The following is a 144,179-nucleotide window of genomic DNA, read 5'->3' on the forward strand; positions in this document are numbered from 1 at the left end:
TGTCGTTTCTCATTGCTTATTTGAGCTGCTTCCCATAATATGAACTTGGTCTTTTACCAAATAAGGCTATCTTCTGTATACCACCCCTACCTTGTCACAACATAACTGATTGTCTCAAATGCATTAAGAAGAAAATACATTCCACAAATGAACTTTTAACAAGGCACACCTGTTAATTGAAATGCATTCCAGGTGACTACCTCATGAAGCTGGTTGAGAGAATGCCAAGATTGTGCAAAGCTGTCATCAAGGCAAAGGGTGGCAAATTTGAAGAATCTCAAATCTAAAATATAATTTGATTTGTTTAACACTTTTTTGGTTACTACATAATTCCATATGTGTTATTTCATAGTTTTGATGTCTTCACTATTATTTTACAATGTAGAAAACAGTACAAATAAAGAAAAACCCTGGAATGTGTAGGTGTGTCCAAACATTTGACTGGTACTATTTATTTCCTGCATTTCAACACATTTTGCCATGGGGCAGAGAGAAAGATGTGCAGTTTTATAATGCTAATAAAACATTTTGAGAGAAAAATATTAACGCTGAAAAGCGGCTTTTAACATATTTAATTTTTTTGGAAGCAAAACTATTTAACTCATATTGTAGTTAATTATAGGTCATATTTCATGGAAATCTATATTAAAATTTTTGGGAACTCAGCCCAACTTACTGTTGAGAGTTAGAATAGTATAATACACAAAATTTGGTTGTGCATCAGCAGTTTTTCTCTTGTTATGTGAGACACTGACAGTCATTCAATTAGCCCAAAAACTGAAAACATTTCTCTCCACACTATGGCAATATGTGTAGAATTGCAGGAAATTAGCTGTAAAACTGCTATTTTTCCTATCCGCCCCATGGTAAAATGAGTAGAATTGCATGAAATGCTATAAAATTGTTAAATCTTCTCCCTGTCCCATGGCAAATTGTGTAGAATTGCAGTAAACTTGTTTTAAAACTACAACAATTTCTCTCCACCCGATAGCAAAATGTGTAGAATTGCAGGAAATTAGCTATAAAAGTGTTATTTTTTTTCTCTCCTTTCCATGGCGCAATGTGTAGATTTTCAACAAATTAACACATTATTAAACATTAACCAGCTAAATGACTGCTTTCTGTTCTTTTTAATCTCAATTTTATGCAGATGTTTTGGACATATTACTGTTTTGCATTATATAGTGAATGAAGAGTAATCATTGCTGGCGATTGAACCAGTGACCCATGGAGTAATGGATTGGATTAGTGGATTATCGCCTGTGCCATAAACACCCTCTTTGCAGAGGTCATAGTATGATTGATTACAGGGATGGTATACAAAACGAATATGTTTGGAAAAGTGATATATTTTTAAGACTTGAATTGATTATCCTGCCAAAGCCAGGTCATGATGGTCTTTATAAACAATCTTTAGTTGTTGGTTTTGAGGTGTCAAGTACATGGTGATTGGAATTAGAATAAACAAAACAAATAAAGACAAGATATCTTGCTTTCTATTAAATACATGGGAAAGGACCTGATTTTCCCATGCAGATGCTCTGTGGACAGTGACATTGCAGATCAGACAAGAAACAGTCCTTCTGGTTCCTTCTATGCCACCCCTGGGCATAACAGAGGGCACCTGTTAATAAAAATAAACTGATGACGAATATTCAGTCAAAACCACTGGAGTTTAAAACATTATTTTCAACATTGGAAATATGCTTGGGGAGACAGACAGCAAGGACAGGACATAGAGCGCTTCCCAGGCTGTTCATATCATCATCCAGGGAACAGCTGTGGTTCGTTAACCCCTTTGGGCCTTGGGAAGGCCAGCTCCTTCCCACATACCACCACTGCCTGGGCTGTCTGTCTCTCCCCCGGATGTGATCACCAGCACAGCCTAGGACTTTGCTCACCATTACCCACTGCTGGGTCTGATGGGCATGCTGGTAATGATGATTGTTGCATTAGATTACCAACAGTGTCTAGTGACAGTGCTTGGCCAGCCCTACTGTCATTGAAATTGCCCCACTTACAATGAGGCACATTATTAATTATTATTATTAATCAATGGTTTGGATGCCAAGGAAAGGTGGTACACGTTGTTACCCAGGAAAACAGGGATGGCACAAGCATCGAGATCTTATGAAAACAACCTGTCAGCAGCCAGTCAGTCTCTTGTAATGGAGAGGAGGGGAGAAGTAGATGTGATTAAATGGGATTTAAGCTGCTCTGGGAGACTGGTGGAACACTCCTGCTGTGGAATGTTATGCAAGAGTCCCAGTTTATGCAGTGAGTGACAGCTCAAACTAACTGTAGATAGTAGCTGCTGATTGGGATGTCACTTTGGCTTTGAGACAGTCCGTCGACAAAACAAGTTCAAGGAAATCAAATCTTTTTTGTATTACGGGCCTCTTGTCATGAGTTTTACAAGTGTAGCATACCCTTGCCCCTCTTTGTGGCCAATCAGTCAGCAATCTCTGTTCTTTTTGTGACTCCAGGTAATTCATTACATTTTAGTCATTTAGCAGACACTCTTATCCAGAGCGACTTACAGTAGTGAATGCATACATTTCATACAATAGATTTTTTGTATTTTGTTTTCATACTGGCCCCCCGTGGGAATCGAACCCACAACCCTGGCGTTACAAACACCATGCTCTACCAACTGAGCCACAGGGAAGCTGTTCATCAATTCCCTAAAACTCTGCCTTTTGTGATACTAGGTTAGAGTGAATTATTTTGTTATCGGAGGTGACTTAATTGGGAGAAATGGGTATAGGAGTCAGTCTGCCCAAGCTACTGCGACTTTGACAGGGTAAAAATAGCTATAATCGTCCTGGCCAATCAAACACCGAGCTCCCTTCTCTGCTGTCTTCTCTTTTAACAGCAGATTGTACATTCTGTGGGACAGTTTGTGTGATTATGCTGGCTCATTTTAGGCGAGATGAAGATAAACGTTGTTCATCTCATTTAGTTGCTGGTAAATTGAGGATTATTTGTTTATGTGACCTTAATCCCCTGACATAATCTGTCAGGGGAAACAGTCACATGATGATGATAACGAATGCCAATAATCAGAGTAATTATAAAAGTTGTATTCAGTGGTTTGTCGCTGTCCAACAGCTTCATCTCCTTGAAGGTAATAATTAACTGGACTAATGTCCAGGATAGGTAATGAATTGATTTCTGACAGGATTGTAAATGATTACATTTGTTGCTTGATAATATTTACAAAGTATGAAACATCATTAAACCCATCTGGCTACCGAGTGGCGCAGCGGTCTAAGGCACTGCATCTCAGTGCTAGAGGAGTCACTACAGACCCTGGTCTGATTCCAGGCTGTATCACAAACGGCCATGATTGGGAGTCCCATAGGGAGGCGCACAATTGGCCCAGCGTCGTCCAGGTTAGGGTTTGGCCGGGGTAGGCCGTTATTGTAAATAAGAATTTATTCTTAACTGACTTGCCTAATAACCAACAAACTATCATCTTCCAAACACACCAAGACAGTTTTGAAGAGGACACGACAACACCTTTCCCCCTCAGGAGACTGAAAAGATTTGGCATGGGTCCCCAGATCCTCAAAACATTCTAAAGCTGCACCATCGAGAGCATCCTGACCGGTTGCATCACCGCCTGGTATGGCAACTGCTCGGCATCTGACCTTAAGGTGCTACAGAGGGTAGTGCGTATGGCCCAGTACATCACATGGGGCCAAGCTTCCTGACATCCAGGACCTATATACTAGGCTGTGTCAGAGGAAGGCCAAAAAATGAGCAAAGACTCTAGTCACCCAAGTCATAGACTGTTCGCTCTGCTACCAAACGGCAAGCGGTACCGGAGTGCCAATTCGAGGACCAAAAGGCTCCTTAACAGCTTCTACCCCCCCCCAGTGCTGCTACTCGCTGTTTATTATCTATGCATGGTCACTTTACAAATTACCTAGACTAACCTGTACCCCCGCACATTTACTCGGTACCGGTACCCCTGTACATAGCCTCGTTATTGTTATGTACATTTATTGTGTTACCTTTTGATTGTTGGTTAAGGGCTTGTAGTAAGTATTTCACGGTAAGGTCTAGACCTGTTGTATTCGGCGCATGTGACAAATTACATTTGATTTGTTACTGTTATTTTATTGTTGTTTTTCTATTATCTTTTTTTTTCTTTTTTATTTGTATTTATTTATTGTTTACATCAGTTTATATAGTAAATACTTTCTTAACACTTATGAGGGAAATAAGTATGGCCCACTTACTAACTGCAAACAGACAGTACCAATTCGATTTTAGCTGTTTATATACTGAACAAAAATATAAACGCAGCATGAAAAGTGTTGGTCCCAAGTTTCATGAGCTGAAATAAAAGATAATTCACCCAACTGACAGGTGTGGCATATAAAAAAGCTGATTAAACAGCATGATCAATAGACAGGTGCACCTTGTGCTGGGGACAATAAAAGGCCACTCTAAAAATTGCAGTTTTGTCACACAACACAATGCCACAAATGTCTCATGTTTTGAGGGAGTGTGCAATTGGCATGTTGACTGGAGGAATTTCCACTAAAGCTGTTGCCAGAGAAATGAATGTTAATTTCTCTACCATAAGCCGCCTCCAACGTCGTTTTAGAGAATTTGGCGACACAGCCTCACTAACACAGACCACGTGTAAGCATGCCAGCCCAGGACCTCTACATCCGTCTTCTTCACATGCGGGATTGTCTGAGACTGGACAGCTGATGAAATTGTGGATTTGCACAAATTAATAATTTTTGCACGAACTGCCAGAAACCGTCTCAGTGCAACTCATCTGCATTCTCGTCTCTTATATCGATGGCAATTTGAATGCACAGAGATATCGTGACGAGTTCCTGAGGCCTTTTGTTGTGCCATTAATCCGCCACCATCACCTCATGTTTCAGAATGATAATGCATGGCCCCATGTCCCAATGATCTGTACACAATTCCTAGTACCTGAAAAAGTCCCAGTTCTACCATCGCCTTCATACTCCATTCTCACCAATATCCAGCAACTTGGCACAGCTATTGTAGAGTGGGACAACATTCCACAGTCTCTATGCGAAGGAGATGTGTCTCGCTGTACGAGGCAAATGGAGGTCACACCAGATACTGACTGGTTTTCTGATCCATGCCCCCTACCTTTTTTTAAGGTATCTGTGACCAACAGATGCATATCTGTATTCCCAGTCATGTGAAATCCATAGATCAGGGCCTAATGAATTTATTTCAATTGGCTGATTTCCTTATATGAACTGTAACTCAGTGAAATCTTTGAAATTGTTGTATGTTGCATTTATATTTTTGTTCAGTGTATGTTGTTCATTGTAGCTATAGCTTATTGACATGACCTCTTTCCTGAGACATGCAGTAACTGTCCCCCTAGAACCATAGAAGCTGAGCTGTTATTCTGTAGTGTTACTGACAGTAGATTCAGAGGGCTCAGTGCTGGTTGTAACATGGTGTTGAATCTCGGTTGGTGCCTTGGAATGGAAGAGAATGGAACAACATACCTTACTCTGTTTTGTCAGAGTAAGGTATAGGGTAGCTAATAAGTCAATGACTAGTGCGACTTTACTAGCTGTTCCAGCTGGTGGATAGCCATGGATACATAGGTGGTGTTAAGTAAACCAACAATGTGTATGCCGCCATGTTGTCTATTTCAAATCTTCTCTCATTGATTGAGATGTGTCATTTAACACAACGCTTGATTTTTGAGTCACGCTCATGACATGCAGCACTTCGGGGTGGGCACCCACCTATCTCGATCAATGAGAGAAGATTTGAAATAGACAAGATGGCGGTGTACACATTGTTAGATTACTTAATGGAGTGAAACATTTTATTTAATAACGGAGCCTTTTCTAAATTCCAACGAACCACCTGCAACTAGCCATGGAAGTTTAGAAGACAGCAGTGGCTTCTAAGTTGTGAATTGAAGAAGTATTGTCAAGTAAAGGTTGGTCGAAAATGTTCTGCTTACCCTTAAAGGGATACTTCGGGATTTTGGCAATGAAGCCAGAGTAGGATGAGTTCATGGATACCAATTTTATCTCTCCATCCAGTATGAAGGAAGTTAGAGGTAGTTTCACAAGCCAGTGCTAACTAGCTTTATTGCAATGACTAGAAGTCTGTGCTATCTACCAGAATGCTAGCAGTTACCATAGACTTCCAGTCATTGCGCTAATGCAAATTCCTACAAAATGCACGCAGAGACATACAAATGCTATCCACAAGTTCATCTGATTGCAAAAATCCTGAATTATCCCTATAACACTAGATTTTTTTTCATTTGGCAAATGCTCTTATCTAGACCAACTTACAGTACTTTGACCATACATTTTTCATACTTTTTTCATACTGGTCCCCCTTGGGAATTGAATCCACAACCCTGGCGTTGCAAGTGTCATGCCCTACTAAATGAGCTACACTACCTACGTATCAACAGCTATCTGCCAGCTGGAACAGCCATGTCGGACTAGCCATTCATTTTTGAGCCAGGTATAGGTTATGGTTAAAGGGACGGCAAATAACGCACCTGAGAGATATTTGTAATTGGTTTCTGAAAGATTAAGCAGTTGGGGTTGGACTTGAAGACGAGCTACATGGTGAGATCAGGGAAGTGACTTTTTCAATATGCCTGTGGCTGCGTTTACACAGGCAGGCCAATTCTGACAGTTTTTCCACTAATTGGTGTTTTGACCAATCACATCAGATCTTTTCACATCACCGCTTTTTCAGAGCTGATCTGATTGGTTAAAAGACCAATTAGTGAGAAAAAAACCCATCAGAATTGACCTGTCGCTAAACCCCGCCCCAGAATTTGGGGCAACCAATGGCAGCACTCCAATGGATAGCAACTGTCGTCGAGTCAAACACCTTGGACAAGCTCACAGTTTGAGATCATTGTGAGGGGATTTCGCCAGCAGTTGAATGGGGAATTGGGCTTTCCAGGAAAATATTGTCTGAGGTTGCAACAGTAACCAGTAACCTTCGCTTGGCAAAGGGTCAATTATGGAGAGCACCACTCTAGATATCCACTTGGACATGTCAGCTTGCCACACTACAAATTAGAAGGAAACATCCCTCCTTGATGAGTGGTGTCCGATGGCTCCCTCTCAGCCCTGTCCTGTCCTTCTTATAACATAAGACCAGGGGAAGAGACACAGGTCACACTGAGGTTAATCAAATGGACCTCAGCAATACTAACTGTGGATAGGTCCCAAATTGCACCCTGGCTACTACATATGAGCCATGTTTTGCAGAAATAAGAGAGAGTTGCCCCTTGACACTGATCTAACAACAGTTTTATGTTTCCCCAATAATGGTTAAGGTCAGGATTTGGGGAAGGTACGCTGATCTTAGATGTGTGCTTATGGGAAACGTCTACCTCCGCACATCTTTCGGAGTTCAACTTAAGGGTCTGCTATCACAACCTAAACATTCACAATAAAGGCTGCCCTTTCATAATCTCCATCCACTCAATAGAGGAAAATTAAGTGTTCATAGATTCCTGGAGTCAGAAGATATGACTTGCGAAGCACTGTGAAACTATTTGTTTCATGTCAAACTTTAGCATGCAACAGTTCTTCCAGTGAGTTGTGTCATGTTGCCAAGTTTGAACTATCTTGCTCCCTTATCTTTTTCTTAAATGTTGCCCAGAATTCCACTTGTCAGGACACTGCATCCCTCTTGTACAGTAGATTGGGCTAACATAACTTGTGAGTCACACCAGAGGAATAGGCAAACCGAGAAGGATAATTGGGCCCAAAATCTATTTTCTCCAGCAGGTGGCGTTTTTTCTTTGGCACATGACATGGAGTACAGGGAGTGGATTAGCTAAAGAGACGGAAGGATTCTACATTCTGGGCTGCCCACTTGCTCGGCAATATCTGCCGAGCTCACTGGGCCAGTTAATTAATCAAGATTTCTTCCCGCGGCTACGTTTACGTAGGCTTACACTATGGAACTGCTTGCTTGTCAAGACATGACCATTATTACACAAATTACTTGTTGGTTAAATACAAAATTAATATTATAACAATGCTATTCTGTATAGGCCTATATAATTGTTTAAAAACCAGATGAATTCCCAAAGGTGTTCATGAGCTATGTCCTTTATTTATAAACTGTTTATCAACCGTTGGGGGTACAAGAACGCGCAACTCCACACACACAGCTGATTGCTGAGTGGAAAAAAATGTGTTATATTAGGCCCAGTCACTGCGCAACATTCCTAAACGCAATCGCTGGAAAATACAACAGTTTTGATTGTAATTATTTAAAAGAACAGCATCCCAGCTTTTCAGTGCGGTATGATTTATTTCCCAACTTTTACGCAATTGACAGCGCTTTATAATCTTGAGTGTCTTGCATGACAATAAAAAAGTAACCGCGGGAAGCGCGTCAGCCATTCGAATGCATAAACGGTAGGCCTACAATCACTGTAAAATTCACACAATTACACTGTATTTACGAACACAAAATCACATCATTTTATTAGTGCCCGTGGTAGTTTTTTAGGACATTAAATAAGCAACAAGATCATATTTAGTGTCTGTGAACTAGCTAATGATTAGCCCATTGTGGTAAACAATGCAGAGGAGCAACCCCATGCTTCAGTCACGATGCTGCATCAGGCTACAGGTGATAATGCTTATTGCTAAAATAGAACACCTGCCTGATAATATGGAACATGTACAGGCCCTAAAGATATTGCTTTTCATCAATATGGGTCTAATTGAGATATCGTGCGTGAATAACATTTCAGTTACCGTGTGTGACCACAGATTATCAATTATATTGACTACTCAAAAAAATGGCAACTGCCTGCAACACAGGGTATGTTCAATTTTATCTCGTTGCAACACATCAAGCAAATCTCTCACAGCCCCTTGTGTACAGCTATCAAAAGTAGGAAGGAACTGTAATCCAAACAGCAGGCCCACCTTCCACTCAAGTGATTTGTGCTGCTGATTGGTGATATTTTTTTTAACCTTAATTTAACTAGGAATATATTCTATCCTGCTATCATCCAGCATCAGAAGATTTAGAGGACTGCAATGACAAGTCACAAGACAAAACGTTTTACTTGACTCAGGTGCCCTCTAGTGAGTTTATACATTCAGAGAAATAAATAAAAACGACTTTCTACTGTAGCCTATAACCATACTATATAACCTTCAAAGTCAACGGTAAGTCTGACTGATGATTAGCATTGATGCATGCAAAACAACTGGTCATGGCAATGATGGGCATGTTTAGAATTGTCCATAGCATCTTCAACAAAATCATGTAAAATATAAAATAGATAATATTTTTACAGCATCATTTGTGGAAATGTATGCTGTCAAATAAAATATTGCATTATAATTTTATTACATACATACATACATACATACATACATACATATATTTATTTTATTCACTTGTATTTTGTCAGACTAGCTAGGTTTCCATCCAATTGGTGACAGAATTTCATGCAAATATTCTAAAATCGGCATAAAATCATGCGCATTTTCCCACCAGAGATGTTTCCATCAAATTGACTTGTTGCAGATAAAAGGCTGCGCATGATGACATAGTGCATAAAAAATACATTTTGCTTTTAAATGACCATGTACCGAATAAAAAATACAAATTAAATGGGCTCCCATCGCTTTTTCAACTCAACTTTTTTTGGGCTAGCGCTGTTGACTAGAGCGCATTTATAGACTACATGATAATATTTCATATTATTATGGACAAAGAAGCGAGATTATTTACATTTTGTCCAACGGCAGCCAAGCATTGATTATCATGTCACCAGAATAAGACCCTCGATATTTACTCCAAAGAGCATCAAACTCAACCTTGCACTTTCATCACCCTGTGAAGTTATCTCTAAATCCACAGGCCTAAACTGCATGTTTTCCCGAAAAGTCCTAGTGTGGACCACACAATCACAAATGTCATCGTGTGACTCCCAGGTTTACTACGATATGATCTGATTTGATGGTTATTATGTCAATATTTGCGCATAAAAGCGTTTCCGAAGACATTTCTCGCATAATTCATTTTACCGACACAAAAATATCCCACCTTGTCTAGCATATTTTGATTTGTTGACATTTCGAAATTTTACCGGAAAATGTTATTTTTTCCATCTATCAGCCTGTCATGAAATGTTGTATCCGACATTTAGCCTACTTTACTCCATACATTTTTTTTGACGGAAACCTGGTTACTGACAGCTCTCGAGAGCCAATACACTTTTGACAAATTTGTTCGATTAACCAATAGTTTATTACTATGGGCGTGTCCAGACGGCCAATCTTTTTCCCGGTAATTTTGACTACAGATGGTAAAAGGTCTGTACCAATGTTGAGAAGAAAGTGCTCCATACGCATGTAAAGTCAGTATAAGTTGATGAAATAAGGTTTGGAGTTATGTTTGAGTTGTAAAGAACGTACGACGCAACAAAATATGCATTTAAGTTCCTAAAAATGTTTATCTCTCGGCTCCCGTTTTTCCCCTGGTGCATTTGCTTGTAATCATAAGCAAGCACGCTAGCTGGCTAACGTTAGCTAGCTAATGACGAACCTGTTAACATTCATAAGCTTTTGCTAAAACATACATTGCTAGCTATTGCAATATTTAATATACCGTTGGTGTGAAATGTAATCATCTATTCTAGCAAGTAGGTATTAGTCTCGTACATTTTAGGGAGAAAATATGCAGGCAGGTAACTAGCTATTCTCAACTGGGGTGTATTTATTATGGAAACAGTAACTTTTGTACGTTTGGTGTATACGGTTGCAAAACGTTTTGCAACAGAATCGGCGTAATGATTACACCTCTTGGCTGCAACTGCTTGCGCAAGCGTCGAGATTGACATTGCGAAGTTTGACCTGACATTAACAATAATGGTGTCTGCACCTTGCTGATTGTACTCAACTCAGAGGTGGTTCTCCGTCTGAGTTAGGTACACTCGGCAAGATGCTCCGTATCCTTTGCCCCGTCAATACATTTATCATAAATGTTTTGATACTAACAAAATAGCTAGTTCTTTCATTATGACTAAATACAAATGACATGCCATCTGGAGCATTCACATAGCAAGTTTACACAATTCCCCTTGCCAATAAGCCTTTGCATTTGCACTACAGGCATTGCATGTGAGAGGAGCTAGCTGGAATGGATCCAAAGAAGCCTTCTTTCCCAGGCCTCCCTGGTGCAACCCGCATTCCTTGGCTGCAGCAGCAAGCATGGGGTCGAGGACTGCGGTCAGATGAACCAGCAATAGGACGAGCCAGAGGCCTTATGTTTGCAGCAGATGGGTCTGCTGGCTTAGGACGAGCCAGGGGTTTCACCACCGCTGGTGAAACACTGCTTATGCAGTACGGGAGAGGAGTGCCCTTCCCAGTGAGCGATCCCTCCATTGGCTTTGCCAGGGGGATACCCATGCCAACATCAGAAGATGGTGGGATTAGCCGCGCTAGAGGGTGGCTTCTCTCGACAGCTGATCCGACCGTAGGTGTGGCAAGAGGGGAACCCCTTCTTGGTTTGGGGCCTCATCCTGGACAAGCCACTCCAGGTCAGCTCGCAACGCAAGACTTGCCAGAAGAGATGCCAAGTCTGCAGGCAGAAGAGGAAGTAGTAGCCAAACAAGTTTGTGTTGTGTTCCTTGGGGTTGTAAAGTCTTTCTCCTAACTTCTACCCAGACCAGGGTTCAAGGGGGTTTGCACTTATGGGACTAGTCTATTAGTTCCATGCAAGCTCAATCAAGGGCAGATGAAGTATTTTAAATTGTTAAAATACCATTTGAGCCAAGTGTTTTTTTTCTCTTATAGCTCTTGTAACGATATTGTAATTGGCAGGTGGACATGCCCACCCACAGCCAGGGGTCGTTGCTGGTGTCCATGTTCAGAGGCATGGGGATCGATCCCTCAAAGACCTGGGGCAGGGGAGGGCTGCCAGTGGGTGAGTAATCTTGAGTTTATGAAAAACTAGGTTTATATTCCATATGGCACCCCATTCCCTATGGGCCCTGGTCAAAAGTAGAGCACTATATTGGGAATAGGTTGCCATTTGGGACACAGCCCATAGATGAAGGCATACTGGATCAAACTAACTGGGAAGAGTATCACATGTTCCCCTCCAGCTCAAATGGCATGGGTTAAGAGTAATGGTGGCCTTTACTTTTAATAAATTAGAAGATTGGAAATCCATCATATTGATGCACTCTGACTAGGGCTGGGCAATATGGCCTAAAAATCATCATTTATTTTTTTCCATTTTTTTTCTTCTTCTAACATTCACGATATATCTAGATTTTTTAAAATGTTTCCTCTAAATAAGCGTTGTTGTACAATTTAACCTCTCTAGGGGGTGTGGGACGCTCCACCTGGCCAACATCCAGTGAAATTGCAGAGCACCAAATTCAAAAACAGAAATACATATTATAAAAATTCATAAAACATACAAGTGTTATATCAGTTTAAAGATTAACTTCTTGTTAATCCAACCATGGTGTCAGATTTCAAAAAGGCTTTACGGCGAAAGCATACCATGCGATTATCTGAGAACAGCGCCCAGCAGACAAATCATTACAAACAGTTACCAGCCAAGTAGAGGAGTTACACAAGTCAGAAATAGTGATAAAATGAATCACTTACCTTTGATGATCTTCGTATGGTTGCACTCACAAGACTCCCATTTACTCAATAAATGTTCATTTTGTTCGATAAAGTCCCTCTTTATATCCGAAAACCTCCATTTTGTTTAGTAATCCGAAAGTATCAGTAAAGTTCGTAGAAACATGTCAAACGATGTTTATAATCAACCTCGGGGCTCAGCGTCGTGGCCCTCTTTTACGCCTCGAGTAATCCGAGATCGAAGCGTGACAGCGAGTTTCAACCCGGGGCCCCCCGGACAATAGCTTCGTCAATATAAAAGGAAAACAAGAAAGGCCTGCTCTCGGTCGCGCGCATGAAAAACCTCTTGGACACTGCAGTGTCCACTCATTCAAAGTGGTCTTACTCCCTCATTTTTCAGAATACAAGCCTGAAACAATTTCTAAAGACTGTTGACATCTAGTGGAAGCCATAGGAAGTGCAATCTGAGTCCTAAGTCAATGGATACTGTAATGGCATTCAATAGAAAACTACAAAAATAAAGAAATCCCACTTCCTGGATGGATTTTTCTCACTTTTCATCCAGAGGTAAAAATCGTGCCCCCTACCCTAGTGAGGTAAAAGGTCAAATACACTGCATTTCAAACAGTCAGAAATAATCAAATTAATTCAGGGCTTGTGAAGTTATACCTAGACTAAATACACTATATATACAAAAGTATTTGGACACCCCTTCAAATGAGTGGATTTGGTTATTTCAGCAACACCTGTTGCTGACAGTTGTATAAAATCGAGCACATAGCCATGAAATCTCCATAGGAAAACATTGGCAGTAGAATGACCTTACTGAAGAGTTCAGTGACTTTCAATGTGGCACTGTCATAGGATGCCACCTTTCCAACAAGTCCGTTTTTCTCAAATTTCTGCACTGCTAGAGCTGCCCCGGTCAACTGTCACATTCTGACTAGACAGGGCGCATACGTCCACGTGCGCATGTTGATTTTGTCCATCCACACCAGACGCAAGCAGAACACGCAGGTTGAAATATCAAAACGAACTCTGAACCAACTATTATTAATTTGTCGAAACACATGAAACATTCATGGCCATTTAGCTAGCTAGCTTGCAGGTGCTTGCTAATTTGTCCTGGGTTATAAACATTGGGTTATTTTACCTGAAATACACAAGGTCCTCTACTCTGACAATTAATCCACAGATAAAAGGGTAAACTGAGTTCGTTTCTAGTAATCTCTCCTCCTTCAGTCTTCTTTGGACTTTATATGGCGGTTGGCAACCCGAATTTCAGGTACATTAACACCACCGACTGGAGTGTGGACCTCAGTTCATCTTTCAATCACCCACATGGGTGTATGCTCCTAAACCCTCGTTGGCGCACAAGAGCAGTTTGGATGAAATTATTGAATAATATGTCTGTGTACATTTATTTTGCAATGCTCATGCATGTAACGCGGGCGGTGAGGTCACTATGTAAGTGCTTTTATTGTGAAGTAGAAAAGTCTACATTTACATTACATTTACATTTAAGTCATTTAGCAGACGCTCTTATCCAGAGCGACTTACAAAATGGTGCATTCACCTTATGATATCCAGTGGAACAACCACTTTACAATAGTGCATCTAAATTTTTTAAGGGGGGGGGGGGGGGTTAGAAGGATTACTTTATCCTATCCTAGGTATTCCTTAAAGAGGTGGGGTTTCAGGTGTCTCCGGAAGGTGGTGATTGACTCCGCTGTCCTGGCGTCGTGAGGGAGCTTGTTCCACCATTGGGGTGCCAGAGCAGCGAACAGTTTTGACTGGGCTGAGCGGGAACTGTGCTTCCTCAGAGGTAGGGGGGCCAGCAGGCCAGTGGTGGATGAACGCAGTGCCCTTGTTTGGGTGTAGGGCCTGATCAGAGCCTGAAGGTATGGAGGTGCCGTTCCCTTCACAGCTCCGTAGGCAATCACCATGGTCTTGTAGCGGATGCGAGCTTCAACTGGAAGCCAGTGGAGAGAGCGGAGGAGCGGGGTGACGTGAGAGAACTTGGGAAGGTTGAACACCAGACGGGCTGCGGCGTTCTGGATGAGTTGTAGGGGTTTAATGGCACAGGCAGGGAGCCCAGCCAACAGCGAGTTGCAGTAATCCAGACGGGAGATGACAAGTGCCTGGATTAGGACCTGCGCCGCTTCCTGTGTGAGGCAGGGTCGTACTCTGCGAATGTTGTAGAACATGAACCTACAGGATCGGGTCACCGCCTTGATGTTAGTGGAGAACGACAGGGTGTTGTCCAGGATCACGCCAAGGTTCTTAGCACTCTGGGAGGAGGACACAAGGGAGTTGTCAACCGTGATGGCGAGATCATGGAACGGGCAGTCCTTCCCCGGGAGGAAGAGCAGCTCCGTCTTGCCGAGGTTCAGCTTGAGCTGGTGATCCGTCATCCACACTGATATGTCTGACAGACATGCAGAGATGCGATTCGCCGCCTGGTTATCAGAAGGGGGAAAGGAGAAGATTAATTGTGTGTCGTCTGCATAGCAATGATAGGAGAGACCATGTGAGGATATGACAGAGCCAAGTGACTTGGTGTATAGCGAGAATAGGAGAGGGCCTAGAACAGAGCCCTGGGGGACACCAGTGGTGAGAGCGCATGGTGCGGAGACAGATTCTCGCCACGCCACCTGGTAGGAGCGACCTGTCAGGTAGGACGCAATCCAAGCGTGGGCCGCGCCGGAGATGCCCAACTCGGAGAGGGTGGAGAGGAGGATCTGATGGTTCACAGTATCAAAGGCAGCAGATAGGTCTAGAAGTATGAGAGCAGAGGAGAGAGAGTTAGCTTTAGCAGTGCGGAGAGCCTCCGTGACACAGAGAAGAGCAGTCTCAGTTGAATGCCCAGTCTTGAAACCTGACTGATTAGGATCAAGAAGGTAATTCTGAGAGAGATAGCAGGAGAGCTGGCCAAGGACGGCACGTTCAAGAGTTTTGGAGAGAAAAGAAAGAAGGGATACTGGTCTGTAGTTGTTGACATCGGAGGGATCGAGTGTAGGGTTTTTCAGAAGGGGTGCAACTCTCGCTCTCTTGAAGACGGAAGGGACGTAGCCAGCGGTCAAGGATGAGTTGATGAGCGAGGTGAGGAAGGGGAGAAGGTCTCCGGAAATGGTCTGGAGAAGAGAGGAGGGGATAGGGTCAAGTGGGCAGGTTGTTGGGCGGCCGGCCGTCACAAGACGCGAGATTTCATCTGGAGAGAGAGGGGAGAAAGAGGTCAAAGCACAGGGTAGGGCAGTGTGAGCAGGACCAGCTTTGTCGTTTGACTTAGCAAACGAGGATCGGATATCGTCAACCTTCTTTTCAAAATGGTTGACGAAGTCATCCGCAGAGAGGGAGGAGGGGGGGAGGGGAGGATTCAGGAGGGAGGAGAAGGTAGCAAAGAGCTTCCTAGGGTTAGAGGCAGATGCTTGGAATTTAGAGTGGTAGAAAGTGGCTTTAGCAGCAGAGACAGAAGAGGAGAATGTAGAGAGGAGTGAGTGAAAGGATGCCAGGTCCGCAGGGAGGCGAGTTTTCCTCCATTTCCGCTCGGCTGCCCGGAGCCCTGTTCTGTGAGCTCGTAGTGAGTCGTCGAGCCACGGAGCAGGAGCGGAGGACCGAGCCGGCCTGGAGGATAGGGGACAGAGAAAATCAAAGGATGCAGAAAGGGAGGAGAGGAGGGTTGAGGAGGCAGAATCAGGAGATAGGTTGGAGAAGGTTTGAGCAGAGGGAAGAGATGATAGGATGGAAGAGGAGAGAGTAGCGGGAGAGAGAGAGCGAAGGTTGGGACGGCGCAATACCATCCGAGTAGGGGCAGAGTGAGAAGTGTTGGATGAGAGCAAGAGGGAAAAGGATACAAGGTAGTGGTCGGAGATTTGGAGGGGAGTTGCAATGAGATTAGTGGAAGAACAGCATCTAGTAAAGATGAGGTCAAGCGTATTGCCTGCCTTGTGAGTAGGGGGGAAGGTGAGAGGGTGAGGTCAAAAGAGGAGAGGAGTGGAAAGAAGGAGGCAGAGAGGAATGAGTCAAAGGTAGACGTGGGGAGGTTAAAGTCACCCAGAACTGTGAGAGGTGAGCCATCCTCAGGAAAGGAACTTATCAAGGCGTCAAGCTCATTGATGAACTCTCCAAGGGAACCTGGAGGGCGATAAATGATAAGGATGTTAAGCTTGAAAGGGCTGGTAACTGTGACAGCATGGAATTCAAATGAGGAGATAGACAGATGGGTCAGGGGAGAAAGAGAGAATGTCCACTTGGGAGAGATGAGGATTCCAGTGCCACCACCCCGCTGGCTCGATGCTCTAGGGGTATGCGAGAACACGTGGGCAGACGAAGAGAGAGCAGTAGGAGTAGCAGTGTTATCTGTGGTCTAGGAGCATCAACGGCTCAGCTGCGAAGTGGTAGGCCACACAAGCTCACAGAACGGGACTGCTGAGTGCTGAAGCATGTAAAAATCGTCTCCTCGGTTGCAACCCACACTACCAACTTCCAAACTGTTTCTGGAAACAACGTCAGTACAAGAACTGTTCGTCAGGAGCTTTATGAAATGGGTTTCCATGGCCGAGCAGCTGCACCCAAGCCTAAGATTACCATGCGCAATGCAAAGCTTCGGCTGGAGTGGTGTAAAGCTTGCCGTCATTGGACTCTGGAGCAGTGGAAACGCGTTCTCTGGCGTGATGAATCATGCTTCACCATCTGGCAGTCTGAGGGACTGGGTTTGGCGGATGCCAGGAGAACGCTATCTGCCCGAATGCATAGTGCCAACTGTAAAGTTTGGTGGAGGAGGAATAATGGTCTGGGGCTGTTTTACATGTTTCGGGCTAGGCCCCTTAGTTCCAGTGAAGGGAAATCTTAACGCTACAGTATACAATGAACACCCTTTGGGATGAATTAGAATGCTGACTGCGAGTCAGGCCTAGTCACCCAACATCAGTGCCTGACCTCACTAATGCTCTTATGGCTGAATGGAAGCAAGTCCCTGCAGCAATGTTCTAACATCTAGTGGAAAGCCTTCCCAGAAGATTGGAGGCTGTTATAGCAGTGAAGGTGGGACCAACTCCAAATTTAATGCCCATGATTTTGGAATGAGATGTTCGACGAGCAGGTGCCTACATACTTTTGGTCATGTAGTGTATAAGCCTGCCACAACCATAATCATTTTATCAAAATAGTTCATAGTGCTTTTTTGTTGTTGCAATAATCACTGATCTGTCAAGTCTATGGAAATGCCCTTTTGTTACAAATGTAACTAGAACCATGCATAATGCACATTCACCAATAATGACTAACTTCTTGTAGCAGGCATTAAGATATAGAAAAGTAACACAGGTCTCATCAGCAATCTCTCAAGCCCATGTGCTAGTGATTAGCCAGATAATCTTTATTTCCATTTTAGCCAACTTGGATCTATTTGCTAGATAACAAGATTGAACAGTTGAATTGTTAGGTGCACACTCTTCTCTGTCGCCAACTATTTGCAAAGCATGTTAGCCTGTCCACTTTGTTTAGATGTTGAAATCAAGTGGCCAACCTTATTTCTCAGAATGAGAACGAGTTGCCAATTCCTTATATAATTGTTTTATAAAACAGACTAGACAGCTACTATAAGTCTTTGGCTAAAATGCTGCTAGCAGTATGTGGTACCCCAATGCCGCGCACGACAAACTGCATTCATTTACCAGAATCAATGTCCATTGATACTCTTGTTTTCATAGTGTCTGCTCTGCGCTCAATTTGAGTAGTTGAGGCATAAAAAAAGTATTGTTAGAAAAGTTAACTTCGCCTCTATTATAGTAAAATAATGTCTCAATGTGTTTTGGTGTCCATATAACCGATTTCTGTTCGACCAAACCTCAAATGCAAATAGCGAGTTGAAACCGCTTGTCAGAGAGGAAAATGTGATCTCTCAACTTTGTTGGTGTGAGTGGCAGGGGGAGGGGCTTGGTGTGTGTGTAAACCAGAGGAAGAGCTGAAGCGAGATTGCTAAAATCTGTGCAAAATAAGTCAAATGCGTTTCTATAGGCTTATTTTGGACCTTAGCTTTCGCTTGCCTCCCTGCCTTAAGGACAACGTTTCCCATTGTTAGGGTGGAGACAAGTGCATCTCATCTTTGTATACAGATCTCTGGTGTAAATAGGACGGTGCACGCAGCAATGGAGACAATTCCAAAAGGGTATGAGAACAAGTGGACATAAACACTAATAAAAACGAAAAATAGGTATTTGGAATAATGCGCAAAAACATAAATTCTAATTAATCGCCCTAACTCTGATGCACTAAAGTTGAACCATTTTTGTTACACAATAAATAGATTTGCCTGATGCAACATAGCCTCTAAGTTCTGAGCACTCTGTCAAAATGTAGACAGAATCAAATAGTAATTTGAGCTTTAAAATATTTAGGGAGCTTGCTTGATTTCCTTATGCTCCAACTGAGGCCTTGAGGATGAATCCACTGAATCTTCTTGTGTGTTTTTCTCTGGTGTTTGGTGCAGGGAGGGGTGCTTTTGGAGCAGAGCTCCAACCACAGACAGCCCCTGTTGGAGCAGTGGCAGTCACCGGCCTGGGTGGAGACAGATTCCCTGAGGACATGATGGGCCAAGGTAACAGGTGAGAAGAAGGAGGTGATGAGCTCAAACCCTGCGGCTTAACCTGTGGCTAAAGCAGGCCAATTCCTCCGTGCTACTAAGGTCCTTAGGTGCCTGGCAGTAATGCTTCTAGAATGCATCATTCATGCTGCGCACATATGCCGGTCCCTCTCACATATCCCCATCCTCTTCAGTATATGCCCATCTCATTTCAAATTATTATTGAATTATCCATTGTTAATGTGGAGGTAATCAGACTTTCCACTTTTCGGTGTGACTCATTGTCAAGGTTCGTTCCCGATAATTCAAAGATAATGAAAATGTAGAATTTTTTCTTCAGACAAATAGATGAGCAGTAAGATTGATTCCATAACAGATCTCATTATTTATGGTGAAAAGCTTTTTTTTCTAATACATATTATTTAACACACTTATGGATGGGAATTTAAAAACAAAAATCTATGAAGAACTTGTCTGTTTCTGTCTGCAGCTTCCTTGGCCGAGGTGTACCATCTCAGATGGTGGGAATGGGACGAGCATCGATGCCCCCCTTGGGTACTGGGAGGGGACCCACTATGCCCCCTACTCTCCCTCTATCCCCACCCAAAGAGGCTCATATGACTCCAGGTTGCTCTCAAACTAAGGGAGAACTTAAGATGGAGGCCACCTGGTAAGTACCATCAAAGTACCATTATTTGTAAAACCATGTAATGAAACCATCTATTATGAAGTAAATTATGTTGCTTAAAATGTTACTGTTGTTGAAGGCAGTCAAATGAGGCAGAAATGTATTTAGGCTAATTATGAATATTTTTATAAGGACTATAACTATTGTTAGGCCTATTCATTGAAAGGTTATTTCCTCTCCCTTTGCAGTGAAACATTGCACAAGACTGGTACCAAAGGAACACCATTGCCCATAGGCTCAAACCACATCACCATTCACTGCAGGAATGAGGCAGTCTATCAGTACCATGTCACTTTCACGTAAGTACATGTATTAAGGAAAAAGTGTTAGCTACATTCATATTTTATGCAGCATTCCTGTGTAAAATATCTGCTCTGGAAAAATAATTTGGTCTGTTAAAGAGGAGTAACTCATTACATTTTGTCCCACTTTTCAGTCCTAATGTGGAGTCGATGGGTATGCGATTTGGCATGATGAAGGACCATCGCCCCACCACTGGGGAGGTTGTTGCTTTTGACGGCTCAATTCTCTACCTCCCTGTGAAGATGGAAGAGGTATGTCACTTTTCTCTGTCTGGCCTACTGTGTCTGTGACTATAGATGTGTATTAATTATGTGCGGATAATTGGCTTATACTTGTAAATACACAAAACGGGAAGAGACCCAACATTAACGCGCAATACCGATGTGGCACATAGGGCAGCTACACTCCTGTCTTTAGGCATCTTCTCCTCTGTGCCCCATGTTGTGATGTTAATCTTTCCTCCATACAGGTGGTTCACCTAAAGAGTGTGAGACGAACTGACAACCAGGAGGTGGACGTCAAGATCCAGATGACTAAGATCCTACCACCCAACTCTGACCTGTGCATCCCCTTCTACAACGTGGTGCTGAGAAGGTAACAGGGCTGTCCTTATTCATGTAGCAAAATATTTTACAATGGAAAACAATGTTTCTTATTGGACAAGTTTGTGTAGTCCCTGCTGTTTTTTGTTGGCTTCCATTTTGAATCTAATAATAACACTGGTGCTGCAATATAAACTGCTAATTGCCTACCACTAATTGACATTTTTACTTTAAATTAGGATAAATTGGGGGTGTTTTTCAACAAAAGGCCTGTGGTCTACTTATGAGGGAAGTTCTCTGTGTGCTAAGCTGGCCTTAGTGTAGCCATATTGTCAGTAATGAGCTAATCTCTTATCTATTGTGCTTTCTTGATAGCTTCATGCAATAACATGCTTTATTGAGAGGCTTCTGCTGTTTTACACAGAAAACCAGACTTCTTTTAAAATGTTCCATTTCCCCCTAAATCCTAAAGATTTTTCACTGAAGTAGCGAATTATACACTGAACAAGAATATAAATGCAACATGTAAAGCTGATTAAACAGCATGATCATTACACAGGGGCACATTTTGCTGGAGACAAAAGGCCGCTCTATAATTTGCAGGTTTTATCACAACTCCGATGCCAGGTCTTGAGGGAGTGTGCAATTGGCATGCTGACAGCAGTAATGTCCACCATAGCTGTTGCCAGAAAATGTTATGTTCATTTCTCTACCAGAAGCTGCTTCCAACTTTTGTTTTAGAGAATTTGGCAGTACATCCAACCGTCGTTGTTTGGGCGAGCGGTTTGCTGATGCCAACGTTGGGAACAGAGTGCCCCATGGTGGCGGTGGGGTTATAGTATAGGTAGCCATAAGCTACGGACAACGAGCACAATGGCATTTTATCAATGGCAATTTGAATGCACAGAGATACCGTGAAGAGATCTTGAGGCCCATTGTTGTGCCACCATCATCCGCCACCATCACCTCATGTTTCAGCATGATAATGCACGGCCCCATGTTACAAGGATCTGTACACAATTCCTAGAAGCTGAAAATGTTCCAGTTCTTCCATGGCCTGCATACTCACCAGACATGTCACCCGGTGAGCATGTTTGGGATACTCTGGATCGACATGTACGAGAGCGTGTCACAGCCATTGAAAAGGAGTGGGACAACATTCCACAGGCCACAATCAGCCTGATCCACTCTTTGAAAATGAGTTGTCACGCATTCGTGAGGTCGGACACTGATGTTGGGCGATTAGGCCTGGCTTGCAGTCGGCGTTCATCCCAAAGGTGTTCGATAGGGTTGAGGTCAGGGCTCTGTGCAGGCCAGTCAAGTTCTTTCACACTGATCTCGAAAACTATTTCTGGATGGACCTCGCTTTGTGCATGGGGACGTTTTCATGCTGAAACAGGAACGGGCCTTTCCCAAACTGTTGCAACAAAGTTGGAAGCATAGAATTGTCTAGAATGTTATTGTATGCTGTAGCGTTAAGATTTCCCTTCACTGGAACTAAGGGGCCTAGCCCGAAACATGAAAAACAGCCCCAGACCATTATTCCTCCACCACCGAACTTTACAGTTGGCACTATGCATTCAGGCAGTTAGCGTTCTCCTGTCATCCGCCAAACCCAGATTTGTCTGTCGAACTGCCAGATGGTGAAGCGTGATTCATCACACCAGAGAACGCGTTTCCACTGCTCCAGAGTCCAATGACCGCAATCTTTACACCACTCCAGCCAACGCTTGGCATTGCCCATGATGGTCTTAGGCTTGTGTGGGCTGCTCGGCCATGGAAACCCATTTCATGAAGCGTCTGACCAACAGTTCTTGTGCTGACGTTTGTCTATGGAGATTGCATGGCTGTGTGCTCGATTTTACACACCTGTCAGCAACGGGGGTGTCTGAAATAGCCGAATCCACTAATATGAAGGGTGTCCACATCCTTTTGGCCATGCAGAGTATCTGTGACCAAAATATGCATATCTGTATTCCCAGTAATGTGAAATCCATAGATTAGGGCCTATGAATTTATTTAAATTGATTGATTTCCTTATATGAACTGTAACTCATTAAAATCTTTGTTGCATTTTATGTTTTTGTTAAAAAAAAACATTACAAAAATAAATAAAAATACGTAAAAAAAATAAATAAAAATACGTCTCGCTGGCTTTACCAAATGTTACATTTGTCTGGTGCAACAAGACATTGTTCTCCCCATGTGTGTTGTCAAGGGTAATGAAGATCCTTGGACTGAAGCTTGTGGGGCGGAATCATTACGATCCAAAAAGCGCAGTCATACTTGGGAAGCAGCGGTAAGTAATTAGATTAGATTAGAAATTATACTCCAATTGAAATCTCAATGATCATAGCAGCTGACTCAAGCCCCTTGGTTTCTGTCTTCTGTTATCCTAGGTTGCAGGTGTGGCCAGGTTACTCAACGTGCATAAAGCACACTGACGGAGGCCTGTACCTCCAGGTGGATGTGTCCCACAAAGTGCTGCGAAATGACTCTGTCCTCGACTGCATGTGAGATTATTTCAGTGCACCTTACACCACATAGAAGCATTGTTGCATTACGTAACTTACTAACTTTTGTGATACTCTAAAATATGCATGATAAATCTCTTCTCTTGCCAGCTATTTGTTCACATGGTGTGTATGTCCACATGATGCACTGTCTACAGTACGTGATGAGTTCATAAAAATTTAAACAGGCCATATTCTTACGCTGGTCATAGAGATATTTACAAATAGCATATTCATTGATACACCATGTACAGTTGAAGTCGGAGGTTTACATACACCTTAGCCAAATACATTTGAACTCAGTTTTTCACAATTCCTGACATTTAATCCTAGTAAAAATTCCCTGTTTTAGGTCAGTTAGGATCACAACTTTATTTTAAGAATGTGAAATGTCAGAATAATAGTAGAGAGAATGATTTAATTCCGCTTTCATCACATTCCCAGTGGGTCAGAAGTTTACATACACTCAATTAGTATTTGGTAGCATTGCCTTTAAATTGTTTAACTTGGGTCAAACGTTTTGGGTAGCCTTCCACAAGCTTCCCACAATAAGTTGGGTGAATTTTGGCCCATTCCTCCTGATAGCTGGTGTAACTGAGTCAGGTTTGTAGGCCTCCTTGCTCGCGCACACTTTTTCAGTTCTGTCCACAAATTTTCTATAGGATTGTGGTCAGGGCTTTGTGATGGCCACTCCAATACCTTGACTTTGTTGTCCTTCAGCCATTTTGCCACAACTTTGGAAGTATGCTTGGGGTCATTGTCCATTTGGAAGACCCATTTGCGACCAAGCTTTAACTTTCTGACTGATGTCTTGAGATGTTGCTTCAATATATCCACATAATTTTCCTACCTCATGATGCCATCTATTTTGTGAAAAGCACCAGTCCCTCCTGCAGCAAAGCACCCCCACAACATGACGCTGCCACCCCCGTGCTTCACAGTTGGGATGGTGTTCTTTAGCTTGCAAGCCTCCCCCTTTTTCCTCCAAACATAACGATGGTCATTATGTCCAAACAGTTCTATTTTTGTTTCATCCGCCCAGAGGACATTTCTCCAAAAAGTACAATCTTTGTCCCCATGTGCAGTTGCAAACTGTAGTCTGGCTTTTCTATGGCGGTTTTGGAGCAGTGGCTTCTTCCTTGCTGAGAGAGCCTTTCAGGTTATGTCGATATAGGACTCGTTTTACTGTGGATATAGATGCTTTTATACCTGTTTCCTCCAGCATCTTCACAAGTTCTTTGCTGTTGTTCTGGGATTGATTTGCACTTTTCGCACCAGAGTACGTTCATCTCTAGGAGACAGAACGCGTCTCCTTCCTGAGCAGTATGACGGGTGCGTGGTTCCATGGTGTTTATACTTGCGTACTATTGTTTGTACAGATGAACGTGGTACCTTCAGGCGTTTGGAAATTGCTCCCAAAGATGAACCAGACTTGTGAAGGTCTAAAAAAAGTTATTGGCTGATTTCTTTTGATTTTCCCATGATGTCAAGCAAAGAGGCACTGAGTTTGAAGGAGGTTATAAATGGAATGACATGCAGAGCATAAATGGGGTGATTTTTCAGGCCATATTGGGGTGAGTTGCGGGGCCCTGATTGGTAAACGTTGACCTTTTGACCCCTTTCCCTTCCAGGAACGTGATCTACCAGCAAAGCAGGGAGAGCTTCCAGGATGAGTGCACCAAAGAGCTGATCGGCAGCATTGTCATCACCCGATACAACAACCGCACCTACCGCATCGACGACATTGAGTGGGGCAAGTCCCCCAAAGACACCTTCACCATGGCCGACGGCTCCACGACCACTTTCGTCGAGTACTACAGGTAAGGCTGGAGAATTGTGTGCATTTCTTATGCAGAGTTCTACTAGCGTTAGCTCAATGGCATGCTAGCTGTTCCCATAGACTTCCAATCATTGAGCAACTATCCATTTAAAAGCGCCTCGGCAGAAATGTGTGTGTATATATAAAGAAATGTACGTTTTTTTTGCAGTGGTGGCCACTGCTGCTAAATGAACATGGGGAAAAACTTGTGTGTATTTTAACTTTTTTTCTATAATCTGAACAGCAAAAACTATGGCATCACCATAAAAGAGATGGACCAACCCATGCTTATCCATCGACCCAAAGAGAGGTCCAAGCCTGGGGGAAAGGTAAAACTATTTCAAAGGATATTATGAAATGTAGCTTTATCTTGACATAGTTAACTTTTTGTACTTATTTATTTCATACTCATCGATAAACAGGGTCTTCTCTTTCCTCACACACCCAACTGCCCTGTAACAAAGTACTTGTCTGTATCCTTGTAACAGAATGACACCTTGTGGCTTGAGACTGTATTCAGTACGTCTTTATGTTCTACTATCACACATGCTTTGTAGATACTCATTCGAGTTTTTATTGATTTGGAGCCATTTTCTCCATAAAGATACAATATACATTATATTTAATTGTGTGTTTTTGTCTTACAGCAAGTCATAACCGGCGAGATCTTGCTTCTGCCAGAGCTCTCCTTTATGACTGGAATCCCTGACAAAATGAGAAAGGACTTCCGTGCCATGAAGGTAAAGTCATTGTGTCGGCAATGAATTCTCCTCCCTGGGGAGTGTTCTATGACATCCACTGTACATGAAGGCAACACAGTGATTTTGATAACGCAGCATTTGATAACAATAGTAACCAGACAATTTTTCTATCAAAGACTTTAGCTGCGCTTGCTTTAGTTTTCCTGCCGCAATGAAATCAATTAAATAGGGGGGGGGGGCAAATGCTATTTGTACCCAGACACGTCACATAGTAACTGGGCCGGAAAGTCTAGTACTGTATAGAATCTGAAAGTGTCGGTTTTACCATCCCAGGACTTGACGATGCACATCAATGTGAGTAGTGAGCAGCACACTCACTCCCTGAAGCAGCTCCTGAAGAACATCAACACCAACCCAGAGGCCCAGACAGAACTGGCACGCTGGGGGCTGGAGATCAGCCAAGACATCCTGGTGGTGAGCATACACTGCACAATCAAACAATACATTTAATTTATCTCAGAGACAAATTAGTTGTGTAGCTAAAGTCGCACATAGAAAGACAAAATTAACATTTATTTATCTGGTGGTGGGTAGGTTGGGGCGGTATTCAGATTTTTATACCGTTCCTGTACCATACTGGGGTATATGGCAGTGTACACAAGGGGGGCTATTTCTTTCCAAAAAAAAATAAAACAACCGCACAAAAAAAAATATTAAGTCATCAGGGATCTTGATCCAGGAGGGGATTATTTATCTCTGCTGTAACCAAGAAGCTTGATCTGGCATGCTAGCTGCTAAACTTGTAAGTCAGCAAACCAAATGCATAGCTGGAGCCCTGAGCTGGAGATAATTTATTTGGCGGTATTTCAAAATACCCCAGTATACGGTACACCGCCCAAGCCTAGTGGTGAGTAGGGTGACCACATGTCCCGGATTATACGGGACAGTCCCACATTTTGACCCTTTGTCCGGCGACCAACAAGCATGTCCCCACAGCAACTTGCCCAAGCCTCCCCCATTTCTCCTTCACCCAAATGCAGAAAGCTGATGTTCTGAAATAGTTGCAAAATCTGGATCCCTACAAATCAGCTGGGCTAGACAATCTGGACCCTGTCTTTCTAAAATGATCCGCCGCAATTGTTGCAACCCCTATTACTAGCCTGTTCAACCTCTCTTTCGTATCGTCTGAGTTCCCCAAAGATTGGAAAGCTGCTGCGGTCATCCCCCTCTTCAAAGGGGGAGACACTCTAGACTCAAACAGTTACAGACCTGTTATCTATCCTACCCTGCCTTTCTAAGGTCTTTGAAAGCCAAGTTAACAAACAGATCTGAGACCATTTCGAATCCCACCGTACCTTCTCCGCTATGCAATCTGGTTTCCGAGCTGGTCATGGGTGCATCTCAGCCATGCTCAAAGTCCTAAACGATATCATAACCGCCATCGATAAAAGACAGTACTGTGCAGCTGTATTCATCGACCTGGCCAAGGCTTTCAACTCTGTCAATCACCACATTCTTATCGGCAGACTCAACAGCCTTGGTTTCTCAAATGACTGCCTCGCCTGGTTCACCAACTACTTCTCAGACAGATTTCAGTGTGTCAAATCGGAGGGCCTGTTGTCCAGACCTCGGTCAGCCTCTATGGGGGTGCCACAGGGTTCAATTCTCGGGCCGACTCTTTTCTCTGTATACATTAATGATGTCGCTCTTGCTGCTGGTGATTCTCTGATCCACCTCTACACAGACGACACCATTCTGTATACCTCTGGCCCTTCTTTGGACACTGTGTTAACCTCTATGGGCTAGGTGGGACGCTTGCGTCCCACCTACTCAACAGCCAGTGTAATCCCGTGGCGCGATATTCAAATACCTCAAAAATGCAAAAACTTCAATTTTTCAAACATATGACTATTTTACACCATTTTAAAGACAAGACTCTCGTTAATCTAACCACACTGTCCGATTTCAAAATGGCTTTACAACGAAAGCAAAACATTAGATTATGTCAGCAGAGTACCCAGCCAGAAATAATCAGACACCCATTTTTCAAGCTAGCATATAATGTCACATAAACCCAAACCACAGCTAAATGCAGCACTAACCTTTGATGATCTTCATCAGATGACAACCCTAGGACATTATGTTATACAATACATGCATGTTTTGTTCAATCAAGTTCATATTTATATCAAAAAACAGCTTTTTACATTAGCATGTGACTAGCATGTGACTAGCATTCCCACCGAACACTGCCGGTGAATTTACTAAATTACTCACGATAAACGTTCACAAAAAACATAACAATTATTTTAAGAATTATAGATACAGAACTCCTCTATGCACTCGCTATGTCCGATTTTAAAATAGCTTTTCGGTGAAAGCACATTTTGCAATATTCTCAGTAGATAGCCCGGCATCACAGGGCTAGCTATTTAGACACCCAGCAAGTTTAACACTCACCAAAGTCAGATTTACTATAAGAAAAATGTTATTACCTTTGCTGTTCTTCGTCAGAATGCACTCCCAGGACTTCTACTTCAATAACAAATGTTGGTTTGGTCCCAAATAATCCATTGTTATATCCAAACAGCGGCGTTTTGTTCGTGCGTTCAAGACACTATCCGAAAGGGTAAATAAGGGTGACGAGCATGGCGCATTTCATGACAAAAAAATTCTAAATATTCCATTACCGTACTTCGAAGCATGTCAACCGTTGTTTAAAATCAATTTTTATGGCATTTTTCTCGTAAAAAAGCGATAATATTCCGACCGGGAAATCGTTTTTTATTACAAAGAGAGTGAAAGTAAAAGCATGCTATCCCCTCATGCACGAGCCTCAGTCTAATGATAGAGCACTTGCCAAACGCGCTAATGTGTTTCAGCCTGGGGATGGAATTACATCGTTCAGCTTTTTCCCGCCTTCTGAGAGCCATGGGAGCCGTAGGAAGTGTCACGTCATGCCAGAGATCCCCTGTATTTGTTAGAGATGATCAAGGAGGGCAAGAAATGGTCAGACAGGCCACTTCCTGTAAGGAATCTTCTCAGGTTTTGGCCTGCCAAATGAGTTCTGTTATACTCACAGACACCATTCAAACAGTTTTAGAAACTTTAGGGTGTTTTCTATCCAAAGCCAATAATTATATGCATATTCTAGTTACTGGGCAGGAGTAGTAACCAGATTAAATCGGGTACGTTTTTTATCCGGCCGTGCAAATACTGCCCCCTAGCCCCAACAGGTTAACTAACCTCCAGACGAGCTTCAATGCCATACAACTCTCCTTCTGTGGCCTCCAACTGCTCTTAAATGCAAGTAAAACTTAAACCGATCGCTACCAGCACCTGCCCGCCCATACAGCATCACTACTCTGGACAGTTCTGACTTAGAATATGTGGACATTTACAAATACCTAGGTGTCTGGTTAGACTGTAAACTCTTCTTCCAGACTCGCATTAAGCTTCTCCACTCCAAAATTAAGTCTAGAATCGGCTTCCTATTGCGCAACAAAGAATCCTTCACTCATGCTGCCAAACATACCCTCATAAAACTGTCATTTACAAAATAGCCTCCCAACACTACTCAGCAAATTGGATGCAATCTATCACAGTGCCATCCTTTTTGTCACCAAAGCCCCATATACTACCCACCACTGTGACCTGTATGCTCTCGTTGGCTGGCCCTCGCTTCATATTCGTTTCCAAACCCACTGGCTCCAGGTCATCTATAAGTCTTTGCTAGGTAAAGCCCTGCCTTATCTCAGCTCACTGGTCACCATAGCAGCACCCACCCTTAGCACGCCCTCCAGCAGGTATATTTCACTGGTCACCCCCAAAGCCAATTCCTACTTTGGCCACCTTTCCTTCCAGTTCTCTGCTGCCAATGACTGGAACGAATTGCAACAATCACTGAAGCTGGAGACTCATATCTCCCTCTCTAACTTTAAGCATCAGCTGTCAGAGCAGCTCACAGATCATTGCACCTGTACATAGCCCATCTGTAAATAGCCCATCCAACTACCTCATCCCCATATTGTTATTTATTTTTTGTTCCTTTGCACCCCCGTATCTCTACTTGCACATTCATCTTCTGCACATCCATCACACCAGTGTTTTAATTGTAATTACTTCGCCACCATGGCCTATTTATTGCCTTACCTCCCTAATCTTACCTCATTTGCACACGCAGTATATAGATTATTTTTCTATTGTGTTATTGACTGTACGTTTGATAATTCCCTGTGTAACTCTGTGTTGTTTGTGTCGCACTGCTATGCATTTATCTTGGCCAGGTTGCAGTTGTAAATGAGAACTTGTTCTCAACTGGCCTACCTGGTTAAATAAAGGTGAGAAACAAAATGTGCAACCAATTCAACACCACAAATTTTGAAAAAAAGGTCAATTTGTCCCGTATTTCAGTCAGACATTCCGACCTGTCTCTTGCAGTCACATTGCGTTTATGAAAACATACACTATATATACAGAAGTGTGTGGACAGCCCTTCAAATTAGTGGATTTGGCTATTTCATTGCTGACAGGTGTATAACGGGTGTATAAAATTGAGCACAAAGCCATGCAATCTCCATAGACAATCATTGCCACCTTTCCAACAAGCCAGTTTGTAAAATTTCTGCACTGCTAGAGCTGTCCCTGTCAACTGTATGTGCTGTTATTGTGAAGTGGAAACATCTAGGAGGAACAACGGCTCAGCCGCGAAGTAGTAGGCCACATAAGCTCACAGAACGGGACCGCCGAGTGCTGAAGCACGTAGTGCGTAAAAATTCTGTCTTCAGTTGCAACACTAACTACTGAGTTCCAAATTGCCTTGAAGCAACGTCAGCACAATAACTGTTTGTCGGAAGCTTCATGAAATGGGTTTCCATGGCCAAGCAGCCACACACAAGCCTAAGATCACCATGCGCAATGCCAAGCGTTGGCTGGAGTGGTGTAAAGCTCGCCGCCATTGGACTCTGGAGCAGTAGAAAAAGCATTCTCTGGAGTGATGAATCAACCTTCACTTTCTTGCAGTTCGAATGACAAATCTGGGTTTAACGGATTCCAGGAGAACGCTACCTGCCGGAATTCCTAGTGCCAACTGTAACGTTTGGTGGAGGAGGAGGCCCTTTCCTGATTCAGCATGACAATGCCCCCGTGCACAAAGCGAGGCCCATACAGAAATGGTTTGTCGAGATTGGTGTGGAAGAACTTGACTGGCCTGCATAGAGCCTTGACCTCAACCCTATCGAACACCTTTGGGATGAATTGGAACACCGACTGTGTGCCAGGCCTAATCGCCCAGCATCAGTGTCCGACCTCACTAATGCTTTTGTGGCCTAATGGAAGCAAGTCCCTGCAGCAATGTTACAACATGTACTGGAAAGCCTTTCCAGAAGAGTGGCGGCTGTTATAGCAGCAAAGGGGGGACCAACTCCATATTAATGCCCATGATTTTGTAATGAGCTATTCGACAAGCAGGTATCCACATTCTTTTGGTCATGTAGTGTTTTTTTTATTTTTTTTATTTCACCTTTATTTAACCAGGTAGGCAAGTTGAGAACAAGTTCTCATTTACAATTGCGACCTGGCCAAGATAAAGCAAAGTAGTTTGACACATACAACAACACAGAGTTACACATGGAGTAAAACAAACCTACAGTCAATAATGTAGTAGAAAAATAAGTCTATATACAAAGTGAGCAAATGAGGTAAGATAAGGGAGGTAAAGGCAAAAAAGGCCATGGTGGCGAAGTAAATATGTGTGTATGTGATGAGACGTAGGCCAATGTCATAGGCCTCTCGTCAACCAATCATATTTCTGTAATCCTTTCGTGCTAAATTCCAGCTAAACTTGGAGAGGACAGTTAGGCTTAACTACAAAAAAAAAATCTGCTTCCGAAGATGTATGGTAATTTTGTCAAACTTGCGAGGCTCTCGTGCTCATTAGTTGCTCTTTCAACATATTTGCTTCTACTTCATTCAATCCTGTTAAGTCGAAGTTGATTTAAAAAATCTACCAGCCACTCAGATTTTTTTACCAGCTAAAATATTTTTTCATAGTTAAGTACAAAAAAAAACAGATGTGCATGCTTTCGTAAACAAGAAATGTATTAGTAAGAAGTAATGTGGTGTAATGCTCAATTTCATTTTGTGACCGGAGTCTTTTAATAATCAAAATATCAGAGACAATGTTCAGATTTCCCTTTAAGGCCGGGAGGTTACCTTGTTAACGTGGCCACTGGAGTCCTATCACATGTCTGTTTGTGTGAGATTTGGAATCTGACTAGGATGTCTGTTCGCTATCAATTGATGCAGTTGACTCGAACGTTCGAAAAACAACTGAACTTGTGAACAAAAGAATGTAAATAGCCAAAAAATCACGAGGACAAAGTCTCACTTAGTAGACTGTCAAGTAAACTAGACCAACTTTTATGCCTGTGCCAGTGCCTCAAAATGATTATCAGCACTCATTGCGCACATCTCCTATGCCAGGCACTCATTGCGCAATTGCACACATTTATGCTCGAGGTGAGAGGATTTGTATTTCTTTGTGGATTAGCAGCTATGAAACAAAAGAGCAGGAATACTTAAACAGCTACCGCAGCATTGTTCTAACTCGCACGTGCTCATACTTTTGACTATTTTTATTTGCGAATGTAATGCTCTCAATGTAGAGCCCTGCAAATTGACCACTCACCAACGTGGCTGGTGAAATAGACATTCTTACCCGCCAATAACTAAACCTACCCACATTTGGCAGGTGTTAATTCTATGCCCTGGTATAACGTCACTGTTACACCAAAAACACCACCACATTTCTTATACGATTTTAGAAAAATTATGTAATGTGGCCAAAACTCAACAGTGCGCACCACTAGGCAGAATATGCTTTGAAACAAAATAAAGGAAGGCTACCGGTATATACTTTAACACCATCTACTACACTGACCTGTAAAATCATCTTGTTGTCACGCTTTTGGGTATTTTAAATGTGGTCACCCTAGTTGTGAGACTCCACACAGCTCATTACATAATAGACAACATTCTCACTCACACATTTTTCATAAATGGTCGGGTGCTGTATCGTCATTAGTGAAATCCATAGACGGTAAGTGGACAGAGGTCAGTCGTGTGTTAAATTAAATGCACAGTTTATGATTACGATGAAATCTAATGAAGTTCTTCTGGTCCTTAATCACTTGCTATGGTTAGGTCTATTGGGCTTGCCCTGTATGCAGAAAGATTCCCAGCACAGCTCCCAGGGGCCACGTTGAAGCTGAGTTTAGCCTTCAAAAAACAACTTAAAACTGAGAAAAACACGGCAACATTAAACGTTGTCGTCCCCCACAAATGATGTAGCGCCCCCCCTTGGGCCAATCAGTGTAATTTTGTAAATGGTGGCTCTCTATGGCAAGACCCAACTTTCGTCAAAATCGGGCCAGTGGTGTCTGAGATTGCATGGGTCAGCTAGACTTATATCCCTGAGCATGTGTGCTGTATTTCATCTCACTGAATAAAACAGATCAAAAGATATAAGCATGTGCCTGTTATAGCACCACCGTGTTGTTGATATGAATGTTCTTGCATATGTTGAGTCTTGACAGTGTTTGCAACTTGTGTACTAAATGCTGTTACAGTACAAATATCCTTGACTGATTTATGTGCCAGACCACACTCATGTTGTTTTAGGTACTAGCCTGGAAAGGATTACATTGAGACCTTTGTCCATAGATGCCACATATCAAGTTTCATGCAGATTGATCATTCGGTGCCATAGGAGTAGCGTTTTAAGTGTTTTATTTATTTATTTATTTTACAATATTTTCAATTCCATCATGTCGGACCTTATGGGTCCCTGAGGAAACCGTGTTCCTTGTGAGGAGAGGGACCTATGTACCGAATTTCATGAATTTAGGTCAAACAGGGTTTCGGGCATGACCTTTCAGATTTTGCATTTTCAATCGCTTGTTATAGCACCACCATCTGGCCAGTCAGAGTAATTTTGTAAAATGCCATATCTCTATGGCAAGATATATCCTTCTCCAAGGTTTAGTCAAAATTGGGCCAGTGCTGTCTGAGATATCGCGTGTTCGAATGAATGTACTCACGGACGTAGATCCACAGTCCCCACCCGATTTCATCTTGGGGACAAACGGCTTCTCCATCAATGTTTACCCACAAGAGCATGTCATAAATTGTCTAAAACCTGCTTTTAAAAGTCATGTAATAAAAGCAATTCCCAGGAGTAAATCTCAGTTGATAAACAATTGGCAGTAACCTGCTGGCATCTCCTAATGGGTTAGAATAGCTCTTAATGGGTTAGAAAGTCTCCTAAAATACCAGGTGAGTTAATCAGACTCAAGGGTAAAGAATGTTTATACAGAGCTCTTACCCTGACCCCTTAATTTACATTTACATTTAAGTCATTTAGCAGACGCTCTTATCCAGAGCGACTTACAAAATGGTGCATTCACCTTATGATATCCAGTGGAACAACCACTTTACAATAGTGCATCTAAATTTTTTAAGGGGGGGGGGGGGGGTTAGAAGGATTACTTTATCCTATCCTAGGTATTCCTTAAAGAGGTGGGGTTTCAGGTGTCTCCGGAAGGTGGTGATTGACTCCGCTGTCCTGGCGTCGTGAGGGAGCTTGTTCCACCATTGGGGTGCCAGAGCAGCGAACAGTTTTGACTGGGCTGAGCGGGAACTGTGCTTCCTCAGAGGTAGGGGGGCCAGCAGGCCAGTGGTGGATGAACGCAGTGCCCTTGTTTGGGTGTAGGGCCTGATCAGAGCCTGAAGGTATGGAGGTGCCGTTCCCTTCACAGCTCCGTAGGCAATCACCATGGTCTTGTAGCGGATGCGAGCTTCAACTGGAAGCCAGTGGAGAGAGCGGAGGAGCGGGGTGACGTGAGAGAACTTGGGAAGGTTGAACACCAGACGGGCTGCGGCGTTCTGGATGAGTTGTAGGGGTTTAATGGCACAGGCAGGGAGCCCAGCCAACAGCGAGTTGCAGTAATCCAGACGGGAGATGACAAGTGCCTGGATTAGGACCTGCGCCGCTTCCTGTGTGAGGCAGGGTCGTACTCTGCGAATGTTGTAGAGCATGAACCTACAGGATCGGGTCACCGCCTTGATGTTAGTGGAGAACGACAGGGTGTTGTCCAGGATCACGCCAAGGTTCTTAGCACTCTGGGAGGAGGACACAAGGGAGTTGTCAACCGTGATGGCGAGATCATGGAACGGGCAGTCCTTCCGCGGGAGGAAGAGCAGCTCCGTCTTGCCGAGGTTCAGCTTGAGCTGGTGATCCGTCATCCACACTGATATGTCTGACAGACATGCAGAGATGCGATTCGCCGCCTGGTTATCAGAAGGGGGAAAGGAGAAGATTAATTGTGTGTCGTCTGCATAGCAATGATAGGAGAGACCATGTGAGGATATGACAGAGCCAAGTGACTTGGTGTATAGCGAGAATAGGAGAGGGCCTAGAACAGAGCCCTGGGGGACACCAGTGGTGAGAGCGCATGGTGCGGAGACAGATTCTCGCCACGCCACCTGGTAGGAGCGACCTGTCAGGTAGGACGCAATCCAAGCGTGGGCCGCGCCGGAGATGCCCAACTCGGAGAGGGTGGAGAGGAGGATCTGATGGTTCACAGTATCAAAGGCAGCAGATAGGTCTAGAAGTATGAGAGCAGAGGAGAGAGAGTTAGCTTTAGCAGTGCGGAGAGCCTCCGTGACACAGAGAAGAGCAGTCTCAGTTGAATGCCCAGTCTTGAAACCTGACTGATTAGGATCAAGAAGGTCATTCTGAGAGAGATAGCAGGAGAGCTGGCCAAGGACGGCACGTTCAAGAGTTTTGGAGAGAAAAGAAAGAAGGGATACTGGTCTGTAGTTGTTGACATCGGAGGGATCGAGTGTAGGTTTTTTCAGAAGGGGTGCAACTCTCGCTCTCTTGAAGACAGAAGGGACGTAGCCAGCGGTCAAGGATGAGTTGATGAGCGAGGTGAGGAAGGGGAGAAGGTCTCCGGAAATGGTCTGGAGAAGAGAGGAGGGGATAGGGTCAAGTGGGCAGGTTGTTGGGCGGCCGGCCGTCACAAGACGCGAGATTTCATCTGGAGAGAGAGGGGAGAAAGAGGTCAAAGCACAGGGTAGGGCAGTGTGAGCAGGACCAGCGGTGTCGTTTGACTTAGCAAACGAGGATCGGATATCGTCAACCTTCTTTTCAAAATGGTTGACGAAGTCATCCGAAGAGAGGGAGGAGGGGGGGGGGAGGGGAGGAGGATTCAGGAGGGAGGAGAAGGTAGCAAAGAGCTTCCTAGGGTTAGAGGCAGATGCTTGGAATTTAGAGTGGTAGAAAGTGGCTTTAGCAGCAGAGACAGAAGAGGAGAATGTAGAGAGGAGTGAGTGAAAGGATGCCAGGTCCGCAGGGAGGCGAGTTTTCCTCCATTTCCGCTCGGCTGCCCGGAGCCCTGTTCTGTGAGCTCGTAGTGAGTCGTCGAGCCACGGAGCAGGAGGGGAGGACCGAGCCGGCCTGGAGGATAGGGGACAGAGAAAATCAAAGGATGCAGAAAGGGAGGAGAGGAGGGTTGAGGAGGCAGAATCAGGAGATAGGTTGGAGAAGGTTTGAGCAGAGGGAAGAGATGATAGGATGGAAGAGGAGAGAGTAGCGGGAGAGAGAGAGCGAAGCTTGGGACGGCGCAATACCATCCGAGTAGGGGCAGAGTGAGAAGTGTTGGATGAGAGCAAGAGGGAAAAGGATACAAGGTAGTGGTCGGAGATTTGGAGGGGAGTTGCAATGAGATTAGTGGAAGAACAGCATCTAGTAAAGATGAGGTCAAGCGTATTGCCTGCCTTGTGAGTAGGGGGGGAAGGTGAGAGGGTGAGGTCAAAAGAGGAGAGGAGTGGAAAGAAGGAGGCAGAGAGGAATGAGTCAAAGGTAGACGTGGGGAGGTTAAAGTCACCCAGAACTGTGAGAGGTGAGCCATCCTCAGGAAAGGAACTTATCAAGGCGTCAAGCTCATTGATGAACTCTCCAAGGGAACCTGGAGGGCGATAAATGATAAGGATGTTAAGCTTGAAAGGGCTGGTAACTGTGACAGCATGGAATTCAAATGAGGAGATAGACAGATGGGTCAGGGGAGAAAGAGAGAATGTCCACTTGGGAGAGATGAGGATTCCAGTGCCACCACCCCGCTGGCTCGATGCTCTAGCGGTATGCGAGAACACGTGGGCAGACGAAGAGAGAGCAGTAGGAGTAGCAGTGTTATCTGTGGTAATCCATGTTTCCGTCAGCGCCAGGAAGTCTAGGGACTGGAGGGTAGCATAGGCTGAGATGAACTCAGCCTTGTTGGCTGCAGACCGGCAGTTCCAGAGGCTGCCGGAGACCTGGAACTCCACGTGGGTCGTGCGCGCTGGGACCACCAGGTTGGAGTGGCAGCGGCCACGCGGTGTGAAGCGTTTGTATGGCCTGTGCAGAGAGGAGAGAACAGGGATAGACAGACACATAGTTGACAAGCTACAGAAGTGTTGTTTCTTGTATTATTGTCTCCTGTGTCTTTAGACAACTGTTTCACTTTGATATCCTTTTTCTTCTGTCCTGATTTTCTCTTTCTTTTCTTCTGTTAACTAGATATTCTTTGTTGTTCTTCGTTAGCTAGCTAGCTTCTTCCAAAAGAGTCCCTAGCAACTGCTTAGCAACTGGTAAACAATTCAGCTAGCTAAGATAACTACAATTTTATGAAAAATAGTTATTTTTCAAAAGCCTATCTTCTTCTTAATCACAGTAGTATGTATCCACTACTCTCCAGTTTTACTTTTCCCCATGCTGGAGACGTTCTATGCATACAGGCTCACACCTTTCTTTGTGCAACTATAAAAAGTAGTCAAGTAATAAAAGTAATTCTCAGAAGTAAATCTCAGTTGATTAACAAGATAGTGTTTTCCACTAGCACCGGCTGTCGGCTATATAGCCGATTACGGACTCATTTTCAGCCGGCTACTTTTTCCGCTTAAATTAATAGGCAACTTTTCAATTCTCTTAAGAAAAAAAGTAATGCTATTTGTATTTGAGCAAAATGAATGGGCGTTCATTCAAGCACCACCACGCTCCCGCGAGTCACAAATACCCGAGCGTACATGAGTTGATGCCTTCACACAGCACATGCGAGCTGTCCTGAGCAAAAAACGCACAGCAATCTACTCGCCAAGCTTATTTATTTTAGGGAAAGTGATTTACAAAAGTAAACCTTCAATATTGAACATACTAGCAATATGGTGGATACTCTGCAAAAATAAAGCTACAAAAAGATGCCTAGCATTCGTCTTGGCTAGCCTACTGTAGCATGTGGATATCTATTTTGGAATGTTTGTCTTAAAGAGGCAGTGTTCTATTTTCAAATCTTCTCAAAATGACATGCTTTTGAAGCAAAATGTAATGCAATTAATACAATGCAATTCTAAAGAATAGAGTAGACTTGTATTGCTAAATTATTACATAGCATCTTAATACATATCATAATTACCAAATATAGCCTATTAATAGCTGAATATAGAGCGAAACCATGCCAATCTATAGGTCCTGCATGACCCCAATGCATTTAAGAACTATACCATGTCTGGGCCATTGAAAATTATGTTCGGGCCAGTAGATTTTTTTTGGGGCCAACTGGCTCGATAACGTAGTTATATGTCCAAGGTATCGCATCGGTGCAAGTAAACCAAAGATCTCATTTGTATTTTCGATATGCAGTCCATCAGGATTTGCCAGACAGTGGCGTTTTAAGTGAGTAATTCGTCAGTAGCCTACCGAATCGCATCGGTAAGACATTCATTTGGCTCCCTAATTTGCATACTGGTATGCTTTTTAGCAATTATCTGCAGATAAAGGATTGAAAACATTTGAAGATGGTGAATCCTCCTCACTGCAGGAACAATAGGTAGGCTAGTCGAGAGAGGGCCTCACTGCGGTTCAAAATATGATAAAAGAAAATGGAATGAATGGTTCAAATAGCTAATGATACTTATGTGGGATTTTCAAAGAATATTGATTTTACCTGTATTGCAGATAGCTGAGAAAATGCCTCTTAAAAGGAAGCTTGAAACCTGTGGAAGCCAGCAGACTCTTACAGGATTATTTAAATGCACAGTGCAGTCAATTACATTTTTCCTGTGTTTTATATCATATTGTACAAGATCTGATTTAAAATAACACTGTAAAAGTGTGAAAAAATGTGATCAGTATTTCCTGATAGTTGCTGGAATATGATCTAGCATTAGAATGAGCAGAGGCCACCAAAAATAGAACTTGTTCTGCAAAAATGGTGGGTGGGGGGGGTCCTATTTCTTTTAAACACACACGGGGGGGGGGGGGGGGGGTCTTGTGGAAAACTTGAACTATTCTCTGTTGTTCCATCCAGACTATAGGAAGAATTCTGCCCCTGGAGACCATCTGTCTGCAGTCAGCATCCTTTGTCACCGGAGCTGATGTCAGCTGGTCCAGGGAGGTTATCAGGGATGCTTCTATCAGTTGTGTGAGTCTCAGGGTCAAAGGGTCAAGTACAGCACACTAATGATGTCAGGGGAATGATTAGCTTACTGTAATTTGTGTCTGTATTGCAGTCTGTTTTAGGGTTGATTTAAGGATATTCACTCTCCTACGCAGTCACTTTAAACATTTTGATTTAGTTGAAGAAAAAGAAACTGACTAATCAAGAAATCAGCCTGGCTCTGGCCAATCATAGTGCACTATATAGGGAATAATGCCATTTCAGGCTCACACTTCTCCTCTGGCCCATTCTGTTGTTTTTCTCTCAGATCCCCATGAACTGCTGGGCCATTTTCTACCCACGGCGCTGTGCTGAGCAGGCCGAGGAGCTAGTGTCCTGCTTTGGGAAGGTGGCCGGACCCATGGGCCTGAGGCTGGATCGGCCCATCCGCGTGGAACTGAAGGATGACCGCACCGAGACTTACGTCAAGAGCATCCACTCCCAGCTCACTAGTGAGGTAGGACATGACACTACTGCCTCTGAGCACCTTAGAACAGTTATTTTTTGTGAACAATTGTTGTTATTGAATCACAGAAGCTGTATTGGCCATGAAAAGAAATAGTAACATTTTTCGGAACATTTTCCAACCTCTATTACACCCCAAACCTTTGAGCCTACTTCAAACATTCGACTAGTGAAAATGTGGAGTTTAATTTGTTTCACTAATGTATCTCAACTTTGTGGTTATTTCTATGATGCTGTTTGAGTTACACATCAGTAATACATAAACGCTGGTGGTAGGGAGATTTGTTCTTTCATTCTAAAGCGCTTTGATGTGGAAAAGCGCTATATAAATCCTATTAATTATTAATCTATTATGAGCTTTCTCTTTTTACCTTGGCCCATTTTTCAGCCCAACGTGCAGTTGGTAGTGTGCATCATGACAGGCAACAGAGACGACCTCTACAGTGCCATCAAGAAGCTGTGCTGCGTCCAGAGTCCCGTGCCCTCTCAGGTTAACTCTGCCACACCTCCAGACAATTCACTATTGATCGTCATTTAGCCAGGATAGTCCACTCTGCAACAAACACACAACATACAGTAAACGTACAAATAATAACATGGCTAGGTGCCAGCACTATTTTTCTTAACCTACACCTCGGCAGTGGTAGAAAAAGTACCCAATTGTCAAAGTTGAGAAAAAGTAAAGATACCTTAATTGGAAATGACTCAAATAAAACTCACCCAGTAAAATACTACGTAAGTAAAAGTCAAATTATTTGGTTTTAAATATACTTAAGTATCATAAGTAAATGTAATTGCTAAAATATGCTTAAATATCAAAAGTAAAAGTATAAATCATTTCAAGTTCCTTATATTAAGCAAAACAGACAGCAATATTTTCTAGTTTTTTAAATTTACGGATAGCCAGGGGCACACTCCCAACATTCAGGCATAATTTACAGACGACGCATGTGTGTTTGGTGTCTGCCAAATCACATGCAGTATGGATGACCAGGGATGTTCTCTTAATAAGTGAGTGAATTAGACCATTATCCTGTCCTGCTAAGCATTCAAAATTTAACGAGTATTCTGGGTGTTGGGGAAATGTATAGAGTAAAAAGTACATTATTTTCTTTAGGTGTGAAGTAAAAGCAAAAGTTGTATAAATGGTCAAGTCTAGATACCCATAAAAACTACTTAAGTAGGGCTACTTTACACCACTGCAACTCGGGTCCTATAAGATCTGTGAATACTAAAGGTGTAAGGTTCAGGGAAAGAGGCAAGGAACCAAAAGGTTTATCAACTGCCTAATGCAAAGGTTAATCTAAAATGAAAAATGTACATTTCTTTGGTTTTGTAGGCCATTAACGTCCGGACCATCTCCCAACCCCAAAAGCTGAGGAGCGTAGCCCAGAAAATCCTGCTGCAGATGAACTGCAAACTGGGAGGAGAGCTGTGGACCGTGAACGTCCCTCTGGTTAGTATTATATTTTTCTCTACTGGTAAGGTTTGGCCTGACGTTGACTGTGTTTTAAGTTTGGGTGTAGGGATGCTATGTGTCCACTAGATGGAGACAGTGTGTTGATGGAGCCAGAGAGACATGCAAGTCAGAATTAAAGCTTTGCATAAGATAAAGCGAGACACAATCAGGAATTCCGAACAAGTCTCAAATACTTTGTTTTATAGTGTAATGTACAAAATGAACACCAATTTACCTATAAAGAAAGTGACACACAAATGCCAATGGGATAATATAAATCAAGTAGAGTCAATAAGCAGTCTGAAGAGGTAAGAGGCTTTATTTTTGTCAAGTCAGCTGTTTAAAAAATGTACCTGCAACTCACGGTTCTGGTAAAGGCAGGGCACCTCATTTCACTCTTTTGGAGGCTGGAGCGGAGGAGAGATTTGACCAGGTTTGTGTGTTGCCATTGACAGCTACAGGTTGTAGGGCCCTATAAAATTCTTGTTGCGGAGAACGTGGATGGAATCCAGACATTAAAACGGAATTCAAAATATTCCAAAATGTATTGAACTTAGTAGGAAATCAACTAAATGTAATTTTTATCATAAAACATGAATAATATGCATCAGTGATTCGTATTTTCTTTCAACTTTCTGAAGAGGCAACGGCACGGGAATGCCCTGGCTCTGACTGCACAGGAATGCCCTGGCTCTGACTGCACAGGAATGCCCTGGCTCTGACTGCACAGGAATGCCCTGGCTCTGACTGCACAGGAATGCCCTGGCTCTGACTGCACAGGAATGCCCTGGCTCTGACTGCACAGGAATGCCCTGGCTCTGACTGCACAGGAATGCCCTGGCGCTGACTGCACAGGAATGCCCTGGCTCTGACTGCACAGGAATGCCCTGGCTCTGACTGCACAGGAATGCCCTGGCGCTGACTGCACAGGAATGCCCTGGCGCTGACTGCACAGGAATGCCCTGGCGCTGACTGCACAGGAATGCCCTGGCGCTGACTGCACAGGAATGCCCTGGCGCTGACTGCACAGGAATGCCCTGGCGCTGACTGCACAGGAATGCCCCTGTGTGCGTTTGTCTACCACTTTGTGTTGCTGTTGGCGATGATGCTAACTTAATGACAACCGTCTTCTGGTAGATGGAAAGGCTTTCCCTAAAACCTTCTCAATTAAATGTTAACTATGAAGTAGCCTATGCCCACCTGGCAGATGGATGTCATGATTATTTGCATCAATCCATTGGCCATTTGTTTAGCAAATTCCGCAATCACATGAGTGCTACAGAAACATCAGTAACAATGCTAACCAAACAACGGTCTCTGGTTGATGTGCAGTTGATTTAAAGGTTAACTACGCCCCAAAATCTACATTTCTCAACCTTAACCTCAAAAGTGGTCTCCTGAGGTGGTTTAAACATGGTTGTGGACTTAGAACATCCAATTTGGTTGTTTTTCTATTAAACAACAGAAGGGGTGTTGTCAATAAATGATTGAATTCAAATGGATTTACCCAGCTGTTAGATTTTTTTGTTTTAGTGTAGTATTTTTAGCGCCTGTCTTTGCTTTACGTTTTAACAGAAACATCTGATGGTGATTGGAGTGGACGTCCATCACGACACCAGCAAGAAGAGCAGATCAGTCATGGGCTTCGTCGCCAGCCTGAATAGGTAAACACGCCTCCTAAAAGACACACCGCACAGTAACATATCAGTGAATGGAATTAACTTAATTGATGGCTTTTCTGACTAATTATGGTTTTATCCCAAATGGCACCCTATTCCCTATATCAGGGATGGTCAACTTTGATGGGAGTGGGGGCCACAAAAAATCTGAACTGATGAGGGGCCACAGTGGCTCGTGGGTCTGCGTACCCACACATGCAGTCAGAGCCAGACCTAGCCTTTTGGGCTTTAGATGGCTACCCAATATAGTGTACTACTTTTTACCATGCCCTAAAGGGTATTATTTGGGATTCACCCTATGACATTTCCTCCTATTCCTCCCCTCCCCCAGCCTGCTGACTAGGTGGTACTCCAGAGTGACCTTCCAGATGCCCAACGAGGAGATCATCAACGGGTTCAGAGTGTGTCTGCTGGCTGCACTGCAGAAATACTATGAGGTGACCGTTTTAAAATAGGCCTACTATGTGTTGTGAGGCCGTTTATTTCTTTTTAACACAGTGTACTAAAGGTCTTTAGCCCAGCCTGGGATTTTTTTTTATATATATACACTACCGGTCAGAAGTTTTAAACACCTACTCATTCAAGGATTTTTCTTTATTTTACTATTTTCTACATTGTAGAAATAACACACAATGGAATCATGTAGTAACCAAACATTTGTTAAACAAATCAAAATATATTTGAGATTTGAGATTCTTCAAATAGCCACCCTTTGCCTTGATGACAGCTTTGCACACTCTTGGCATTCTCTCAACCAGCTTCACCTGGAATGCTTTTCCAACAGTCTTGAATGAGTTCCCAAATATGCTAAGCACTTGTTGGCTGCTTTTCCTTCACTCTGCGGTCCGACTCATCCCAAACCATCTCAATATGGTTGAGGTTAGGGGATTGTGGAGGCCAGGTCATCTGAGGCAGCACTCCATCACTCTCCTTCTTGGTCAAATAGCCCTTACACAGCCTGGAGGTGTGTTGGGTCATTGTCCTGTCACAAAGACACGTGGTTGGAACCAAAAATGTCCAATTTGGACTCCAGATCAAAGGACAAATTTACACCGGTCTAATGTCAATTGCTCGTGTTTCTTGGGTCAAGCAAGTGTCTTCTTATTTGTGTCCTTTAGTAGTGGTTTCTTTGCAGCAATTCGACCATGAAGGCCTGATTCACACAGTCTCCTCTGAACAGTTGATGTTGAGATGTGTCTGTTACTTGAACTCTGTGAAGCATTTATTTGGGCTGGAATTTCTGAGGCTGGTAACTCTAATGAACTTATCCTCTGCAGCAGAGGTAGCTCTGGGTCTTCCTTTCCTGTGGTGGTCCTCATAAGAGCCAGTTTCATCATTGCGCTTGAAGGTTTTTGCGACTGAAATTTTCCATGTTGACTGACCTTAATGTCTTAAAGTAATGATGGACTGTCATTTCTCTTTGCTTATTTGAGCTGTTCTTGCCATAATATGGACTTGGTCTTTTACCAAATAGGGCTATTTTCTGTATTTTCCCTACCTTGTCACAAAACAACTGATTCGCTCAAACACACTAAGAAGGAAAGAAATTCCACAAATTAACTTTTAACTTCTCTAGGGCCGGCGGGACGAAATCGTCCCACCTACGTAACAGCCAGTGGAATCCTGTGGCGCGTTATTCAAATACCTTAGAAATGCTATTACTTCAATTTCTCAAACATATGACAATTTTACACCATTTTAAAGACAAGACTCTCGTTAATCTAACCACACTGTCCGATTTCAAAAAGGCTTTACAACGAAAGCAAAACATTAGATTATGTCAGCAGAGTACCCAGCCAGAAATAATCAGACACCCATTTTTCAAGCTAGCATATAATGTCACAAAAACCCAGAAGACAGCTAAATTCAGCACTAACTTTTGATGATCTTCATCAGATGACACACCTAGGACATTATGTTATACAATACATGCATGTGTTCTCGTTCAATCACCAGCTTTTTACATTAGCATGTGACGTTCAGAACTAGTATACCCCCCCCGCAAACTTCCGGTGAATGTACTAAAAATTTACTAAATTACTCACGATAAACGTTCACAAAAAGCATAACAATTATTTTAAGAATTATAGATACAGAACTCCTCTATGCACTCGATATGTCCGATTTTAAAATAGCTTTTCGGTGAAAGCACATTTTGCAATATTCTCAGTAGATAGCCCGGCATCACAGGGCTAGCTATTTAGACACCCAGCAAGTTTAGCACTCACCAAAGTCAGATTTACTATAAGAAAAATGTTATTACCTTTGGTGTTCTTCGTCAGAATGCACTCCCAGGACTTCTACTTCAATAACAAATGTTGGTTTGGTCCCAAATAATCCATAGTTATATCCAAAAAGCGGCGTTTTGTTCGTGCGTTCAAGACACTATCCGAAAGGGTAAAGAAGGGTGACGAGCATGGCGCATTTCGTGACAAAAAAATTCTAAATATTCCATTACCGTACTTCGAAGCATGTCAACCGCTGTTTAAAATCAATTTTTATGCCATTTTTCTCGTAAAAAATTTAGGTAAACAGATGAAAGAAAATAAAGCACGGGGTCGACTCGGGCACGCGCCTAAGCCCATTGTCCTCTGATCGGCCACTTGCCAAAAGCGTAAATGTGTTTCAGCCTGGGGCTGCCTCGATATCATTCAGCTTTTTCCCGGGCTCTGAGAGCCTATGGGAGCCGTAGGAAGTGTCACGTTACAGCAAAGATCCTCAGTCTTCAATAAAAAGAGCCAAGATGAACAACAACTTGTCAGACAGGCCACTTCCTGTACAGAATCTTCTCAGGTTTTTGCCTGCCATATGAGTTCTGTTATACTCAGACACCATTCAAACAGTTTTAGAAACTTTAGGGTGTTTTCTATCCAAAGCCAATACTTATATGCATATTCTAGTTACTGGGCAGGAGTAGTAACCAGATTAAATCGGGTACGGTTTTTATCCGGCCGTGTCAATACTGCCCCCTACCCCCAACAGGTTAAGAAGTCACACCTGTTAATTGAAATGCATTCCAGGTGACTACCTCATGAAGCTGGTTGAGAGAATGCCAAGAGTGTGCAAAGCTGTCATCAAGGCAAAGGGTGGGTAATTTGAAGAATATCAAATACAAAATATATTTTGATTTGTTTAACCTGTTGGGTCTAGGGGGCAGCATTTGCACGTCTGGATAAAAAAAATGTACCCGATTTAATCTGGTTACTAATCCTACCCAGTAACTAGAATATGCATATACTTATTATATATGGATAGAAAACACTCTAAAGTTTCCAAAACTGTTTGAATGGTGTCTGTGAGTATAACAGAACTCATTTGGCAGGCAAAACCCTGAGACATTTTCTGACAGGAAGTGGATACCTGATGTGTTGTATTGACTTTAAACCTATCCCATTGAAAAACACAGGGGTTTAGGAATATTTTGGCACTTCCTATTGCTTCCACTAGATGTCACCAGCCTTTACAAAGTGTTTTGAGTCTTCTGGAGGGAGATCTGACCGAACAAGAGCCATGGAACGGTGATGTCCCATTAGACACCTGGCGCGCTAGTTCATGTTGGGTACCCTCGTTCCAATACGTTATAAAAGAGTATGCATTCGTCCACCTTGAATATTATTCATGTTCTGGTTAAAAAAGGCCCTAATGATTTATGCTATACAACGTTTGACATGTTTGAACGAACGGAAATATATTTTTTCCCCTCGTTCATGACGAGAAGTCCGGCTGGCTTACATCATGTGCTAACGAGACAGAGATTTTTGGACATAAATGATGAGCTTTTTTGAACAAAACTACATTCGTTATGGACCTGTGATACCTGGAAGTGACATCTGATGAAGAGAATCAAAGGTAATGGATTATTTACATAGTATTTTCGATTTTAGATCTCCCCAACATGACGTCTAGTCTGTATCGCAACGCGTATTTTTCTGGGCGCAGTGCTCAGATTATTGCAAAGTGTGATTTCCCAGTAAGGTTATTTTTAAATCTGGCAAGTTGATTGCGTTCAAGAGATGTAAATCTATAATTCTTTAAATGACAATATAATATTTTACCAATGTTTTCTAATTTTAATTATTTAATTTCTGACGCTGACTTGACTGCCGGTTATTGGAGGGAAACGATTTCCTCAACATCAATGCCATAGTAAAACGCTGTTTTTGTATATAAATATGAACTTGATAGAACTAAAAATGCATGCATTGTCTAACATAATGTCCTAGGAGTGTCATCTGATGGAGATTGTAAAAGGTTAGTGCATCATTTTAGCTGGTTTTATGGTTTTGGTGACCCTGTCTTTGACTTGACAAAACATTACACACAACTCTTGTAAATGTACTGTCCTAACATACTCTAAATTTATGCTTTCGCCGTAAAACCTTTTTGAAATCGTAAAACGTGGTTAGATTAAGGAGATGTTTATCTTTCAAATGGTGTAACATAGTTGTATTTTTGAAAAATTTGAATTTTGACATTTATTTGGATTCAAATTTGCCGCTCTTGAAATGCACCTGCTGTTGATGGAGTGCACCACGGGTGGCACGCTAGCGTCCCACCTAGCCCCAAGAGGTTAACACTTTGTTGGTTACTGCATGATTCCATATTTGTTATTTCATACTGTTGATGTCTTCACTGTCATTCTACAATGTAGAAAATAGTAAAAATAAAGAAAACCCCTTGAATGAGTAGGTGTTATAAAACTTTTGTGTGTGTGTTCTCAAATCTAGTTACAGTAAAATAAAAATAGTTTTTACTGGCAGTGGGCATGGGTCTTTCAATAAATAATGGTTCAGTCTTTTTGCTCTGTATCTATGGACGCGACCCAGTCGTTCATTATAAATGTTCTGTTGCCATATTGGCTGTCAATGTTCTTATCCATTGCTTGCTAGCTGGCTAATTTAGTCACATCCAAAAAGTGCAGCCAGAATAACAGCAAAGTAGCTGCATTTGTGTAAGCTGTTTTTTAGTGACATTATTTTGGATACATCCATAACAATGGAAAATGTGCTCACTTGTCAGGACACTGTTGTTCAGAGGAGCTAGCCACTACACAGTTAACACACGAACTTCAAACTGAAGCTGGAAATACAGCAAACTAACTGCATTTCGTTCCGTTTGACCTTTTTTCAATTTACATTACTTATATCCATAAAAATGTGGCCAGCTGATTCATGATTTCGACTGGTTGATTTCGACTGGTCTGTCTCATCCCGACACGTTCATTACTATGGGACAGCTGGAGATCGAATTTGAATATTGAAACAATGTTGCAAATGTCGAAGAGACAGACGGCAAGGTTTATACAAGTATCTGCTGTTAAACTAAATGTTAGTTTGAGATGATGTCTAGATGTTTTTTTATAGTGAAGATCAAGTTTATAAATTGCCTGGCTGGTCTGATGAGACAATGGATTGCGCAGTCAGATGGAACAGTAAATAGGCATTTTAACGTCATAGATTTAGCCGGTGGTAACTTATGGAATAGACACCTGGAATGCGTTTTTTAACCAATCAGGATTAGACCCACCTGTTGTATAATGTTATACAATTATATAATTGTACATATAGGGCCTATTATAAACTGGGTGGTTTGCACCCTGAATGCTGATTGGCTGACAGCCGTGGTATATCAGACAAAACATGTATTTTTCCTGCTCTCATTGCATTGGTAACCAGTTTATAATAGCAATAAGGCACCTCGGGGATTTGTGGCATATGGCCGACTACCACGACTAAGGACTGTATCCAGGCACTCCGTGTTGTGCATAAGAACAGCCCTTAGCCCTGGTATATTCGCCATGTACCACACCTCCTCGTGCCTTATTGCTTAAATATAGAACCACCCCTCTCCCCAAAGAGTTTTATTTCATTACCGGATCATATCGTGAATATTCCCACTAGGCTATGTAATTTGTCATTATATCCAGAATAATTAATAGGAATAGCATTGGGTGTTGCGCAATAGGCTTTCCTAGACAATTGCACGCGGTAGGCTGTGTCCAGAAACATATGAAAACATGAACATATTACCTTGATGCTTTCTCTGTTAAATCTAGGATATTAGATTGAACGTGGATCCAGGCACAACTGTCTTCACCGGTGTAACGAATGAGACACACATTGTCTGGACATTTTTCCAGCACTTGGACTGTTGCATCAGATGTGTGTACATTTTCACGACGTAACTAATCAGCTGGACACCAAATGCTCATCCAACAAGTATTATGCATAATTGAAGAACCACTTTAATGATAGTATCGATTTTAGGTTTGAAGTATCACGCAAGGTAAGGTGACTCTTTCATTTAGGGGCATTCGATTTTACAATTGCATTTATTATTTTAGATTTGTTGAAACTATTTTCATCCGTAACGTAAGACACAACATTTTACTGCATTTCCCGGATCTCTATACAAAAAACTGTCCTGACGGCTAGATCCAGGATTCTTAAAAGTTCAATGTCTAATTTAACTGATTTAATGCTTAATATATGATATAAAGACAACTTAAACTGCCGTAAATGCAAGGACAGAAGAGTAATGTTTTATGTCACACAATTTTGGACAAATCCGTCAAGACATCAACCATGATAAAGGATTAAACTGGTTTTAAATCAACTCGTGAATCTTATGATCCCCATTATATCTTAATGTAATGACATTAAACATTTTTGCTAATTATTATCAATGACTTATCAACAGCTGCTGTATAGTTAGTTGTCCAGTGTAGGAAATCCTCACTGGTACCCTAGTTTTATAGAAAGACCCATATGCTAGTGACTTTCTAAATGTCGTATGTTAGTGGCTTAAAAAAATATGCCATGATTTATGTTTTTCCAGGTGAACCATAACTTCCCGGAGAAGATTGTGGTATATCGGGACGGAGTGTCTGACGGCCAGCTGAAGACAGTGGAGCTGTATGAGATCCCTCAGCTGCTCAAGTGTTTTGAGACGTTCCCTAACTATGAGCCCAAGCTGGCCTTCATCGTGGTACAGAAACGTGTCAGCACCAACCTGTACTCCTGCTCCGGAGACCGCTTTGGAACGCCTCCGCCAGGAACTGTCCTGGACCACACAGTCACCAACAGGGAATGGTTAGTGCTGGCTCTGTCTTTAAGGGATACTTCAGGATTTTGGCAATGTGGCCCTTCATCTACTTCCCCAGAGTCAGATGAACTCGTGGATACCATTTTTATGTTAGAGGTAGTTTCGTGAGCCAATGCTAACTAGCATTAGTGCAATGACTAGCATATACCCATAGACTTCCAGTCATTGCACTTACGCTAGCTGGCATTGGGTCGTGAAACTACCTCAAACTTCATTCATTCTGGACACAGAGACATAAAAATGGTATCCACGAGTTTATCTGACTGGGGAAGTAGACAAAGGACCTCACTGCCAAAATCCTGAGGTATCCCTTTAATGGAGCGCAATGCTGGTTCTCTTCCCCCTTCTCCCCCTCTGACCCTATCCATGGGGGGGGAACGAGTCCATACTTCACTGGAGAAGTGGACAGAATTAGGCTTAGGTCATCAGTTTTGTAATGCTTCATCATTTATCAAATTATTTATTTTTCTCTCCCCAGGGTTGACTTCTACCTGATGGCGCATCACATTCGACAGGGCTGTGGCCTGCCTACACACTACATCTCAGTCTACAACACAGCAAACCTCTCCCCAGACCACTTGCAAAGGTAATGTTAGACCTACAGTGAATTATGCCACCATAAATCTCTAGTTGGCAGTAAGGGCCAAATAGTATCTGACAGTTTACATAATACCTCAGTTATTGTTGACTTTATAGGTTAACACAATACGTTAACACAATCTAACCCCTGGTCTCACTCCAGGCTGACCTTCAAAATGTGCCACATGTACTGGAATTGGCCCGGGACTATCCGAGTGCCTGCGCCGTGCAAGTATGCCCACAAACTGGCCTTCCTGTCGGGCCAGTACCTCCACTCAGAGCCAGCTATCCAGCTGGCAGACAAGCTGTACTTCCTCTGATGTGTGCCTCCTTAGCCTCAGCCCCTCTAGAAGGAGCATACCAGTCTGCACAACAATTAACAGGTCGCAACAGAGAAAGCCGTGAAGAAGAAGAAAAATGGAAGGAGGAAAATAAATGAGAAAGGGGGAGGCTTTCACATTATGACTTTTGGATCAGATAAAACCATTTTTTTTGTTTTGTTTAGCAGCCGGTGTTCTAATGGTGTCTGACATAGACTCCCCCCACCCCCAGGCACTGTTGTCGTAGAAACGTTGTGTCCTATTGCAGGTGGTATGTTGGAATATAGAAAGAATGCTCTGTTTTTAAATTGAATCTATTTTTGCTACATGAAGTAATCCAACAAGGTGTACACCGCCATTATAGAGCACCATTTGTCAATGAGAGAAGACAATGATACTCTTAAGATGGCGGCGTATAGATTGTTGGACAACTTGGCGCAAAAATGGATTTAATTTAATAATGAAGGATTTCCTAAATTCCAATGTTCCCCCTGCAACTAGCCATGGGAGTTCAGGAAACACTGACTCGAGAACGAAGAAAGTATTGACTAAAGGTTAGTCAAAGATCCTGATTACTGCTACACAGCAGCTTGTGCATGCCCTCAGACAAGCTTTCACTCTGCCGCTGTGGTTCGATTTTATATGGCTGCTTTCAGTGCTTTGAGGAATAGGAGCAAATGTTTATAAAACAAAAAAGGGCCAGTTTTCCACTGTTTGCATGACCCACAGAGACCAGAGGAGATTTTATTTTTGTGAAGTGATGTGTGAAATTCAAGTCTGTTTTAATTTAATATGACCATAGTGGGTTTTATTTGTGTTGTCCTTTGTTTTGTTGCTCCAGATATATTGCTGTTGAAAATTAAACTGGTGTGTGTATGGGAAGTTTTCTTAAGTTGTTAGCCTTGTCTTTTTTTCTAGAATGTTTGTGGGGCCATTCCCCAATTGTGCTGCATGTCCAAGTGATCAGAAAGCTTTCAATGAAATTGACTTAGTCCAGTAGATGTGCTGTCCCTTCTCTGTAGTTGTATAGGTCACTAGGCACAGACCAGAACAATCAAAAAAGTTATTTGCTGTAATGCCGAAAGGTTATCGCTTCAAAAGTTACCAGCAAAAACATGGGAGTCTTTCACTTTGACAGATGATGCTGACTGATGATAGATAAATAAAGCTGGAGGAGAGAAGCTGTCACTGCATAACTGGAAGCATGAATAAGTCACAGGAACTGTAAGGGCTGTTTTTGTTATTTTAATGCCCACAACACTCTGGGGGGGGAACGGGTGGATGGAAATGGCCATGTGATGGCAAATCTGATAGAAATGAAAGATCTGGTGTGACAGAATGATGGCTGAGGGACCAGGATTGATGTAGCCACAGGGAAAGTGTCTGTCTTGGACCTCACTCTGGTATCTAGTGCGATGGCAGGAATCTCTATGGGAGGAGTTGACAGTAGGGATTGATCATTACCCCATAGTATGCACAGTAGGCCGGAGGTGTCAGTGGATGGAGCAGGCAGGTGGGTGTTTGGAAGGGCAAAGTGAGATCAGTTTCAGGAGCTGAATGAGCAGGTGATAGCTCGGGTGGATATGAGAGGGGATGTGGATAGTATGAATAACTGGGTGAGAACAGCGTTAGTGGGGGAAGCTACTGAGGCTATACCTAAGAGTTCAGAAAGGAGGAAAGCAGTCCCGTGGTGGACAGAGGAGTGTGGGGCAATGGTGAGGAGTAAGAACGGGGCATTTGGAGTACTGAAAAGGACACATACCTTCCAACATCTGATTCAGTATAAGCAGGCTCTGGTGAAGAAAACTATTCGTCAGGCAGAGGTCATTGTTGGCTTCGGTGCTGTGACACCATTGGAAGGGCAACACCTGTGGGGGATGATTAAGAGGATGAGTGGGGTCAGAAGGGAGTGGGATTATCCAGTGTTGACAAGTGGGAAGGATGTGGCAGTAACAGATGAGAAGGCAGAGATGGCCGAAGCAGCATTTGTCCAAGTGCATAGTTAGGCAAATTTGTCAGAGGAGGGGGAGAGAGAACGAGAGAGGAGCATCCTGGGGTGCTGGATATGAGGATGTAAATGATGTGTTAAATGCACCATTTACAATGGCAGAGGTGAAAAGGGCAATAGGTAAGGTTGGGTTAACTTCACCTGAGAAAGATGTGTTATGTTGGCCCATCTTAGTGATGAGGCACTGGTTAAGGTATTGGTGTTGTACAACAGAGTGTGGGAGAAGGGGAAACTACCAGTCAGTTGTAAGGAGACAGTAGTGGTACCAATTCGGAACCCAGGGAAGGACCTAACGAGGCTAACTGGCTATCTGCCAGTACCTTTAACATCACATGTATGTAAGATTATAGAACGAATGATTACGAAGAGGTTAACTTACTTTCTGGAGAGCTAGTATTGCCACATCAGAGTGGGTTCAGGAAGGGTGGGGGAACTATGGACCCAGTTCTCTGCTTAGAATCAGAGGTCAGGAAGGCTCAGGTGAACTAGGAGACTGTTGTAGCTGTCTATTTTGATGTGGAGAAGGTGTATGATATGTGGAAGGAGGAGTTGTTAACCAAGCTTGATATTATGAGGGTAGGAGGAAGAACGTACAACTGGATAAAGGATTTCCTGTTTGAAGGTCTACCCAGGTGAGGTTGGGGAAGTCTCTATCAGGCATCTACCTGGTGGATAACGGTACACCACAGGGGAGCGTGATTAGTCCTATGTTGTTCTCCATCATGATCAATGATGTTTACTTTCAGGTACGGACAGATATTGTGAGGTTGTTATTTGCAGAAGATGGGGCCTTATGGAAGAGGGGAAGAAATGTGTCATACAGTCAGGAAGGTAAAGGAAACAAGTGATGTAGGTAGAGCGGTGGGAATTAATGTGGGGATTCAGGTTCTCTGTCGAGAAACCTCAAGACAGTGTTCTTTAGCAGGAGGAAGGTGGGAGATGAGGTATGTTTCAGGTAATATTGGAGAAACTTGGAGACTATGGCAGTATAGCATATGGTTCGGTAGCCCGGACATTATTGGAAAGACTAGATGTCATATCGGGGCAAGGACTTAGAATATGTAGTGGGGCGTTTCGACCTCCCCAGTATCTGCACTACAGGTGGAGATGGGGGATATGCCATTGCAGATTAGGAGACGGCAGCTGGCACTGAATTATTGGGTCAACCTACAGGGACATGGGGTGTCTCATCTTGCGAAAGGGATTTTACAGGCATGCTGGGAACACGAGCGAAGACAGAACACAAGCTTTGGGTGTGTGGGTAATACCCAGGCGAAGGAGATGGGACTGTATGGAAGGGAGTTTAGTCCAATGGTAGCTATTCCTGTAAACCCCCATGGCTACTCCCACCTCCAGTAGTTGATCTAGAAGTATTGGAGAGACTAGGGAAAGATAGGCAGGGTGTTGATCCATCTGATTGGTTTAAGAGACGTCTGGATACTGTGTATCAGAATTTTGTGGCCATATACACAGACGGTTCAAAAGATCCAAGGACAGGACGCACTTGGTCAGCATTTGTAGTGCAGGAATGTGGTATGGCAGTCAGGAAACGTATTACAGATCATCTGGTTGTATATACAGCAGAGCTGATGGCCATACTGTTGGCCTTGCAGTGGGTGAAGGAAGTCAAACCAGACAGGGTAGTTATTTGATCTGATTAATGTACAGTGTTGATGAGTCTCCAGTCCTTTAGCTCACATAGCAGACAAGACCTGATTTATGAGGTGCTATAAACCCATTGCAGGATTAGACAAATGAGTACAGATAAGATTTACTTGGGTTCCAGCCCATGTGGGTTGGAAGGGAACGTGGCAGTTGATGTACTGGCTAAACAAGCACTTAGTAGTGGGGATGTTGAGGTTGTAGTTTCAATGACCAAGGCAGAGGCAAAAAGACTGACATGGACAGTGAAGTTGCAGAGATGGCAGGAGAAGAGGAATAGGCAGGCATTTATTTCATTTACAGAGGAAGGGGAGTGGAGGACGGCAGGAAGGGACAGAAGAGAGGAGGCTAATTTTACAAGATTAAGGGTGGGATACAGCCAGTTGAATAAGACCTTAAATGGGATAGGAAAGTATCTAACAGGAAAGTGTGATTATTGCCAGGAAACAGAAACTGTGGAGCATGTATTGCTACAGTGTGGGCAGTATCAGGGGGGAAGAGGTCCCGTGTGGCTCAGTTGGTAGAGCATGGTGTTTGCAACGGCAGGGTTGTGGGTTCGATTCCCACGGGGGACCAGTAAGTGGCGAAAAAAAAGAAAATGTATGAAATGTATGCATTCACTGCTATAAGTCGCTCTGGATAAATGACTAAAATGTAAATGTAAAAATGAAGAGAGAGGTTGAGATCTAGTATGAGAGAGAAGGGGATACAGGAAATTAGTTTAAAGAGTATATTGAGTAGAACGTCATTAGATATATTCTCAAATATTGTATATGTTTTATTAAGAGCAACGTGGCTGGCAGGTAGGATTTAGTTTCTCCCAGGCGCTGGCCCACACTCCAGGACAGTAGGTGGCGGTAATGCACCATAACGTTGGATGCCAACCGCCGATAAACCCCACTGAAGAAAAATAAGAAAAGGACTGTTTTTGTTTCCAGTGAGCTGCTGCGAAAATGGCGGTGTCTCGTCGCTCATCGCAGCAACAACAGCAGGGTAACCTGCAATCTCCGCCACGAAACAGTTCCCTTTCTGTAAGTCCTCCGGACTCTCTGCCAATTGATCTTGTGACAGCGACCTCAGTGCCCCCGGATGGTGAGCGTGGATGCAGCGCAGGCATGGAGAATCCTTCGGGCTCTCCGGATCTTCCAGCCCCGGCCCTCAGCACTGGGAGCAGCACAAGCCCGACCACAACAACCTCCGGCGGGGAGAGTAGTAGTGTCTCGAGCCCCGGTTCAGGAGGCACGAGCCCCGGTGACGGCAGTAGCGGGATCGGTGGAGCTTTCAGGGATCTATTTGAGGCCTGTCGGAATGGAGATGTATCCCGTGTGAAGAGACTTGTAGACTCGGTGAATGTGAATGCGAAGGACATGGCCGGGCGAAAATCTACCCCTCTGCATTTCGCTGCAGGTTAGCTAAGCGCTAGCAAGCTTTGTTTTTGTTAGCGCGAGCTGGATCGTTGACGTATTTTCGCACATCGCCTTACTTGTGCGTGCTAAAGATCACAATCTGTAGTTGTCACGACAGGAATGGCTATCTAGTTATTAGTTAACAATACATGTTAATATTTTTATTCGCTAACGTTATCTATCTGGCTAGTTTTCCAGGACCAAGGCCCATCGAAAACGGCTAGCAAACTATAATGCTAAAAACAGTTTGGCACACCGACCGATGGGGACAGAAGGCCTCAAATCTAACTCATCCCTCGTAACTGCTAACTACTTACTAAGTGTAAACAAAAATTCACAGATGTGTTGTTTCATGGGTGTCAATACATTTAATCATGTGTTCAGCAACGCAATGGTTGGTTACCAGCTGATTTACAGAATCCAGACTGTTAGTGTAGGGCTTGTGCACACCCCGTTTTGACATTCTAGAGGAACTGCAAAAAAAGTAGTTTAGGTTGTGGATATTGTGCTCTCTGTTTTTTTGTTATTTTTCTTTTGTAGAAGCGACATTACTTTACCTTTTAGGCAAAAGGTCACCCCCTCCTAGACATTTGTCACTTTTATCCAGAATGATTTACAGGAGGAATTAGGGTTAAGTGCCTTGCTGAAGGGCACATAGACAGATTTCCACAGTCAGCTCAGGGATTCTACACAGCAACCTTTCTGTTACTGGCCCGACCTCTTAACCGATAGGCTACCTGCCGTCTTGTAAATTGTGCCTTCCTGTATTGTACTTATGCTCAAATATTTATTCTATTCTACTGACCCATTTACTTTATGTTGGTATTCTTATAATTATTTCTTATTGTTGTTGCAATGTTGAAGGAACCTGCATGTAAGCATTTAGTTGGACGTGTATACCATGTGTATCCTTTACATACACCTAATGAAACTTAACTTGTATGCACTGACCAGGTTTTGTCTGTTGCCATGTCAGGTTTTGGACGAAAGGATGTGGTTGAGCACCTTTTACAGACTGGAGCTAATGTGCATGCTAGAGACGACGGTGGTCTCATTCCCCTTCACAACGCCTGCTCCTTTGGCCATGCCGAGGTGGTCAGTCTCCTGCTCTGCCAAGGTGCAGACCCCAATGCACGGGACAACTGGAACTACACACCTCTGCACGAGGCAGCCATCAAAGGCAAGATTGATGTGTGCATCGGTAAGGATGGATTACCATGATCATGGTCTGTTTTGTCTTTGTATATAATGAGGGTGACATGCACATCCTAAACCTGAGAATACCTGTGCTGAGCCCAATTTTATTTTACTGTGATAAATGAATGAGAGGTCCACACAATATTGCTGCTCCCAGTGCTTTATTCCTGCACCCAAATATACTATTTTGTTTCTTTCAACACTGTTAACTTTTCCAAAATGAACATGGTTTATGTTGACTATATTGAATTTAAGTAATCTACAAGGGAACTTAGGTGCATGACTATAGTTAAATTAAAGTACTTTAAACTCAAAGGAATAAGACTATAATTGAATTAAAATATTGAAACTGTTTCCTGTCTCCTTCACAAAGTGCTCCTCCAGCATGGCGCCGATCCCAACATCCGTAATACGGACGGCAAGTCTGCCCTGGATCTGGCAGACCCCTCTGCCAAGGCTGTGCTCACTGGTGAGTTTCATACAACAACCCCCTTTCAGTCAGTTATATCCCCCATTACGTTGGGTATGTTCCAGGTTGTCTTTCTGTTTTAACTCGACTACCACTCTAACGACCTGGACTGTAACCTTTTATGTGAATCACGGCTTGTCTGGACTTTGTGCTGTTCTAACCTGGTATTTTGTATTCAGGTGAGTACAAGAAGGATGAACTCCTGGAAGCAGCAAGGTCAGTGCTATTTTTATGTTACCTATCACCTCTTTACACATTTTATAATACAACATATGTAATGTCTCTCCTCTGTTCTCTGTTATCTGTGTGCTACAGGAGTGGCAACGAGGAGAAACTGATGGCACTACTGACCCCGTTAAATGTCAACTGCCATGCCAGTGATGGCCGCAAGGTAAAATTTCACCATCACAACCTTCCATCCCCACACATTCTATTAATGTTGTATAATATTGTAGCAGATGCTTGACTTGTTCATAAGATTTGCGTGACCAACAGCAACAAAAGTATGGAGAAACTCTGTCAGCCTAATTACCAAAACAAAGTCACTGTTGTGTGGGGATTAAAAACACCATCTCATCCTAGTCTGATTATTTTAAGGAGCATAATATGAAAAGGATTTGTCATTGGATTGGATTTAAGCAGGGGAAGCTTGACTCAATTTACTGTATTGACTTAAAGGGATGCTTGGGATTTTGGCAAGGAAGCCATTAATCTACTTCCCCAGTCATATGCACTATTTTTATGTCTCTGCATCCAGTATGAAGGAAGTTAGATGTAGTTTTGCGAGCAAATGCTAACTAGTGTTAGCGCTATGTCTGGAAGTCAATGGGAAAGATTTTTATAACAAAACCAAGATAGACCACAGCCTGTCGTTTCCAATAGGACCAAATTAGCCATAGTGGGCAGAACAAGCAAGGAGGTGGGCAGAGCCAAGCAAGAGCTAGCGAGATCCTACTGGCCCGTTCTAGCAAGCGTCTGCATATTTCCTTTAGGTATCGCCTACTCAGTGAAGTGCACATATGCAATAACTCAATTCACCTTTGCATTCCTTCGAAACAATGCCATTTTTAAACTTTGATAAAGGGTAAAGTCTACAAAACGTAGTCCACTCTGTTCATAACAGATTGTAGTTTTGGCAACAGAAAACTGTATTGAGATCAAATGTTTCATCGGTGAGACAATTTGCTAAATGTTGGCCAAACTCCATCTCCTTTCATCTTCTGCCGGCCACTGGGCTTCCTCTCACTACTATATTTTGTATTAAGTGGAAACACCAAGCGGGTGCTTCATATTTATACATCTGGTGAAATATCTGTCTCATTGTTCTATTTGTGTCGATGGTATCTATTAACATGCTAGCAATTACCATAGACTTCCAGTCATTGCGCTAAAACTAGTTACCAATTGCACTAACGCTAGTTAGCAACTTCTTTCCCACTGCACACAGAGACATAAAAATGGTAATGGTTTCCACGTGTTCATCTGACTCTGGGGGAGAAGATAAATGGCCAAAATCCTTCAGTATCCCTTTAATGGTTATCTATCAACATGGATTTCTCTGATATTTGACCTAAAAGATGCCCATCTGTCTAAATATTTTTAGCTCCTGTGATCAGAGTCGAAATGTCATCCGTTTGTTTCATTGTATATGAAAATATCTCACCCTGTTCAACCATCCCCTGTGTGTAGAAGTTAAGTATTTTTGTTGTTGCTGTGGTTAAGACTAAGGCTCTTATCTTATTTTCTACTCCTTGAGTGGTTAGGTATTGCTCCAAATATATATATATTTTTTTTTTGGGGGGGGGGGGGGGTGTTTGGTAGGAAATATTTTCACTTTTATTTTGGTCCCTCAGTTACCCCTGACCCTAGAAACACTGATCCTCTGTCTTCTGCACACCCAATGTTTTCTATAACCAAGTTGTCCCTATATCCATAAAATGTTCCTAATTCCTAAGAAAACTGATATCTTGAGCGCTAATTGAATATAATAGCTCTAAGCTTTCAGCTTTTTTTTTTTTTATGTAGGCCTAAAAATCTGTTTAAATATTAGGTCATGGTTAACCACGTCCATTCATATTCTATCATGTACGGCATATGTTATGGGAATTTCATTTTAAATCATGGCATTCTGCCTCCTTTAGCACACTGTGTCACTGTCATTGACTTGCTGTCATGACTCATGCCGGGCTTTGTCGACATACTGTAGATAGGGTGCCTGTTTAGGATTATGAAAATCTTTGCTTTGTTGTTTTTCGCTGTTGATGCGTGAGTGTTTAGATCAAAGAGCATTGTGCTTCACCAGAGCCTTCCTTTCTCTACTCAGGGCGTCATGACTAGACAATTAACTTCAGTCTGAGGAAAGTGTGTACTTGAAAAGTCAGAAGGCTCTACTTTCCATTGGTAATTGTGGAGTAGGACTGGGTTGTTTTGATTTTTGTATTTTTTTGTTTACCCCTTTTCCTGTTTGGCACCAGTTTTTAAATATTCAGTTTTTCACCCCCAGTGCATTCTCATAAATAGGGAAGTCCTTGTCAAAAATCTCCTAGTTGGCAAGAAACCATATCTTGGTCTCCTTTTCGTAATTATGAGTAATTTGTACTCTTGAGGCTATTGACTAGGACGAGCAGTATTTTTCTGCCATCGTAATTCACTCTGGCTAACCAGGTCCCTAAAGTGGATAAATTAAAATCCTAATCAATATTCTTTGATATAGGTTTTCCAAGCACATTACCTTGTTCTCAACTGACATTTAGGAAATCCTCAATTTTTTTCTAATCATTGCAGCTTTTCCTCCATCTTTGATTTGTTGGCGGAACATGTTTGGGTTTATGACTGGGCCATTTGTCCTTAGGGCATAACCAGGGAGCCTGGCTGCCTTATTAAGAATACCTCGGAGAAACCACGAGAGAAGTCACATTTCCCTTAAGCTGTGTACTCATTGTACCTGGTGTCACTTTGAATTTATATGAAGTGATAATTCTGGTGTTTCTCAATTACTTTAAAAGGGTGATAGGCTAGAAGTATCCTCTCTTGCTGTGAAAGAAAAATGCTACAATTTTGTAATTTTTTGTTTTGTTTTGTTTTTTGTGTGAATCTGGCAACATTGTCGATCAGTCAACATCCCAAAAAATGCTGGTAAGTTTATCTCGATAACAGCCACCTGATTGTTGCACTTTTGTAATGTACATTTTTTTCTTTAATCCGTGTTTTATTTGACCAATACGCTGGCTCTCACTCATAATTGCACATCATGGACCTGGGTCTACTGGTCACTTTCATATTTCCCACCCTAATGCTCCTGTGTGTGTGTGTGTGCCAGACCTGGGTTGAAATACGATTTGTTGTCTTTCAAATACTTTAGCTGTGTGTGATTTGAGCTTGTCTGGTGCAATAGTAATGATGGAGTAGGACTAGTCCCCAAAGTGTAAACTACGCCCATTTGACACTCCAGGCAGTCTCAATCAAATTCTGAAAGTATTTGAAAGAAATCATACGTGCCTACTATTTGGACCCGGGTGTGGTGTGTGTGTGGTGGAGGTTGGAAGGTGGTTCTAAGGCCACGGCTGCTCCGCTCGTTGGATTTGGAAAGGAGCTCAAATTCCACATTGCCTGCTTTTCCAGAGTGCTCCCTCCTCCTTTCTGCATCCCTCTATCTAACTGCTTTACACCCTTTCACCTCTGCCAAGTTTCAATCACTTCTTGCTTTTCAATCATTCTATTTATTCTAGGCCTGTGACTTTTCTTTTTTGATAATCATTTGCGCATGTCTGGAAGCCTCCGCCTGCATTTTGTCAATCAGTTCTTGTACTGTTTGTGATTTGGTCACTGTCCACTTCTCACTTCTTCTAGTCTTGACTAGGTCATATTCCTTGGTTAAAAACAAAACAAATCATTCCTCATCTTTAAGTGCTGTGCCGTCGTCGCTGCTCATGCTTTTTGTATTAATGCATTTCTTTCCTTGTGATTGCCTTCATCAAACACTGAATGATCCTATTATTAGTCAGGGCCCGGTTTCCCAAAAGAACCGAAGACCTGCCATTGCCTTTAGATGCTTTTGGGAAACCGGGCCCTGATTTGGTAAATCTGTCGTGTTCCAGTGATTCAGTGATCATCCTCACTATGTCTGAGTTGTGCTGTGATCTTATTTCTTTCTTAATACCAGTGCATGAATGCTACTGTTTCTTCCTCTGTCTGCGAGGTCAACTGTTGGTAGACTCATGGGTGGATAACTGTTATCTATGACACAGCTTTGTGTACGCTAACATTGTAATGCTTGGTTCACATAGGCACCATGTGATTTGGAATGGGCATACACAAACACATTTTTATGAATACACAGTAGATTCAAGCCTTCCTTAGCCAGCCTTTTAACAACCTGTATGTTATGTTTTGTAAGGGGTGTAGTTGAGGGGCAAACTCCATTTTGATTAGCTCAATGTTTCCATTTCACATTAATATGATGTATGTTGGAAGTCAGATTTCCCTTTTCTCCTTTATTTTCAGAGGTAAGCGTGCGTCAGTGTGTGACCTAAGAAGTATATTTTTAAGATGCAGGATCTGAGACTTGCTGTCAGACTTGCATAGATAGGGCAGTTGTTAGTGCTAAGCGATTAACAACTTTTTTTGGGAGGGGGGGGGGCTATTAGACAACTAATTGACCAACGTCTGTTAAACTCCTTGAATTCCGTTAAGTTAAGGTTTTTTGTGAGACGAACGTGCCGTTTCGCTAGAGAGAAATCAAATAATTCACGAGAGAAATCAAGTCAAGGACTGTGGGAAGCTGGGCTGAAGGGAGTTGTAGTTTTCATTAAGCAAATATTCAACCTAGTTCTGATCAGGAATGAGGTAATTACCATAATGACCATAACCCATTGCGCCTGTTCTTTCCGTCTTGGACAGAGATGGATACACTTTTATGCCTGCTACGTTAGGTTAGATACGCACAGACCGCATGAGGGAGGAATGTACACAACGAGAGAGGGATAGACAGAGTTCGTGAAAGTATGCCTTATCTACTTTGAAGAACTAATACAAAAAAAATGTTAAATGTCACACTGCTCTGCAGCATACTTAGGCAGGCTAACCTAGCTAAATAGGATGACTAATGACGATACGGTATGGAGGACACAGAAATAATATTGTCTGGCTGCTACTGACTGAGCAGAGATGATGACTTTATGGAATTAAAAATCAAGTAATCAAATAACTAAGTAACATACACAACTGATATTTTAATATTTCATAGTAATTTCCTTATTGTCTACTCAAGGTGAACCTGGCAATTGAACGTTCACTATTTTTGTCTTGGGAATTTCCATTAAAAGCTCAAATCATTTTAATGTCATTATTTCTTAATGCATTTCATGTATAAATGTAATGTATTAATAGATTTAATTTTTAATAATCAAACCGAACCGACTTCAAAAAGCACTAGTTGTTGTTTTTGGGGTGGACTACAACCTTTCTGAGCTTGCATCCTTCCACCATTTACCTTGACTGCGATGAAAACACACAGACCACCTAGTGTATACAGTTTGCTTCCAAACATAATCAGCCATTCACTCACTCTGGCTCCCTAAAGGCAGTGTGTTCTGAGGTGCATTGACTCTGGGCTCTGTGTGTCTAATACCATGTCCTCTTTTCCAGTCCACGCCACTGCACCTGGCGGCTGGTTACAACCGCGTACGCATCGTCCAGCTACTGCTGCAGCACGGCGCAGACGTCCATGCCAAGGACAAAGGGTAAGGCAATTCTGAAATAGACTGCATCGCAAAAACACCATATAGGCCCTGGTTAAAAGTAGTGAATTATATTAGGAGCCATTACCCTGTTTCCTGGTCTAAGACCCATTCTCAGACATTTTCACAGCTGAGAAAGTCAACCATATTGTCATAGTGATTTAATTTGTAGAACTTGAAATGAATGATGATCATTCAATTAAAAGGCTTTATATTTGTCGTACAGTGGCCTGGTCCCTCTTCACAACGCCTGCTCCTATGGACACTTTGAGGTCACAGAGCTTCTTCTCAAGGTAAGGGTTCTATCGACCTGTCATTGAAACCCCGCTTTAATTCGACTTTTTAGAATGCCGAATGCTTTTATTGATGCATAATGACTGATTAACTCGTCTGTGTGTTTACAGCATGGAGCGTGTGTGAATGCCATGGACCTGTGGCAGTTCACTCCTCTCCACGAGGCTGCGTCTAAGAACCGCGTGGAGGTGTGTTCTCTGCTGCTGAGCCACGGGGCCGACCCCAACCTGCTCAACTGCCACAGCAAGAGCGCCGTGGACTTGGCCCCCACCCCCGAACTCAAAGAGCGGCTCACCTGTGAGTTCTGCTGGGAGACATGCATACACACACACCCCTTATACATGTTAACAAAGAAGAAAAACATACTTATATACACACACATCACTCCCTATTCGCAAAGACTATAGACGGCACACAACACACTCTCACACGCCTTCTAAACTGAAGAGAATGCCTGCCTGAGCACTCAGGTATTCTCACATTAATGTCAATATCCTCTTTCTACCATCCAGATGAGTTTAAAGGTCATTCGCTGCTCCAGGCAGCTCGGGAGGCAGACATGGCCAAGGTGAAGAAGACTCTGGCTCTGGAGATCATTAGCTTCAAACACCCACAGACCAACGAGACAGCCCTGGTGAGATCCCTTCTCCTTCTGGCTAATGCTCAATGTCACAGTGCTGACACCTAACATTATCTCATAATATACAGCTATGGATGTGTCACAAATGGCAAACTATTCCCTTTAGTGCACTACTTTTGAAAAATGGTCCGTGGTCAAAAGTTGAGCACTACATAGAGGACAGTGGTGCCATAATATTATGTCTGTATCGGAACGTGTTTGTGTGACATGCATAACCTAGGATGACCACTATAAAACAAGTACAAAACCTGAAGGATTTTGCGTAAAGCATGTGATGGACAGTGATTCATGGAAGGTGTTGTCCCTGTGTTTCAGCACTGTGCCGTTGCTTCCCCTCACCCCAAACGGAAGCAGGTGACCGAGCTGCTACTGCGTAAAGGTGCCAACGTCAACGAGAAGAACAAAGAGTAAGACACCATTAAAACTCAGAGACCATGTATCAATGTTTCTCCTACCAGTGTATAAGACGCCCCCACCCCCCACCAAAAATAGTTTGGTACCTATTGGTTTCAATTGAGAATGTTGGGTTTTTTAGGACCTTTGCACGCTGTCTGGAAACACTGCCATATGCATTCATATAGCCCCTGGGTGAGGTATGAATGGTTCTCTGTCTCTCTCTCGTCCTGTCTAGCTTCATGACGACTCTGCATGTAGCGGCTGAGAGAGCACACAACGACATCCTGGAGGTGCTGCAGAAACATGGAGCCAAGGTGAACACTGCAGGGTCTCACTATTACCATATCATTTAATGTACCTTTTCATCTAACTCTTTTCTCTCCTTTCTCTCTCACTTGCTCCCAGCCTCTATCTGATAACGTGACTCAAAATATTTCATGAAATAAACGTATCATATTTAGCTGTGAGTATGTTGCTGTTTGAGTGACTGACTCTTCCCTCTGTCTGTCTCTCTCCCTCCCTCCAGGTAAATGCGGTGGACACCCTGGGGCAGACAGCCCTCCACAGGGCAGCCCTGGCGGGCCACATCCAGACGTGCAGGCTGCTGCTGAGCTACGGGGCCGACCCGGCCATCGTCTCCCTGCAGGGCTTCACTGCCTCACAGATGGGCAACGAGGCCGTGCAGCAGATCCTCAATGGTACAGCAGTAGAGCGTCTTGGTTAAATACAAAGATAATTTTTCATATTCTTCTATCTACGTTGTGATTGACAATGTTGCTTGTGTGGATGTAAGATGCATGGCCTTAACTTCTAGGCTATGTTAATCAATGTTGGAACGTTAGCAAGATGTATAAACAGAGAAACAATCGATTTATGTTGCCCATACATCATAGTGTTTTAATTTTTTATTTTTTTTATCTCGGTATGTTTTCCTACAGAAAATATTCCAACCCGTAACTCTGATGTCGACTACCGGTTTCTGGAAGCCGCCAAGGCTGGAGATTTGGACACTGTGCAGGTAAGCTGATCAGCTACATCATCTCAGGTTCGTGAGTTCAATCCCGTTACATGCAACAACGATGCTCTACATACCACCACGAATCCAAGATGTCTCCCTCAATCCTCTCTCACGCTTGATCTTCTGTCTATGTTGTCTCGTCTGTGTGTTGTAGCAACTCTGCACTCCTCAGAATGTGAACTGTCGGGACCTGGAGGGTCGTCACTCTACCCCTCTGCACTTTGCTGCAGGCTACAACCGTGTGGCCGTGGTGGAGTACCTGCTACATCATGGAGCTGACGTACATGCTAAAGACAAAGGGTACGTGTCGTCCTCCTAGTCCACCCTAGGAGGACAATGTAGCCTAGCGGTTAAAGCGTTGGGCGAGTAACTGAAAGGTTGCTGGTTCGAAACCCTGAGCCCGGTAAGGAAAAACAGTAATGTGTGTCTGTCTGTCTGTCTGTTTGCTTCCTTGAGCAAGGCATTTAACCCTAATTGCTCCTGTAAGTCACTCTGGATAAGAGCGTCTGCTAAATGATTAAAATGTTAATGTATTACCTCGGTCTGTCTGTTTTTTACAAGACTGCTGCTTTTGCTTTTACCTCATATAGTCAATAAAAAGGCTTTCATTCTCTTTTGAATGTCTTTATCATTGGATTTTATTTTACATTAAATACACACGGTACTTGACACTTTCAATAATTGAAACACATAATTTATAGGATCTCTGTTCCTTCAGTGGTGTAACTAGTTAGCCTCTTCTGTCTGTCCTGCAGTGGTCTGGTGCCCCTCCACAACGCCTGCTCCTACGGTCACTATGAGGTGGCTGAGCTGCTGGTGAGACACGGGGCATCGGTGAACGTAGCTGACCTCTGGAAGTTCACCCCTCTCCACGAGGCTGCTGCCAAGGGCAAATACGAGATCTGCAAACTGCTGCTCAAGGTTAGTCTTCCTGTGCCTCTTCTGAAATGATCAGGACCAAATGGCCTGAGGCTATAAGGAGGCATTTATACAGTCAAAACAGGGAAGTATGTATAGCTATAAGAGATTTTCTACGACAGAACAAACTATTAAACTATGAGATTTTTGTATGTATACTGAACAATATGTAATGTGTTGGTCCCATGTGTCATGAGCTGAAATAAAAGATCCCAGAAATGTTCCATGTGTACAAAAAACATTTCGCTCAAATGTTTGGTACAAATTTGTTTGCATCCCTGTTAGGGAGCATTTCTCCTTTGCCAAGACAATCCATCCACCAGAAATGTGGGGCATATCAAGAAGGTGATTAAACGGCATGATCATTACACAGGTGTACCTTGTGCGGGGGACAATCAAAGGCCACTCCTAAATGTGCAGTTTTCACACAACACAATGCCACAGGTGTCAATTTGTTTTTGACTGCAGTTGGGCATCGTAACTGACTTCAGTGGGCAAATGCTCACCTTCGATGGACACTGGCATGCTGGAGAATTGTGCTCTTAACAAATTAATCTCAGTTTCAACTGTACCTGGCAGATGATAGATCTAGTGTCGTGTGGGTGACTGGTTTGCTGATGTCATTGTTGTGAACAAAGTGCCCAATGGTGGTGGTCGGGTTATGGTATGGCATAATCTACGGATAACGAACACAATTGATTTTATCGATTGGCAATTTGAATGCACAGACATACCGTGACAAGGTCCTGAGGCCCATTGCTGTGCCTTTTCATGCGCCGCCATCACCTCATGATTCAACATGACAATGCACCATGTTGCAAGTATCTGTGCACAATTCCTGAATGCTGAATATGTTCCAGTTCTTCCATGGCCTGCATCTCACCAGACATGTCACCCATTGAGCATGTTTGGGATGCTCTGGATCAATGTGTACAACGGCGTGTTCCAGTTCCCAACCTCTTCACACAGTCATTGAAGAGGAGTGGGCCAATATTCCACAGGCCACCATCAAATGTTGGTCAAACCAGACACTGACTGGTTTTCTGATCCACACCCCTACCTTTTTTTAAGGTATATGTTACCAACAGATGCATATCTGTATTCCCAGTCATGTGAAAACCATAGGTTAGGGCCTAATTAATTTATTTCAGTTGACTGATTTCCTTATGAACTGTAACTCAATGAAATCTTTATTGTTGCTTGTTGCGTTTTTATATTTTTGTTCAGTGTATATTTTTGATGTTTCTCCAGCATGGAGCAGACCCCACCAAGAAGAACCGTGACGGTAACATGCCTCTGGACATGGTGAAGGATGGCGACACGGACATCCAGGACCTGCTGAGAGGGGACGCTGCACTGCTGGACGCTGCTAAGAAGGGCTGTCTGGCCCGTGTCCAGAAACTCTGCAGCCCAGAGAACATCAACTGTAGAGACACACAGGGACGTAACTCCACCCCCCTGCACCTCGCAGGTACTGGACGTACCAGCCCTCCGAATCTATTCATGGAATCAAATCAATTTTAGATTTTTATAAAGCACTCTTTACATTAGCAATTGTCAGTGCTTTACAGTTGCCCATAATAGCAAGCAAAGCAGTGGAATCGATTCATTTAATAGCAAATGTGGAACCCATACACAGACCTTTATCTCCTTACATACAATTATGACAGGCAGATCATCAAACCCTGGGAATTTAGATCATTAGGAGCTATATTATTACTTAGACACATTACAGAAATATCTTTCATGTTGTCATCCGTCATGTTTCTCCCCTCCTGTAGCTGGCTACAACAACCTGGAGGTGGCGGAGTATCTCCTGGAGCACGGGGCTGACGTCAACGCACAGGACAAAGGAGGCCTCATCCCCCTGCACAACGCTGCCTCCTATGGGGTGAGTCCGCACCAAGTCTACATCAGGCCTTGGAACCCATTGTACATGCTGTACGGTTTGACATAAGTTTTATTTAGCATAGAAAATGCATACAAAACACCTACCCTGTGACCTTCTGGCCTAAAATATGTAACAGCTTGGAGGATTTCTTAGAAGGTATTGTATGCATTGTTTAGGTTACAAAACCTTATAGAAAACCATACAGGACAGGACAAAACACCCACACTGTGAAAGTGACCTTGTGGAAAGCTTAGATATGTAACAGCTTGGATGTCATTAGTTTTTGGGCATGTCATGATTAAATCGTGTTGCTGATCTCTCCTCTCGTGTCTCCTCATCTGCTACTTCTATCTTCTCTGCTCCTCTCCGCTGTCTCTCATCTACTCCTCTCCTGTCTTTCCTCTTTCTCTCCTCTTCTTTCTTACAGCACGTGGACATTGCTGCCCTCCTGATAAAGTTCAACACATGTGTGAACGCTACAGATAAGTGGGCCTTCACCCCGCTCCACGAAGCAGCTCAGAAGGGCCGTACCCAGCTGTGTGCTCTGCTGCTGGCCCATGGAGCAGACCCCACCATGAAGAACCAGGAGGGACAGACCGCACTGGACCTGGCTACGGTAAAATGTCTTGCTCTCCTACTGTTAGAGCAGTTGGCAATGCCACAAAATCAAGTGTTTTTTGCTGTAAATGGCTGGCATTTGCTTGAATTATGATATGCTTACCATTTTCCCCCATCAACAGTGCATTCGGAAAAGTATTTAAACCCCTTGACTTTTTCCGCATTTTGTTATGTTACAGCCTTATTTTAAAATTGATTAAATTGTTTTTTTTTCTCATCAATCTACACACATTACCCCATAATGACAAAGCAAAAACAGTTTTTTTAGAAAGACCCTTTACTCAGTACTTTGTTGAAGCACCTTTGGCAGCGATTACAGCCTCGTCTTCTTGGGTATGACGCTACAAGCTTGCTACACCTGTATTTGGGGAGTTTCTACCATTTTCCTCTGCAGATCCCCTCAAGCTCAGGTTGGATGGGTAGCGTGGCTGCACAGCTATTTTCAGGTCTCTCCATAGATGTTTGATCAGGTTTAAGTCCAGGCTCTGGCTGGGCCACTCAAGGACATTGAGACTTGTCCCAAAGCCACTCATGCGCTGTCTTGCATGTGTGCTTAGGCTCATTGCCCTGTTGGAATGTGAACCTTCGCCCACGTCTGAGGTCCTGAGTGCTCTGGAGCAGGTTTTCATTAAGGATCTCTCTGTACTTTGCTCCGTTCATCTTTGCCTCGATCCTGACTAGTCTCCCAGTCCCTGCTGCTGAAGAACATCCCCACAGCATGATGCTGCCATCACCATGCTTCACCGTAGGGATGGTGCCAGGTTTCCTCCAGATGTGACTCTTGGCATTCAGACCAAAGCGTTCAATCTTGGTTTCATCAGACCAGAGAATCTTGTTTCTCATGGTCTGAGAGTCTTTAGGTGCCTTTCGGCAAACTCCAAGCGTGTTGTCATGTTTCTTTTACTGAGGAGTGGCTTCCGTCTGGCCACTCTACCATAAGGCCTGATTGGTGGAATGCTGCAGAGATGGCGATCCTTCTGGAAGGTTCTCCCATCTCCACTGAGGAACTCTGGAGCTCTGTCAGGGTGACCATCGGGTTCTTGGTCACCTCCCTGACCAAGGCCCTTTTCCCCGATTTCTCAGTTTGGCCGGATGGCCAGCTCTCGCAAGAGTCTTGGTGGTTCCAAACTTCTTCCATTTAAGAATGATGGAGGCCACTGTGTTCTTGGGGACCTTCAATGCTGCAGAAATGTTTTTGTACCCTTCCCCAGATCTGTGACTTGACACAATCCTGTCTCGGAGCTCTATGGACAATTTCTTCGACCTCATGGCTTGGTTTTTGCTCTGACATGCAATTTCAACTGTGGGACCTAATATAGACAGGTGTTCCTTTCCAAATAATGTCCAATCAATTGAATTTATCACAGGTGGAATCATCAAGTTGTAGAAAAATCTCAAGGATGATCAATGGAAACAGGATGCACATGAGCTCAATTTCGAGTATCATAGCAAAGGTTCTGAATACTTATGTAAATAAGTTATTTCTGTTAAATATTTGTAATAAATTAGCAAACATTTCTAAACCTGTTTTTGCTTTGTCATTATGGGGAATTTTGTGATTTAAAAAAATATATATTAAATTTTTTAAATCCATTTTAAAATAAGGCTGTGGAAACAACATGTGGAAAAAGTCAAGTGGTCTGAATACTTTCCGAAGGCTGTGTGTGTGTGTGTGTGTGTGTGTGTGTGTGTGTGTGTGTGTGTGTGTGTGTGTGTGTGTGTGTGTGTGTGTGTGTGTGTGTGTGTGTGTGTGTGTGTGTGTGTGTGTGTGTGTAGACACGCTTAGAAATTAGGGATTAGGCCAACAATTCGAGCCCCTTCTCACCCATGACTTCTCCCTCTAATTATGTCCTCCTCCTCTTTCAGGCTGATGACATCCGTGCCCTGCTGATGGATGCCATGCCCCCAGATGCCCTGCCCAGCTGCTTCAAGCCCCAGGCCACGGTGGTCAGTGCAGGCTCGGTCATCTCCCCAGCCTCCACGCCCTCTTGCCTTTCTGCAGCCAGCAGCATCGACAACCTGGCCGGGCCCCTCAACGAGCTCGGGGCCGCAGGGACCTCCGGAGTGGCCGACGGGGCTGCGGGCTCCGACAGGAAGGAGGGGGAATGTGAGTATAGATGAAGAGCCTGGATCACAACTGAGCTGGGTTTTAGCAAGCAGCTGATATTCTACTAGTTTTGGTAGAATATGGTTGAAATCTTAGTCGGTACAGATGAATCAGTCATTTTACTTGCATGCTGAATTTGCTCTTGTGGTGTTTGTATTCCAGTGGCAATGTTGGACATGAACATCGGTCAGTTCCTGAAGAGCTTGGGTCTGGAGCATATAAGGGAAATCTTTGAGAGAGAACAGGTGAGTGTTCATTGATTTGGGTTTCATGTTATCATTTTTTATTTAATAGGGCATCTAATTAGTCTGATATTTTATTTATTTTGCCCCTGTTGGACTAGCTGTTGTCATGTCACAGTTCAGGATCCCTGCTCTGTACGAAATGTCCTGTTCTTTCCCAGATCTCTCTGGATGTGCTGGCTGACATGGGTCACGAGGAACTGAAGGAGATTGGGATCAACGCTTACGGCCACCGACACAAACTCATCAAGGGAGTGGAGAGGCTGCTGGGGGGACAACAAGGTCAGGACATTCCCAGAGAAATCTCTGAGGCGCTCATGTGATGTTTCCCATTTATTGTTGCATCAAATACTTCCCAGACTATTCTTCCTATTCCTGGAATGGAGATTCTCTATTGAAAGTTTATTTGTAGTTCAGGATTAGGCCTAATATGTGTCTGGTATACTTGCCCTTAAAGTATAGGTGGAAAACCACTCCAATATATAACCAAGTATGAGTGCGTAACAGGTGCTTTGTTTTTTCTCCAGGTGCCAACCCGTACCTGACATTCCACTGTGCCAACCAGGGCACGGTCCTCATCGACCTAGCCCCTGACGACAAAGAGGGCCAATCAGTGGAGGAGGAGGTGGGTTCAGATGTGTGTGTGTGTGTGTGTGTGTGTGTGTGTGTGTGTGTGTGTGTGTGTGTGTGTGTGTGTGTGTGTGTGTCAAATCAAATGTTATTTGTCACGTGCCGAAAACAACAGGTGTAGACCTTACTGTGAAATGCTTACTTACAAGCCCTTAACAAACAATGCAGTTCAAGAAATAGTTAAGTTTATTTAGTAAATATTTTCTTAAGTAAAAAATGTAATTACATAACATAAACGAGGCTATATACAGGGAGTACCGGTACCGAGTCAATTTGTGGGGGTACAGGTTAGTTGAGGTAATTTGTAAATGTAGTTAGGGTTAAAGTGACTATGCATAGATAATACACAGCGAGTAGCAGCAGTGTAAAAACAAAGGGGTGGTCAATGTAAAAAGTCTGGGTGGCCATTTGATTAATTGTTCAGCAGTCTTATAGCTTGAGGATAGAAGCTGTTAAGGAGCCTTTTGGACCTAGACTTGGCGCTCCGGTACCACTTGCTGTTTGGTAGCAGAGAGAACAGTCTATGACTTGGGTGCTCGATACTTTGACAATTTTTAGAGCCTTCCTCTGAAACCGTCTAGTATATAGGTCCTGGTTGGCAGGAAGCTTGGCCCCAGTGATGTATTGGGCCGTACGCACTACCCTCTGTAGCACCTAACGGTCAGATGCCGAGCAGTTGCCATACCAGGCGGTGATGCAACCTGTCCGGATGTTCTCGATTGTGCAGCTGTAGAACCTTTTGAGGATCTGGGGACCCATGCCAAATCTTTTCAGTCTCCTGAGGGGGAAAGGTGGTGTTTTGCCCTCTTCACGACTGTCTTGGTGTGTTTGGACCACTAGATAGTTTGTTGGCGATGTGGACACCAAGGAACTTGAAACTCTTCACTACAGCCCCTTTGATGTTAATCGGCCCTCCTTTTCCTGTTGTCCACGAGTATCTCCATTGTCTTGCTGACATTGAGGGAGAGGTTGTTGTCTTGGCACCACACTGCCAGGTCTCTGACCTCCCTATAGACTGTGACATCGTTGTGTCGTCAGCAAACTTAATGATGGTGTTGGAGTCGTGCTTGGCCATGCAGTCGTATGTGAACAGGGAGTACAGGGAGGGGAATAAGCACTCACCCCTGAGGGGCCCCAGTGTTGAGGGTCAGCCTGGCAGGTCTGGGGTTGCCTACCCTTGGGGGGTAGTCAAGGATCCTGTTGTCAAGGATCCAGTTGCAGAGGGAGGTGTTTAGTACCAGGGTCCTTAGCTTGGTGATGAGCTTTGAGGGCAGTATGGTGTTGAATGCTGAGCTCTAGTCAATGAACAGCATTCTCACATAGGTGTTATTTTTGTCTAGGTGGGAAAGGGCAGTGTGGAATGTGATTGACCAAAATTATGTGGACACCAGCTCGTTGAACATCTCATTCCAAAATCCTGGGCATTAATATGGAGTTGCACCCCCCTTTGCTGCTATAACAGCCTCCACTCTTCTGGGAAGGCTTTCCACTAGATGTTGGAACATTGTTGCAGGTACTTGCTTCCATTCAGCCACAAGAGTGTTTGTGAAGTTGGGTGCTGATGTTTGGCGATTAGGCCTGGCTCGCAGTCGGTATTCCAATTAATCTCAAAGGTGTTCGATGGGGTTGAGGTCAGGGCTCTGTGCAGGACAGTCAAGTTCTTCCACACTGATTGACAAACCATTTCTGTATGGACCTTGCTTTGTGTACGGGGCATTATCATGCTGAAACAGGAATGGGCCTTCCAGAAACTGTTGCCATGAAGTTGGAAGCACAGAATGTCTAGAATGTCATTGTATGCTGTAGGATTTAGATTTCCCTTCACTGGAACTAAGGGGCCTAGCACGAACCATGAAAAACAGCCCCAGACCTTTATTCCTCCTCCAGCAAACTTTACAGTTGGCACTATGCATTGGGGCAGGTAGCCTTCTTTCTCCTTGCATCCGTCAAACCCAGATTTGTTCGTCGGACAGTCGGATGTGAAGCGTGATTCATCACTCCAGAGAACGTGTTTCCACTGCTCCAGAGTCCGATGGCGGTGAGCTTTACACCACTCTAGCCGACGCTTGGCATTGCGCATGGAAACCCATTTCATGAAGCTCCCGACAAACAGTTATTGTGCTGATGTTGCATTCAGAGGCAGTTTGAAACTCTGAGTTTTTCAGATTATTCTGAGGATTTTTACACACTACGGGCTTCAGCAATCGGCGGTCCCATTCTGTGAGCTTGTGTGACCTACCACTTGCCCCCTAGACGTTTCCACTTCACAATAAAATCACTTACCAGGGCAGCTCTAGGAGCGCAGAAAGGTGGCATCCTATGACGTTGCCACGTTGAAAGTCACTGAGCTCTTCAGTAAGGCCATTCTTCTGCCAATGTTTGTCTATGGAGATTGCATTGCTGTGTGCTCGATTTCATACACCTGTCTGCTACGCGCGTGGCTGAAATGGCTGAATTCACTAATTCAAAGGGGTGTCCAACTAGGTAGGTGTGTGCGTGCGTGTTCTACAAAATATTAAAAATAAAGAGAATAATAATGAAGAAAAAAATACCCTGGAATGAGTAGGTGTGTCCAAACTTTTGACTGTGTGTGTGTGTGTGTGTGTGTGTGTGTGTGTGTGTGTGTGTGTGTGTGTGTGTGTGTGTGTGTGTGTGTGTGTGTGTGTGTGTGTGTGTGTGTGTGTGTGTGTGTGTGTGTGTGTGTGTGTGTGTGTGTGTGTGTGTGTGTGTTATTTAACACACACAGTACCAGTCAAACACACAGACACCTACTCATTCCAGGGTTTTTTTTTCTTCATTATTATTCTACAAAATAAAGACATCAAAACTATGAAATAACACATATGGAATCATGTAGTAATTAAAAAAAGTGTTAAACCAATCAAAATATATTTTATAGTTGAGATTCTTCAAAGTAGCAGCTCTTTGCCTTTCACAGCTTTGCATTCTCTCAACCAGCTTCACCTGAATTGCTTTTCCAACAGTCTTGAAGGGGTTCCCACATATGCTGAGCACTTGTTGGCTGCTTTTCCTTCACTCTGCGGTCCAACTTATACCAAACCATCTCAATTGGGTTGAGATCGGGTGATTGTGGAGGCCAGGTCATCTGCTGCAGCACTCCATCACTCTCCTTCTTGGTCAAATAGCCCTTACACAGCCTGGAGGTGTGTTGGGTCATTCTGCTGTTGAAAAACAAATGATAGTCCCACTAAGCGCAAACCAGATGGGATGGTGTATTGCTGCAGAATGCTGTGGTAGCCATGCTGGTTAAGTGTGCCTTGAATTCTAAATGGATCACTGACAGTGTCACCAGCAAAGCACCATCACACCACCTCCATGCTTCACGGTGGGAACCACATATGCGGAGATCATCCATTCACCTACTCTGCGTCTCAAAAAGACACAGCGGTTCGAAGTGAAAATCTCAAATTTGAACAGTTGATGTTGAGATGTCTGTTACTTGAACTCTGAAGCATTTATATGGGCTGCAATTTCTGAGGCTGGTAACCCTAATGAACTTGTCCTCTACAGCAGAGGCAACTCTGGGTCTTCCTTTCCTGTGGCGGTCCTCATGAGAGCCAGTTTCATCATAGCGCTTGAATGTTTTTGCGACTGCATTTGAAGAAACTTTCAAAGTTCTTGAAATTTTCCGCATTGACTGACCTTCATGTCTTAAAGTAATGGACTGTCGTTTCTCTTTGCTTATTTGAGCTGTTCTTGCCATAATATGGACTTGGTCTTTTACCAAATAGGGCTATCTTCTGTATACCCCCCACCTAAATTCCACAAATTAATATTTAACAAGGCACACCTGTTAAGTGAAATGCATTCCCGGTGACTACCTCATGAAGCTGGTTGAGAGAATGCCAAGAGTGTGCAAAGCTGTCATCAAGGCAAAGGGTGGGTACTTTGAAGTATCTCAATTAGAAAATATATTTCGATTTTTTTTTATAACACATTTTTTTTGGGGGGGGGTGTTATTACATGATTCCATATGTGTTATTTCATAGTTTTGATGTTTTCACTATGATTCTACAATATAGAAAATGGTTCAAATAAATTACAACCCTGGAATGATTAGGTGTCCGAGCTTTTGACTGGTACTGTCAAAGTATTAATGTTTAAAATGTGTAGCCTAGAACATAGCCTAATAAAAAAAAATGTTTAAGCATCTAATCAACAATGGCATTATTTCCTTCCAACTATTGAATTTTTTTTTTTTTTTTTTCAACTGCAACCAGTTTGGCCCCAAAACATTTACAACAAGGTCATATTGACATTTTTATAAAATGTTTTGTTTATTTTACAATTTCATGCTGAAACCTTCATATTTAACAACAATGGTATCCATTAAGTTGACTGTTTTATATTTAGGATGTTTTACTGCTTTGTCATTCATTTTTTTTCCCTTTAATTTTTTTTTTTTATACATATTAAATGGGGCCAGAGATAAGACGCCTCTTACAATCTGAAGTACCCGGAAACGCCACTAGATGTCGTCTAAATCTTTTTATATATTCCTTGATGGTTACCAAAATTCTAATAGTTTCTGATCATATACCCTCCCTTTGCAACCCTACTCAAGGGTGAAAGAGTGCCATGTTTGGAGAAATGTAATGAAATCCTATGCTTTTTAAGATTTTAACTTTCTTTTTTCTTCTCTCTGCTCAAGATGCAAAGTAGCATCAGAGAACACAGGGATGGAGGGAACGCAGGAGGGGTGTTCAGCAGATACAACATCATCAAGGTCAGCTTGACATTCAATTACAGTACTACACACTCTACGATCTACATTTGCTCTTATGATGAAGCTCTTTAAGATAGAAATACACACATCTTTACTTTGGTACTACCCTCGATCACAGTTATTGGTTGGTAAGAATCCACCGTGGTTTCAGGAACTCGGGTAGTGTTAACAATCCCATCTTCTGAAAAGGAAGGCAGATTAGAAGTCCTCAGTATTGCTGCTCTAGTTGATTCCTGTCTGTGTGTCCATGCAGATCCAGAAGGTGGTCAACAAGAAGCTGCGGGAGCGTTACACACACCGCCAGAAGGAGATCTCGGACGAGAACCACAACCACCACAATGAGCGCATGCTCTTCCATGGTAACAAGACATATTCATATTATAACCTGTTTTTTTTACCACGCTCCTTGTTATTTCTGAATGGCAATAATGTCTTAACTGATCATCACTGGATAAATGTTAACCCTGTTTATCATTTATTTCTTGTTTTTAGCGATGTCAATTTCAATCGTATTTGACATTGTTCTTGTTTCATGTTTTTTGGTTCTCCAGGTTCTCCGTTCATAAATGCCATTATCCACAAAGGCTTTGACGAGCGGCATGCGTACATCGGAGGAATGTTTGGAGCAGGGATCTACTTTGCTGAGAACTCCTCTAAGAGTAACCAGTATGTTTATGGCATCGGGGGCGGCACCGGATGCCCCACTCACAAAGACCGCTCCTGTTACCTGTGCCACAGGTGAGACATGATCTATAGAAAGAACACATTTAGGTGCATTTAAGGCTTTACCGCTCATGAAGAGAGCACTTGACGACTCGAGCATTCTATACCACTGTTGCCAAACTAGTGCCCCTCGATCAATTAATCAATCAATTCCGGCCTTCATCAGAGCTTTGATAATTGTGAAACATCATTAGTGAAACATAATTTGACGCCTCTTCTCCATGTTTTTTTTGTAACCTTCAGGCAGATGTTATTCTGCCGTGTAACCCTGGGGAAGTCCTTCCTCCAGTTCAGTGCCATGAAGATGGCCCACGCCCCCCCTGGACATCACTCTGTGATTGGCCGGCCCAGCGTCAACGGCCTGGCCTACGCAGAGTATGTAATCTACAGAGGAGAGCAGGTGAGACCTCAACTCCATTCAATACAACTTTAATTATACCCAAAGGCAATTCCAGACATTATGGACACAGATTAAGCCTAGACCTGGACTAAAAAGCATCCACAATGGAGAATAATTTGTACTCATTACACTGAACAAAAATATAAACGCAACACGTAAAGTGTTGGTCCAATGTTTCATGTGCTGAAATAAAATATCCCTGAAATGTTCCATAAGCACAAAAAGGTATTTCACAAATTTTGTGCACGTTTGCTTACATCCCTGTTAGTGAGCGTTTCTCCTTTGCCAAGATATCCATCCACTTCACAGGTGTGGCATATCAAGAAGCTGATTAAACAGCATGATCATTACACAGGTGCACCTTTTGTTGGGGATAATAGAAGGCCACGCTACAATGTGCAGTTTTGTCACACAGCACAATGCCACAGATGTCTAAAGATTTGAGGGAGCGTAAAATTGGCATGCTTAATGCAGGAATGTCCACCAGAGCTGTTGCCAAAAAAATGTATGTTAATTTCTCTAAAACAACGTTGGAGAGGCGGCTTATGGTAAAGAATTTGGCAGTACGTCTAACCGGCCTCAAAACCGCAGACCACATGTAAACACGCCAGTCCAGGACCTCCACATCCTGCTTCTTCACCTTTTGGGATCGTCTGAGACCAGTCACCCGGACAGCTGATGAAACTGGGGGTTTGTGCAACGGAATAATTTTTGCGCAAACTGTCAGAAACCGTCTCGGGAAGCTCATCTGCGTGTGCGTCTTCCTCACCAGGGTCTTGATCTGACTGCAGTTCGGTGTTGTAACCTACTTCGGTGGGCAAATGCTCACCTTTGATGGCCACTGGCACCCTGGAGAAGTGTGCTTTTCACGGATTAATCCTGGTTTCAACTGTACCGGGCAGATGCAAACAGTGTGTTTGGCATTCTGTGGGCTAGCTGTTTGCTGATGTCAATGTTGTGAACAGAGTGCCCCATGTTGGTGGTGGGGTTATGGTATGGACAGACATAAGCTACAGACAACGAACACAATTGCATTTTATTGAGACACCGTGACGAGATCCTGAGGCCCGTTGTCGTGCCATTCATCTGCCACCGTCACCTCATGTTTCCGCATGATAATGCACGGCCCCATGTCGCATGGATCTGTACACAATTCCTGGAAACTGAAAATGTCCCAGTTCTTCCATGGCCTGCATACTCACCAGACATGTCACCCAATGAGCATGTTTCGGATGCTCTTGGTTTTCTGATCCACTTCCTTAATTGGCATCTGTGACCATATCTATATTCCCCAGTCATGTGAAATCCATAGATTAGGGCCGAATTCATTTATTTCTATTGACTGAATTCTTTATATGAACTGTAACTCAGTAAAATCTGAAATTGTTGCATGTTGCGTTTTAATACTTTAGTTCAGTGTATTTGCTCTTCTCATTGACTTCTGTCCCTTGTGTGTTTGCAGGCCTACCCAGAGTATCTCATCACCTATCAGATCCTTAAGCCGGAGAGCACAGCCGCGTCTGCTGCAGGAGCGGAGCAGAAGTCTTAGTCCTGCACCACCAGACCAATCTCACACAGTTACTAAAACACAGTCCTGCTGACCCACAACACACAAGACTGGGGCTTTTTGGTGTTTTGTCTCTGTGCTTTTTTGTTTTATTGTAATGTCTAAACCTTTTTTTTATTTTCTTCACAGCCTGAGTTCCAGTTCAATTCTTCTTGTCCAGTAGAGTTAACAGTAGACTGCTCAGACGACATATGAAGTATACTGTAATATATTATCTCCTGCTTGTGGTGAGTGTTTCGGGTTTCCTTTGCATTGGCTGCATGCATAGACAGACGCATGTATGGCCCAATAGCGTGTGTGGGTTCCCCACTAGCTACCCCTGGAGAGGGTTGTAGAGATTCACCCTCTCGTCTGCCCTACAGTGTCAGAATATTAACAATTCGCTACCATTCTCACCTTATCATGCCTTGTGACTTGGAGAATCACCTCTCTTCAACCCTGTTGTTTTCAACCAGAGTCTGTAACCCCTGTAATACTGGCCTGCCCCAGCCATCCTTACATATATACATGCATACATGACCAAAAATATGTGGACACCTGCTTATCGAACATCTCATTCCAAAATCATGGGCATTAATATGGAGTTGGTCCCCACCTTTGCTGCTTTACCAGCCTCCACTCCTCTGGGAAGGCTTTCCACTAGATGTTGGAAAATTGCTGCAGGGACTTGCTTCTATGCAGCCACAAAAGCATTAGTGAGGTCGGGCACTGATGTTGGGCAATTAGGCCTGGCTCGCAGTCGGTGTTCCAATTCATCCCAAAGGTGTTTGATGGAGTTGAGGTCAGGGCTCTGTGCAGGCTAGTCAAGTTCTTCCACACCAATCTCGACAAACCATTTCTGTATGGACCTTGCTTTGTGGATGGGGGCATTGTCATGCTGAAACTAGAAAGGGCCTTCCCCAAACTGTTGCCACAAAGCTAAAAGCACAGAATCATCTAGAATGTCATTCTATGCTGTAGCGTTAAGATTTCCCTTCACTGGAACTAAGGGGCCTAGCCCGAACCATGAAAAACAGCCCCAGACCATTATTCCCCCTCCACCAAACTTTACAGTGGGCACTATGCATTCGGGCAGGTAGCGTTCTCCTGGCATCTGCCGAACCCAGATTCGTCGGTTGGACTGACAAATGGTGAAGCCTGATTCATCAATCCAGAGATCGTGTTTCTACTGCTCCAGAGTCCAATGGCGGTGAGCTTCACACCACTCCAGCCGACACTTGGCAATGCGCATGGTAATTTTAGACTTGTGTGCAGCTGCTCGGCCATGGAAATCCATTTCATGAAGCTCCCGATGAACAGTTCTTGTGTTGACGTTGCTTCCAGAGGCTTTTTGGAACTTGGTAGTGAGTGTTGCAACCGAGGACAGGTGATTTTTACGCGCTTCAGCACTCGGTGGTCCCGTTCTGTGAGCTCGTGTGGCCTACCACTTTGCGCTGAGCCGTTGCTGTTCCTAGACATTTCCGCTTCCCAATAATAGTACTTACAGTTGACCGGGCAGCTATAGCAGGGCAGAAATTTGACGAACTGACTTGTTGGAAATGTCTCATCCTATGACTGTGCCATGTTGAAAGTCATTGAGCTCTTCAGTAAGGCCATTCAGCTGCCAATGTTTGTCTATGGAGATTGCATGGCTGTGTGCTCGATTTTATACACCTGTCAGCAACGGGTATGACTGAAATAGCCAAATTCACTAATTCTAAGGGGTGTCCACATACTTTTGTGTATATATATATATTGTACATACTGTACAGCCATAGAATGGCTTATGAAATGTGTGAACCACCCAGTTTATAATGATACAGATAACACTAGTACCATGTGAATTACTCAACATTATTAATAGGATTGCTTTTCATGGACTCGTCTTGAGCAGGACATCAGGAGAACCATAGAACTAGAACGAGGAATTCTAATTCTACCAGAACACATGTTTAATGGGAAGAGAAATTATCTACTCACACATTATTATTATTATTATTATTATTCGTTGCACAAGAAAAGATGTGAACTCCACATCCCGGATTGCCATGGTCTTATTCAAATCCATGTGTAAGGATTTGCACTTTTAAATAGAAAACTATTTAAGTTATTTGAAATGAATTGCAAATGTTATGGGGGGGGGGGAATGTATGTACAGGTTGTGTAAATGGATGTGTATAACTTGATGTTTTAACTATGTCATTTGAGTTTTATTGTAAATGAAGTCTAAATTCCGTTCTGGTCTTGATTCTCTCTACTTTTTGAATAAACGTTGTCCACCTAAGAGCATTTTGCCAAGACTTTATTCACATGTTAGCTGATTATTCTCTACTGTTAGTAAAATAGTATTCGTTACTATAGCAAAAAATCTGATACAAAACTCATATCAAAAAATCTTTGCTAATGATGATGGCAGAAGTTATACATGTTGTAGAGGAAAGTAATTACACAGAGCTGATAGATGACCCTTAAAAGCACAAACGTTTAAAGATACATGATGCATGGATACCTTAAAAAAACTAATCCCAACAGCTTGAGCAGTTCAACACCATAGATAATACAAAAGTAATGTATTTAATAAGAAGCAAGTCAGAATGTTTTAAAACTAGAACCATTACTAAACAGTAGCTACAAGAGTTTTCTGCAATGAGTGTCTGGCTCTCTGTCGAGTGTCCTCGTGGCTGGTGAAGGCTTAACGTCTTCTTGAGTCTCTGGCACTGGAGTAGGGACTATGGTCCGAGTACTAGCTGGTCTCTCTAGGATTATGATATGAGGCTGTACTCCCAATAGTTGGAGATAAAGGGAACCTGTTTGCATAGTATGGATTCGTGGCGAATACATTTGTGGAAAAGGTATTCGGGGAATAGGGATTCAAGCTATTTGGAAACTGGTTATAGGGGTTAGGGTATGAGGGGTCAATCTATATGTGACTTGGGGAAGAGTATTCTGCAGGGAGTCCAGTTTTGGTTCCGGTGTTTCCTCTGCTGGCCAATCTTTGTCAGTATGGTACCTAGATCATGGAGATCCTGGGACATTAACAGTAAGGGGGTGGGGTCAGTGATGAGAATGTAAAACAATATAATGCCATGAAAATTAAATGTATATCTTTCAACCCCAACCACTATATGGTCTGGCTAGTGCAATAACACACAGCTTGCCTCATAGCTCAAACCTCTGGCCTTCCTGACATGCGCTTGATCCACCTTAATAACAAAACAAGTTTTAAAGGAGACTTTGAGACAGATGAATATGATAAAGACATTCAAAGGGTTATCGTGTATTTTCACTTACTGGAGCTGCCAGACAAAGATATAATGAACCAAGCAGCAAAATGAAGGTGTTCATACTGGGCATTCACCTGTGAGACAATGATTGTTTATTGACAGATATGACAAGTTTTGCTAACCTAGCTTGAGCGTTTCCAATTTCAAAGCAAAATCAAGCATTCCATGAATAAATCATGTCATAAAATCTTAAGTGAAAACTGATGAGAGAAGGCCTCATCAACATTTTGTTCTGCAGACTGTGTTGTAAAATATCAGTTCTAGGTTGATGAGAACCATGAAAGAGTGGCACGAACCTTTGAAAAATGTTTTTGGGCCTTACTCCTGTAGAGTAAAATTGTTGATATGCCAATACACTTGAACCCTTTTAAAATATTTTTTCATGGCCTTTCAGCCAATCAAAATACCACTTACATTCCAACCACATCTATAGGGGTGTTTTCACATTTTGCAACCCCTATCAGAGTTTTATGGTTGACTTGTGGTTTAATTTCTAATTAACTTAAGATTTTTATCTCAACAAATAAGTTTGTCTCATGAAGATGTAATTTACCACATGCAAAAACAATTCCCCACATTGGTATCTTGGTGAAACGGGTACTACCCAAATGTTTATGTCACCATCTTCTAAATTAGGACTACTCTAGGCCAACCTCTGTACTGTAGCATCCAGAACTTTCCGATTCCCTAGTGTCATAGGTGAAGCTGGGAAAATGTTTCATGAGTTTGATATTTTTCAATACAGCCCATCTTTACCTCATTAAAACATTATTTTCAAATGAAACATTGCCATGGGTGTGAGCATACCGCACAAAGGAGGATAGAGAGGGTTGCTTATAGCGGAGGGGGCAGGACAAAAATACAGTTCAAGAACAGGTACTTTACATGTACGTCTCTGTATGGTTGCTGTACTGCTCACCACAAACCTTCAGGTGGTGTTGTATTGGAACAATTGAGACATGTAATCAAAGGTTTTGGTTTCTTGTATGGTCATTTTTGCACAACGTGTTTATCGCTATTGCTCTACAGTGCTGTGTATGACTCATAGGCCAATGCGGTTCCTTTGCAATTAAATGATCTGTTAGGAAATATTTGTGTTATTCATTTTTAAGCAATGTTTGAAAAACGTGGCTGTAAACAGTTCTGATTGGATGATCAAACAGCTACAGAAGTATTTATATTAAGTCTAGGTTGGTTTAGGCAATTCGGGTTTTAAGAATAACAAGAATCATCTCTAAGGTTAGATAATACTCCTCATTTCTATTATAATTATCATTGTTAGATTTATTATTATTTTTGTCTTGTGAATTCAATTTAATATTATTTATCATATAAGGATTAACTACAAAAAAAAAATGCATTGTATTTTTATGATTTTTCTTTTAAAGATAATAAGGTCTGTATTCCCCCTTTAATAAAAAAATCAAGGTTTCCTAATTAAATGCATCCGACACATTCTTATGAGTATGGATTTCATCTGAACAGGTTTCTGAAGCTGTAAGGATGAAAGGCATAGTCGTGTTGCTGGGACTTCTTGTTACATGTCATACTGCCCCGGTAAGTGCGGTGCCAATTGAAACCTTATTTTTAAATGTTTTGTTCTGCAGACTGTGTTGTGAAATATCAGTTCTAGGTTGATGAGAACCATGAAAGAGTGGCACGATCTGCACGTGATAGTGGAGAGGTAATGCAATGTAACATTTTCCTCACTGCAGTTAAAGCAACAAAAAATATATATTTTGAGGGGGTGTTGTAAAAAGGGAACATATATGTACACGGACATAGGCAGTACATTTACACTGCTTTTATACCGTCATGTTTTCTGGATGAATGGATTACAAACTGACAGGTCAGTGGTTGTTTTATAGGGACAGGACTTTCGTCTCTTGATGACTGAGATAAAACAGACCCTATCAAAAGTCAATCAACCGCCTACTCAGGTCCCAGCTGCCCCACAACCCCCTCAAACCCTACCTCTGGATTTGGATATCACCAGGCGGTGATACAGCTCGACAGCATGCTCTCAATTGATGATTTGTCGCCATTTATGAGGTTTGTTTACATAGCAGGTTAGGATAACTAACGTGGCAGATTTGGATAATCAATGTGGCGATTAGGTTAATTAGCGTGGCAGGTTAGGAGAACTAACGCAGCAGGTTAGACTAACTAACATAGCAGATTAGGGGAATGAGGTTAAGGTTAGGAAAATGGTTAAATGCAGACACACCGGTAGGATTACAAACGTTTACAAATCGTTTACTAGGCTACCTAAATTATTGGGATCATCTGGTTACCATCAATGTTTGGAATACATTGATTGAGTTCGTTGACAAACCATACCATTGGATGTCTTTTCACACAGAGATGTATTTGTCAAAGGTCCGTAGTGGGTCTGTGTAAACTATGCGATTAAATTGGAGACAGCTTTATAGCAATGAATGTTCTATTCTCAGCCAAGCCCATCAAAAAAAACTATTTAATTCAATCTAAATTTGAGCAAAATGAGTAGTTTTGTTGTGATTACAAGAAAATCCTAACAATTCAGGTAAAGAGTGCCACGGTCACGCAGAAAAATCTGAATGTTCTATCATAAAGTGAGAATAATTAGTTCCCTGACTGATAAAGCTGCTACTTAGAAATACTATAAAGGTAAATGAATAGATGACATGCACTGCTATAAAGCTGTCTCCAATATAATCTCATAGTTTACACAAACCCCACGCGGACCTTCAACAACAAAAATCTCCATCCCATGGTCTGTTTTGTCAACTAACTCAATGTATTCCAAACACTGGTGGTAACCAAATGATCCCAATAATTTAGGTAGCCTAGTAACTGATGCCCCCCTCTGGTATGTTCTATAGAGCCTTTTCTAGGACATGGCACACTGACGCGCGCAACTCTTGGAGGCAGTAAGAAAGCCAAAGCCAATTCAACATAGCCTACATTTACATTTTATTTACGTCTAAATAAAATAACTTTTTGGGGTTCTCACACACTTACAATGATGGTTTGATTCATGCTTGAACAGTCACTGAAATTATACTTGGTTCTAAGTAATGGTGCCGGAGGTGAGGGCTGTTGTTTTACTGGCTCCTAACCAACTGTGGTATTTTGTTTGTTTTTTTGCATTGTTTGTAACTCATTGTACATGTTGCTGCTACTGTCTCTAATGACTGAAAATAGCTTCTGGACATCAGAGCAGCCTCAAACTGGACAAAGATGTTTTAATGAGTCCAACGCGAAGGATATACTGCTTTGTCAAGACAAGGCCCAAATCCCCATCATCAGCATGAAGAAAAGACGGAGAAAAAGGGGAAGGAGGGCGGGGTGGCTTGTAAGAATGAGCCAACAAGTAGGGAAACCCCCACTACCCTCCGTATTATTGGCCAATGTGCAATCATTGGAAAACAAACTGGACGATCTACGATTTAAGACTATCCTACCAACGGGACATTAAAAACAGTAATATCTTATGTTTCACCGAGACGTGGCTAAACAACGCATTTACATTTTTTTTTTTACATTTACGTCATTTAGCAGACGCTCTTATCCAGAGCGACTTACAAATTGGTGCATTCACCTTATGATATCCAGTGGAACAACCACTTTACAATAGTACAGAGCTCTGATAATACAGAGCTGTCTGGCTTCTCTGTGCATCGGCAGGACAGTGCAGCTACGTCTGGTAAGACGAGGGGCGGGGTGTGTGTCTATTTGTCAATAAATGCTGGTGTGCAATGTCTAATATTAAAGAAGTCTCGAGGTATTGCTCGCCTGAGGTAGAATACCTCATGACAAGCTGCAGACCACACTATCTACCAAGAGAGTTCTCATCTATTTTATTGTCTATTTACCGCACTCAACGAGCTGTATAATAAGCAAACAAGAAAATGCTCATCCAGAAGCAGCGCTCTTTAATACAGGCAAACCTAAATCCGTTTTACCTAATATCTACCAGCATGTTACATATGCAACCTGAGGAAAAAAAACTCTAGACCACCTTTATACCACACACAGAGACGCGTACAAAGCAGGTATCGGGAGGATAGAATTATGGTCAAATTTGTGAAATCTGACCATAATTCTATCCTCCCGATACCTGCTTACAAGGAAAAACTAAAGCAGGAAGAACCAGTGACTCACTCAATACGGAAGTGGTCAGATGACACGGATGCTATGCTCCAGCACTGTTTTGCTAGCACAGATTGGAATATGTTCTGGGATTCATCCAATGGCATTGAGGAGTATACCACCTCAGTCACCGGCTTCATCAATAAGTGCATCGATGATGTCGTCCTCACAGTGACCGTATGTACATATTCCAACCAGAAGCTATGGATTATAGGCAACATCCGCACCGAGCTAAAGGCTAGATCTGCCGCTTTCAAGGAGCGGGACACTAATCTGGATGCTTAAAAGAAATCCTGCTATGCACTCAGATGAACCGCAAAGTGTCAATACAGGACTAACATTGAATCCTACTACACTGGTTCTGATACTCGTCAGATGTGGCAGGGCTTGAAAACTATTATAGACTACAAAGGGAAACCCAGCCACGAGCTGCCCAGTGACGTGAGCCTACCAGACTAGCTAAATGCCTTTCATGCTCGCTTCGAGGCAAGCAACACTGAAGCATAAATGAGAGCACCAGCTGTTCCGGATGACTTTGTGATCACGCTTTCTGTAGCCGATGTGAGCAAGACCTTTTTAAAAGGTCAACATTTACAAAGCCGCGGGGCGAGACGGATTACGAGGACGTGTACTCAAAGCATGCACAGACGAACTAGCAAGTGTCTTCACTGACCTTTTCAACCTCTCCCTGACCGAGTCTGTAATACCTACATGTTTGAAACAGACTTCCATTGTCCCTGTGCCCAAGAAAGCAAAGGTAATCTGCCTAAATTATTACCGCCCTGTTGCACTCACGTCAGTAGCCATGAAGTGCTTTGAAAGGCTGGTCATGGGTCACATCAACACCATCATGCCGGAAACCCTTGACCCTCTCCAATTCGCATACCACCCCAACAGATCCACAGATGACACAATCTCAATCGCACTCCACACTGCCCTTTCCCACCTGGACAAAAGCAACACCTATGTGAGAATGATGTTCATTAACTACAGATCAGCGTTCAATACCATAGTACCCACAAAGCTCATCACTAAGTTAATTGTAACGATGTACGTTGAGAGTTGAGAAGCAAGTTCAGGGAGTGAATACATTTAATAAATAAATGAACAAAACAAGAAACACAACCAATGACGACTGGAGAAGAAACCAAAGGGAGTGACATATAAATGGCAGGTAATCAAGGAGGTGATGGAGTCCAGGTGAGTGTCATTATGCGCGAAACGCTGGTGACAGGTGTGTGCCCTAATGAGCAGCCTGGTGAACTAGAGGCCCGGAGAGGGAGCACGCATGACATTACTATGGAGAAAAACCTCTCAATTTACAAATGGGTCCGTAGTGGTTCTGTGTAGCCTAGTTATGCTAATATATTTGAGACCTGTGTATTGCAGTTAATTTTGTCTTTGACTTAATAAGTAAAATATATTTGAGTAGTAAACAGGGAAACAACAACGAAGGGAAGGGAAACTGAATGCATTCAACCAAAATGTGTCTGCCGCATTTAACCCAACCCCTCTGGGTCCAAGACAGTTAGCAATAGACCCCTTTCTGTGTTTGCAAATATTGCTGCACGAGGGCGATAGGTGCAAGTTGGTGGCAGAGCAACGGGGTAGTTCTTAAAGAACGCCTACAAAAAAAACTCTATTTACATGTTGCTTATGAGTGCATTTCAAACTACTTTTGGATTTTAATTGGATTTTAACGCTCGTGTGAATGCCCCGCTTAATATAATGTTTGTGTCATCATCACAAATCAACTATATTACACTTAAAAAGACTTCAACCAATAAAATGAGTCTTTGGCTAGCATTCTAGATAACAACTGCTGCATCTAAAATAGTTATTTTGCAAAGATCAAATAAAATAAAATGCTATTTGTCACATGCGCTGAATACAACAGACCTTACTGTGAAATGCTTACTTGCAAGCCCTTAACCAACAATGCAGTTCAAGAAATAGAGTTAAGAAAATATTTACAAAATAAACAAAAGTAAAAAAATACAAGAAAATCTAAAAGTAACACTAGAAAATTACATAACAATAACGCGGCTATATACAGGGGGTACCGGTATGTGTGGGGGTACAGGTTAGTCAAGGTAATTTGTAAAGTGACTGTACATAGATAATAAACAGCGAGTAGCACCAGTGTGAAAACATTTGATTAATTGTTCAGCAGTCTTACGGGAAAGGGGGATACCTAGTCAGTTGTACAACTGAATGCATTCAACTGAAATATGTCTTCCGCATTTAACCCAACCCTGTGAATCAGAGAGGTGCGGCCTTCCTCTGACATCGCCTAGTATATAGGTCCTGGTTGTCAGTAAGCTTGGCCCCGGTGATGTTCTGGGCCGTTCGCACTACCCTCTGTAGCACCTTACGGTCAGATGCCGAGCAGTTGCCCTACCAGGCGGTGATGCAACCGGTCAGGATGCTCTCGATGGTGCAGCTGTAGAACTTTTTGAGGATCTGGGGACCCATGCCAAATCTTTTCAGTCTCCTGATGGGGAAAAGGTGTTGTCATGCCTTCTTCACAAACGTCTTGGAGTGTTTGGACCAAAATAGTTTGTTGGCGATGTGGACACCAAGGAACTTGAAACTCTCGACCCGTCCACTTCAACCCCATTGATGTTAATGGGGTCCTGTTCGGTCCTCATTTTCCTGTAGTCCACGATCAGATCCATTGTCTTGCTCACATTGAGGGAGAGGTTGTTGTCCTGGCACCACACAGCCAGGTCTCTGACCTCCTCCCTACAGGCTGTCTCATCGTTGTCGGTGATCAGGCCTACCACTGTTGTGTCATCAGCAAACTTAATGATGGTGTTGGAGTCGTGCTTGGCCACACAGTCGTGGGTGAACAGGGAATACAGGAGGAGACAAAGCATGTACCCCTGAGGGGCCCCAGTGTTGAGGATCAGCATGGCAGATATGTTGTTGCCTACCCTTACCACCTTCCGTCAGGAAGTCCAGGGTCCAGTTGCAGAGGTAGGTGTTTAGTCCCAGGGTCCTTAAGCTATACCACTGGTTTTGAAGTCCATGTGCTCATTTTTCATGCCTCTGACATGCGGTAATGATAAAAAGTGGTGTAATAGCCTACAGTTTTCTTGGCATTTTGTTTTAATTATTGTGATAGGCTCATGTTTTGCCGGTATGGTGTACCCCCGCTATTTATTTTGCCAGTGTGGTGAGATAACTTGATCTGTTAGAATAGGCGATACGAGCACTTAATTCAAAGAGGGCTCCGTAAGCCACGCCCCAGTGGGCAGATCTAGGCATGTTGCACTGGGACACATTTTAACTTCCCGGGGCTAGGTGGGACGCTTGCGTCCCACTTAGTCAACAGCCAGTGGAATCGCGTGGCGCGAAACACAAATGCCTAAAAAATGCTATAACTTCAATTTCTCAAACATATGACTATTTTACACCATTTTAAAGACAAGACTCTCATTAATCTAACCACATTGTCCGATTTCAAAAAGGCTTTACAGCGAAAGCAAAACATTAGATTATGTCAGGAGAGTACCCTGCCAAAAATAATCACACAGCCATTTTCAAAGCAAGCATATATGTCACAAAAACCAAAACCACAGCTAAATGCAGCACTAACCTTTGATGATCTTCATCAGATGACACTCCTAGGACATTATGTTATACAATACATGCATGTTTTGTTCAATCAAGTTCATATTTATATCAAAAACCAGCTTTTTACATTAGCATGTGATGTTCAGAACTAGCATACCCACCGCAAACTTCCGGTGAATTTACTAAATTACTCATGATTAATGTTCACAAAATACATAACAATTATTTTAAGAATTATAGATAAGGAACTCCTTTATGCAATCGCGGTGTCAGATTTTAAAATAGCTTTTCGGCGAAAGCACATTTTGCAATTTTCTGAGTACATAGCCCGGCCATCACGGCCAGCTAATTTGACACCCACCAAGTTTGGCCCTCACCAAACTCAGATTTACTATAAGAAAAATTGGATTACCTTTGCTGTTCTTCGTCAGAATGCACTCCCAGGACTTCTACTTCAACAACAAATGTTGTTTTGGTTCCAAATAATCCATAGTTATATCCAAATAGCTCCGTTTTGTTTGTGTGTTCAAGTCACTATCCGAAGGGTGACGCGCGAGCGCATTTCGTGACAAAAAAATTCAAAATATTCCATTACCGTACTTCGAAGCATGTCAAACGCTGTTTAAAATCAATTTTTATGCAATTTTTCTCGTGAAATAGCGATAATATTCCAACCGGGCGACGTTGTATTCATTCAAAGGCTGAAAGAAAAAAAATTGAGAATTCTCATGAACGTGCATCTCCAGTGTCACTGTTCCCAGCCTGACCACTAACAAATTATCCTGCTGTTCTTCGCCCAGAGACAGGAGATACGTCATTCCACTTTCTGGCGCCTTCTGAGAGCCAATGGAAGCCTTAGAAAGTGTCACGTTACAGCAGAGATGCTGTATTTTTGATAGAGATGCAACAGAAGGATAACAAATTGTCAGACAGGGCACTTCCTGTATGGAATCTTCTCAGGTTTTGGCCTGCCATATGAATTCTGTTATACTCACAGACACCATTCAAACAGTTTTAGAAACTTTAGAGTGTTTTCTATCCAAATCTACTAATTATATGCATATTCTCATTTCTGGGCAAGAGTAGTAACCAGTTTAAATCGGGTACGTTTTTTATCCGGCCGTGCAAATACTGCCCCCTAGCCCCAACAGGTTTTAATTAAGGATCCAACCCTTTTTTTAAATCTTCGCCTAAAATGACATACCTAAATCTAACTGCCTGTAGCTCAGGCCCTGAAGCAAGGATATGCATGTTCTTGGTACCATTTGAATGGAAACACTTTGAAGTTTGTGGAAATGTGAAATGAATGTAGGAGAATATAACACAATAGATCTGGTAAAAGATAATACAAAGAAAGAAACAACTGTTCTTTTGTTATTCTTTTGTACAATCATCTTTGAAATGCAAGAGAAAGGTCATCATGTATTATTCCAGCCCAGATGCAATTTAGATTTTGGCCACTAGATGGCAGCAGTGTATGCGCAAAGTTTTTGACTGGTCCAATGAACCATTGCATTTCTGTTCATCATTTTGTATCAAGACTGCCAAAATGTGCCTAATTTGTTTATTAATAACTTTTCATGTTCAAAATTGTGCACTCTCCTCAAACAATAGCATGGTATTCTTTCACTGTAATAGCTACTGTAAATTGGACAGTGCAGTTAGATTAACAAGAATTTAAGCTTTCTGCCATTATCAGATATGTCTATGTCCTGGGAAATGTTCTTATTACTTACAACCTCATGCTAATCGCATTAGCCTACGTTAGCTCAACCGTCCCGTGGACGGGACACCTATCCTGAAGAAGATTTATTAACACTCCAAAATGTGATGTGGTTTGATGAGATTACTGATATTCTGCCAAGGTAGAGATGAGTGGCTCGGCAGCAGTGTATGCATCAATTCTTGCCTAATGAAAATCGCCAAATATCAGTAAATTTTTTAATTATCGTTCTCCTAGCAGCAGAATATTATGCTGTCAGCACGATTGCAAAAAAATGGCACTCTGTTTTCCCAGCACCTTTGAAAAAATGTATAAATAATTTGACATATTTAATTTTTAATATTGGATTATTCATACCAGCATTTATTTTGAAAGTTTACACAAATATTGGTATGTTGAAAGCTATAGTGTAGGCTATATTGAAATAAATACACTTACAAAAATGATAATATATTCACTAACTATCCGTCAACAAGGGGTTGTGCTTATTAGGGGTTCTGCAGCGAAGCTGGTGAAACCCTATTGTATTTCTTGGCATTCATTGGGGGTTCAAGCAGCAAAGATTGTGAAACCCTATTGTACATGGCCTTACATCTTCTTCTGTAAGGCCAAATTAAAATGCTAATTCCTGTGAGATGATAAGGCCTAGGAAGGTGCAACCTTGCACGCTAGTAAAGGGCCAAGGGTCACACCCTCTGATGCAATGCCATGCCAATTGGCCACATCGTGGCGCTATAACAATCAATTTAATATGCAAACTTTGAAAGTTCATGCCACTCACCCAGTGTGGCCTGGAGCAGAGAGGAAGAGGCGAAGCGAGAGGTTTTACTCAGCCCAAAATCTATCCACAAAAAAACCCATGAAGTGAGACATTTTTGTATGGAAGTCAATGACAGTGTCGAATTTGGCCCCCAAAAAATGCAATTGCTAATTTGCTACGTGAGGCTTATTTGATGGAATATAAGTTTCGTAATGGTTAGATTGTTACCAATGCACTGATATAAGTGGACGAACATGGCATTCCGGCAACTTTGTCATAGAAATAGATAGAGGACTCATCATGGATATAACCCATTTTAGCAAGAACATTGCCATTGAGAGCTTCCACCATTTTTAAGTTGTCAACTGGGTGGGGATTCCCATTAGTTCGGAGCACTCAGCTGATGAAGAAGAAGAAAATTGACTACTTTAAAATGCCCATGCTGTCACTGACGCTATTATGGCTCAGATACAAAGGTGAGTCTTCTATCTTTCTTGCCTCTGCCGAGTCCCCAACAACTGGATGTTTTGGTTTTCAGTGGAAATGGAAAGAGAGCCTGTGATGTTACTTCCGCTTTCGGACGTTAGCAAGGCGATACTCTATCTTCACATTTACAGAATTTGTTGAACAGTGCAGAAGAAAACGACCCCCAACAGTTTTTTTTCTCAGTTGTAGGAGCAGGTTCTTTACTTGGAGAAACCATGTCACTGCTCTTTTCAGTCTGCTCCATGTTGAGAAATGGTTTATCAGTGCTGGTGGCAACTTGGTCTTTCTTGACGATTGTGTTCACGGTCACTTTGGTCTTCTTGACCTCAGGATCATCTCAGCAGATTGGGGAGAGTTCAACGAGAGGATTTGGCCATTCCTGTTCTGCTGTTTGGCGAAAGAGTGGACCACTGCTCCAACGCTAACACTTCAGTAAGGCATTAGCTACCATACCCCTTGAGGCATGGTCTGCAGGGATGACCTTGGTCTTAACATGTCTCCACTGTGTGACATCTGACAGTTCTCTGATGGTGCTTACATGGGTTGCCACAAATGTCTGAAATCTTTTGGTCTCGTTCTTCATGTATTTCAAGACAGATTCACTGTCCAAAATGTACATTTCTCCAGTGCAGTGGCGGTCAGTGCCATTTAAGATGAGGGAGGACAATTATTTTTTTCATGAGCATATTAGATGACTGTCATTCATATTCCATTCACCCAGTTCAATGTAATAGCGATAGGTTTAGGCTACTACATGACACTCAAATTTTCCCTATTTCTATAGATTTCTATAACCTAGCCCATGAATGAAAGTTTGCAACGTAGGTGCACACAGATCGAGATAAAAATTTGAGGTGGCAGACAGTGATACATGGACAGACAGTGACATATTCAATACCACCTTGCACACTCTTGCCTGCATCTAGCTGATATAGAGTGTTATCATTTGTCCAACAGTTGCAAACGAGAGTATGTTTATCCCCATTTTGTTCCATTTGGTTCCGTTTAAGATTTTTTTTCTCCACAGAATCGGTGGAATGAATACACCTTCTATTCCGTCTCGCATCTATACGCTCTCCTCCTTTCACAATCATACAGTAAAGTTAGTGTAGAGTCAGTAAGCAGTTTAGCACTTACACCAGCGGGCCCCGGTGGCAACAAATTAATAAAACCAAAAGCTTACCTTGACTTGGAAGAGTTCCAGTGTTGTGTTGGATAGTCATAGCCAGCTAGCTAACATAGCATCCCTCTGTTTGAACAGGGTGTTTGAGTAGGCTAAACTAGCTAGCTGCATTTGCGAGTTAAGTAAGTGAAGCTGAATGTGAAAAAAATGACAACCTCTATCTCTCTCTTACTTCTCCTTCATTTTGGAAAAATATTTATTTGTTAAAAACTGTTCAACTGTTGTCTTTCTCTCTCTTTGAGTCAACTAAACACCCCATTGTATGCACTGCAGTGCTAGCTAGCTGTAGCTTATGCTTTCAGTACTAGATTAATTCTCTGAGCCTTTGATTGGGTGGACAAAATGTCGATTAATGATGCAGGAGCTCTGATAGGTTGGAGGACGTCCTCCGGAATTTGTCATAATTAATGTGTAAGTCTATGGAAGTGGGTGAGAACCATGAGCATCCTAGGTTTTGTATTGAAGTCAATGTACCCAGAGGAGGACGGAAGATAGCTATCCTCCGGCTCCACCATGGTGCTACCCTACAGAGGGCTGTTGAGGCTACTGCAGACCTTCATTGCACAATAGTGTGTTTTAATCAATTATTTGGTGACGTGATTATATTTAGTATAGATTTACCTAAAAAGGATAACTTTTTTAATGTTTTACAATTTATAGGATGGTCCTCCCCTTCCTCCTCTGAGGAGCCTCCACTGCTCCAGTGGAAGCTGTAGCTCTGTAGTTAGCATTCTTTCAACCCGCACTGTTGGCACTGCTGCAGCAAGTTCCATTCTTGGGATTGTCATCTGTTTCAACGGTGCTACTCTTGCCTTTCTCATTATGAAAACTAAATGCACGTGATCTTCAGAATTGGTCAGTCTCAGGTAGCTTACATTGCATTTCCCTGATTCACTTGCATCACAGAAGTGGTTCAGTTGGGCTGACTTGATCTGTTAAAAGTTCTTTGTCTTGATGCACCTGTTGTTGCTGAAGGCCTCACTCTGCTGTAGGTCTACCAGCCATCTTTGCCATGATTGGATGTAGGCCTCTGGAATTTCATCATCCCATCCATAATTAAGCTTACATAACTCCTGCAGGATGTGCTTTGTGGTGAATGTGAACAGAGCTAGAAATCCAAGCAGGAGTGGTACAGTTGGGCTGACTTTATCTGTCAAAAGTTCTTTGGCTTGATGCACCTGTTGTTGCTGAAGTACACAGAACTAACAGTACACAGAATACCTCTCCTGGTAAAGGATTGATTATTCATGGGCTCTTGAAACTTGAATGTTTCCTCTTCTACACGACACTGAACCCTCAGAGCTCATTCTAAAAGGAGGTGTTCTTTGTCTCAGTCGAGGTTCTTCACCTCCTTGACTCTCTCTGCCTCTTGAATCGAGGCCAACACAGAGTGTTTTGTTGCTGATCCATTTCATCAAGCGACAGTCTTGAGTTCTTCGCACAGTACTATGGCTTGCCCTTCAGTTGGTACAGACTTCAAGTAGTCATCTACATAGAAGTTGTCTTTGATGGAGTCAACTGCTTCAGCTGAGAAGCTGCTCTTGTTATCTTATGCAGTCTTCTTCAGAGCATAACTATCACAACTGGATGAGGCCCCAAAACATGCTCACTGTCATCCTGTACTCAGTAAGTCTCTGACTGACATCACTTCCTTAACACCTGTTAATCACCTTCCACAGATCCATAACTGTTGGTGCATTTATCCCAATTAGCAGTTCAATGTCGATGTGAGATTTGAGATTACTGAACCTATTTCAGATAACTCCACTTCTTTACTGCTTCTTGAGTGGGGATATGCTCTTTCATGACTAGGATTTCGCCTTGGGTGTACAACTCTGGTAGTTCAATGAATTCTTTACCTTCTAGACGGCATACTTCGAAGCCAGTCACAATGGAGCTGTTGACTGTTTATTCTTGTCCCATAGTACGTAGAAAGATTCTGTTTTTTATCCTCCTTCACATGCAACTTTATTTTTAAAGCTTTAGTGCAGAAGCTTGCACTGCTTCCTGGATATAGGAAAGGGCTTTGTTCGAATTGGATACCTTCACCTGCACTGGTATGATGGGAAGAGTAGTGTGGTTGCCAACCCGAGTGGCCTTGCGTCTCCAGTGAGACCAGTGCGCTGCTCACTGACGTTTTCTGTGTATTTTCCTCCATCACCTTTCCTGTAGCCTTCTTCCTTGTTTCTCTGTATGTGGAGAATTTAGGTGCTACTGAATCTGTCTCCAAGTCAGGACTTTAATTGTCTTTCTTCATATGCATGTATTGATATAGAATTTTGTTATCAATGTTCATAAACTCCAATTAATCTACTCAGTCTGCAACTCAGAGTTTGTATGTTCTGGGTAAATATGAAACAGACAGAATTCCCAGTTTACAATAGTCAAAATGTTTATTCACGAGTGCATTCTGTAGTTCATATACAAAGACCTCTATTTTATACCAGGCTCCTTCTTTACGCACACACATACACACAAACCTTTAGGAAAGTTATCTCCTTCTCCAGAGTTCTCAACACTGTAAATCACTACCCAGCCGACAGTTCCATTCCCCGAGATTAGGGGAACCTTGAGAGGTACTCCCTCTCATATCATAAACTTTCAGAGTTCTAGCTAGGTCGGGTCAAACATAGGTTAATGGTTCTCTGTGTTTTCTTAAACACACACACACATTCCTCTCTTATCCTAGTCCAACCTAGTTAGACTTTATGTTTAAAATTTTTGTTACTCATTATACATGCTACCTAAACTATATCACTAATTGTTAGGTTTCAGGGTAGAATTATTTAATCATTTATCTTTAAACATATAATTATTTTATCATGTATGTACTGAACTGTAAGTATTTTTTTGTTGCAAACAAAATTGCATTTCAGATTAAAACTTGTTAGAACTCATTTTACACTATGTTGACATACTGTGTTGACATTATGTTGACATACTGTATACTGTATTGGATCTGACCCTTGTTAATAGATGGGCAATAGAGTTAGTCTTCAACTTCATGCTTCAACTTGAGGACTTGTATATATGACATATTACCTGGACAACAATGTTACCAACGTGTCCCAGATGCGGCAGAACATGGGCAGCCTAGACTACCCCACAGCAGAGAAATTCAGACAGATGAGGAACATGGAAGTACATGAAGACAAACACCTTCTTCCAAACACCCTCTGAAATAACTAATCTTACTCTCAACAAGTAAGTTTGTATTTCAGTCAAAATCACATAACATAATCCTCTTAATTTTGAGTGACAGCAATGTATGACCATGGTCAGTTTCTATGGAATTAACTCTGGTATTTATAGCTGAGCTGAAATTATTGTGTTGATTTGACTCCAGGATCTTCAGGTGGATGGACCACTGCCCTTTCATGTGGAGGGCATCCTAACTCTGCGGGCAAAACTCTTTGTGCCCTCATTCCTCGTCATACATGTGTATGTATGAGCAAGGCCAGGCCAAACCTGGTCAGTGCCACCATCTCACATGGTTTGTGATGACAGTATAATCCACTTCTTACTGATTAATTTGTATTATATTTCTCCAGATGGTATTTTCATACTGTACTGTTAAATCATCAATACCCTAACTCTATTTTATTGATCTCCTTCTAGTGTGGTGATGAGGATGAAGAAATTAAGGAAGTGTTCTGTTTTATTTCTAAATGCATTAAGACGTTTGAGGTGGAGTTCTCTCATATATTTAAAAATATTTTGAAATTTCACATTCAATAAGTAAAAGCTTTGTAATTTTTTTAACCATCTTGAATCTTTTTTTAAGCTCATCAGACAGTGATAACATTAGAATGCTCATGTCCATGGACAATGTATTCACAAAGTCACTGACAACGCAAAGTTTCTTTCAAATGTTTTATTGTCGCCAACACAAACTGATGAAGAGTGAATGAGTGAAACAACACTGTGGTGTTAATATTGATTTAGGTAATTCTGTGATGTACAGTACACCACATTCAATACATTTTTCTAAATCAATTTAAGTGATTAGGTTAGGTGCAGGCATCATGCCCTTCTATTTAAGGGAGCATAGAATTATTTTCATAAAAAAATCATTTGCATGCAATTTCCCTCTGTCGTCAGTAGGTGTCTCTCTCCAAGCCAGTAGGGATCCTTTGGCAGCACAAGTTCCTTTGTGGTAGACGTTTAGCAAGCTCCTGTTGAGGAGAGGGAATGAAAAACGGGGTCAGGTGGGGAATAAACTTCTAGGACATAGACCATCCCAAAAAAGCACTTTGTAACGACTTGATGTAAGAAGGGCTTTATTAATCAAATTTAATTGGACACGTACCAGACTGCAGCACGGGCTCAAACTGTCCGGCCATGCAGATCTCCTCTTGCTTGGCGCGAATGCTCCTCTGGATGGTTGGGGGCAGGCCACGGGGGTTACGAGAGAAGATAAGGGAGTAACCATCCTCACAGCTTCCATCGTCCTTCAGGGTACGGCAGGCATAGGTGATGGCATAGTTTTCATAGTCGGTGTCAATCACCCAATAGTTGTCACCTGGCAAGAGGAGAGTATACTGTGAGTCTCGAGGGTGGCTTTGTGTTGGCTGTTAATGATGTGTCTTTGTGCCTGTAAGTGTATAGGCGTATTGTCTATAAGGGTATATTGTGGTCTTGTAGTGCTCAGTTGGTAGAGCATGGCGCTTGCCACACCAGGATTGTGGTTTTCGATTCCAGGGCCACCTACACATAAAATGTATGCACGCATAACTAAGTCACTTTGGATAAAGCGTTGGCTAAATGGCATATATATATATATATTCAGAAAATGTACCTCCGCTGGACAGATAGCTGGCCAGGCCCTGGTAGTTCATGAACATCTTTCCAGGGTTGGCAGAGTCAGGCACAGTGTACTGGGCAGCCATGTCAGCGCACACAACCCAGAATCTGAAGATGAATGTCAATGGTGGAAAAAGCTATTGTAATATACAGTACCAGTCAAACGTTTGGACACGCCTACAAGGGTTTTTCTTTATTTTTACTGTTTTCTACATTGTAGAATAATAGTGAAGACATCAAACTATGAAATAACACATATGGAATCATGTAGTAACCAAAAAAGTGTTAAACAAATCAAAACATATTTTATATTTCAGATTCTTCAAAGTAGCCACCCTTTGCCTTGATGACAGCTTTGCACACTCTTGGCATTCTCTCAACCAGCTTCATGAGGTAGTCACCTCGAATGCATTTCAATTAACAGGTGTGCCTTGTTAAAAGATAATATGTGGAATTTCTTTCCTTCTACAGAAGATAACCCTATTTGGTAAAAGACCAAGTCCATATTATGGCAAGAATAGCTCAAATAAGCAAAGAGAAACGACAGACCATCATTACATTAACCTGTTAGGACTAGGGGGCAGTATTGACACGGCCGGATAAAAAACGTACCCGATTTAATCTGGTTACTACTCCTGCTCAGTAACTAGAATATGCATATAATTATTGGCTTTGGATAGAAAACACCCTAAAGTTTCTAAAACTGTTTGAATGGTGTCTGTGAGTATAACAGAACTCATATGGCAGGCAAAAACCTGAGAAGATTCCTTACAGGAAGTGCCCTCTCTGACAAGATCTTGTTCTTCTTGTCTCTGTTTATTGAAGACTGAGGATCTTTGCTGTAACGTGACACTTCCTACGGCTCCCATAGGCTCTCAGAGCCCGGGAAAAAGCTGAATGATATCGAGGCAGCCCCAGGCTGAAACACATTATCGTGTTTGGATAGTGGCCGGTCAGAGTACTCTGAGACTCAAGCTCGTGCACGAGGGCACGAGATGTTTTTATTTTCTCTCTCTTTGTACGTATACACGCTTTCCCGGTCGGAATATTATCGCTTTTTTACGAGAAAAATGGCATAAAAATTGATTTTAAACAGCGGTTGACATGCTTCGAAGTACGGTAATGTAATATTTTGAATTTTTTTGTCACGAAATGCGCCGTGCTCGTCACCCTTATTTACCCTTTCGGATAGTGTCTTGAACGCACGAACAAAACACCGCTATTTGGATATAACAATGGATTATTTGGGACCAAACCAACATTTGTTATTGAAGTAGAAGTCCTGGGAGTGCATTCTGACGAAGAACAGCAAAGGTAATAACATTTTTCTTATAGTAAATCTGACTTTGGTGAGTGCTAAACTTGCTGGGTGTCTAAATAGCTAGCCCTGTGATGCCGGGCTATCTACTGAGAATATTGCAAAATGTGCTTTCACCGAAAAGCTATTTTAAAATCGGACATAGCGAGTGCATAGAGGAGTTCTGTATCTATAATTCTTAAAATAATTGTTCTCTTTTTTGTGAACGTTTATCGTGAGTAATTTAGTAAATTCACCGGCAGTGTTCGGTGGGAATGCTAGTCACATGCTAGTCACATGCTAATGTAAAAAGCTGTTTTTTGATATAAATATGAACTTGATTGAACAAAACATGCATGTATTGTATAACATAATGTCCTAGGGTTGTCATCTGATGAAGATCATCAAAGGTTAGTGCTGCATTTAGCTGTGGTTTGGGTTTATGTGACATTATATGCTAGCTTGAAAAATGGGTGTCTGATTATTTCTGGCTGGGTACTCTGCTGACATAATCTATTGTTTTGCTTTCGTTGTAAAGCCTTTTTGAAATCGGACAGTGTGGTTAGATTAACGAGAGTCTTGTCTTTTAAAATTGTGTAAAATAGTCATATGTTTGAAAAATTGAAGTTTTTGCATTTTTGAGGTATTTGAATATCGCGCCACGGGATTACACTGGCTGTTGAGTAGGAGAGAGAGGTTAAGACATGAAGGTCAGTCAATCCGTAACATTTCAAGAAATTTGAAAGTTTCTTCAAATGCAGTTGCAAAAACCATCAAGCGCTATGATGATACTGGCTCTCCTATAGGGAGGAGGTCAGAGACCTGGTCATGTGGTGCCAGGACAACAACCTCACCCTCAACATGATCAAGACAAAGGAGATGATTGTGGACCACAGGAGAAAGAGGACCAAACACACCCCCATTCTCATCGATGGGGCTGCAGTGGAGCAGGTTGAGAGCTTCAAGTTCCTTGGTGTCCACATCACCAACAAACTAACATGGTCCAAGCACACCAAAAACAGTCGAAGTGGGCATGACAAAACCTATTCCCCCTCAGGAGACTGAAAATATTTGGCATGGATCCTCAGATCCTCAAAAGGTTCTACAGCTGCACCATCGAGAGCATTCTGACTGGTTGCATCACTGGCTGGTATGGCAACTGCTCTGCCGCCAACTGCAAGACACTACAAAGGGTAGTGCGAATGGCCCAGTATACCACTGGGGCCAAGCTTCCTGCCATCCAGGACCTCTATACCAGGCGGTGTCAGAGGAAGGCCCTAAAAATTGCCAAAGACTCCAGCCACCCTAGTCATAGACTGTTCTCTCTGCTACCGCATGGCAAGCGGTGCCGGAGCGCTAAGTCTAGGTCCAAGAGGCTTCTTAACAGCTTCTACCCCCAAGCCATAAGACTCCTGAACACCTAATCAAATTGCTACCCAGACTATTTGCATTGCCCCCCCCCCCCTTTTACACTGCTGCTACTCTCTGTTGTTATCATCTATGCATAGTCAATTTAATAACTCTACCTACATGTACATATTACCTCAACTAACCGGTGCCCCCGCACATTGACTCTGTACCGGTACCCCCTTTATATAGTCTCGCTATTGTTATTTTACTGCTGCTCTTTAATTACTTGTTACTTTTATTTCTTATTCTTATCCGTATTTTTTAAAACTGCATTGTTGTTTAGGGGCTCGTAAGTAAGCATTTCACTGTAAGGTATACACCTGTTGTATTCAGCTCATGTGACTAATAAAATTTGATTTGATGAGGACTGTCACAGGAAAGGAAGTCCTAGAGTTACCTCTGCTGAAGAGGATAAGTTCATTAGAGGTACCAGCCTCAGAAATTGGCAAATAACTGCACCTCAGACACATCTCAACATCAAATGTTCAGAGGAGATTGTGTGAATCAGGCCTTCATGGTTGAATTGCTGCAAAGAAACCACTACTAAAGGACACCAATAATAAGAAGAGACTTGCTTGGGCCAAGAAACACGAGCAATGGTGGAAATCTTTCCTTTGGTCTGATGAGTCTGAATTTGAGATTTTTGGTGTGGGGTGCTTTGGTGTTGCTTTGCTGGTGACACGTTGGTTATTTATTTAGAATTCAAGGCACACTAAAACAGCATGGCTACCACGGAATTTTGCAGCGATACACCATCCTATCTGGTTTGCGCTTAGTGGGACTATCAATTGTTTTTCAACAGGACAATGACCTAACACACCTCCAGGCTGTGTAAGGGCCATTTGACCAAGAAGGAGAGTGATGCATCAGATGACCTGGCCTCCACAATCACCCAACCTCAACCCCATTGAGGTGGTTTGGGATGAGTTGGACCGCAGAGTGAAGGAAAGCAGCCAACAAGTGCTCAGAATATGCAGGAACTCCTTCAAGACTGTTGGAAACGCATTCCAGGTGAAGCTATCATCAAAGATAGTGTACAAAGCTGTCATCAAGGCAAATGGTGGCTACTTTGAAGAATCATGGTTACTACATGATTCATATGTGTTATTTCATAGTTTTGTAAAAAATAGTTTCAAAAAATAGTAAAAAAATTATAATTGAGTAGGTGTGTCCAAATCTTTGACTGGTACTGTATATACACTGAACAAAAATATAAACACAACATGCAACAATTTCAAAGATTTTACTGAGTTACAGTTCATATAAGAAAATCAGTCAATTGAAATAAATAAATTAGGCCCTAATCTACAGATTTCACATGACTGGGAATACAGATATGCATCTGTTGGTCACAGATACCTTAAAGTAGGAGTGTGGATCAGAAATCAGTCAGTTTCTGGGGTGACCACCATTTGCCTCATGCAGCACGACACATCTCCCTCGCATAGAGTTGATCAGGCTGTTGATTGAGGCCCGCAGAATGTTGTTCCACTCCTCTTCAATGGCTGTGCAAAGTTGCTGGATATTGGCGGGAACTGGAGCACGCTGTCATACACGTCGATCCAGAGCATTCCAAACACGTTCAATGGGTGACATGTCTGGTGAGAATACAGGCCATGGAAGAACTGGGCCATTTTCAGCTTCCAGGAATTGTGTACAGATCCTTGCAACATTATCCGTGCATTATCTGTAAGGTTCTGCTTTTCTTTTCTTAGTCAACCTTGTGTTATTTTTCTTTGTGTTCTGGAACGTAGCCCTGTCTTTCATTTTGCTCATTGATTTCACCTGTGTTCGTTTCTCACCTGGTCTCATCAGCTCCCTATTTAGTTCAGTTCTTTCTGTTTGTATGGTTGTGAGGTATTGTTTTTGACTGCCTAACTGTGTTTGACCATTGCCTGCCTGTGACCACGATTCCTGCCTTCTGCGAAGGCTTAATAAACATCTGCTGCACTCTGCGTGTGAATCTACACCTTTTTCTCCCTGAGTATTCATTACATTATCATGCTGAAACATGAGGTGATGGTGGCGGATGAATGGCACGACAATGGGCCTCAAGATCTCTTCACGGTATCTATGTGCATTCAAATTGCCATCGATAAAATGCAATTCTGTTCGTTGTCCGTAGTTTATGCCTTCCCGTACCATAACCCCAACGCCACCATGGGGCACTCTGTTCACAACGTTGACATCAGGAAACCGCTTGCCCACACAACGCCATACACGTGGTCTATGGTTGTGAGGCCAGTTGGACGCACTGCCAAATTCTCTAAAACGATGTTGGACGCGGCTTATGGTAGAGAAATTAACATTCAATTACTTGGAAACAGCTCTGGTGGACCTTCTTGTAGTCACCATTCCAATTGCACGCTCCATCAAAACTTGAGACATCTTTGGCATTATGTTGTGTGACAAAACTGAACATTTTTATTGTCCCCTGCACAAAGTGCACCTGTGTAATGATCATGCTGTTTAATCAGCTTCATGATATGCCACAACTGTCAGGTGGATGGATTATCTTGGCAAAGGAGAAATGCTCACTAATAGGAATGTAAATAAATGTGTGCACAACATTTTAAATAAATAAGCTTTTTGTGCATATGGAAAATTTCAGGGACCTTTTATTTCAGCTCATGAAACATGGGACCAACACTTTACTTGTTGCGTTTATACTTTGCTCAGTGTAGTTACTCGTCACAGATACAGCACTAGAATACAATTACGAGTAACATGTACAGGTAAGCCTTATGTTTTCACTCCAACAAACTGAATGACTAGGGAATGGCACATTTCTAAGACTATTACCATTTCATCAGAAATAATCTCCAGCTCTCTTACCCGAACAGTGTGACACGGCCCTTGGAGGAGGCGACCATGGAGCCATCGTCACCGATGGTGTACTCCGCTGAGATGTTGTCCTGGAGGAACAGACCCTCAGGGTCCTTCTTCTGCAGAGCATACCACTTCCCTGCGTACTGGAGCACACACGCATAAACAACAACAGGTTAGTTGAAGGGCCTTGCATGTAGGACTGTTGTAGCCTAAGCAATAATAATTTCCTGCATACTGGAGAGTGTCGAATATTTTTCTAGCTGCGTACTATAGCACTGGCACACATGAAACAGATAGATGTACTACAACCTTGCAGGTTGGTCTGCTATAGACTATGTACTACACAACATGTGTATTGTCAGCTGTACTCACTCTCTTGGGATCAAAGTCCTCCTTGACTGTGAAGCTGTCCACCACACAGGAGGCAGCCCAGCTCTGCTCCAGACCCGCCAGGAGCACCACCACCAGGGCGAGCATATGGAAATTCATTTCTAGAGGAGACAGAAATTCCATTAGTAGAAGTTAATACGCATGTAAGAACAAATTAAAGTGACATTAGCATGTCTATTTTGATAGAGCACAATAGCTATTCCTCTCAATTGTTAACAATTCCATGTCATAACTTGGTAAACTGACAAGCTGACTATGATGGAACGTTTCAAAGTTTCTCATCTTCTCTCAAAGTTTCTCTACAAATTGGTCCCAGATAAAACTATTTACAAATTGATAACGTTACAATATTTAACAAAGCCAAATAATCAGATAAATCCATATTAGCAGCAAAATTTCAACAACATTCCCATGAAAAGTTCCAAAACTTACCTGTTATGGAACAAAGCAAGTGGTGAAGTTTCAATGAAGTTGTAGGTATGTGTTTCTCTTCGACTGTGTTTCTCTTCTGTCTAGGATCCTTATATACCCAAGGAACAGACGAGCTCACTGATCATTTTCACATTCTGGTCTTAAATCTAGCACTAATCTAGTTAACTAAATCCTGTAAGCCGTTGAATTTTCCCATGCAGCACTGAAATGGCTTTATGTAATTGTATCAGTGGTGTATAATAGTCTAAACTCAAAGAAAGCACATGTCTAAGGAATTAGTTCACCTCAGCCAAGCCAAAGTACTGTTTACACATGGGAATTGCAATACTAGTGTATTTTAGCTACAGAAGTGTATTGTTAGATAGTTCCTTATTGACATGCAAATGAAATGGAAATAAATTACACATGTATTTATCATCAGTTGGTATCCCTTCCTTTTAACTGAATTTGAATAATATGAAGGATAAAAAAAGAGGGACTGGATGTCAAGTTGGGGTAGCTGAAGTAAAAGTACCAATCAAACCTACCATTTACACAGGGAGCCCATTTCTGGTCTTATTGTCACTTATTGGTCTTTTGACCAATCAGAATAGCTCTGAAGAAGATCTGATGTAAAAAGTTCTGATGTGATTGGTCAAAAGACCATTTGTGGAAAAAATATCAGAATTGGGCTGCCTGTGTAAAAGTAGCCATACTGTGCCTGTAAGCTACAGATGTGTGTCCTCAGTCCACAGAATATTCAAAGACAATATTCTCATACCTGTTAAGTGAGCAAAATATAATATCCACAAATTACATTCATACATTCTTCCATGAAAACCCCCCCCAACATCCATCAGAAATCATACAGATAGTGATTCCATAGAGATAAAGATGTTGTAATCACACCATTTTGTGTAAAGACCATACACCTTCAGCCAATATATTTGTGGTGCATAATATCTCATGGAATATATTATTGTTCAAAGTTGAAGCAATGTCATGCTATCCAAATGTTATCATGTTATGTTATGCAACTCTGCATGCCAATCATTGAAATGAGAGCATGATCAGCAGTCCATAATAACTTGCCCAAGAATACACGTGTTATGAAATTTAAAGGTCTGTGTGGGACTTTATGTTCCTGCCCCTGGGTTAAGTCACATGGTCTGTTGCACCAGCTTGCTTCTGTAATCCCAGACAAAACGTTTTTGGGCAGGAGACTGCTGAAGCGCATTTCAAGATGGTTGTCAACACGAGGTTAAATGTATGTCATGACCCTGTCATTTGAATATTTTCTCAGTGAGGAAGGCAATACATTGGAACACATCCATTAATCATTTTTAATAGTGCACCATAGTTGATAACAGGTAGGATGATATACATAGTTGACAAATAAAGCTTTTGTCTCATGCTATAATTAACCACTTCTGTCATTGTTGCTGCTTATATTTAGATTGGGGATGAGCTTGAATTACTGTGGCTTGGCACCTTTGCCTTTCAGCCATGCGAACATAACACATACAGTGATGGTCGGATTCGCGTTTATCGTCGAAGGAATGAGCGTTACACCGAGGCCTGTACTCTGGAGCAGGATCGAGGTGGAGGGTCCGTCATGGTCTGGGGCGGTGTGTCACAGCATCATCGGACTGAGCTTGTTGTCACTGCAGGCAATCTCAACGCTGTGAGTTACAGGGAAGACATCCTCCTCCCTCCTGTGGTACCCTTCCTGCAGGCTCATCCTGACATGACCCTCCAGCATGACAATGCCACCAGCCATACTGCTCATTCTGTGCGTGATCTCCTGCAAGACAGGAATGTCAGTGTTCTGCCATGGCCAGCGAAGAGCCTGGATCTCAATCCCATTGAGCACATCTGGGACCTGTTGGATCAGAGGGTGAGGGCTAGGGCCATTCCCCCCAGAAATGCCCGGGAACTTGCAGGTGTTTGGTAGAGGAGTGGGGTAACATCTCACAGCAAGAACTGGCAAATCTGGTGCAGTCTATGAGGAGGAGATGCACTGCAGTACTTAATGCAGCTGGTGGCCACACCAGATACTGACTATTACTTTTGATTTGGATTTTTCCCCCCTCCCCTTTGTTCAGGGACACATTATTCCATTTCTGTTCGTCAAATGTCTGTGGAACTTATTCAGTTTATGTCTCAGTTGTTGAATCTTATTATGTTCATACAAATATTTACACATGTTAAGTTTGCTGAAAATAAACGCAGTTGACAGTGAGAGGATGTTTCTTTTTTTGCTGAGTTTAGTATAATCATGACTTGATAGCAAAACAAGTGTCAGGAAAAAGGTGAAGCAAGTGCAAGGTAAATGAAGAAAGAACAACAATTGAAATGTTTACCATGTATTTATCATGTAGCATTTTTGACACTGTCATGAGGTGTAACTAGGGTACAAACATTTAACTTAATTTACAATACTGCATTTGTGATGTTACAGTTCTGAATCCAAATAGCAAGCCATTATTTTGTATGCCATGTAAATAACTACAACATACTATATCTAGTTTCAAAGTGAGGGTTTATAGGTTAGAGCGCACACGTCAATAAAATAACCACCGGAGAGTTTTTGACCAAGTATATACAGGAAGAAAAGAGTGGAAATTTGCAGGAGCTGTGTGAAGAGCTTCACAGTAACTTCTTCCAGTGCCTGCTCATTTCAAAATGGACTCTTCACTGGCTCTAGTGAGAAAGCAGAGAAAAGTAGATGTCAACTTTCTATACAGAAACAATTAAGTGTTGGAATAACAAAGCAGCAGTTTACTGCCGTAGGTTATTATTCAGGCTATACCTAGAGAATATACATTACTGTTCAAAAGTTTGGGGCCACTTAGAAATGTCCTTGTTTTTCAAAGAAAAGCATCTGGAGCATCAGCATTTGTGGGTTTGATTACAGGCTCACAATGTTCAGAAACAAAGAACTTTCTTCTGAAACTCGTCAGTCTATTCTTGTTCTGAGAAATGAAGACTATTCCATGCGAGAAATTGCCAAGAAACTGAAGATCTCGTGCAACGCTGTGTACTGCTCCCTTCACAGAACAGCGCAAACTGGCCCTAACCAGAATGGAAAGAGGAGTGCGAGGCCCCGGTAAACAACTGAGCAAGAGGACAAGTACATTAGAGTGTCTAGTTTGAGAAACAGACGCCTCACAAGTCCTCAACTGGCAGCTTCATTAAATAGTACCCGCAAAACACCAGTCTCAATGTCAACAGTGAAGAGGCGACTCCGGGATGCTGGCCTTCTAGGCAGAGTTGCAAAGTAAATGCAATATCTCAGACTGGCCAATAAAAAGAAAAGATTAAGATGGGCAAAAGAACACAGACACTGGACAGAGGAACTCTGCCTAGAAGGCCAGCATCCCGGAGTCGCCTCTTCACTGTTGACGTTGAGACTGGTGTTTTGCTCAGTTGTGCACCGGGGCCTTCCACTCCTCTTTCTATCTTGGGTGATTGTTTTGTTGAAAAACAATTGATAGTCCCACAAAGCGCAAACTAGATGGGATGGCGTATTGCTGCAGAATGCTGAGTAAGCCATGCTGGTTAAGTGTGCCTTGAATTCTAAATAAATCACTGACAGTGTCGCCAGCAAGCACCCCCACAACATCACACCTCCTCCTCCATGCATCACGGTGGGAACCACACATGCAGAGATCATCTGTTCACCTACACTGCATCTCACAAAGACACAGTTAGAACCAGCGGTTAGAACCAAAAATCACAAATTTGGACTGATCAGACCAAACAACAGATTTCCACCGGTCTAATGTCCATTGCTCGTGTTTCTTGGCCCAAGCATGTCTCTTCATCTTATTGGTGTCCTTTAGTAGTGGTTTCTTTGCAGCAATTCGAAAATGAAGGCCTGATTCACGCAGTCTCCTCTGAACAGTTGATGTTTAGATGTGTCTGTTACTTGAACTCTGTGGAGCAGTTATTTGGGCTGCAATCTGAGGTGCAGTTAACTCTAATGAACTTATCCTCTACAGCAGAGGTAACTCTTGGTCTTCCTTTCCTGTGGCGGTCCACATGAGAGCCGGTTTCATCATAGCGCTTGATGGTTTTTGCTACTGCACTTGAAGAAGCTTTCAACGTTTTGGAAATTTTCCAGATTTGATTGACCTTCATGTCTTAAAGTAATGATGGACTGTCATTTTTCTTTGCTTATTTGAGATGTTCTTGCTATAATATGGACTTGGTTTTTACCAAATAGGGCTATCTTCTGCATTCCATATGTGTTATTTCATAGTTTTGATGTCTTCACTAATATTCTACAACGTAGAGAATAGTAAAAATAAAGAAAAACCCTTGAATGAGTAGGTGTGTCCAAACTTTTGACTGCAACCAAGACTGCACACAAGACATGCAACCAGAGGTCTCTTCACAGTCCCAGGTCCAGAACAGAGGCTGGGAAACACAGTAATAAATAGAGCCATGACTACATGGAACTCTCTGCCACCCCAGGTAACTCAAGCTAGCAATAAAACCAGATAAAAAAAATGTATTAAAGAACATGGCACGACAGGGACTGTGAAGAAACAAACAGACGTTTTTACATATTTTGTATTATATTTTGCGATTTATTGTATTATGTAGTGTTATGTACTGTATATTATGTATTCTATTTGTTGTCTTTTGTTTCCTGTTTGGACCCCAGGAAGAGTAGCCACTGCCTTGAAAGCAGCTAATTGCGGATCCTAATAAAATACTAAGTACAACTAAGTTGACATTTTATTACAAGTTTTCTGACAAACTATAATTGACCTCATCCCTAGAAACATGCATTTGTTTATTATAGTTTTCCTACAACTTTGTGTATTTAAGTGAAAAAAAATGCAGAAATGGTGTTTGTTGCTGACTAGACAGAGCTGGTCATTACAGTAATTAGTCAAGTTGACAGGAACAGATCAAGACTTATTAGGGTGTAGTCATGGCAGTATCATACCATAGGTTTATGCGGATCTGCCACTTTTTTTCAATTTTTGCCTAAAATGACATACCCAAATCTAACTGCCTGTAGCTTAGGCCCTGAAGCATGGATATGCATATTCTTGATACCATTTGAAAGGAAACACTTTGAAGTTTGTAGAAATGTGAAAGGAATGTAGGAGAATATAACACATTAGATCTGGTAAAAGATAATAGAAAGGAAAAAAACAATAGTTTTATAAAATATTTTTGTACCGTCATCTTTGAAATGAAATGTCATAATAAATTATTCTTGCCCAGGCGCAATTTAGACTTTGGCCACTAGATGGCAGCCTTGTATGAGCAAAGTTTTAGAGTGATCCATTGAAATCTTGCATATCTATTCAAAATGTTGTATCAAGACTGCCCAAATGTGCCTAATTGGTTTATTCATATATTTTCAAATTCATAATTGTGCACTCTCAAACAATAGCATGGTATTCTTTCACTCTAATAGCTACTGTAAATTGGACAGTGCAGTTAGACTAACAAGAATTTAGCTTTCTGCCCATATCAGATATGTCTATGTCCTGGGATTTTTTTTTGTTTCTTACAACCGCATGCTAATCACATTAGCCTACGTTAGCTCAACATTCCCGTGGATGGGACACCGATCCTTAAATAGGACTTCCAAATGGATTACAAAGCATGTTCAATCTTCGCAGGGTAGATTAAAATGATGAATATTACACATCCTCACACAGGAACTTTAATAAGAGGCTTTAAAATGTCAATCAACATTTTATATATTTTAATGAATACAATTCCCAATGCAGACAACAACAACTTACTTCTTTCAGTTGGATGATTTGAAAAACAGTGCCTAGTAGGTGTTTCCTGTGGGGATTCAAAAAGTGGACAATAGATAAGATCTACAAAATAAAGGGTATTTCTGAGCAGGCTATTAATGTTAATATGCTGCTCAATCCACATTATCCGATGAGTATGCATTTTACACCACAAGTGGCTTTGAGCGGTTTAAGAGTTGAAAAATCCCAATGCATCAGATTACAGACTGTTATCATCTCAGGACAAAAGGGGGCTAACCTGTTTGCAGGTTTTTATCTACACAACGTAGTAGATGCATTGACCTTCTGGTTCCTTCCGTATGGTAGACTGAACAGTAATGGTCCAGATTGGTCTATGCTCTCTACACGTTCCAAATAGGAACATTAAAAAGTTAACTTTAAACATTAAAACGTTTATTTTTTAAGTAGTGGAGCTATTGGAGAAAAAAATAATTATATATCTGTGTGTCACCAGTAAATGATCAATGTGTGTTGCATGGTGGAAAACATATTTCACATGAGCTTTGGTATCTCTCAACACCCACTTGCTCACTCACTGCATTGCATTCATACCAGAAGTTAAACACCATCTGCTCCAGGGTCTCGGTGTCTTTCTGGGTCCGACATTCAATTGTACGCATCACAAGCTTTACATTTCAAGTGTTGATAAAGCTGCTAACTAATCTAAGAATGTATCATCATTCAATGATCATTGAGGACACAATGAGAGTCACGAAGAATGCACAACAGTTGGCATTGTCTGCAAATCCCTGTAGTAGGTTTTGTAGTATAATCAAATTCCCAAACACATCCTGAAGCACACAAAAAGGAAGTACTCTTTCTGATCTCTGTCCTTTCTCTAAATGTTTAAAGAGCATTTATTTACAGATGGTGGATCCTCTTTTGCAGGTATACTAACAGGTTGTTGACAATGTTAATGGCAGCAATATGTGTCACGTTTCAAAACAAATCAGACAAAAGTATATTTTGCCTTTATTTGACTAGGCAAGTCAGTTAAGAACAAATTCTTATTTTCAATGACGGCCTAGGGGGCAGAACAACAGATTTTTACCTTGTCAGCTCGGGGATTTGATCTTGCAATCTTCCTGTTACTAGTCCAACGCTCTAACCACTAGGCTTCCTACCACCAAATATATTGAAGATTGTCTTGTGAAAGACTGAGCAATATGAGGTACGGTATATCTGCATCTTTATCACTAGTGAATCATTTTCATGAGTGTTCTAGCCAGTTGCAGGCCCTCCAGCTCACAAGGCACTAATGTAGGTGTCAGTAATGTGCAGCTCACTAAGACAAATTAAAAAGAAGTCTGCTTTTGTGCCTGGATTTAAAGGCACAATGCTGTCCAAAAAATGATTTCCTTGCGTTTTATACATATTTCCATGCTATGAAGTTGGAATAATACTGTCAAATTGTGAAAATTATGATAATGCCCTTTTAGCTTAAGAGCTGTTTGAAAAGACTGCCTGAAATCTTAGCCTGTTTTGATGGGATGGAGTTTTGGCCGTCACCAGGCAGTAAATTAGTTAATAGACCAATAAGGAAGAAAGTTACAAACCTCTCTTGCCAATAACAGCAAATGTTCAGTTTTCCCCTACCCACTCAGACCACTACCAGACAGTCCTAGCAACATTTTTGCTTGAGAAATTGCTCTTTACTAAGAATATATTTTTGTTTCTTTTTGACAATTTTAATTTGAGAAATAATAAGAAACCCGCACACTGCTCTTGCTAGTATCACTGCTCTTTACTAAGCTTTATGTATCGGCCTCAAAGCCTTCGTCAGAGCTTTCATCTTATTAAACTGTTAGCATCCACCTGCAACAAAGATGTGAAGTGACTTTTGAATTTTGACAATTTTAATTCATAACAATGACAGTAAAGTACTTAATTGTTTCCCAGAAATGATTTGATATTGAGATAAAAAAAATGGCTTCATTGGACCTTTAAAGCTAGAATCCTTAATGGTGAAACAGCCATGTCCGTTTGCAATATTACAACAACAAAGAAGTTACTACAAACAAAGAACACCGTTTTTTCCGCCTCGGACATCATTACACGGCAATACATGCAAACATTTTTACCATCCTTGCCGACGCTCCTAAGCTCGGCAACAAAAACAATAACAACAGTGGTGGGGTGGCCAGTGACGCTGTTCCCCCTACTTCGGATTCCATCTTTAATCAAAGATATTATAGGTTCCTCTCAGCTTTAAATGTTATCGCCTCTAGCATGAACTGGCTGAGGGCTAGTTATGTATACTACAGTAAAACAACCTGGCACAGCAGATATGTCATCAGTGGTTTCCCATGGAACTGGCTGCTGGGGAGTTAGGCCTAGTACTGAGGAGACTGGTGGAGTTGTTGGCTGCTCCATAATGGGTATGGGGTATGGGCTCGGGGAAAGTGTTGTGCCCACATGGAATTCTTGGATTGTAGCTGTGTCAATGATTGATGGAAGAGCCGTCGTGACCATAGACCTAATATGGGTTATGACATCAGAAGTCAGACTGGGAGAATCAGTCACTGTGATTATGACTGGATGTTGTGAAGTAGTCTCAGTTTCTGTCCCATTTAGTGAGTCTGCTGATGAGGCGTCAGTTCCAAGTGCAGTTTGTGAAGCGATCAAAGCATCATCAACCGCTGAGGCTGTTTCAGAGGCTATAGCATCGCTGTCTTGTGGATCGGTCTCCTCCTCTGTGTCTGGTATTGCAGTCTCAGCGCCAGTGACCATTGGCTGGCCATTGGTTGTCTGTGGTGCTACGCCAATGTTCTCAGAAGACTCGTTGGACTCAGAAGACTCAGAAGATTCCAGGCTGTCAGCCATCAGGTTTCTGAACTGGAATCCATGCAGACTGACCTGTTTTCAGAAGTATAAATACATATTTTAGTGTAGAAACATAGCATAGCACAATTTTTACACAGTCTGTTTTTACTGACTTTGTGTCATTGTGCACATTATAGTGCAATAGTGACAGATTTATAAGAAAAAAAATATTATGGAAAAACAACATGGGCATTCTTACTGGTTTGGAATAAGATGCAGTCACCACAAAGAAAACACAAAGGGTGGTCCTCAGAATCTCCTTTTTAATTTCCATCATTTCTGAAAGAGTCAAATAAATGTCACAGTGGTTATATTTTTTACACAGTAAACTCCACAAGTATTGATGAGAACCAAAGGTTTATGGAATACATTATAATTTAACATAATTATTTCAACAGTAAATGACAAAGACATGCATGTTATTCTAAGCATTACCTTGATTAGGTTGAGTATCCTCTTGTCTTCGGCATAAAAAGGGAAGGGTTTACAGTCCCAATGAATACGAATTTAAAGCTTATGTTCCTGCTGTACATCCAATGCTGATAAGAAGACTATAGCATCAAATAGGATGTATGAATGAACAATAGACGTTATTTGAATGGGGCATGCTTATATGCATGATTTGGTGCGTGGGATCAACCAAGTGTCACTACGATAATTGATTTCCTTTGCTGACTCAATTCCATGGCAATACTGTTATACCCTTTAGTCTTGTCTATATTTTAAGAATGGAAAGATCAACATTAAATCCTTTGAAGTGTTGAATTAGAGAGAAGCAGAAATAACACACAGACAGATGAACCAATGTCATTTGAAGACAAAGCTACAGTATAAGCCTGGTAAACATGTTGTTGTGGTTCCATAATTCCAGTGTAAACGACAAAAAACAATTGTATACTTTTAGAAAAGCTTCTTTCATGACGCAGGGCAATATTCTGTCAAGAGTCTAGTCATTACAGCAAACCACCAAACCAAAGGAGCACCCACATTCCTGAGGGGGGCGGGACTCGATTTATTTGAGTGAACACAATAACAAATGAACCAATTCACACTTTGCCTGAAGCAGAGAAGGCATAATCACGTTGCGTGTTAAAATACCATTGTATAATCTTTATGATATAAATAAAATGGTGGTATTTTTCCCCCAAAGTGTGTACAGATACTGTAAAATCACACAATTTCACAAACACTCAATTTCATATGAGTTTGACTAATCTATTGCAGATAATTTCTCTACATCCAATAGTAAACAGAAATATGCAGAAAGTATAATAAGACCCAATAATTGACAACGTGCATGTTTATATAATAGTCAGCAGTCCACAGGAGGCTGCTGACAGGAGGACGGCTCATAATAATGTCCAGAACGGAGCGAATGGAAAGGCATCAAACACATGGAAGTCATGTGTTTGATGTATTTGATACCATTCCACCTATTCCTCTCTAGCCTTTACCACAAGCCCATCCTCCCTAATTAAGATGCCACCAACCTCCTGTGATAGTCATTTAGTTTAACCTCCAGCTATGTTCAATACAAAACACAAGCAAATAAAACTGATATTATAATCAATCAAGTTGTGTCTGATCGAGTTGTGTGAGAATCTGTGGCTATCAAATTTGTCACATGCGCCGAATACAACAGGTGTAGACCTTACAGTGAAATGCTTACTTACAAGCCCTTAACCAACAATGCAGTTTTAAGAACATACCTAAAAACAAAGTAAGAGATAAGAAAAACTAATAATTACAGGTAAGCAGTAAATAACAACAGCAGAGCTATATACAGTGGGTACTGGTACAGAGTCAATGTGCGGGGGCACCGGTGTCGAGGCAATTGAGGTAATATGTACATCTATGTAGAGTTATTAAAGTGACTATGCATAGATAATAACAGAGAGTAGCAGCAGCATAGAAGAAGGGGGGCAATGCAAATAGTCTGGGTAGCCATTTGATTAGATGTACCGCTTGCCATGCGGTAGCAGAGAGAACAGTCTATGACTAGGGTGGCTGGAGTCTTTGACAATTTTTAGGGCCTTCCTCTGACACCGCCCGGTATAGAGGTCCTAGATGGCAGGAAGCTTGGACCCGTGGATATACTGGGCCGTATGCACTACCCTCTGTAGTGCCTTGCGGTCGGAGGCCGAGCAGTTGCCATACCAGGCAGTGATGCAACCCATCAGGATGCTCTCGATGGTGCAGCTGTAAAACATTTTGAGGATTTGAGGACACATGCCAAATCTTTTCAGTCTCCTGAGGTCTAACAGGTTTTGTCGTGCCCTCTTCCCAACTGTCTTGGTGTGGTTGGACCATGTTAGTTTGTTGGTGATGTGGACGCCAAGGAACTTGAAGCTCTCAACCTGCTCCACTACAGCCCCATCGTTGAGAATGGGGGTGTGCTCGGTCCTCCTTTTCCTGTGGTCCACAATCAACTCCTTTGTCTTGATCATGTTGAGGGTGAGGTTGTTGTCCTTGCACCACACAGTCAGGTCTCTGACCTCCTCCTTATAAGTTATCTCCTCATTGTCGGTGATCAGGCCTACCACTGTTGTGTCATCGGCAAACTTAATGATGGTGTTGGAGTCGTGCCAGGCCGTGCAGTCATGAGTGAACAGGGAGTACAGGAGGGGACTGAGCACGCACCCCTGAGGGGCCCCTGTGTTGAGGATCAGGGTGGCGGCTGTGTTGTTACCTACCCTTACCACCTGGGGGCGGCCCGTCAGGATGTCCAGGATCCAGTTGCAGAGGGAGGTGTTTAATCCCAGGATCCTTAGCTTAGTGATGAGCTTTGAGGACACTATGGTGTTGAACGCTGAGCTGTAGTCAATGAATAGCATTCTCACGTAGGTGTTCCTTTTGTCCATGTGTACGAGGGCAGTGTTGGAGTTCAATAGAGATTGCATCATCTGTGGATCTGTTGGTTCGGTATGCAAATTGGAGTGGGTCTAGGATTTCTGGGATAATGGTGTTGATGTGAGCCATGACCAGCCTTTCAAAGCATTTCATGGCTACAGTCGTGAGTGCTACAGGTCGGTCGTCATTTAGGCAGGTTACCTTAGTGTTCTTGGGCACAGGGACTATGTGATCTGCTTGAAACATGTTGGTATTACAGACTCGGACAGGGGGAGGTTGAAAATGACGGTGAAGATACTTGCCAGATGGTCAGTGCATGTTCGGAGTACACGTCCTCGTAATCCGTCTGGCCCTGTGGCCTTGTGAATGTTGACCTGTTTAAAGGTCTTACTCACATCGGCTGCAGAGAGCATGATCACACAGTCATCCGGAACAGCTGTTGCTCTCATGCATGTTTCAGTGTTATTTGCCTCAAAGCGAGCATAGAAGTTATTTAGCTTGTCTGGTAGGCTCATGTCACTAGGCAGCTCTTGGCTGTGCTTCGCTTTGTAGTCTGTAATAGTTTGCAAGCCCTGCCAAATCCGACAAGCATCGAAGCCGGTGTAGTACGATTCGATCTTAGTCCTGTATTGACGCTTTGCCTGTTTGATGGTTTCTCTGACGGCATAGCGGGATTTATTATAAGCTTCCGGGTTAGAGTCCTCCTCCTTGAAAGCAGCAGCTCTACCCTTTAGCTCAGTACGAATGTTGCCTGTAATCCATGGCTTCTGATTGGGGTATGAAAGTACAGTCACTGTGGGGATGACATCATCGATGCATTTATTGATGATGCCAGTGACTGATGTGGTGTACTCCTCAATGCCATTGGAGGAATCCCGGAACATATTCCAGTCTGTGCTAGCAAAACAGTCCTGTAGTTTAGCATCTGCTTCATCTGACCACTTTTTTTATTGACAGAGTCACTGGTGCTTCCTGCTTTAATTTTAGCTTGTAGGCAGGAATCAGGAGGATAGAATTATGGTCAGATTTGCCAAATGGAGGGTGAGGGAGAGCTTTGTATGCATCTCTGTGTGTGGAGTAAAGGTGGTCTAGAGATTTTTCCCTTTGGTTGCACATTTAACATGCTGATAGAAATTATGAAAACTGATTTAAGTTTCCCTGCATTTAAGTCCCCGGCCACTAGGAGTGTTGCCTCTGGATGAACTTTTTCCTGTTTGCTTATGGCGGTATATAGCTCATTGAGTGCTGTTTTAGTGCCAGCATCGGTCTGTGGTGGTATGTAGACAGCTACGAAAAATACAGATGAAATCTCTCTAGGTAGATAGTGTGGTTTACAGCTTATCATGAGATACTCTTCCTCAGGTGAGCAAAACTTTGAGACTTCCTTAGATATCGTGCACCAGCTGTTGTTTACAAATATGCATAGGCCCCCGCTCCGTGTCTTACCAGAGGCTGCTGTTCTAGCCTGCCGATAGAGTGTATAACCCACCAGCTGTACGTTATTAATGTCATCGTTCAGCCACGACTCGGTGAAACATAAGATATTACAGTTTTTAATGTCCCTTTGGTAGGACATACATGCTAACAGTTCGTCCCATTTATTTTCCAGTGCTTGAACATTAGCTAACAGTACGGATGGCAAAGGCAGATAAGCCACTCGTCACCTGATCCTCACAAGGCACCCCGATCCCTTTCCGCAAAATCTCTGTTTCTTTCTCCAGCGAATGACGGAGATGAGGGCCTGTACGGGTGTTTGGAGTATATCCTTCCGTCGGACTCATTAAAGAAAAATTCTTTGTCCATTTCGAGGTGAGTAATCGCTGTTCTGATGTTCAGAAGCTCTTTTCGGCCATAAGAGACGGTAGCAGCAACATTATGTACAAAATAAGTTACAAACAATGCAAAAAAACAAGCAAAATAGCACGGTTGGTTAGGAGCCAATAAAACGGCAGCCATCCCTTCCGGCGCCATCTTCACTATCTGTGGGATGAACTGGGGAAAACTATCTTGAATCAGTGCAGTCTGAATCTCGGAAGCCGTTTTTACATCTCAGATGTTTTCTCCGGGGATGGGAATGAAAACACCAGGGTGAATGAGGATGGGAGGAAAAACAGAGTCAGGTCATTGGGGAGATGGCATGTTGACATCTGAAGTTTCATTACTTGAATCAGTGTCATCTACCTCCCCTTTATCCCACTGTTGCCACCTTAGATGGGAATACACAGATGGGTCCAGGAAGTCCCCCTGCTGCCTCCTCCCCCAAGTCTGGGTTCTGTCCTGAAAAATGGGCATACAGGGCGGGATGGAGGCTGGAGGCTGAACTGTGTGGTTGGCCACCGGAGGCAGAGGGCAGAATGAAAATTCTGGGCTGCTCCTTAGAGGCTGTGAAAACATAGACCGGAGGGATGCCATTTCTTGTATGGGCACACAAGGCAGGCCTCCACTTTGGTCTGTGTCCCCATCCCCACGTAGAGAGTCAGGGTTGGGGGAAGTTGGCTAGGGCTGGAGGGAGCCAGGGTGCCAAATAAGTTATCACAATTTCCGCTAAGGAAACAGGGAGGGTATGCAATTCCAGTGATAGGTTGGACAGTGCCCTTGATAGGAGGGACAGAGGGGGGGTTGTCGTGTCTGTCTGGTTTCTCTTCTGGGGGTGTTGGTGGTGGTGTGGTTCAGAGCAGTGAAGGAGGGACAGGTTTGGGGATGTGGCGAGGGGGCAATGGAGGGTCCTCAAAGTAAAAGGTAGGAGTGAAGGAGTCATAGTCCCTGTCCCTGGAGATCCAAGGGTCTTGAAAAGGGTAATCTGTGCATCTGTCCTAGTGGATGAGGTTTTCTGCTGTTCCAAAAATGTTTACGTGTTGATATGATGATATGAGCGGTTGTGTCCTCGTGATTTTGAACGTTAAATGTGATGAAATGGTCACTTATGGGGAAACTGAGGGAGAATCCACTCAAGCTCATGAAAAAGATTAAACCACATCCTTCTGTAAAAAAAAGGAAACCCAAGTTTATCCCCTTTAGAAATTAATCAACAAAAGTATCAAATGAATCACAGTGTCATATGTATTATTGAAGATACAATAGTTAAATCAGAACAGATGGCTATCTAGAAGAAAAAAAGTCAACATTACCCTTAAGAGATGACTATCCAGATTGAGTCATTGCTTATCTCATTGAAACAATCGTGTTGTAAGGATAGGACAGGGCTACAGTTATTTTTAATGCATGTAATCAAAGAGTGTGGGCTGGTGTTTGAGGTGTGATGGTAAATTTTTCCATGTTTCACTGCAGGCCTATCTGAGGGGTGACACACCCTAAGGTTACAGACTCCACACCTAGATCAACCTGTCATGGCAGCCTTAATAGAGTAGCGGATTGGTTCTGGGTTACGATATTATACCTAGATAACGACATCCAATGACATGAGGAATAATAACGGTAGTAACTGAAGCTTTTCTATTGGCACATTAAATAGCAACTAAGGCGGTCCGGTCCGGTACACATGCCCTCTCAGGTCTTGCAACAAAACAGTGATTCACCAGACCACCACATAGCTCAAGGCTACCTATCAAATGTATGAATCATGTTAATTGTTTTTGTATCCATAAAAGCCAAAGACTTGTTTAACTAAACATTTTTTATTTATTTCACCTTTATTTAACCAGGTAGGCCAGTTGAGAACAAGTTCTCATTTACAACTGCGACATGGCCAAGATAAAGCAAAGCAGTGCGACAAAAACAACACAGGGATAAACATACAGTCAATAACAAAATAGAAAAATCTGTGTAGAGTGTGTGCAAATGAAGTAAGGAGGTAAGGCAACAAATAGGCCAATAGTGGCAAAGTAATTACAATTTAGCAATTTACACTGGAGTGATATATGTGCAGATGAGGATGTGCAAGTAGAAATACTGGTGTGCAAAAGTGCAAAAAAACAAATATGGTGATGAGGTAGGTAATTGGTTGGATGGGCTATTTACAGATGGGCTGTGTACAGCTGCAGTGATCGGTAAGCTGCTCTGACAGCTGACGCTTAAAGTTAGTGAGGGAGATATAAGTCTCCAACTTCAGTGATTTTTGCAATTCGTTCCAGTCATTGGCAGCAGAGAACTGGAAGGAAAGGTGGCCAAATTAGATGTTGGCTTTGGGGATGACCAGTGAAATATACCTGCTGGAGCGCGTGCTATGGGTGGGTGTTGCTATGGTGACCAGCGAGCTGAGATAAGGCGGAGCTTTACCTAGCAAAGACTTATAGATGACCTGGAGCCAGTGGGTTTCGCTGCGAATATGTAGTGAGGACCAGCCAACGAGAGCATACAGGTCGCAGTGGTGGGTAGTATATGTGGCTTTGGTGACAAAACGGACGGCACTGTGATAGACTGCATCCAATTTGCTGAATAGAGTGTTGGAGGCTATTTTGTAAATGACATTGCCGAAGTCAAGGATCAGCAGGATAGTCCGTTTTATGAGAGTATGTTTGGCAGCATGAGTGAAGGAGGCTTTGTTGCGAAATAGGAAGCTAATTCTAGATTTAACTTTGGATTGGAGATGCTTAATGTGACTCTGGAAGGAGAGTTTACAGTCTAGCCAGACACCTAGGTATTTATAGTTGTCCACATATTCTAAGTCAGAATCGTCCTGAGTAGTGATGCTAGTCGGGACAACAGGCCCTCCGATTTGACACACTGAACTCTATCTGAGAAGTAGTTAATGAACCAGGCAAGGCAGTCATTAGAGAAACCAAGGCTGTTGAGTCTGCCGATAAGAATACGATGATTGACAGTCAAAAGCCTTGGCCAGGTCGATGAAGACAGCTGCACAGTACTGTCTTTTATCGATGGCGGTTATGATATCGTTTAGGACCTTGAGCGTGGCTGAGGTGCACCCGTGACCAGCTCGGAAACCAGATTGCATAACGGAGAAGGTACGCTGGGATTCGAAATGGTCGGTGATCTGTTTGTTCACTTGGCTTTCGAGAGACTTTAGAAAGGCAGGGCAGGATGGATATAGGTCTGTAACAGTTTGGGTCAAGGCCAGTTGCTGCGGTTGGGTGCAGAGCTGTTGACCGGGGTTGGGGTAGCCAGATGGAAAGCATGGCCAGCCGTAGAGAAATGCTTATTGAAATTTTTGATTATCATGGATTTATCAGTGGTGACAGTGTTTCCTAGTCTCAGTGCAGTGGGCAGCTGGGAGGAGGTATTCTTATTATCCATGGACTTTACAGTATCCCAAAACTGTTTGGAATTAGTGCTGAAGGATGCAAATTGCTGTTTGAAAAAGCTAGCCTTTGCTTTCTTAACTGACTGTGTGTATTGGTTCCCGACTTCCCTGAAAAGAAAGTTGCATATCGCAGGGACAATTCGAAGCTAGTGCTGTATGCCACAGGGTGTTTTTGTGCTGGTCAAGGGCAGTCAAGTCTGAAGTGAACCAAGGGCTATATCTGTTCTTATTTCTACATTTTTTGAAAGGGGCATGCTTATTTAAGATGGTGAGGAAAGCACTTTTAAAGAACAGGTGGTAAGGGTAGGGAACAAGTCATCTGCCACACTGATCCTCAACACTGGGGCCCCTCAGGGGTGCTTGCTTAGTCCCCTCCTGTACTACCTGTTCACCCACGACTGAGTGGCAAGGCATGACTCCAACACCATCATTAAGTTTGCTGACAACACAACAGTGGTAGGCCTGATCACAGACAACGTTGAGACAGCCTATACGGAGGAGATCAGAGACCTGGCAGTGTGGTGCCAGGATAACCACCTCTCCCTCAACATAAGCAAGACAAAGGAGCAGATCGTGGACTACAGGAAAAGGAGAGCTGAACTTGCCCCCATTCACGTCGACAGGGCTGTAGTGGAGCAGGTCAAGAGCTTCAAATTCCTTGGTGTCCACATCACCATCAAACTGTTATGATCCGAACACACCAAGACAGTCGTGAAGAGGGCACGACAACGCCTTTTCCCGCTCAGGAGAGGGGGAAAAAATATTTGCCATGGCTCCTCAGATCCTCAAAAAGTTATACAGCTGCACCATCGAGAGCATCATGACTGGTTGCATCACTGCCTGGTATGGCAACTGCTCGGCCTCCGACCACAAGACACTACAGAGGGTATTGCGTACCTCCAAGTACATCACTGGGGCCAAGCTTCCTGCCATTCAGGACCTCTATACCAGGCTGTGTCAGAGGAAGGCACAAAAAATTGCCAACGACTCCAGCCACCCGAGTCATAGACTGTTCTCTCTACTACCGCACAGCAAGCGGTATCGGAGCGCCAAGTCTAGGTCAAAAGGCTTCTTAACAGCTTCTACCCCCAAGCCATAAGACTCTTGAACAGTTAATCAAATGGCTACCCGGACTATTTGCATTGTCCCCACCCCCATTTTAACTCTGCTGCTACTCTCTTATACATCTATCGTACCTTTAATGAATTAACAGCACGGCCAATGTATTCAACCTTTTATGTCCCTTGTTTATGTTTGAATGTTTATTCTTTAAGCTTGGAAAAAAGACCCTTAAACCCAGACTTGGACCACACACCCACTCCACTGAATAGCAGGTTAGCCACTGATTCCTTCCAAACCACAAATTGTTGAATTTGTGATTTCCAACTTATTGTGTAATGTTTATGTCCAATGAGCACTGATATGTTTTATCTATAATTTCTCTTCATATGAGGCACGGTGATTGCCTGCCTGTGTGAATAACTGATTTATGATGTAACAGCGTCCTCTAGTGACAGCTTTGAAGAACACCAATGTTCAGTATTATTCCCATTAAATATTTATATATATATACACACACACACACACACACACACACACACACACACACACACACACACACACACACACACACACACACACACACACACACACACACACACACACACACACACTACCCTCCTGTTACTGGCCCACCTCTCTAACCTAGAGTCTAGTGCTGCACCAACAGCATCATCAACAAGGTTTCTCACTGTGGCACCCTTACATCAGAGCATTTCCCTGATGCTTCCCTGTGAGGTATCATTACTTGATGCATTTTATTTTGTCTCACAAACCCCTTCCCCTAACCCTAAAATCTCCCCCTCGCTCCCATGAGGAGACTAGCCTACCTATACGAGGACAGACTACTTCATTTTCTGTTTAGGTCCTATAAGTGCAGACGTCCATCGCGCTAGCCGACGTAAGACAATAGGGAATACATAAAACGAAAAAGGACAACGTGTATTCTTATTACTTAGCACCTTTTTCTGGTTGTTTGAGCTCTTAAGGATGATATGTTTCTCACTCTCACACACACGCCGTGTTTGGGTGAAGGAAAGAGACAGCAGGAGAGTGTTTTTAAATAGTAATGACAGTCAATACTAAGAACTATGAATAAATCAGTGAATCAGATTCAGATTTACTGTCTGAAATGATTCAGTCTGTCTTTGCTCTACGCAACAATCTAAGCAGTTAAGCACACACACACACACACACAAGCTCGCACACGTACACTTGTAAACAAATGACTGTAAGCAGTTACAGACAGATGGAGGTGAAGTAGGAAAATATGGGGTGGGGGGCTCGAGGTGAGGAGGAGGATTATTTAAGATACTGTTTGAAGAGGTAGGATTTCAGATGTTTTAGGAAGATAGGCAGGGACTCTGCTGTCCTAGCTTCAGGGGGATGCTGGTTTCACCATTGGGGAGCCAGGAAAGAGAAGAGCTTGGACTGGCCTGAGTGGAAGCTGCCCTCCCGTAAGGGTGGGAGGGCCAAGAGAACTGAGGTGGCAGAACGGAGTGCTCGGGTGTAGGGTGTAGGGTTTGAGCATAACATGAAAGTAGGGAGGGGCTGTTCCGTAGGCAAGCGCCATGGTCTTGTAGTGGATGCAAGATTCGACTGGAACCCAGTGGAGTGTGCGGTGATGAGAGAACTTGGGAAGGTTGAAAACCAGGTGAGCTGCTGCTTTCTGGATAAGTTGCAGGGGTTTGATAGCACAAGCGGGGAGCCCAGCCAACAGTGAGTTGCAGTAGTCCAGACGGGAGAGGACATGTGCCTGGATTAAGAGCGGCGTCGTTTCCTGTGTGAGGTAGGGTCGTACTCGTGCACACACACAAATGCATTTGAGTACAAATACACACACACATACAGTACAAGTGCTTTTGTGTGATTGGAATAACATAAGGATACCACCGGCAACTACTCACCTTGGTTCAATTCAGGTTTCCTCCAGATACGCACACAAGGTGGCAGGCTTTCTCACTAAACCGATGGGTCTTTCAGAGACCTTCTTGCACGGTGATGCACCTAAACCAGGGGTACTCAAATACGAGCCTTGATGTCCAGAAAACTGCGAGAGATTAAACTCAACTAGTTTCCCTTTCAGGTCTGAATCTGGTATGAATCTGATTAGAGGAGACACCTGAAATCCCTGACCTAGGGCAAAAGCACTATTCTCCAAATCAGGTGCAGCGAAATGCTTATGTTTCTAGCTTCAACAGTCCATGCAGTAATACCTAACAATACAAAACATTACACACAAATCCCAAAAATGTTAAGGAGTTAACACAAACAATTATACATTTTCATGTCTTTATTGAACAGCCCGTGTAAACATTCACAGTTCAGGGTGGGAAAAGTATGTGAACCCTTGGATTTAATAACTGGTTTACCCTCCTTTGGCAGCAATATCCTCAACCAAACCTTTTCTGTAGTTGCGGGTCAGACCTGCACAACGGCCAGGAGGAATTTTGGACCATTTCTCTTTATAAAACTGTTTCAGTTCAGCAATATTCTTGGGATGTCTTGTGTGAACTGCTCTCGAGGTCATGCCACAGCATCTCAATCGGGTTGAGGTCAGAACTCTAACTGGGCCACTCCAGAAGGCATATTTTCTTCTGTTGAAGCCATTCAGTTACGGATTTAGTTCTGTGTTTTGGGTCATTGTCCTGTTGCATCAACCAACTTCTGTTGAGCTTCAATTGGCGGACAGCCTAACATTCTCCTGCAAAATGTCTTGACAAACTTGGGAATTCATTTTTCCGTAGATGATAGCAAGCTGTCCAGGCCCTGGGGCAGCAAAGCAGCCCCAAACCATGATGCTCCCTCCACCAAAATTTACAGTTGGGATGAGATTTTGATGTCGGTGTGCTGTGCCTTTTTTTCTCCACACAGTGTTGTGTTCCTCCAAACAACTTAACTTTAGTTTCATCTGTCCACAGAATATTTTGCCAGTAGCACTGTGGAGCGTCCAGGTGCACTTTTGCAAACTTACACGTACAGCAATGTTTTTTTTGGACAGCAGTGTCTTCTTCCGTGGTGTTTTCCCATGAACACCATTCTTGTTTGTTTTATGCATCGTAGACTCGTTAACAGAGCTGTTAGCATGTTCCAGAGATTTCTGTAAGTCTTTAGCTGACACTATAGGATTCTTAACGTCATTGAGAAATCTGCGCTGTGCTCTTGCAGTAATCTTTGCAGGACGGCCACTCCTAGGGAGAGTAGAAACAGTGCTGAACTTTCTCCATTTATAGACAATTTGTCTTACTGTGGACTGATGAACATCAAGGCTTTTAGAGATACTTTTGTAACCCTTTCCAGCTTTATGCAAGTCAACGATTCTTAATCTTAGGTCAGATCTTTGTTCGAGGCATGGTTCACATCAGGCAATGCTTCTTGTGAATAGCAAACTCAAATTTTGTGAGTTTTTTTTAATAGGGCAAAGCAGCTCTAACCCACATCCCCAAGCTCGTCTCATTGGACTCCAGGTTAGCCGACTCGACTTCAATTAGCTTTTGGAGAAGTCATTAGCCTAGGGGTTGACATACTTTTTCCAACCTACGCTGTGAATGTTTAAATGGATTTCTCTTGCCTATATTGAATACATTAATTTGTGTGTTAGTTTAAGCACACCATGTTTGTCCATTGTTATGACTTAGCAAATATGATCTGATCAAATTATGCAGAAATCCAGTTAACTTCTTTGCGATAGGGGGCAGTATTTTCACGGCCGGATAAAAAAAACGTACCCGATTTAATCTGGTTACTACTCCTGCCCAGAAACTAAAATATGCATATAATTAGTAGATTTGGATAGAAAACACTCTAAAGTTTCTAAAACTGTTTGAAGGGTGTCAGAGTATAACATAACTCATATGGCAGGCCAAAACCTGAGAAGATTCCATACAGGAAGTGCCGTCTGACAATTTGTTGTCCTTCTGTTGCATCTCTATCAACATTACAGCATCTGTGCTGTAACGTGACACTTTCTAAGGCTTCCATTGGCTCTCTAAAGCCGCCAGAAAGTGGAATGGGGTGTCTGCTGTCTCTGGGCGAAGTACAGCAGCTCTGTTTGTGAGTGGTCAGGCTGGGGACAGTGAGACTGGAGATGTGCAGTCACGAGACTTCTCAATTTTTTTCTTTCAGCCTTTGAATGAATACAACGTTGCCCGGTTGGAATATTATCGCTATTTTACGAGAAAAATTGCATAAAAATTGATTTTAAACAGCGTTTGACATGCTTCTAAGTACGGTAATGGAATATTTCGAAATTTGTCATGAAATGCGCTCGCGCGTCACCCTTCGGATAGTGACTTGAACGCACGAACAAAACGGAGGTATTTTGATATAACTATGGATTATTTGGAACCAAAACAACATTTGTTGTAGAAGTCCTGGGAGTGCATTCTGACGAAGAACAGCAAAGGTAATCCAATTTTTTTTAGGTTGGAGTTTAGGTTGTCCCAAACTTGGTGGGTGTCAAATTAGCTCGCCGTGATGGCCGAGCTATGTACTCAGAATATTGCAAAATGTGCTGTGGTGATTGCATAAAGGAGTTCTGTATCTATAATTCTTAAAATAATTGTTATGTATTTTGGCAACGTTTATGATGAGTAATTTTGTAAATTCACCGGAAGTTTGCGGTGGGTATGCTAGTTCTGAACATCACATGCTAATGTAAAAAGCTGGTTTTTGATATAAATATGAACTTGATTGAACAAAACATGCAGGTATTGTATAACAATGTCCTAGGAGTGTCATCTGATGAAGATCAAAGGTTAGTGCTGCATTTAGCTGTGGTTTGGGTTTATGTGACATATGCTTGCTTGGAAAATGGCTGTGTGATTATTTGTGTCTATGTACTCTCCTAACGTTTTGCTTTCGCTGTAAAGCCTTTTTGAAATCGGACAATGTGGTGAGATTAACGACAAGTTCATCTTTAAAATTGTGTAAAATAGTTGATTGTTTGAGAAAATTGAATTGTGGTATTTTAATTGGTTTTGTAGGGCTGAAATGCAGTGGAAATGTTTTTGCGGGATTCAGTTCATTTGCATGGCAAAGAGGGACTTTGCAATTAATTGCAATTCATCTGATCACTCTTCATAACATTCTGGAGTATATGCAAATTGCCATCATACAAACTGAGGCCGCAGACTTTGTGAAAATGAATATTTGTATCATTCAAAACTTTTAGCCACAACTGTAGTGGGCTGCTGTTGTAATGAATACTCAGGGAGAAAAAGGTGTAGATTCACGTGCAGAGCGCGGCAGGTGTTTATTTTTGCAGAGGGCAGGAATCATGGTCACAGGCAGGCAATGGTCTTACACAGCTTAGCAAACAGGCAGGTGAAGCAAAACTAGGACTGAAGGCTATAGCTGGTTCTCACAAAGTAGCTAGGAAAAGGCTTAGTAGAGTCAAAACGAACAGTACCGCAAACAAAATCAACTAAATGAGGAGCTGATGAGACCAAGTGAGTAACTAACACAGGTGAAATCAATTAACAAAAATGAAAGACAGTCAACCTTGTCATCTTGAACGTAGCCCTAAGAAAATACAGTACACCCCCCCCCCCCCCCCCCCCAAGGAGATTTTATACTGACGGGGGTAACTGGAGGCGGTACGTGACGGGGTTGATGCAATGGGTTCTCTTGAAGCGAGGACTTTTTGCAGGGGAGGCGGATGACTTTGGTAGAGAACCACACATGCTGTCCGGGGTGAAAGTGTGGCGTAGGTCGGCGGCGTCTGTCGGCAAAGCGTTTCTGGGTATTAGAGGCTTCCTGCAATGCCGGTGAGCAGTCTCCCATACACGCTCACTACACCGAAACCAGTCGTCGACAGCACCAGGCGCTGCCTCCCAGGTAAACATGGGGGGGGTTAACCAGGTACAAACTGAAACGGATTAAGGCGGAGGGATGAATGCATGAGCGAGTTCTGAGCGTATTCGGCCCAGGCCATATCAAATCAAATTTATTTATATAGTCCTTCTTACATCAGCTGATATCACAAAGTGCTGTACAGAAACCCAGCCTTAAACCCCAAACAGCAAGCAATGCAGGTGTAGAAGCACGGTGGCTAGGAAAAACTCCCTAGAAAGGCCAAAACCTAGGAAGAAACCTAGAGAGGAACCAGGCTATGAGGGGTGGCCAGTCCTCTTCTGGCTGTGCCGGGTGGAGATTATAACAGCACATGGCCTAGATGTTCAAATGTTCATAAATGACCAGCATTGTCAAATAATAATAATCATAGTAGTTGTCGAGGGTGCAACAAGTCAGTAACACAAGAGTAAGTGTCAGTTGGCTTTTTCATAGCCGATCTTTGAGAGTATCTCTACCACTCCTGCTGTCTCTAGAGAGACCATCTCTAGAGAGACCATATACCGTCTCCAGTCATGTGGAGAGGCAGAACATTGTTGGCGGAGGTACTTCCCTATTTCTTGGTTCAGGCGTTCCGTCTGGCTGTTGTTCTGGGGATGGTACCCAGAGGAGAGGCTGAGGGCAACCCCCAGTTAGTCACAGAAGGCTTGCCACATCCGGGAGACAAACTGGGGCCCGCGGTCAGAGACGATGTCCTCGGGAATCCCATACAGACAGAACACTTGCTGGAACACTCAGCCAATTCAATGGCATTAGGTAAATGAGGAAGAGGAACCAGACACATTTTTGAAAAATGGTCAACTATGACAACGATGGTGTTGTTACCAGAGGATTCAGAAAGGTCTAAGATGAAGTCAACAGCTATGTGGGACCAGGGTCTGTGAGAAATTGGCAAAGGTTGAAGCTTACCAGAAGGGAGATGAGGGCTTTTGGTTTGGGCATAGACTGGACAGAGTGTACGTAATCCCTTACATCGGATGCCAGTGAGGACCAACAGAATTTAAAGGCTAGAAGTTGTGGTTTGTGTAATGCCCGGATGTTCTGACCCCAAGGACGTGTGACACCATTGCATCAGTTGGGGAGTGGTTGAAGGTGTACCTGTGGATGTATTTCAAGGCCTACCTTCAAACTCAGTGCCTCTTTGCGTGACATCATGGGAAAATCAAAAGAAATACAAGACCTCACAAAAAAAAGACAAATTGTAGACCTCCACAGGTCTAGTTCATCCTTGGGAGCAATTTCCAAACGCGTGAAGGTACCACGTTCATCTGTACAAACAATAGTACGCAAGTATAAACACCATGGGACCACGCAGCCGTCATACCGCTCAGAAATTAGGCGCGTTCTGTCTCCTAGACATGAACATACTGTGGTGCGAAAAGTGCAAATCAATCCCAGAACAGCAAAGGACCGTGAAGATGCTGGAGGAAACAGGTACAAAAGTATCTATAGCCACAGTAAAATGAGTCCTATATCGACATAACCTGAAAGGCTGCTCAGCAAGGAAGAAGCCACTGCTTCAAAACTGCAATAAAAAAGCCAGACTCCGGTTTGCAAATGACCATTGTTATGTTTTGAGGAAAAAAGGGGAGGCTTGCAAGCTGAAGAACACCATCCCAACCGTGAAGCACGGGGGTGGCAGCATCATGTTCTGGGGGTGCTTTGCTGCAGGAGGGACTGGTGCACGTCACAAAATTGATGGCATCATGAAGCAGGAAAATTATGTGGATATATTGAAGCAACACCTCAAGACAGCAGTCAGGATGTTAAAGCTTGGTCGCAAATGGACAATGACCCCAAGCATACTTCCAAAGTTGTGTCAAAATGGCTTAAGGACAACAAAGTCAACGTATTGGAGTGGCCATCACAAAGCCCTGACCTCAATCCCATAGAAGATTTGTGGGCGAGCAAGGCCTACAAACCTGACGGTTACTCCAGCTCTGTCAGGAGGAATGGGCCAAAATTCACCTTATTGTGGGAAGCTTGTGGAAGGTTACCCGAAACATTTGACCCAAGTTAAACAATTTAAAGGCAATGCTACCAAATACTAATTGAGTGTATGTAAACTTCTGACCCACTGGGAATGTGACTAAATAAATAAAAGCTGAAATAAATCCTCTACTATTATTCTGACATTTCACAGTCTTAAAATAATAATTTTTACTGGGATTAAAAATGTCAGGAATTGGGAAAAACTGAGTTTAAATGTATTTGGCTAAGGTGTATGTAAATTCCGACAAACTGTAGTTCTCCATTGCCTCATTTTCCAGGATAGATAGGTGGGTAAACACGGCCCTTTGGTGGGGACACTCCAAGGAATAAGTCAATAGCACAGTCCCCTAGGCAATGTGGTGGCAGAGTGGAGGCCTTGAGGTCGTTGCTGTTCTGGGCAAATTCAGTTGGTATGGTGGGTGGCACTGCAGAGGCCTCAATGGTGGTGGCTATGCAGGGTAGGCTGAGAGAACTGGTGAAGCAGGTAAGAGACCAGGACAGTAGTTCACCTTGTCGCCATGAGATGTCAGGGTCGTGAAGACAAAGCCAGGCGTGTCTGAGGATGAGTGGCTGGTCGGGGGATGAGAGTTCCATGAGTTGAATGGTTTCGGTGTGGAAGACTCCAATCTGGAGGGTGACGCTCTGTCAGGTGTGTCATGAAGCCCGTGCCCAATGGCTGCCCGTCCAGGGTGTTAGTCTTCAAGGGAGGGGTGACCGGTGTTAGATCAATGTCAAGCTCTTGTACTAGTTGGTGAGCAATAAAATGACCTGCTGCTCCCAAATCTATCAAGCCCTCTACATACTTAGTACCCTTCACGGTTATCAATACTGGGATGGAGAGTTGTTTATGTGAGATATTTAGAAATAAGGACACACCTACCTGCATGGCAGCGGCGGGACCCTTCTCTCCGTGGGGGGGGGGGGGGGGGGGCCTGATCTTTCCTGCCACAGCATAGGCAGAGCCCTTCTTGGTGCCGCCTTTGAAGTTTAATACACGGGATAGGAGCATGGCCCAACTGCATGGGCTCTGGAAGACTCGGACGGGATGATGGAATCATGTTAAGAGAGGGTGTCGGGTTCCTGGGTGGCAGAGTTCTTCAGCGGTCGGCGATGAGGTGGTCGATGGAGATGGACATAAGAATGTATTGATTTAAATCCTGAAGGTCACCTCTACAGGCCAGCTCTGCCTGATGTTCCCTGTTGAGCCCTCTTCGGTAGATGGTAAGTAAAGCATGGTGCAAAACTCGAGGGCATACTCGGCAGCTGAATCGCATCCTTGTTGAAGTTCGATGAGGTCTCCTATAGGACGACCGGAAGGAGTGATCGAATACCTCTCTGAAGAGGGTGTGGAAATGGGTCTTGGATCCGAGTTCTGTGCTGTTGGCAGTCCATATGGCGGTGGCCCAATCCAGGGCTTTGCCTGTGAGTAGAGACAACAAAATCCACCCTGTGGCGAAGTCAGTGGGGTTGTGCTCAATGTATTTGCTGCATTGCATCAGAAATCCCTGACATTTCCCAGGTGAACCATCATATTTTCCAGGCATGGATATGAATGAAGGAGGGCTATGGGTTACGATACCTGGCATCGGAGGAGTAGGGATAGGCTGGCGGAGAAGATGGCAGATTTCCATGCGCTCCTCTTGCTGGGTTAGGCGCCGCTGTAGCTCCGCTGAATCCATTCCGTTTTTAGGTGAGGTATTCTGTGATGAATACACAGGAAGAAAAAGGGGTAGATTCACACGCAGAGTACAGCAAGTGTTAATTTCGCCTTCGCAAAAGGCAGGAATCATGGTCACAGGCAGGCAATGGTCTTACACAGGTTGGCAAACAGGCAGGTGAATCAAAACTAGGACTGAAGGCAGCTATAGCTGGTTCTGACCAACGAGCTAGGAAAAGGCTTAGTAGAGACAAAACAAACAATACAGAATGAACATAACTAAATAAGGAGCTGATGAGACCAGGTGAGTAACTAACACAGGTGAAATCAATGAACAAAAATGAAAGACAGGGCTACATTCAAGAACACAACGAAACAGAACACAAGGTCGGCAAAAAAATAAATACAGGACCTTACAGCTGGTTTTTATCCTTGCCCCCTAATCAGGGACTGATTCAGATATGAGACAGACACCAGGTGAGCGGGTTCTCTGGCCAATCAGTGACAGAAATCCATTGGTACTTCCTGGGAGAGAAGAAAACAAGCAGTCGACTTGATTGACTCTAGCCTAATGTTTATTTCAAAAGCACAAATCCCAAAATAATATTTCCTCAGCTTAACACAGTGCGCAGTGAAGCGTGAAAACAGAGGTTTGTTTCTGATGCATTTAGAGTGTGTGTGTTTGTGCGTGGGTGTATGTGAGCTGAAAATTGTGTAGAATAACCTCCTGAATCCACTTTCACTGTTTTACCAACCTTAGTTCATTCATGACCGCCGGTAACACTTGATTGGAGAGCCCTCTCCCACTACACTACAAGCGCTCTTGTGTTTAGATTGCTTGGCATGGAACAGAATACAAGCGGCTATTTGCCGGTGGTTGGGATCATGGAATCAGAATGAGTTAGTTAGGATTCTAATTCTATGGTAAATGTTCTCACTCCTATCTGACATTGGGTGGATGATGCAAAATGGAAAATAAACACAATGGCCTCACGACAACCACCCACCCTCTGTGGACACCCTAAATGAGGCCTGCTGTGTGTGTGTGTGTGTGTGTGTGTGTGTGTGTGTGTGTGTGTGTGTGTGTGTGTGTGTGTGTGTGTGTGTGTGCGCGCGCGACTTCTAACTGCTCCTATAGATCATAAATGGGAACATGCTTTCCACTGTTAAATCCATGTCTCTGTGTGGGTGTTGGTTTGTTATATTTTACACTTTTTAGTTGTTAAGTGAACATCAAAACATAAGGCACTTGATCTTAGTTAAATAGAGTACAGTCCTTGTGAGAGGGTAAAGTTGTGTGCTTGTATGCATGTGTGTGTGATCCTGTATAATCCACATCTCTGTATGTATGTCAGTTTAATGAAGGCGTGAGTGGAGAAATGGGTTGGGTGGGTGAGGGATGATTGATCCATGTCACTGTCAGGGATGGGAACATATAACATGGTAGCATACAATAGGGTTTTCTTTTTCTGAGTAGCCAATAGGCCACTATGGAACCAACAATTAAATGATGATCATGGTGACAATAATGATGATCAGGAGGAGGAGGGTGATGATTATAATGATGATGATGATGATGATTATAATGATGACAACAATGTTTGTCGAAATTACTTCAGTGTGTTTTACTCTCTTAGCTGGAGACCTATGCGTCCTACCAAAGCATCGCGGTTCTACTTACTACAGAGGTTTCCATGAAATATATATAACGGGTACCGATTGACAGTGTGTTATTGGGTACAGAGAAAGGGAATGTGTAGAAAGAAAAGGGAGCGAGAGAGACCACTTGGCAAAGACGTCAATTCAACGTTTGCACGTTGGTTCAACGTCATTTCATTGAAATGACGTGGAGACAACATTGATTTAACCAGTGTGCCCAGTGGGAGAGGGAGATGGCATGGTCATGACGCCAGTATTTCACTCCGGTTGGAAAAGAGAGATGAGAGGAGAGACGCTTCCATTATTAGACCGGTGCTCCCGGTCACGCTCACTCCTGGAGATGCGCGCGTTGCTGTGAGACCAACGGATAAGTTAGAGGAGAGAATCAGCGAGGCGCTGAACTCTGGAGCACCGCTGCGTGAAGAGATAGCCTAGCCTTCTGTAGGTTACACCCGGACATGGAGAGACCGAACTAGGGTCTACGAGTCAGTCAAAGCAAGACTGCGCATTATCTGCACTTGGATATACCCAACAACGCGCGCTGATAAACTGATAAACACCAGGAAACTGAAACAACAACGCAACAACTCAATATGTAACTTGGACTCAATGCGCAACTTGGAGTTATGTTGGACACGGGTTTGTTTTCATGAATTCCAAACTTGTATCGCTACGCTGAGGACGTGCTCACGTTACAACATAAACGAATAACTTCACAGTGCCATTCAGAGACAATTTATTATTTTAGGAATCCATTTTGCTTGAATAATGTCCAGGATTATGCAGATGAAGTGAGTGACACATATTTTGGTAACGCGCGCCAGTTAGTCTGTCGAGGCTTGACCATTTTATTAGCTAATTCTGTTCAAACCAATGTTTTCTTGTCCTTATAGGAAAACAACTGCATACCATTTGATATTTATTAGAATGATGATAGGCGATTTGTTTGTAAGTTATATACACAGCTTTAACATTGCTCAGATAGCCATCCCGCAGGGCACACACTGGTTGAATCAACGTTATTTGCGCGTCATTTCAATGAAATTATGTTGAACCAATGTGGAATAGACGTTGAATTGATGTCTGTGCCCAGTAGGCTGCTGTGTGCATCTCCATTTGAGAGACAGCGGTGACTTGAGCACACTAACATCTGAAGTAGGCTCTCCTGCCCAGTTTGTAACTTGTTCCCAATCTCTTATGTTGCCTTGTATTATAGGCTAAAATTATATTTTAAGGATATTTATGTGACCACCTGGACATAACTTCCCGCTTCTTTAAAATATCCAAACAATTAAGCAGCTGTGAGATTACGATCAATTCTGTTTCATGTACTGGACAACTTTTAATTGTTTGAACGGTTTTAATTTCCAGACAGGAAATATAATTGCTCTTTGCTTTATTCTGGCGCGCTCCACGGGAATAGTTTATCATTTGGCTGCTTAGAATGAATTTGGAGGATGAAACTGGGAGGAGAGGGAATGAACAGCGATAACACATCATTAACACTTTTAGTTATAGCCTAATGTTTTTTTCCTCAACTTTTAGGATATAATTTTATTACAGCCATCCTCAACTAATATAAAACAACGTTACCAACAGCATCTTTTTTACAATAACATTTTGTTCTCACTTTAATCAAGTCCATCCATCGTGTTACTCATGGCTTCACCCTTGGATAGTGCATGTTCAGTGGGGCTGGGCGAAATGAATGGTTCGACCAGCGGTTTTTCTCTTTTCTGCAATCAGAGCGTCTCTTCCCTGCAACTGGCCCCCTACTCCCCCGAATCCACGGCGCTCTTCGCTACAGCCATCACCCTCATGGTGGTCTTCACCATCGTGGGAAACATCCTCGTCATCATTGCCGTCCTGACCAGCCATGCACTCCGAGGACCACAGAACCTGTTTTTAGTGTCGCTAGCGGCTGCAGACATTTTGGTGGCGACCCTCATCATCCCATTCTCCCTAGCCAATGAACTGCTGGGATACTGGTACTTCAAGTCTCTGTGGTGTGAGATCTACCTGGCGCTGGACGTTCTGTTCTGCACTTCCTCTATAGCTCACCTGTGCGCCATCTCATTGGACCGTTACCTGTCCATCAGCCGGGTTACCTACTCCCGCCAGCGCACACCCATGCGTATCAAAGCCTCCATCGTGGTGGTGTGGCTCATCTCGGCCATCATCTCCTTCCCTCCTCTTCTGTCGCTAAATAAGAGCGAGCCGGGCGGAGAGGGGAGTGAGAGGGGGCCTCAGTGCCAACTGAACGACGAGCGCTGGTACATCCTCTACTCCACCGTTGGGTCCTTCTTCGCCCCATGTCTCATCATGATCCTGGTCTACATGAGGATCTACCAGATCGCCAAGCAGCGCACACAGAACCCGCCAGGTGAGCCCAGGAAAGACGGGGTGGGCAGTGCCACCCCAAGTCAAACCCCTCGGGGGATCCAAGCCAACGGGAAGGAGGACAGAGGGGAAACCCCAGCTATGCCCCACAAAACCACCAGCGTCAGACCCCCCACCCTGGCTGTTACTCCATCACCATCCCCCGACCAGGCCAATGAAACCCCCTCCCCTCCCACCCCCACCACCCAAAACCTCCTCCATCCTCCGGTTCTATCCCTAGCTCTAACCCCAACCACCACCTCCCCCCTGGGTCCTTCACCCTCCTTGGTCTCACCATCTCCCTCCCCCACCCTCCCCCCACCAGCCCCGGCCAAACCCAAACATGGGGAGAAGAAGATGAAGGGGAAGAAGGGAAAGAAGTATAACAATAATATGGACAGCTCAAACAGCTCTGACAGTGACATGGAGAACGAGGAAGGGGGGAGGACGGGAGTCAACAATCCTAGCATGGCTGGTTCAGCTGGCATCCATTCTCCTGCCACCATCCAGAAGTACAGGGACATGATCGCCACCTCTAAGGGGGCTCGGCTGGTGGCAGGGAGAAGGTCTAAGCCGGAGAGCACTCCGGGAGCAGCACGTCGTAAAGCTATGGTGAACCGAGAGAAGCGCTTCACGTTCGTCCTGGCCGTGGTGATCGGAGTGTTTGTTGTCTGTTGGTTCCCTTTCTTCTTCTCCTACTCGCTGCAGGCCATCTGTCCTGAGACCTGCTCCCTCCCTGATCCCCTCTTCAAGTTCTTCTTCTGGATTGGCTACTGCAACTCCTGTCTGAACCCCGTCATATACACCATCTTTAATCAGGACTTCAGAAAGGCCTTCAAGAAAATCCTCTGTAAGAACACCAAGGGCACCTTCTTCTAGACTGAATGCTCTGAAAGGACAAAAATGGCAACCTTCCTTTAGTAAAGAGGCCTTAAACAGATGACCTGTAAGGTCAGTCCTTTCTTTTCAGTCCTCTCTAAACTCTTTGAGGTGTAAAAAAACAGCACATTTATTCTGTAAACATTCTGACTGATTTTAGATTCTAATTGATGATGTTACGAAGGGCTACCAATTCTATAACTCTGAATCAGAATAGCTGTAGGATAGCTCACCTTGCAACAGAAAGAAACTCCAAGGGCTCGTTGTTTTAGTCCCTTGGTACGTAGCTGCAGACGTCTAGCCGTTACCTGGAGAACTGTGACTGTCCATTGCAAGGGCATAGTCTGGGGAGAGCATGTGCAATATATGTTATGTGAATTCTACACTGGGGGGGCTTTAGAATGATACTGTGTAAGAATCCAAGGGCATGATCCTAATCCTTTTAGTAAAAGGTAGGAGGTATGTTCTGATCTATGAGCATTACACAGTATGCGTAGAGAGTGCGGAAGGAAGAGAGAAGGAGGAAAAGAAAATGCCATTTTGGATTTTTAGTCACTCGTGACATAAATGACATGTTGTTGCTTGGAAAATGACAGTGCAACGCTGCTCTCGTCAAAATCTGACTGACTGACTGACATTAAGGTTGTCTGGGAAATCTGTTTGATTAAAAATGGAGAAACCTTTTGGGTATAGCAGTACACCACTGCTCACTGAGAACTCCAGATCAAAACAACAGTCTTGAGCGTGCCATTCAAGGACTTTAAAGCGATGAAACAAACAAATATCCTTTAATCAGCCGACTGATAAACAAAATAGAACAGTGCGAGATGATAGGCCAGACCTGTTAGCCTGTTTAAGCACCACCAGAGGCACTTCTCTTTATCAAAGGACAGAACCACGAGGAACGCACAAGACCCTGGTCGCCTGTCCACTTACGCCTGCATAGTTACTTTTATCCTGCCTCAGGAATAGCATGTGTTCCTGTAGAGATGTTATCCATATGAGAGCGTGAGAGAGAGAGAGACAACAACAGGACTCTAACTGTTCATGAGACAACTAACTCCCTCTCAAACTCTGATGCCCACCACTGCTCTCATGTGGGGCTTAGGCTATATTTTGAAAGACAACTTTGTACCATAAACATAACTTTCCTCTGGCTCTGTGTTTTAAGGTGCATCTCAATAGACTATTGTGGCTTCCTCCGCTTGTGTCTTTTCCTTCATCTGTACTGAAAAACAAAGGATATAGGTGGATGCAATATGAAGGATCAGGCATTTGTTTCCACCTGCCCATCTCCGTGTCAGTGCAGGTGAACTAAAAGATGAGGAGAGTAAACAGCTTAACACTATTGTTATACACCCCCATAAGAGAATTTGAGTTCCAAATGGCAACCTATTCGATATATAGTGCACTACTTTTGACCAGAGCCCATAGGACTCTAGTCTAAAGTAGTGCACTATGTTGGGAATAGGGTGGATTGGATCTAAAGTACTAAAGTACGGAAATGTATGCACTCATTACTGTAAGAGGCACTTGATAAGATCGTCTGCTAAATTACTAAAATGTAAATGTAATCTGTATATTGGATCTATGTAGCACAATTTCAAGTGCTTAAAGCATATCACATTTTGAAGAGGATAAATACTTTCCCAAATCCCTTGACAAGGAATGCAAATTTGGGACAATTAAGGATTTTTTGGAATGCAGTATAGTCGTACATATTTTTTTTCTTCTATCAAAGACACTGGACAGTGACTATCTGGCTTTGTTTGAGTGGATTCATCTGACTTCAGCCTGAAAGGACATTGCTATTAACGAACACACTGCTCCCCATTGAACAGAACAGAACAGTGGCTGTCTATGAGAGGAGGAATTCAGCCACAGCTCTACTGCTGGCCTGACACAAACACTTCAAAACGGTCTTAAAAACACTATAGTTGATATTGATTATGATACTGAAAGTCCAGGTCCTGTTCATCCTCAGCTACTTCTGGAAGGACATTCATCCCATAAGATAATATAGTACTTTATTAAGCTCCCAAATGGCAAATATGGGACGGATGAATGAATGATTGATTGCTTGATAGATCAATGAATTGATTGATTTGGGAATGTACCTGCTGCATTGACTGACTGGACTTCTACCTGGCACATTCCTTTATTTCTGAGAGGTACTGCTACTCTTTACAGTTGCTCTTTATGTACAGTATTTCTCAGAGACTGACAGGTCATGATGCTTTTTGTGTTTCTCCCTCACAGAGGCTATGTCTGTAACTGTGAATGCTATATAGGTGTTATGACACTATGGGACAAGGGCTGTCGGCAACAACACTTCTAATCTCCCGTTGTCAATTTCTGCTGACCCTTGTGTGTGTGAGAGAGACTGCATGAGTGTGTATTTGCTAATGATGCACTTCTAGTAGTACCAGCTGCAAGTGTCTGGTAAACTTATGTAAAATGTCTGGGGTACTCATGGACTGTGCCAGTGCCTCCTCTGGCTGATAATGTATACTGTAGATCTCCACATACTGGTAAGCACAGAAAACAGATGTAGTGATTGAGACTCTGGGCAAAGAGCTCTCTCCCGGAGGGACACTAGTCACTAGATGGCCATGCTAGAATGTACAAAACTATTTAGAAAGTACATTATCTATTTGTTCTTCCTTTAGGGTTATGGTTAGTGTTAAGGATATGGGTAAGGTCAAAGGCAAGGTTAGGGTTAGTTGCAATTGATTTTTGTAGTGAGAATTGCATTTTGTGGAACTCTGTTCCGTCCTTTCAAGCATGGCCGTTTAGTGACGCCCCGGGACACCAGCTGACACATACAGAGCGGGACTCAGAGTGACACTGTCATGCTCTAATAAGGGGCTGTGATTGGATAAGCTATATGTATTATTTATTTATTTAGAGCCATTTTGAGTTTCCTGTTAGTTTCATATTTATAGTTTTTTTTCTTTTTGACTGTGCTCTCCAAGCAAGGCAAAGCTAATGTGGACAAAATAGTGTAAATACTGTATAAAATCTGAATATGTTGAATTAGATTCATTGATTTAAAGTCAGCAGAGGAACAGGATTCAGGAGCAGATGTATGTTTGCAGGGGTTGGGGTCATTTCTACTGGAACTCAGTCAATGCAGAAGAAGAATGTCATGATTTGAAAAAATATTTTGAAATATTGGTAAAATCTGGGTCGTGGAGCATTTTTGTATTTATTTATTATTTTTAACTTGTTTCTTAAACATTTTCAGTGTTGTTTTGTAAAGACTATCGTGCTGACGGGTGGCGCTTTAACAGCCTGTGGTTGCAGAACCATGGAGATCAGCAAACAACCGCACTCTGTGTTGGCACAAATTGTTCTGTGACAATAACATTTGCATTTTAAAATGTGATTGTCATTGAACTTTTGGTGCTAACAGGGCAGCCATGAAAACTTAATGTATAGTGAATCATCATCATTCTCCCTACTCTTCTGACCTGGCTGGACTCTTTTTCTCCCCCTGCTGTGTTTGACCCTGGCCTCTCTCCCTCTCCCTCCATTTGGAAATAAAGCAGTTTAAATAAGCATGGCGTGATCAATCATTTAAAATCTTTGTATACAGTACTGCTGTCTGTGGTGTTAAAGGGGACATGAGTAAAACGGCTTAGCCACTACATGGGGGTTTGAAGAATTTTAGACACTGACTCTTGGGGATGGCTCTAAATATAGCAGATTTAACTGGATCAATCTTAACAGGGAAATCTGCAGTTCGAACAATAACAAAGCGGTTACCCCGCCACTGATTTAGTAAACAGCTGAGGGACGGGACTGGAGAAATGTAACCACTTGCAAACTCATGGACAGAGCTATGGATACAAGGACTAACCATGCATGATATCAACATTATTTTGTTTACATTTAACAATCTTATATTTTGGGTTCTGGTGGGGTATGACAGTTCAACTAAGCTCATGAGTCATCTATACATGATATTCTTTTAGAATCAATGGGTATTTATCATTAATTTAAAAGTAAAAAATGTTTATGTAGCAACTGCAGATTTCCCCTTTAATGTCCTTTTAACATTGTGGAGATGCCAAAAGCCCATGGTATACTGTTAACATTAGTTTCTTATTAGGGGATAATTGGTTTCTTATTATGGGATAATTCTAATATTGTGTACCCAAACACATGTGAGCGCAATGAAGGCTTTGTTTTAAAGTGGTTCATCACAGCTGGGTATAAGTGGGGCATACTGGAAGCAGCACAAATACTGCCAGTTACTGTACCCTTGTGATCTTATCGTATGTGATCTTATGTCAAGTTAATGCGATAGCATCTGACAACATGTAACAGCAACATGTGATAAAATGAATGAAACTACACACGTGAAAACATCTCCTGAAAAAATGTTGGACAACATCGGGAAGCAACATTTCAAAATTAAAGTTAGATTCTTACATGTGAAAGTTTTTCACGTGAAAGTGCAAATTAGATTTTCACATGTGAGGTGAAAACATGCTATTCTCCTCACATGGGAAAAGGTGGTGTTAACATGTGAACACAATGTAACACATGTAAACATATGGTTTCACATGTGAACAACTGACCTCACGTGTCTTTTTTTGTGAAAGTTTCAGCTCAACATGTGAAAACAGCTATTTCACTTTTTTTATATAAGGGAATGAAATGATATAGGGGTTTTAAAGTAAGTGTACAATCTTTCATCATTGACAATATGATTACATTTCACATGATCACTTAGTAGTGACTTTTCAGTATTGACTCCACCTGGGATTTGATCTCACAACCTCTGGATTTGGAGTATGTCGAGTTTCATTCATTACCTATAGTAAATCTCTGCACTTAGCAAAATAGTGCCATCTGCACTGCTATTTTAGTTATCAGTTAATCTGACTATTACCTCATCATGGATTTAATTTACTTTTCTCAGCAATTTGAAGGGTTTTCTGTATAGTTATCTAATGTTGGTGGAGCATATTGTTTTAATGTTACTCTTGAATCACTGAGATAACTGTAATAGTTTTTCTTGAGTGTATTTTTATCAAAGCTGAGACTTATTTTACTTAAGTCCAAAGTGTAGGAATACAGGTGAGCTAATTTATTGACACAGACATGGTGGAGTAGCAGGAAGCTCAGAATGCAGTGAACCAAGAGGTTGTGAATTCAAATCCCAAGTGAGGACATGTTAAATAATAATTACTGTATAAATAAACATACACATTGTAATCATGAGTGTGTAAAATATATGTAAGTTGATAACATTGTATTTTATAAGCAATATTTGTCTGTGTATCCTTAAAGACACATTTTTGTTTGCAGGGCATTTCAAATCTCATGTGAAAAATATTCTATCAAATAAATATGTGAAAGGTTATGTGAAACTTCATGTGAAATATCATCACATGTGAAGTGTTCCGAAAACACATCAGTTCATATGTGGAATTTCACACGTGAAATAACATTTTACATGTGAAATCATGTGATTTTCCACTCATGAAATCATGTTTTTCCATAAGGGATGGTCCACATAGAATAAATGAACAGCATACTGTTTAACAATTTTCCTTGAGTGTCACACACACACACACACACACACAAAATCTCGTTATGACAGTGTGATTGCCATCATGACATCCTGCTATAGAGTGGCGAGGAGGAGAAGGAGCTCCTTGGGCCCTTAGTATCTGGAAGTAATTTAGCCATTCATTGTAGTCATTGCGCTCTATTGAGCTGCTATTTTCTTGAGTTTTCTTGTGTCATTTATCTTGTGACCTTCCTGCATTACTCATTATTTTAATAAAGTCAAATTGAATCAACCAATTTGATAGTCAGTTTAAAGAAGGTTAAGGGTACAAGACTGTGTACATATCTGGCTGTGTTAGCAAAATCACTACCTATCCCATCGAGCCAAGCGGGGAGAGGCCGCCCGTTGTCACAGTTCCAAGACCAGTCAGAAACGTCCAGCTAACCCTACGTCAATGGCACCAGTGGATCTCAGCTTGGATCCGCGTTAAGTAGCAATGATATCCTTTGCCATCGTTGTTTTATGAAAGATATCTCAAACTAGTCATGACTATTCAACAAAACAATAAATTATTTAAAAGTTTCTTTACAGCAAATGTCAAATGTTACATGATTGTATAATTAGCTG

The 144,179-nt window shown here is 42.7% G+C and overlaps 4 protein-coding genes, 1 long non-coding RNA gene and 1 other non-coding gene across 11 annotated transcripts; 3 read left to right on the top strand and 3 right to left on the bottom strand.

Annotated features, from left to right (window-relative positions):
* Positions 1-2,595: 2,595 nt before the first annotated feature.
* Positions 2,596-2,670, bottom strand: trnat-ugu (transfer RNA threonine (anticodon UGU)). Its single transcript has one exon. It is a non-coding gene; the product is annotated as a tRNA-Thr (tRNA).
* Positions 2,671-10,286: 7,616 nt separating this feature from the next.
* On the top strand, positions 10,287-51,820 carry LOC106585078 (piwi-like RNA-mediated gene silencing 2). Of its 3 annotated transcripts, none has more exons than XM_014170862.3 (23): positions 10,287-10,355; positions 11,154-11,655; positions 11,865-11,967; positions 19,132-19,246; positions 19,715-19,894; positions 20,101-20,211; positions 20,349-20,466; positions 20,685-20,809; positions 22,976-23,056; positions 23,157-23,270; positions 24,902-25,090; positions 25,334-25,418; positions 25,737-25,829; positions 26,124-26,264; positions 39,194-39,307; positions 39,591-39,779; positions 40,176-40,277; positions 41,127-41,243; positions 42,822-42,910; positions 43,257-43,362; positions 49,763-50,016; positions 50,508-50,615; positions 50,772-51,820. In XM_014170862.3, the coding sequence occupies exons 2-23, from the start codon at positions 11,182-11,184 to the stop codon at positions 50,926-50,928; spliced, it is 3,165 nt and encodes a 1,054-aa protein (XP_014026337.2). In that variant the 5' UTR covers positions 10,287-10,355; positions 11,154-11,181; the 3' UTR covers positions 50,929-51,820. The 3 variants fall into 3 exon arrangements, with proteins under 3 accessions (XP_014026337.2, XP_014026336.2, XP_014026338.2); XM_014170861.3 differs by having other exon boundaries at positions 10,303-10,399; XM_014170863.3 differs by lacking the exon at positions 10,287-10,355 and adding an exon at positions 10,356-10,423.
* A 3,685-nt stretch (positions 51,821-55,505) lies between these two features.
* Positions 55,506-81,862, top strand: LOC106585077 (poly [ADP-ribose] polymerase tankyrase-1). 4 transcript variants are annotated; one of them, XM_082968512.1, is made up of 28 exons: positions 55,506-56,005; positions 56,981-57,205; positions 57,575-57,670; positions 57,850-57,886; positions 57,986-58,061; positions 60,785-60,805; positions 63,317-63,411; positions 63,635-63,701; positions 63,813-63,999; positions 64,215-64,336; positions 64,658-64,749; positions 64,974-65,052; positions 65,265-65,436; positions 65,677-65,756; positions 65,911-66,056; positions 66,512-66,677; positions 67,926-68,145; positions 68,456-68,565; positions 68,993-69,181; positions 71,050-71,290; positions 71,453-71,535; positions 71,694-71,814; positions 72,060-72,157; positions 76,835-76,909; positions 77,163-77,266; positions 77,450-77,647; positions 77,876-78,032; positions 79,495-81,862. In XM_082968512.1, the coding sequence occupies exons 1-28, from the start codon at positions 55,552-55,554 to the stop codon at positions 79,579-79,581; spliced, it is 3,798 nt and encodes a 1,265-aa protein (XP_082824638.1). In that variant the 5' UTR covers positions 55,506-55,551; the 3' UTR covers positions 79,582-81,862. The 4 variants fall into 4 exon arrangements, with proteins under 4 accessions (XP_082824638.1, XP_082824639.1, XP_014026331.1 ...); XM_014170856.3 differs by having other exon boundaries at positions 55,507-56,005; positions 77,163-77,268; positions 77,461-77,647; XM_082968513.1 differs by lacking the exon at positions 60,785-60,805.
* Positions 81,863-98,586: 16,724 nt separating this feature from the next.
* Positions 98,587-106,017, bottom strand: LOC106584952 (purpurin). Its single transcript, XM_014170638.3, has 6 exons — positions 105,889-106,017; positions 105,439-105,557; positions 105,073-105,209; positions 99,526-99,638; positions 99,037-99,249; positions 98,587-98,902 (listed from the first exon to the last, which is right to left on the bottom strand). Exons 2-6 carry the CDS (start codon positions 105,553-105,555, stop codon positions 98,892-98,894), a joined length of 591 nt encoding a protein of 196 aa, XP_014026113.1. The 5' UTR covers positions 105,556-105,557; positions 105,889-106,017; the 3' UTR covers positions 98,587-98,891.
* A 6,517-nt stretch (positions 106,018-112,534) lies between these two features.
* Positions 112,535-115,046, bottom strand: LOC106585076 (uncharacterized). Its single transcript, XR_001323903.3, has 3 exons — positions 114,918-115,046; positions 114,682-114,761; positions 112,535-114,515 (listed from the first exon to the last, which is right to left on the bottom strand). It is a non-coding gene; the product is annotated as an uncharacterized LOC106585076 (long non-coding RNA).
* Positions 115,047-134,860: 19,814 nt separating this feature from the next.
* Positions 134,861-141,589, top strand: LOC106585075 (alpha-2B adrenergic receptor). Its single transcript, XM_014170853.3, has one exon. The coding sequence runs from the start codon at positions 136,430-136,432 to the stop codon at positions 138,026-138,028; it is 1,599 nt and encodes a 532-aa protein (XP_014026328.1). The 5' UTR covers positions 134,861-136,429; the 3' UTR covers positions 138,029-141,589.
* The last annotated feature ends 2,590 nt before the right edge of the window (positions 141,590-144,179 follow it).

This window comes from Salmo salar, chromosome 24 (assembly GCF_965601325.2).
Source record: "Salmo salar chromosome 24, fSalSal1, whole genome shotgun sequence".
NCBI lineage: Eukaryota > Metazoa > Chordata > Actinopteri > Salmoniformes > Salmonidae > Salmo > Salmo salar.

Excerpts from the sequence above, each read along its gene's own strand:
- LOC106585078 (XM_014170862.3), top strand. The coding sequence starts at position 11,182 with ATGGATCCAAAGAAGCCTTCTTTCCCAGGCCTCCCTGGTGCAACCCGC. Across the intron at positions 23,271-24,901 it reads GACTCTGTCCTCGACTGCAT|GAACGTGATCTACCAGCAAA; the intron begins GTGAGATTATTT and ends TTTCCCTTCCAG. Across the intron at positions 25,830-26,123 it reads AGGACTTCCGTGCCATGAAG|GACTTGACGATGCACATCAA; the intron begins GTAAAGTCATTG and ends TTACCATCCCAG.
- LOC106585077 (XM_082968512.1), top strand. The coding sequence starts at position 55,552 with ATGGCGGTGTCTCGTCGCTCATCGCAGCAACAACAGCAGGGTAACCTG. Across the intron at positions 66,057-66,511 it reads GTACATGCTAAAGACAAAGG|TGGTCTGGTGCCCCTCCACA; the intron begins GTACGTGTCGTC and ends TCTGTCCTGCAG. Across the intron at positions 71,815-72,059 it reads GCTGCTGGGGGGACAACAAG|GTGCCAACCCGTACCTGACA; the intron begins GTCAGGACATTC and ends TTTTTTCTCCAG.
- LOC106584952 (XM_014170638.3), bottom strand. The coding sequence starts at position 105,555 with ATGAATTTCCATATGCTCGCCCTGGTGGTGGTGCTCCTGGCGGGTCTG. Across the intron at positions 105,210-105,438 it reads AGGACTTTGATCCCAAGAGA|TACGCAGGGAAGTGGTATGC; the intron begins GTGAGTACAGCT and ends TGTGTGCTCCAG. Across the intron at positions 99,250-99,525 it reads CAGCTATCTGTCCAGCGGAG|GTGACAACTATTGGGTGATT; the intron begins GTACATTTTCTG and ends TCCTCTTGCCAG.
- LOC106585075 (XM_014170853.3), top strand. The coding sequence starts at position 136,430 with ATGGCTTCACCCTTGGATAGTGCATGTTCAGTGGGGCTGGGCGAAATG.